This window comes from Musa acuminata, chromosome BXJ1-6 (genome assembly GCF_036884655.1).
Source record: "Musa acuminata AAA Group cultivar baxijiao chromosome BXJ1-6, Cavendish_Baxijiao_AAA, whole genome shotgun sequence".
In the NCBI taxonomy this organism is placed as follows: Eukaryota; Viridiplantae; Streptophyta; class Magnoliopsida; order Zingiberales; family Musaceae; genus Musa; species Musa acuminata.
The window spans coordinates 23,104,948-23,249,126 of NC_088332.1; the positions used below are offsets into that span (position 1 = coordinate 23,104,948).

Sequence of the window (144,179 nt, forward strand, 5' to 3'; positions counted from 1 at the left end):
CGAATGACCCTGGCCAGGGATTTGTCTGAGCAAGAACACATAGGATATTCCTCTCATGACGCCGAGAGTGGATGATCCTCTATTGACACTCAATAGCCCTCGTAAGGTCGACTACCACTCCCAATGACCAGCTGTACTAGATCTGGGGATAGCCAAACCTATAAGTCTGGTATCAAAGAGTAGAGCACTCATACAGGACATCCTTGGTGTCTCAAGTCTAAGGACCAGATACACCACTAGGACTACGAAATCGCTGTCTGACAATAAGGCATCATCAACCATCCAGCATTCCGTAAGCGGATCAATCAGTGAACTCATTCTCCAATGAGCACCTGTACTGTATCCCTAGTGTCCCAACACGAGCAGCTATGAGACCAGCTACATCCATCATATGGACGGGTATACAGCACACCAGTCTATCCGGTTATCACGATGTCCCTCTCGAGTAACCTATGACCGGGATTATTTAGGATATGTGTTTAAAGGTGAATCGATCTCATTATTGTGATCTCATCACGATCCGATTCCCATTGCACAAATCCAAGGACATCACAATATATATATGCATTTATGCAATAGTTATAAAGTGATATACGCCAAAATATAATAAGCAAAAAGATTCTATATCAAGTCACACGTGCCATCACTCACGTGATTGGCTTGCTGGGCACCTATGACTAGCAAGGTATGACTCATGACCAGCTCGATATTGGGCCTAGAGGGTCACACACATATGGTCGGCATTGTGATGAGTAGAGGTTCGGATATGAGATATCCACCGGAGCCCCTATCTTATTGGATATCCAATAAGCCCTTGAATTATTAGATCCCATGGAAGAGATCCAATAAGAGCCCATAAGATATTATTGGATAGAGATCCACTAATCTAAAAGGCTTGGGAAATTGGATGCAGATCCAATACCCACTAGGGGAGGATCCATTAGAGTTTGACAGGGGACCTCTATAAATAGGAGGGATTCAGTGGTTTTTAGGCTAGAGCTTTTGCTTACCTCTTCTATTCTCCTCCCCCTCTCCACCTCAGAGCTAGCCTAGAGTTTTGAGGAGCGTCGTCGTAGATCTGCTATGTTGATTATCCCTAGAGAGGAGGACGCTTGACCTCCTTCACTCTCTCCTAGAGATCTACAAGGAAACAAGGATATATGATCTCCCAAGGTAACATAATCTATTATATACATAGTTTGTTTCGCAGATTTTTTTTGCACGTCAATCTTCGCACGACGATGATTATCTTTTTAGAAAATTGAGAATTTTGTTTTCTTGTTCTTCCGCTATGCATGTGATGTCATCCCAAGATTTCCCAATAATATATGGATGATATCCTAATCATTAGGAATGATGTAGAAATGCTATCCACAATAAAGACTTGGTTATCTAGACACATCTTAATGAAGGACTTAGGGGAAGCATCCTATATCTTGGGGATTTAGATTTATAAAGATAGATCTAAGAGGATGCTTGGCTTGTCCCAGTCCAGGTACATAGACACCATTGTCAAAAGGTTTGGCATAAAAAAATCCAAGAGATGTCTCATACCGATGAGACATAGGATATCGCTTTCTGGGAGTATGTCCCCAAAGACTCCTAAAGAAAGAGCGAACATGGTTAGGATACCCGAAGCCTCAGCAATAGGGTCTATCATGTATGTCATGCTATGTACTAGGCCTGATATAGTGCATGCTTTGAGTGTCACGAGCAGGTATTAAGCGGATCCAAGCTTGGAGTACTAGAAAGCAGTAAAGTGTATCCTTAAGTACTTGAGAAGGACTAAGGATCTTTTACTAGTATATGGAGGTAGTAGCCTTAGGGTTGAAGGCTACACGAACTCGAGTTTTCAGTCAGATGTCAATGATGGCAAGTCCAATTCAAGGTATGTGTACACCTTGAATGAAGGAGCAGTGTGCTAGAAGAGTTTCAAGCAAGATACTACTACTGACTCGACCATAGAGGCGGAGTACATTGTTGGAGTAAAGACAATAAAAGAGAGAGTTTGGATAAAGAAGTTCATCACAGATCTAGGAGTCATGCCCGACACGAGGAGCTGATTCCCTTATATTGCGACAACAACGGGGCGATTGCTCAAGCGAAGGAACCTAGGTTCCAACTTATTAGAGAAATCGTGACCTAATGAGCTATAGCAGTGGAAAGAGTTTCATCCAAAGATAACATTGTAAATCCACTAACAAAGTCATTGTCTCATATTGTCTTTTAGCATCACAAGGGTCTGATGGGGATCAGACAAATAGGCGATTAGCTTTAGGTGAAGTGGGAGATTGCTAGTCATAGGTGCCCTGCAAGCCAATCACGTGAGTGATGGCATGTATGAGTTAACACGCAGTCTTTTTGCTTATTATATTTTGACATTTATCACTTTATATTACTTGTTGCATATATGCATATATATATATTGTGATGTCATTGGATTTGTGCAATAGGAATCCGATCGTGATGAGATCATGATAATGAGACCAATTTGCCTTTAAACACAGATCCTAAATAATCCCGGTCATAGGTTACTCGAGAGGGACATCAAGATAACCGGACGGACTGGTATGTGGTATGCCCGTCCATATGATGGATGCAGCTAGTCTCATAGCTGCTCATGGAGGGACACTAGGGATACAATACATGTGCTAATTGGGGATTGAGTTCACTAATAGATCCGCTTACGGGATGCTGAATGGTTAATGATGCCTTATTGTCAGACAATGATTCTGTAGTCTCAGTGGTGTATCTAGTCCTTAGAATTGAGATACCAAGGATGTCCTGTATGAGTGCTCCACTCTTTGATATCGGACATATAGGTTTAGATGTCCCAAATCTAGCACAACCGGTCATCGAGAGTGGTAGTCAACCTTACAAAGGATATTGACGATCGATGCTTAGACGAATCCCTAGCTAGGGTCATTCGAATTGAGAGAGAAAGAGTTCTCCGGGAGAATCCGATTAGAGTGACACTCAAGTAGAAACCATATGGGTCTGATAGCACCATGCCCGGTATACGATCTTTGGGATATTAGATAGATGAGGGACTATAGGTATACTATAACTAAGGACAGACATGTCCAATGGATTGGATTCCCCTATATCGTTTGGGGACTATGATATAGTGGCCTAGTATGTCCGTAGTCGATGAGTCGAGTGAATTATTATGGAGATAATAATTCACTAAGCCAGAATGAGTTCTAACAGGTATAACTTACGGCCAGCTCGATATTGGGCCTAGAGGGTCATACACATATGATAGGCATTGCGATGAGTAGAGGTTCAGATATGAGATATCCGTTGGAGCCCCTATTTTATTGGATATCCAATAAGCCCCTGAATTATTGGATCCAATGGATGAGATCCAATAAAAGCTCATGAGAGATTATTGGATAGAGATCCACTAATCTAAGAGGCTTGGATATTTGGATGGAGATCCAATACCTAATAGGGGAGGATATATTATGGTTAAGTTGACAGAGGACCTCTATAAATAGGACAGTTTCAATAGTTTATAGGCGAGAGCTTTTTGCTTCTTCTTATATTCTCCTACCCTTCTTCACCTCAAAGCAAGCCTAGAGTTTTGAGGAGCGTCATGGTAGCCATATTATATGGATCACCCTAGAGAGGAGGGCACTTGACCTCCTTCACTCTCTCCTAGAGATCTGTAGAAATTCAAGGATATACGATCTCCCTCGGTAACATAATCTATCTCATATGTGATTTTCTGTTTTGCAGATTTTTGTGCACTAATCTTCACACGACGACGAACATATCTTTGGGAATTGGAGATTTTATTTTCTGTTCTTCCGCTGTGCATGTGATATCGCCCCCAAGATTTTCCAATAACATCTCTATGTCATAGGCAAGATAGTGAATCGCGATATAGGTGAGCCTCGAGAGACTCGATCAACTCAACCTACGGCGGGAATCGGTCCCTACCTATAACGATGGAAGGTCACATGGGTCAATATAATTGTCTTATGTTTACCAACTTAATATTATCGAGAGAGGAGATTTTGATTTTTGGCTCTTAATATAACATATCACATATATATATATATATATATATATATATATATATATATATATATATATATATATATATATATATATAATATCTACATCGTATGCAAATATATATACATAATATGTGTACCAACAATCACACATCACATGAGCAATTACACTGGATGATCATAGACCATAGCCTAATGTGATCAGGCCCAAGCCAATGGGCCTAGTCACTCATATCAAGATCTATGTGTATAGTGGTGCATCTTCATGCCCTATGATCATCGATCTCGTCCTCCTCGGTTCTGTCAGCATGTTAGGACTCTAGCTAGGAGAGTCCTAATTGAGAGGGACATTCATGTAAAACCTACCTAAGCCGACCCCTATTAAAGAGGTACAGTGACCGGCTAGGGTTAGGAGGTTATTTCTTAGAGAAGAATAAGGAGTTGTAAAGGAATAGGAGTCTTGAGTAGGAGTCCTAATAGGAGTTGGTTAGAAGTAGGAGTCTTAAGTAAGAGTCCTATTAGGAGTTAGGGTTTAGAAGCCCTATAAATAGTCATGTATTCCACCTCTTTTCATAAGCAATAGATGAATCTTTTCTGCAGCCTTTGAGCAGCAACTTGGAGGGAGGAACCCCTATAGAGTTCCAAGGAGGCCGATCCCCTAAAGAGATCAACCCCAAGTTTAGAATCTGCAAGGGTTCTATCACCTGGTATCATAGCAGTGTTCTTGGCGTCTCGCTGCCCTTCCACAGCTATCCATCAACCCTCCACAACCATCCAAAGCAATTCCCACAATTGCTTAAAAGATCATAGCCGAATTCCGCCATCATCTCCACCACCATGGATCATCCTTTGATCTCCTCGTGAATTGCAATAGGTTCTGGTTTCCTAACTTACTGCTACTGCAATTTAGTTATCCTTATTCGAAAATCCAAAAAAAAAAACTGTTCCTATATTGCTGCATAAACCTTTCGTCACAAAGTTTTCATCTCTACGACGAAAGATACATTGTAGAATTCCAGCCGCAGAGCACCATTTGTTTGATCTTGCTACTATGCTTTTTCTATCCAAATTTCTATGAAATTTTTATGACATCTTTGACACTTCCTAACATCAGATTTTTTACGTCTAATCTGTTATACTTGAAAATCTACACTGTAAAATTTCAGTCGTATAGCACTGTTTGTTTGATCTTGATACTATATTGTTTCTATCCAAATCTCTACGAAATTTTTATGATAGCTTTGACACTTCCTAATAGTAGATTAAAATTCTTAATATAAACCTCTGATCTTTTACGTCCAATCTGCTATACTTAAAAATCTGTGCTGCAGAAAATTTCAGCGGCATATTGTTGCCTTAACCCATCTATTTGCAATCTTTTTTGAATGAAATTTCTTATACACTTCATAGATCATCTTGGCTTCCACCTAAGATTGATATATTAAGGAATTCATCTCTAAAAATGATTTTGTGTTGCTGCAAATTTTCATCGTAACCCGCTGAAATTTTTTGACGACAATTCTGCTATCGCAACTTGCACCAATTTTCTTACTGCTATACTGCCAAAATTCTCTTGATTAAATTAGACATCCTTGCTGTCATATAATCTATGATTTTGCTATCAATTCCCTTCTCAATTCTCATAAGTTTTTGGTAGAAATTACATCGAGAAACCATTGTTTCTTCGACGACAATTCTACTCTTACAAGACAGCACATACTTGCTGCAACTTTCACTGATTTCTATCAAACCTTTGCTGCCATCTACCATAGATCCAAAACTTTCATCCATAGCCCTAAAACTCCACTAAACCACACCCTAAAACTGCACCCAAAACTGCCACAAAACAAGCCTAAATCGTAGCCTACATCCACCGATCCACCAACCCTTTCGACCATCACTTCTCTCAACCTATACATGCCTTTAACCTAACAACAAAAGAGAGATCTTAACATCATAGATTTGGAGGCATATACTATGGAATCTAAGGAGGCAATCATTGCTAAATTCGAAGCCTTGGAGGTGCGAATGGAGGATAAGATTCGGACGCTCTTTACCGAACTCAGATTGGGCCGACCACTAAGCCCGAAGAAATCACATCAAGGAGAGAGCTTTACCCAATCACACCAAGCCCAAAGATATGACTTCCAAGAGAGGGGAAGCTCTATGACCAACCCCAACTATCCATGCATGAGAGTGGACTTCCCTAGATGGGAAGAAGGAGACCCAATTGGTTGGATCTCGTGCGCGTAGCGATATTTTCGGTACCATAAAATCGCGGATGCATCTATGGTGAAAATTACAGCTATATATCTTAAAGGGGATGCTATACAGTGGTTTGACTGGTTTGAACATACTTATGGAGTCTTTTCATGGGGACAATTCAAAGAAGGACTGTTGATCCGCTTCAAATCAACCGATTACGAGAATATTGACGGACAACTAGCAAAGATCCGACAAACCTCTACCATTCAGGAGTACCAAACTAGGTTTGAAAGGTTATCTAATAAAACTCATGATTGGTCTCAAAAATAGCTATTGAAGACCTTTATTGAGGGCTTGAAGCCGGAGATCTGAGGAGAAGTTAAAGCGCGACAACCGTATACGCTTATGGCAACCATCTCTTTCGCACGACATCAAGACGAGCAATTGAACCATGAAGCTCGGAGGGCTAGGGTCGCTCCTCAACTAGTAATATTGAAGCCCTTAGCCCCCCCTACTGTCGACCAAGTCCTTACACCAAAGAGGTTAACAAGAGAAGAGCTTCGGGAGCGATATGCGAAGGGGTTATGTTGGCATTGTGACGAGCCGTGGAGCCGTGAGCATCGCTGTAGTAAAGGGGGACTTCTTATGATTGAACCGATAGGAGAAGAGGTCATTAAACATCCAAAAGAGAGCCTTGAACATGAAGAAGAAGATGCAGAAGAAGAGCCACAACCGACCGAAGTTACGGTACATACACTAGCTGGCTACTCAAACCCATAAACGATGAAAGTTGGAGGCCTTCTAAAACAACAACTGATCTCTGTTCTCATCGACACAGGCAGCTCTAATAACTTCCTAAATAGTAAGGTTGCTGTCCATATGAACTTGCCTATTGAGAATTGCAGCAGGTGTGTCGTTAAGGTCGCCAACGGACGGATTTTGAAGTGTGATCATAGGTGCCCGCAGGTGAAACTATTGCTGCAGGACCAAGAGATAATTGCATATTTCTTCCTCCTCCCTCTTGATGATCATGAGGCCATACTCAGAATTAAATGGTTGATGACATTAGGTCATATTTCTTAGAATTTTATGCAACTAATTATAAAATTTTACAGTAAGGAGAAACAGGTGATACTGCACGGGAAACGTGAGGGTGACATAACGACGATTTGCACATAACAAATGGAGAAGGTTTTGCATAAAGCATGCAGCAGCTTTTTGGTACAACTTGAGCAGCAAACTAAGGGAGAGCCAACAAAATTTGAAGATCCAAATCTACTTCCTTTGCTTGCTGAATTTTCAGATATATTTGACGAACCGCGCAACCTACCTCTTACCCGTCGGCATGATCATTGTATAACGATTCTTCCAGGCAAATCTCCAGCAAATGCTCAGCCATATCAGTATCCACATCTCCAGAAGGATGAAATAGAAAGGATTGTAAAAGAGATGCTCAAAATAGGAGTTATTCGGCCATGTTGCAGCCCCTACTCTTCACCTATGCTCCTCATACGAAAGAAGGATGGAATATGGCGATTATGTGTTGATTACCGAGCTCTCAATGGCATAACCATCAAGGATAAATATCCTATTCCAGTAGTAGATGAGTTGCTAAGGGAGCACAAATCTTCACAAAGTTGGACCTTCGATCCGGATATCATCAAATACGAGTATGCGAAGAAGACATACCGAAAACCACCTTTTGAACACACAACAACCACTATGAATTTTTGCATTCTTCAAAAGAAGGTGGAATATCTTGGGCATATTATATCAGAGGAAGGTGTGGCAGTAGACCCCTTCAAAATTGGAGCAATGCAAAACTGGCTGACCCCGAGGAACATAAAATTACTACATGGCTTTCTGGGTTTACAGGCTACTACTATAAGTTCGTGAAAAACTATGGAGAGATTAGTGCACCACTTACTTCCTTACTAAAAAAAGATGTCTTCCAATGGTCGGACAGAGCCTCCACTGCCTTCGACAAACTTAAGGTAGCCATGATGTCGACGCCGGTGCTAACACTACCAGATTTCAACCGACCCTTCATTATTGAGGCCGACGCATCTGGAGTTAGAATTAGAGCCATTCTCATGCAAGATGGTCAACCACTCACATACACTAGCAAGGCATTATCTCCCTCCCATCAAAATAAGTCAACATATGATAAGGAGATGCTTGCCATTGTGCGCACAACAACGAGGTGGAGACCCTAATTGATTGGTCAACGATTTCAAATTAAAACCGACCATAAAAGCCTCAAGTACTTTTTGGAGCGAAAGATATCATCCCCTGAGCAGCAAAAATGGGTAACAAAACTTCTTAGATTTGATTATGAAATAACTTACAAAAAGGGGAAAGAGAATGTTCTTGCAGATGCACTTTCGCAACTACCCGAGCAAGTTGAAGTTTCAGCTGTTTCACTTCCGACCAGCGACTTTCTTAAGGATATTAAGATGGAATGGCAGGAAGATTCAGAGACTAGTAAGATTATAAAAAAAATTGGAGGAAGCACCAAGCCCCATGGCTCATTACAATTGGGACTCAAAAGAATTACACTATAAGGGATGGATTGTGCTTATGATAAATTCTACTTGCATCTTCACGAGCAGATTTTGGACAAAGTTATTCCATATGCAGGGTACTAAATTGAAAAGGAGTATGGCATATCACCCACAAACCGACGGCTAGATGAAAGTTGTAAATAGGTGCTTGGAGACAGCCCAAAGCCACCCACCAAATATGACTACCTAAGGAGAACTTCAGACTTAGACAAGTGTCATTATTGATCAACGGATCGTGACTCGACGACGACGATCCACTACTGAATTGCTAATACAGTGGGCAAACCTACTAACAGAAGATGCCACTTGGGAGAACTATGATGACTTGAAGATCAAATTCCCAAAATTCATGAATCGTCAGCCTCGAGGACAAGGCTGATTTGAAGAGGGCGGGTTTGTTATGACTCTAGCTAGGAGAGTCCTAATTGAGAGGAACATTCATGTAAAACCTACCTAAGCTGACCCCTATTAAAGAGGTGAAGTGACCGGCTAGGGTTAGGAGGTTATTTCTTAGAGAAGAATAAGGAGTTGTAAAGGAATAGGAGTCTTGAGTAGGAGTCCTATTAGGAGTTGGTTAGAAGAAGGAGTCTTGAGTAGGATCCTATTAGGAGTTGGTTAGAAGTAGGAGTCTTAAGTAAGAGTTCTATTAGGAGTTAGGGTTTAGAAGCCCTATAAATAGTCATGTATTCCACCTCTTTTCATAAGCAATAGATGAATCTTTTCTGCAGCCTTTGAGCAGCAACTTGGAGGGAGGAACCCCTATAGAGTTCCAAGGAGGCCGATCCCCTAAAGAGATCAACCCCAAGTTTAGAATCTGCAAGGGTTCTATCACAGCATCTCGACGCATCTCCATACATCATGATCGTTCGTCTCAGTCTTATGGGTCCTACTATCGCTTCCACGCTCCCATTACGTCTCCTTGTGTAATTCTAACTTAATCATAGGCCCGCAGGCCCAACAATAAACATGAATAAAATTGGAGACTCGTAGGCCCCAATAATAATAATCATATCACATGTTCACACATATCACACAGTTCCATTTGTCCACATCATACATCACATGTACATATCATAATATAGGACTACTAAATAATATAATAATTAATTAAACTATTTTATTAACTAATATTTTTTGAAATTTAGGACATGTAGGAAATTTTTTGAATTATGAAGGACATTTTGGTAATTTAGATAAAAAAAATGACAAAGCTTAAATTTTTAAAAATTCTAAGGGGTCAAATTATCTTTTGCCCAAAAAACCCTAATCTCTTCTCCTTCTCCCTTATTGTGTTGCGATCATCGCCACCCTACCGACGGCGACCACTACGCCTAGGGGAGTGGCACCGCCTCTACCCACGGGCGGGCACCGCCCCTTCAGCTATAATGCCCGAAGCGATGCTTGCAACGACTCGATGTCGCTCCAAGGGTGGAACCCCCGTAGGCATAGTGCACGCAAGCGCTGCCGTTGTGATGGTCGCCTTTACCAATGAGCCTCAACCACAAGGGGGCTCGCCCGAGGGCCCAGTGCTCGCAGGTGCCACTATTACGAGTGGGTGCATTGCTCATGCGCAAGCGGCCCTGCCTGCAGGCAACCTGCCTGAGAGCAGACAATCGTTGCCCATCGGTCGATTGTGGCCCCTACATGTAGGTGGCCTGCTGCAGGTGGCCGAGACGTCCCTTGGAGCCATCGGCCAAGGTTGCAAGTAGCCTTTGGCCAACCTATGAGGGCAGCAATAGTTGTTTCCCTTTCTCTCCTTTTTCATCAATGATTTTGATATTAAAAGCTTTTCTAAAACACAACACATGTAGTTCAAAACCAATCTTTCGCACGAACTACCTGGCTCTGATACCACTGTAGAAAAATCTACGGGTGACATCACATGCGTAATGGAAGAACATAAAATAAAAGCCCCAAATTTCTCAAAAATATGTTCGTCGTCGTGCGAAGATTGGCACATAAAAACCCACGAAACTTAAATTCACATATGAGATAGTTGTGTTTTACCTAGAGAGATCATATATCCGTGAATCCCTACAGATCTGTAGGAGATGATGACGGAGGTTAAGCGTCCTCCTCTTTGTTGGTGATCCACACAGTAGGGATGCGACGAAGCTCCTCAAATCACTACCTAAATCTCCACACCTACTACCTACTAAGAAGAAGGGGAGAGGAGAATAGGAGGTGGCAACCAAGAAGTCTCTAGCCTATAAGTCTTTGGTTTCCTCCCATTTATAGAGGTCCCTTGTCTACTTAACCCTAATGGACCCTACTCTATTAGGTATTAGATCTTTATCCAACTACCCAAGCCTCTTAGATTAGTGGATCTCTATCCAATAATCTCTTATTAGTTCTTATTGGATCTCATTCATAGGATCCAATAATTCAGGAGCTTATTGGATATCCAATAGAAAGGGGCTTCGGTATATATCTCATATTTGAACCTCTACTCGTCGCAACGCCTACCATATGTGTGTGACCCTCTAGGTCCAATATCGAGCTAGCCATAAGTCATACCTTTCATAACTCCTTTTGGCTCAATGAATTATTATCTTTATAATAATTCACTCGACTCATCAATTGCGAATGTACTATGCCACTATGCCGTAGCTCCTAAACTATATAGGGGAATCCAATCATTTGGACTTATTTATCCTTAGTTATAGTGTACCTATAGGCCCTCATAAATCTAATATCCCAAAGACCGTATACCGAGCATTGGTACTGTCAAACCCATATGGTTTCTACTCGAGTCTCGCTCTAATCAGATTCTCTCGAAGAACTCTTTCTCTCTCAATCTAAATGACCCTAGCTATGGATTTATCTAAGCAAGAATACATAAGATATTCCTCTTATGACTCTAAGAGTGAATGCTCCTCTATAGAGACTCAATAGCCCTCGTAAGGTTGACTGCCACTCCCAATGATCGGTTGTGCTAGATTTGAAACTTTCAAACCTATAAGTCTAGTATCAAAGATTGGAGTATTTATATAGGACATCCTTGGTATTTTAAATCTAAGGATCAAGTATACCATTGAGATAACGGAATCGCTATCTGACTATAAGGTATCATTAACCATCTAGCATTCCATGAACGGATCAATCGGTGAACTCATTCTCTAATGAGCACCTACATTGTAGCCCTAGTGTCCCCACACGAGCAGCTTTGAGACTAGCTGTCTCCATCATATGAACTGATATACAACACACTAGTATGTCTAGTTATCTCGATGTCCCTCTTGAGTACTCTATGACCAAGATTATTTAGGGTCTATGTTTAAAGATAAATTAGTCTTATTATTGTGATCTCATCATGATCCGATTCCCATTGCATAGATCTATGCACATCACAATATATATATATATGCATATATGCAACAAGCAATATAAAGTGATAAAATGTCAAATAATATAATAAGTAACAAGAATGCGTATCATGTTACACGTGTCATCACTCACGTGATTGGCTTGTAGGGCACCTATAACGAGCAATAGGTGATTGACTTTAGGTCAAGTAGGAGATTGCTAGTCATAGGTGCCATACAAGCCAATTATATGAGTGATGACACATGTGATATGATATGCAGTCTTTTTTCTTATTATTATTATGATATTTTTCTCACTTTATATTGCTTATTGCATGAATATATTGTGATGTATATTGATTTATGCAATGAGAATCCGATCATGATGAGATCATGATAATAAGACTGATTCACTTTTAAACATAGACCCTAAATAAACCTGGTCATAGATTACTCGAGAGGGACATCGAAATAACCGGACATAATGATGTGTTGTATACCCATTCATATGATGGAGGAGGCTGGTCTTATAGCTGCTCGTGTGGGGACACTAGGGTTATAGTGTAAGTGCTCATTTGAGAATGAGTTCATTGATTGATCCACTCATGAAATGCTAGATGGTTGATGATATCTCATTATTAGATAATGATTATGTCGTCTCATCCTAGTGGTGTACTTGGTTCTTAGACATGAGACACCAAGGATGTCTTGTATAAGTACTCACTCATTGATACCAGACTTAAAGATTTGGAAGTTACAGATCTAGTACAACTAGCCATTGGGAGTGGTAGCCAACCTTACGAGGACTATTAGTATCAATGGAGGATCATCCACTCTCAATATCATAAGAGGAATATCTCATATGTTCTTGCTTAGATAAATTATTGGCCAAGGTTATTTTGATTGAGAGAGAAAGAGTTCTCCGAGAGAATCTGATTAGAGCAAGACTCAAGAAGAAACCATATGGGCTTGATAGTGCTATGCTTGGTATATGGTATCTAGGAGATTAGATGGATGAGGGACTATAGGTACATGGTAACTAATGACAGATAGGTCCAAAGGATTGGATTTCCCTGTATCGTCTATAGACTATAGCATAATGGCCTAGTACGTCCATAGTTAATGAATCGAGTGAATTATTATGGAGATAATAATTCACTAAGCTAGAAGGAGTTCTAACAAGTATGACTTATGGTCAACTCGATATTGGGCCTAGAGAGTCACACATATATGGTAAGTGTTGCAATGAGTAGAGGTTCGGATATGATATATCCGTCAGACCCATATCTTATTGGATATCCAATAAGCCCCTAAATTATTGGATCCTATGGATAAGATCCAATAAGAGCTAATAAGAGATTATTAGATAGAGATCCACTAATATAAGTGGCTTGGGTAGTTAGATGGAGATCCAGTATCCAATATGGTATATCCATTAGGGTTAAGTTGATGGGGGAACTATATAAATAGGAGAGAACCAAATGCACATAAGCTAGAGGCTTCTTGGTTGCCACCTCCTATTCTCCTTTCCCCTTCTCCTTCTTAGATAATAGGTGTGGAGATTTGGGCAGCGATTTAAAGAGCGTCTTCGTAGCCTTGTCATGTGGATCATTGCTAGAGAGGAGGAAACTTGACCTCTTTCATCTTCTCCTATAGATCTGTAGGAATTCAGGGATATATGTTCTCCCTAGGTAAAAATACTATTTCACATGTGAATTTAAGTTTTACGATTTTTGCACACCAACTTCGCACGATGATAAACACCTTTTTGGGAAATTTGAGATTTTTTATTTTTTGTTCTTCCACTACGCATGTAATGTTGCCCGTAGATTTCCCTACACCTGACCTACGTCCACTCCTGATTCTTCTGTCATCGAGGCTACCGGCATTCACTAACGATATTCTTTCAATGGATGAAGACTAACTACCCTCTTATAATTCTTTCTCCTTTTCACAAGCTGAAGAGAAAACTTTTACACCTCTCTCTTTTACACTTAGACCTCACTTCTCCCTTTTAAAGAATTTCTAAACACTAGGAGGAAGTGACTCTATACTTCATTCACAAGAATTCTTTCCCCTTTTCTACTCTTTTTCTTGCTTACCCAAGCAGGAATTAGTGGGGTATTTAGAACCCAAATTACTTCAACAAATAGAGCCAAAATTTAAATCCCTAAGATTTTGGGGTACTGGCGGTACCACTGTCTTCAACACTAACACTTGGCAATAACACCTCCCAGTTTGAGTGATACCACTGCTAAAAACACTAGCAGTACCATCGTCGGGTCTTTTGGAAGAAGTACATTTCATACTTTTCCAACTCATAGGTGGTTCCACTGCTTGTTTTGGTGGTGCCACCGCTTGACCCATCTATGGGTCACTAAATGGGCCTCCCAATGAGTTTAACTCAGCCCTATATTAAGCCCAATGGGTCCCTAATTGAGTTAGCATGGTTATACTCAAAACTAACTCAATTACGACCTAACCTACTTCGATTAAGACACGACGATTATAGACATGTATCCTATGTTGTCCGGCATGTCATTGGATCATCTGGCGCTTTGTCCAATCCTTCGACGCTTCATCCAATCCTTCGACATATCGTCCTCTCCTTTGGTGTATTGCTCAATTCATTGTCATATTGACCTCCCGCAACATCCAATCTTCTTGGTGCAATGTCTGATCCTTCTAGCTTGATGCCCAAACTCATGGCACAAAGTCCTTCTGTCGTCACGTCAACCGATCCTTTAGCTCGACATCTAATCTTCTGATATGTTCTACTCCGGTCCAACATCTGATTCTTCTTACCTCAATTGATTTACCTTTTCATGATCGAAGTTAGTCCCATGTCACTTAAACGTTGATTAGATCATAACTTCATCATCAATTAATTTCATCAACAAAATCTGAGATTCAATACTTACAATATCTAATTCATCGATATATGCCTCCCATTAACATGCTATGACTTTGGTCACCATTGGATTTGTTTAAAAAATATTTATTTAAATAGCTAAAATATCACAAACAAAGATAAACCAATTATATGTTTGGTTACTTTTGTCATATGAAACTGAATGAGTTACCACAATGCTTACTTTATATATGAACTATAAAGTTAATTCAGTAAGCTAGTTTAAATCTTTGTTGTGTTAGGAATGAGTTGGCACTAAGAGGGGGGGAGGGTTGAATTAGTGCAGCGATAAAAATTATGTCGATTCAAAATCTCATTACGATTAAACCCATTTTGCAAGATGTTAACTTGAAAGCATACGGAAGAGTGTAGTGGATGTAAAGCAAGTAAAAAAGGGCTATTTGTAGTAAATGTAAATTGCAAGAGATAAATACAAACCAAGTTATAGTGGTTCGGTCGTCGTGACCTACATCCACTCCACCGATTCCTCTTCCGTCGAGGCCACCAACATCCACTAATGATCTTCCTTTAATAGGCGAAGATCAACCTCCTTATTACAACTCTATTCTCCTTTTGTAAGCTTAGGAGAGAACCTTTACACCCCCACTTACTCCTCTCAAGTTATACTAACACTTAGATCTTTGAGAGGAGTTCACATAAGATTACAGCATCGTTTTCTTTCTTTTTCACTCTCAATTCTTATATATTTTAACCTAGGATGAGAGGGGTATTTATAGGCCTCAAGTTGATTCAAATTTGGAGCCTAAAAATATCTCATCCTGGGTCTCCCAGGTACGGGCGGTACCACTACCTACAGCACTGACACTGGGCTGTACCACTGCCCAGATTGGCGATACCATCGCTTGACACAGTCTCATAGACTGTGCTACGACGATTTCACCTATTTGGTCACTGTTTGGGCTTTTTACTTGGCCCAACACATCCTAAACTTGGGTCACTGAATGGGCCTTTCTCTTGGCCCAAAACAGTAGTATTTTGGGCTTAGTTGGCCCATAATTGAGTTAATATAATTATATTCTAAACCAACTCAATTAGACCTTAAACTAACTCAATCTAGACATAATTGATTACAAGCGAATCCTATGTTGTCTGGTATGTCATTGGTTCTTCCGACACTCCGTCTGATCATTTGGCGCATCGTCCTCTCCTTCGGTGTATTGCCCAATCAGCATGTTATCTTTTTCACAACATCCGATCTTCTTAGCGCAATGTTCGATCTTCTTAGCCCGATACCCGAATTCATGGCCCTAAGCCTTATGCCGATACGTCGACCATTCCTCCGGCTCGACGTCTAATCTTCTGACATATTTGCTCCGGCCCAACGTTTAATTCATCCTACTTTAATCAATTTACCTTTTCTAATTGATGTTAGCCCTGGGTCACTTAAATGCACATTAGATCACAAACACTATTAATTGGTTTCATCATCAAAATTCGAGATTCAACAATCTCCTCCTTTTTTATGATGATAACTAATTGATAACGGAGTTAACCTTAACTCCCCTATCAATATGTCATATTGATATAACCTTGAATTCAAGCTGAATTCAAGTCGAAACAAATTTAATTTTGAGTCCAAGCAACACATCATCATAAAATAATGCAAAATCAAATTTACAATACATCATTCCATGCATGATTATTATCATAACTTCTCCCCCTTTGTCATCAATAAAAATGAGAAGTATATTTAGCAAGTTTAAAATCATTGCATTATAAGTATAATCTCAAGTTTTATCATCATGCAATCTAGCAATAATTTTGAGTTTTACAAGTTTATAAATTTTTCTAGATGTACAAGTTAGCATATTTTACTTTTTGAGAGAGGCAAGATAGCATTTTTACTTCTATTGAGATTTCAATCTAGTAATTCTCAATGATGTCACGTAATCATAAGAACGCAGAGGAGGTTGGGCAAGCTTGTTGGCGGTGTTTCCAGTCTTTTCATTAGAATAGTATTTAAAGTGAATTTATATGATGTAGTAGAATCCTACGACCCGAACACAATAACAAAGCCTTACTACAACAACAAACCAAGCCGTACACCACAACCCCAGATGCCAAGCCTTATTGCTTAGCCCCGTTCTTATTGACTCACCTTAAAGACTACCACTCCTTATAGTCATTCTGTCCCCTACGCACATAAAAAGTGGTAGTCTTCCTTTCCTTTAACAAAATCTTACTTTCCTTGCTTTCATTCCCGAGCCCTGTCTTCTAGCGGTAGGGCCAAGCAACTACATAAGTTGCACGGCAGCAACTGTTCCCAACTTTTTTCTATTCATAGCCTCTTATTTGTAGTATTATACTAGTCTCTTCTTCTTAGTATCCTTAGCCTATTAGTATTAGTCTTTTCACTCTACTATTAGCCTTGCCCCTAACTACTAGTATCCTTCTAAGTCTCCTTCTTTACCAACCCTAGTTCTGTATTTGTCATTTCCAACCTTAGTTGAAAAACCTATCGTTACTGTCTCTCAGGCTTCCTTTCATTTATCTTAGTATCTCACTGCTTGCTATTCGTCTTGCTTTACTATCTCTGAAATTGCATCTATGCTTTCAACCTATCCTTCCATATTCTAACCCTTGCTGTTTCAAGCTCATATACTACCTAATGCTCTAGTGACAACTTCAACTCGAACTGCAATTCAAGATAACAAGTTCTACATCATGCAAACTAGTAATTTTTTACATCATTAAAAAAAATTAGCTAGCATTATTTAAGATGTTCAAGAAAATAACTTTTGCCTCTTGAAATATATAAGTTAGCCATCTTTGTTTCCCTTTTGAAATGAGCAAGCTAGCATGTTTTTGCATCTTCTTGAATTGTGCAAGCTAGCAAATCTTTCTCTTTTAAGATGTGCACACTAGCAAATCTTTCTCCCCCTTTGTCATTAGCAAAAAGAGGGGAATAATAAAACAATGGTGTAATTTATTTCCCTTTATATCAATTTTCAAATTATGACAAAGATAAAATGTCATTCTTATTGCAATATATCATAATTGAGATAAACCTTGAATTCAAGTCAAAAGCAATTTTAATCATGATTCACATCATATGCAATATATCATATCATCATAACAAAATCATAAGTATTGTCTGCATCATTCCAAATCATAAATATTTCACATTATGATGGTATCAAATATCGAGAAATAAAGATGATGATTTATATAAGAAATATCACAAGTTATAATCAAGAAAAAAATCATCATTCATTTTCAACTCATTCAATTTGTCAAATTAACATTTTCTTGGGTATGCATGAAACCAAAACATGGTTTCAAATCTTCAACATATAACATGCATAATTTTAAAAATTAAAAGGGGAAGGGAAGAATTCAAAGGTGCAAAGATTTCAATCATCTCATAAACAAATGAAATATCAAGTCATGAATCCAAAATTCCATGAATCATTTCGACAAATCTCCTTTTAAATAATCAAAATGATCATCAAAATCACTTTTCGAAAAATTCAATGAAGGCAACGTAGATAGATTCACACGAGAACTTGATTTATGCATAATGTCTCAATTTTTTATAAATCATAAAAAATTCAGAGTATTAAGTGAAGGAGTCATGATTCGTGTGACAAAAAAAATTGATGATTCATGCATTCAAACTATTATTACTTCAACTTATCATGTATATTTTAAAAAATATAAAATCATCAAATATAATACAAACATTTATTTTTAAAATGCATTCCCTTTTAGTTGTTTCATTTTAAGTGGTTTGTTTTATATAAGCATGTCTTTTGTCCTTTTATGCCAAAACCATACATCAAGTTTAAAATCGAAAACCAAAGACAAGGTTCATCACAAAAATTATCAAGCCTTCCATACAAAAGCCATGCATGAAAAGCAATATAGAAATCATCAAGATACTCATTATTGCTTCTTTAAAACATATTCATAAGATTAATCTTACTAGGTGTACAAGCATTAGATTAATATTTTGTTGTGTTTTTATAAAACATATAATTATCACGATCATTTTTCAAAATAGCTAGAAAAAAAAAAGCATGATCCACTTTTATTTATTTATTTATTTATTTTTCATATTTTATATACTAATTTAAAAATAACATATGAAATGCATTAAGTAATTTCAAAATAAAGCAATGGAGTTTTGGTTACCTCGTTGTTCGTTAAGGCATATAGTTTGCCACGTTGCCGTTGTTGGTTTATTCTTCATCTTCGGATAAACTTGATCTGTCTCAAGCCACTTTAAGTATTTTCTTCCTTTTTGGCAACTTCTTCTTTTTAAGTTTATTTTTATTATTTAATTATTATTTTAAGAATTTCTTAAGCTTTAATGATAAGAGTTCAAAGTCATCATCACTTGAGCATTCACTCGAGTGGTCTTTATTTGTTTTAAGTGTCAAATCCTTCCTGTTCTTTGGAAGGTGGTTCTCATGTTCGTTAAGTGCATCATGAGTCATTTCATAGGTCATCAAGGATCCGATAAGTTCTTCAAGTGAAAATTTATTTAAATCCTTTGTCTCTTGTATTGACGTTACTTTTGATTACCAATTTTTAAAAAGAGATCTTAAGATCTTGTTAACGAGTTCAAAATTAGAAAAGCATTTGCCAAGAGCTTTTAAACCATTGACGACATCCATAAAATGGGTGTACATGTCAACAACGGTTTCACTTGGCTTCATTCGAAAAAGTTTAAAATCATGCATTAAAAGATTGACTTTAGACTCTTTAACTCTATTCGTGCCTTCATGTGTGATTTCAAGAGTGTGCCAAATATCGAAAGCCGTTTCACAAGTAGAAACCCAATTGAATTCATTTTTATTCAAGGCGCAAAATAAGACATTCATAGCCTTTGCATTTAAAGAGAAAGTCTTCTTCTCTAACTCATTCCAATCGTTCATGGGAAGAGAAGACTTATGAAAACCAAATTCGATTATATTCCATAACTCGAGATTCAATGTAAGCAAAAAAACTCGCATTCGAGTTTTTCAATATGTGTAGTCCGTCCCATTGAACATGGGAGAATGAATAAGAGAGTGATCCACTTGAAAGTCGAAAAGAGTTATTTCTCTTTGGGTGTTAAACCAAATGAGAAAAATATGGCTCTGATACCAACTGTTAGGAACGAGTCGACACTAAGAGGGGGGGGGGGTGAATTAGTGCAGCGGTAAAAATTATTTCGGTTCAAAATCTCGTTACGATTAAACTTGTTTCGGAAGATGTTAACTTGAAAGCATATGGAAGAGTGTATTGGATGTAGAGCAAGTAAAGAAGGACAGTTTGCAGTAAATGTAAATTGTAAGAGCAAACCGAGTTATAGTGGTTCAGTCATCGTGAACTACATCCACTCCACCGATTCCTCTTCCATCATGGCCACCGGCATCCACTAACATTCTTCCTTTAATAGCCGAAGATCAACCTCCTTCGTACAACTCTATTCTCCTTTTGTAGGCTTAGGAGAGAACCTTTATACCCCCACTTACTCCTCTCTTAAACTATACTAACTCTTAGATCTTTGAGAGCAGTTCACACAAGATTATAGCACCGTTTTCTTTCTTTTTCACTCTCAATTCTTGTATATTTTAACTTGGGATGAGAGGGGTATTTATAAGCCTCAAGCTGATTCAAACTTGGAACCTAAAAATGTCTCATCCCGGGTCTCCCGGGTACAGGTGGTACCATCGCCTATGCTGGGCGATACCACCGCCTACAGCACTGACACTGGGTGGTACCAGCGCCCAGTCTGGTGGTACCACCGCTTGACACCTTGACACTTATTAGTATCATCATCCAGCCTGGCAATACCACCGCCTGATAGTCTCTCGGAGACTGTGCCATGACGGTTTCACCTGTTTGGTCTTGAAGAGAGTCTCGGGAAACCTGGGATAAAACTGTCATGGCATAGTCTCTGAGACTATGTCAAGCGATGGTACCGCTCAAACATAGTCTCCAAGAGACTGTCAAAAGGTGGTACTATCAAACTGGGTAGTGGTATCACCTAGTGTCAAGTTGTCAAGCGGTGGTACAACCAAACTGGACGGTGGTACCACCTAGCACAAGCGATGGTACCACTTGTACCCGAGAAACCTGGGATGAGACATTTTTAGGCTCCAAGTTTGAATCAACTTGAAGCCTATAAATACCCCTCTCATCATAAGTTAACATACACAAGAATTGAGAGTGAAAAAGAAAGAACTATAATCTTGTGTAAACTCATCTCAAAGATCTAAGTGTTAGTATAGTTTGAGGGAAGAGTAAGTGGGGGTGTAAAGGTTCTCTCCTAAGCCTGCAAAAGGAGAATAGAGTTGTAAGAAGGAGGTTAATCTTCGCTTATTAAAGGAAGATCGTTAGTGGATGCCAATGTCCTTGATGAAAGAAGAATCGGTGGAGTGGATATAGGTTATGACGGTCGTACCACTATAACTTGGTTTGCATTTACTTCTTGCAATTTACATTTACTGCAAACTACCCTTCTTTACTCTCACTGCTCTACTTCCTTATTACATGCTTACGTAATGTTAGGATCAAGAGCACTAAGAGGGAGTGGGGGGGGGTGGGTGGGGGGGCGGGAGAGGGGGAGGGGGGGTGAATTAGTGCAGCGAAAAACTTTCAACGATTAAAACTGCATTCGTACATTGAAATATGATTCTAACGTAAAAGTCATTTCGTGTAGATAATAACTTGAAAGCTTACGGAAATGTATTTGAAATAAAGTAAGGAAGGTAGTTTGCAGTTAAGATAGAAATCAGAATGTAAGCGCAAACTGAAATATGGTGTTCGTACGATAAAACCGATTTCCGTCTTAACACCGACTCAAAAAATACTTACCTAAGAAACACATTTGTAAATGAGCAGAAGGCAGTAAGGTACTGAGGAGGTTTGCAGTAAAGATAAGATGCTCAAAGTAAATGCAAACCGAGATTTAGAGTAGTTCGGTCAATCTTGACCTACATCCACTTTTGGCTTCCTCCACCAACGAGGTCACCGACGTCCACTAGAGGCCTTCCTTCAATAGGCAAAGGCTAACCACCCTTTTACAGTTTCACTCCTTTTGATGGGCTTAGGAGACAACCCTTACAAACTTTTTTCTCCTCTCTTGAAAGATCAAAACTTGGAAGAAAAGAAGGAGGAGAACTTCTAGACTTTACAACAATTTTGAGCTCTAAAATCACATAGTAAGATCAAGCTTTTGGTACCCTTTCATGCAGGAAAGTGTGGGGTATATATAGGCCCCAAACTAGTTTGAATTTGGAGCTCAAAAATATCTTTTCCCAGATTTTCAAGGTCCTGGCGGTACTACCTCCTGACTGGGGTGGTACAACCGCCTGGCAGCTCAGAGACTAAGCCTTTGGGCGGTGCCACCGCCTGACAGGGGCAGTTGCACCACCTAGTCTTGCTCGGAGACTGAGCCCTGGTAGTGCCACCGCTTGACTAGGGTGGTTGCACCGCTTGGTAGAGCTCGGAGACTGAGCTCAAGCGGTTCCACCGCTTGTTAGGGATGGTTGCACTACCCAGTCTTGCTCGGAGACTGAGCCCAGGCGGTGCCACCGCTTGCCTGGGGCGGTTGCACCACCCAACTTTCCTGGGAGACCCTCTCCTGGGCGGTGCCACCACTTGACAGGGGCGGTTACACCGCACAATCTCGCTCGGAGACTAAGCCCTGGCGGTGCCACCGCCTGACTGGGGTGGTTGCACCGCCTGGAAGAGCTCGGAGACTGAGCTCAGGTGGTTCCACCGCCTATCAAGGGCGGTTCCACCGCCTAGTGTCGCTCGGAGACTGAGCTCAGGCGGTGCCACCGCTTGCCTGGGGCAGTTGCACCGCCCAGCTTTCCTGGGAGACCCTCTCCTAGGCGGTGCCACTGTCGACCCTGGCGGTGCCACCGCCTAGCAGGAATTCTGGTCCGAATGGGTTGATCCATTCAGCCCAATTTGGGTCTCTCAATGGCCCAATTGCCCCCAAATTAAGTTAATAGGATCACCTCCCATTCCTAACTTAATCTACATGCTAACTATGACATTTCTTAAGACATTTACTACAACTTGCTCCGGTGCGTCAATCGCTTCTTCCGGCGAACTTCCGGCGAACATCCGATGAACCTTCAGCAATTCTCCGATGGACTTCCGGCAAACTCCTGGACTTGCGACGATCCACTTGGCGAGTTCTGATGAGCTTCTTTTGGCAAGCTCCTGGACTTCTTGGATTTGTTCCCGCAGAACCTCCGACGATCGTCTGGACTTCCATCGAACTCTCGAACTCTCAACGTGATCATAGTCTTGTTAGGATCAAGAGCACTAAGAGGGGGGGGGGTGAATTAGTGCAGCGGAAAACCTTCTACGAAAAATAAAAACTGCGTTCGTTCGTTAAAAGTGATTTTGGTAAGAAAGCCGATTCGTAAATCACTTTAACTTTTGTTTAAGCGAGATGCAGCAAAGATATAAATGCAGTTTGCAGTTATGATTCTAATCAGATAGTAGGTGCAAACTGAAATATGATATTCGTACGAAAAAATTGATTTACGTCTAAATGCTGATTCGTAAATCACTTGATTAAGCAAGATGCAGTTTAAGCAAGGATATAAAGGTAGTTTGCAGTTATGATAGAAATCAAAACGTAAACGCAAACAGAAATATGATGATCGTACGATGAAACTGTTTTATGTTTAAACGCCGATTCGGAAAGTGTAAAGCTTGAAACCCGATCGTATATGTGCAGAAAGCAGTATGCTTTAGAGGAGGTTTGCAGTAAAGATAATATGCTTAAAGTAAATGTAAACCGAGATTTAGAGTGGTTCGGTCAATCTTGACCTACTCCACTTTTGGCTTCCTCCACTGACGAGGTCACCGACGTCAACTAGAGGCCTTCCTTCAATAGGCGAAGGCCAACCACCCTTTTATAGTTTCACTCCTTTTGACGGGCTTAGGAGACAACCCTTATAGAATTTTCTCTCCTCTCTTTAAAGCCCAGAACTTGGAAGAAAAGAGGGAGAAGAACTTTTGGCCTTTACAACAATTTTGAGCTATAAAAATCACAGAACAAGATCAGGATTTCGATGTTTATTCAGTGCTCTTTCAGTGCTGAATGGGTGGGGTATTTATAGGCCCCAACCTAGTTTGAATTTGGAGCTCAAAACTATCAATTCCCGAAATTCCGGGATCTGGCGGTTGCACCTCCTGACTGGAGCGGTTGCACGGCATGGCAGAGCTCGAAGACTGAGCCTCTGGGCGGTGCCACCTCCTGTCAGGGGCGGTTGCACCTCCTGCCAGAGCTCGAAGACCGAGCTCGGGCGGTGCCACCTCCTGACTGAGGTGGTTGCACCGCTCAGCCAGAGCTCGGAGACCGAGCCCAGGCGGTGCCACCTTTGTCAAGGGAGGTTGCACCACCCAGTCTCGCTCGGAGACTGAGCCCAGGCGGTGCCACCTCCTGGCTGGGGCGGTTGCACCGCCCAGTCTCGCTCGGAGACTTAGCCCAGGCGGTGCCACCTCTTGGCTTGGGTGGTTCAACCACCTAGCAGAAATTAGGGTCCGAATGGGTTGATCCATTCGGCCCAATTTGGATTTTTCAGGGGCCCAATTGCCCCAAGATTAAGTTAATGGGATCACCTCCCATTTCCAACTTAATCATTGTGCTAACTACAATATTTCCTAAGACATTTACTGCAACTTGCTCCGGTGCGTCAATCGCTTCTTCCATTGAGCTTACGGCGAACTTCCGCCGATCATCCGATGAACCCTCGGTGATGCTCCTGCGGACTTCCGGAAAACTCCTAGACTTGCAACGATCCACTTGGCGAGTTCCGACGAGCTTCTTTGGCAAGCTCATGGACTTCTCGGATTTGTTCCCGCAGAACCTCCGACGACTGTCCAAACTTCCGTCGAACTCTCGAACTCCCAACGTGATCATTGTCTTGACTCCGGCGCAACTCCTGTTGCATATCTTATTTTCATCGTAGTTAATCCTGCATATGTAAAACAAAACTTCGATTGAGACAATTAATCCTAAGCAATTAACCAAGTTGTCCGGCTTGTCATTGGTCCCTCGATGCTTCGTCCGATTCTTCGGCGCATCGTCCTCTCCTACGGCCTATTGCCCAATCGGCCAATTGACTCCGTAACTCCGATATCCTTGGCACAATACCCGCTCTTCTTGGCCCGATGCCCGAGTCCATGACCCGAAGCCTTCTATCGATACATTGACCGATCCACTGGCTCGACGTCCAATCTTTTGACATGTTCCTCCGGCACAACATGATTTTTCCTGTTTTAATTATCTCATCCTGATCGAAGCAGCCTGTGTCACTCAAAACGCAGATTAAATCATAAACATATATCAAGTTGTTTCATCATCAAAATATGAGATTCAACAATCTCCCCCTTTTTGATGATGACAACTACTTGATGACGGAGTTAACCTTAACTCCCGGAGTTTAAACAAACTCTCCCTATCAATATGCCATATTGATAGAAACTCTTGGATTCAAAAGTCCAAGCAACATGTCATCATAAACTTATGCATAAACTTATGCATAACATGTCATGTCATCAACATACTTCTCCCCCTTTGTCATCAACAAAAAGGAGAAGTACCACAATCAAGTGTTTGTGATATTGGTTCAACTCATTGCATGAAAAACATAATATCAAGTTTTATCATCATGCAAGTTTGCTATTATTAAATATCAACATTAAAATTACGATGTAAGCTTTTGATATCATAACGCAAACATTTCAAGTGTTTATCAATTGTAGCATTTCATCACATGGTAAGATATCAACGCGTAAAATTACGATACAAGTTCTTGATATCTTAACGCATGATGCAAATATGGCATAATGCAAATTTGGCAATCATAGCATCAATTCATATATCTCTTGATGATGCAAGCATTGCAAATATGACAATCATGTCAATTCATATATCTCTTGATGATGCAAGCATGGCATAATCATAGCATCAGTGTTCATAGCATCAATTCATATATTTCTTCCCCTTTGTCATCAACAAAAAGGAGAACGATATAAGCAAATTTTAAGCATAAGTACTTATAATTATTCATGTCATAACTAGGTTCATGTCATTTTCCAACAATGAGTGATTGGATATCAATTATACAAACATCTCAAGGAAAACATGACATGGAGATAGCTTTGAAAACTTTTTCCTTTTTTTTTTATCTGTTATTATCTTTTTGCGTGAAGGAGGAAGACTATTTGTGATACATGTTATTTGTGAGTTTACTTCGAGTAAAGTTAAAATCGATGAGAGATTAAATCATGCTTCATTTTTACAAGGATCAAGATATGTATGTGAAACAAATCCTTGCAAGTAAAAACACTTTCATCCATATTCATCAAATCCATTTCTCAAAAAAATATTTTTCACATATGTGTATGAGAGATGTATTTGCTAGTTGATTACACATGTCAATAATCAATAATATGAACTAAACTTGATATGACATATGCTTGTTAAGTTCGGAAGAGAGTAATGTATTGAGAAAATCTGATTGTTAGGATCAAGAGAATCCGAAAATGAAATTTGACTCTTTCTTGCATTCGGACAAGGTTTTGCTATAGATATTCAATTACAATCATGAAGGTAAAGCATGCTTGTTATCATGAAAGTTTTGTATTCAAGCACATAATTTCCAACATGTAATTGTGTAAAATCATTATGGCAATCAAGTGATTTGATCATTCAATCAAGAAAGTTCAAAAAATAATTTTAGCACGTTCAATCATTCGGACGTATTTTTGCCATAGTTTTTCAAATACAATCATGAAGATAAGGCATGCTCATTATCATGGTAGTACGATGGCAAGTTTACAATTTTAAGACACGCAAGCTAGTAATTTTGAGATGTTCAAGAAAGCAACTCTTGTTTCTTGAAATATAAGTTTTGCTAGATGTGCAAGTGAACTTTTTGCTTCTGCAAGATATCATTCCTTGGTGATGTTCAATACAGCAAGTTCTACATCATGCAAGCTAGTGAATCTTATAACATTTTAGAACATGCATAATCACCAAAGCATCATAAATTTTAATGATGTGCAAAATTACAAATTTTGCATGTTTGCATTTGTGCATCTTGAGATTTGCAAGATAGCACTTCTTGGTGATGTTCAAGATAGCAATTCCTTTTCTTTTGAGAAGTGTAATTATTTTCTTTCTCCTTTTTTTTTGAATTATATGAGCTAGCAAATTAGCTTTCAAGCATGTTTTGCTCCCCCTTTGTCATTGTCAAAAAGAAGGGAAGACCCTTTACGTTAATTTCTAAATTATGACAAAGGTAAATAGCATTGATGAAAATTCAAGTCTTGAATGTCAAAACAATTATTTTATCATGAATATTTCATCATTGCATGCATCATTATCATCATATATTTTTAAAACATATAAACTCATTATTATATGATTCCAAATCATCATTCCTATTATTTCAATCATTGTTTCAATCATCTTTATAGCTTATCATGCACAATATGTCAAACCATCTAACATGATACAAACATTTATTTTCAAAGTATTTATCACTATTTTCATGTATGATAATAAAGTGTTCATGATACCGAACATTAAATCAATATTTTTTAAGTATTTATCACTTCATTTTGATCATGATACCAAACATTCATCATTTTAGAGCATTCATGACATTAAATCAACATTTATAATACTTCATTTTAGCAACAACTCATAACATTCATGATTCACATCATATGCAATACATCACATCATAATTAAAAAGCTCAAGTATTGCGTGCATCATTGCAAATCATAAATGTTTCATATCATGATGGTATCAATTTTGTTAAATTATATCCTACCATGCATGATCATAACTTTTCATTTGTATACATCAAAATAAATTAATGAATATTTCATGTATTCATATCATCACATAAAGAATACCAAGAAGAAAATAATTGGGTGATGAGATAAACCTTTCATGAATATAAAGAATTGCATAAAAATCATATCATGAATACAAGGAATACAGGTCACAATCATTCAAGAGAAAAATCATCATTCATTTTCAATTCATTCAATTTGACAAATCATGATCATGATTTTGATAAAACTCATTTCAAATTTAAATCATCAAAATCATTTTTATGGCTCACAAAATTTATAACATAAATAGATTCATGATTTCATTGATAATATATTTTTCTCCCTTTTTTAAGTGTTTCATATTAACTGATCGATTTTATGTTAGCATGCCTTTTCATTTATGTCAAATGAAAACATGCATCAATGTTTAGGATCGTAAAATGAATTTCATCATAAAACCATCAAGACCAATAAGTCACAAAAATCATCATGTATAACTTTAAAATTTCATGCATAAAATCATAAATCATGGTATTCAAACATTTAGTGTTTTTATTATATCATTATGCATCATTGAGTATGCAATCGTCAAGCATGACACTTACACTATTTCATATAACCATGCCTATTTAATTTATGTCAAACATGCATCAATTTTTAAAGCCACTGTTATTATCATGAAAATCGATAATCCATAATTATCAAGAATCATCATACATAATTTCAAAAATATATACTCATTAATCATAACTTTAAATTAAACATGATTTACTATACTCAAAATCGAGAAATAACAATGGACATCAACATGATACACATTATTACTTCTTAACCATGATTTCATATTTTCAATCAAAATCATTTTGTTTGTTTATCATAAAATATGCAATATTATCATTTTTGAAATTACTAGCATGATCACAATTTTTTTTTCTTAAACATTAATTCTAAACTAAAAAAGAAAATACATCATGAAAGCATCAAGTAATTTCAAAATAAATTAGGGGGATTTCGATTACCTCATCATTGAAAGCGGTTAAGGCGTAGTTTGCCACCTCGCCTTTCTTGATTTTCTCCTCGTCTTCGGAGGAGCTCGATTCATCCCACTTTGTGTTCTTCTTCTTTGGCATCTTCCTTCGTTCAAGTTTATTATTTATTTTAGATTTTTGTTTAATAAACTTATTAAGATTTAGTGTTCGAAGTTCAAGTTCATCATTGTTCTCATCACTTGAGTCATCGCTCAAATGGTATTCATTTGTCCGGAGTTCCAAATCCTTCGTGTTCTTTGGAAGGTGATTTTGTTCATCATGTTCATCATGTGCATTGTGCACCATTTCATATGTCATCAACGAACCAATTAGTTCTTCAAATGGTAAGTTGTTTAGGCTTTTAGCTTCTTATATTGCAGTTACTTTTGAATCCCACTTCTTAGAAAGAGAACGTAAAATCTTGTTTGTGAGCTCAAAATCCGAAAAACATTTTCCAAGAGCTCTTAAACTATTGATGACATCCGTGAAACGGGTGTACATGTCGCCTATAGTCTCGCTTGGTTGCATTCGAAAAAGCTCAAAATCATGCAATAAAATGTTAACTTTCGAGTTTTTGACTCTACTAGTTCCCTTGTGCGTGATTTTAAGTGCTCGCCAAATGTCAAAAGTCGTTTCGCACATAGAAATCTGATTGAACTCATTTTTGTCCAAAGCGCAAAATAAGGCATTCACAACATTTGCGTTTAAAGAAAAATACTTCTTCTCCAAATCCGACCATTCGTTCATCGGTTTAGAGGGAAGTTGAAAATCGTTTTCAACAATATTCCATAAGTCCAAATTTATAGAAATCAAGAAAACTCTCATTCGAGTTTTCCAATAAGTGTAGTCCAATCCGTTAAACAACTGTTGATGAACAACCGAAAAACCCTCTTGAAAGCTATGAAGAGCCATTTCTCTAGGGTGTAAATCCGAAATGAGAAATACCGGGCTCTGATACCAATTGTTAGGATCAAGAGCACTAAGAGGAGGGGTGAATTAGTGCAGCGGAAAACCTTCTACGAAAAATAAAAACTTCGTTCGTTCGATAAAAGTGATTTTGGTAAGAAAGTCGATTCGTAAATCACTTTAACTTTTGTTTAAGCGAGATGTAGCAAAGATATAAATGCAGTTTGCAGTTATGATTCTAATCATATAGTAGGCGCAAACTGAAATATGATATTCGTACGAAAAAATTGATTTACGTCTAAATGCTGTTCGTAAATCACTTGATTAAGCGAGATGCAGTTTAAGCAAGGATACAAAGGCAGCTTGCAGTTATGATAGAAATCAAAACGTAAACACAAACAGAAATATGATGATCGTACGATGAAACTGTTTTACGTCTAAACGCCGATTCGGAAAGTGCAAAGCTTGAAACCCGATCGAATATGTGTAGAAAGCAGTAAGCTTTAGAGGAGGTTTGCAGTAAAGATAATATGCTCAAAGTAAATGTAAACCGAGATTTAGAGTGGTTCAGTCAATCTTGACCTACTCCACTTTTGGCTTCCTCCACCAACGAGGTCATCGACATCAACTAGAGGCCTTCCTTCAATAGGCGAAGGCCAACCACCCTTTTACAGTTTCACTCCTTTTGACGGGCTTAGGAGACAACCCTTATAGAATTTTCTCTCCTCTCTTTAAAGCTCAGAACTTGGAAGAAAAGAGGGAGAAGAACTTTTGGCCTTTACAACAATTTTGAGCTCTAAAAGTCACAGAACAAGATCAGGATTTCGGTGTATATTCAGTGCCCTTTCAGTGCTGAATGGGTGGGGTATTTATAGGCCCCAACCCAGTTTGAATTTGGAGCTCAAAATCGTCAATTCCCAGAATTCTGGGATCTGGCGGTTGCACCTCCTGACTGGAGCGGTTGCACCGCATGGCAGAGCTCGAAGACTGAGCCTCTAGACGGTGCCACCTCCTGTCAAGGGCGGTTGAACCTCCTACCAGAGCTCGAAGACCGAGCTCAAGCGGTGCCACCTCCTAACTGAGGCGGTTGCACTACTCAGTCAGAGCTCGGAGACCGAGCCCAAGCGGTGCCACCTTTGTCAGGGGAGGTTGCACCGCCCAGTCTCGCTCGGAGACTGAGCCCAGGCGGTGCCACCTCCTGGCTGGGGCGGTTGCACTGCCCAATCTCACTCGGAGACTTAGCCCAGGCGGTGCCACCTCCTGGCTTGGGCGGTTCAACCGCCTGGCAGAAATCAGGGTCCGAATGGGTTGATCCATTCGGCCCAATTTAGGTTTTTCAGGGGCTCAATTGCCCCAAGATTAAGTTAAGGGTCCGAACTTCCGTCGAACTCTCGAACTCCCAACGTGATCATTGTCTTGACTCCGGTGCAACTCCTGTTGCATATCTTATTTTCATCGTAGTTAATCCTGCACATGTAAAACAAAACTTCGATCGAGACAATTAATCCTAAGCAATTAACCAAGTTGTCCGGCATGTCATTGGTCCCTCGACGCTTCATCCGATTCTTCGGCACATCGTCCTCTCCTACGGCCTATTGCCCAATCGGGCAGTTGACTCTGCAACTCCGATATCCTTGGCACAATACCCGCTTTTCTTGGCCTGATGCCCGAGTCCACGACCTGAAGCCTTCTATCGATACGTCGACCGATCCACCGGCCCGACGTCCAATCTTCTGACATGTTCCTCTAGCACAACATGATTTTTCCTCTTTTAATTGTCTCATCCTGATTGAAGCAGCCTGCGTCAATCAAAACGCAGATTAAATCATAAACATATATCAAGTGGTTTCATCATCAAAATACGAGATTCAACAAGTCTTGACTCCGGTGCAACTCCTGCTGCATGTCTTACTTTCATCATAGTTAATCATGCACACTTATCTCAACATATGGATTAGATAACAAATGACAATTGACTTCATCATCAAAATCCGAGATTCAATAATCTCTCCCTTTTTGATGATGACAATCAATTGATAACGGAGTTAACCTTAACTCCCCCTATCTATATGCCATACTTGAGATAAGTTATTCTTGAATTCAAAGCCTTTGAAATCAATAGACTTATTGATAAGTTAAGAACTCTTAACTTTATCAATTACTCCCATCATGATTCCTATCATGATATATCTTACTAAAAATGATGTCAAGACTTGACATCCATTCTCAAGTTTTACATTTTAAATATGAATGATGGTAGCATTTCAACCTAAGATATCAACATGTAAATTTACAATTTAAGCTTTTGATATCTTAATGTAAAGCAACCATTTCAAGTGTTTAGCAATCGTAGCATTTCATCACATGATAAGATATCAACACGTAAAATTACAATGTAAGTTCTTGATATCTTAACATGATGCAAACATGGCATAATGCAAATATAGCAATCATAGTTATCATTAATTCATATATTTTTGATGACATAATCATAGCATCAATACTCATAGTATCAATTCATATATCTCTCTCCCTTTGTCATCAACAAAAAGGAGAACGATATAAATAAATTTTAAGCATAAGTGCGGTATTTATTCATGTCATAACTAGGTTCATGTCATTTTCCAACAGTGAGTGATAGGATACCAATTATGCAAACATCTCAAAAAAAACATGACATGGAGATAACTTTGAATACTTCTTCCTTTTTATTTGTTATTATCTTTTTGCATGAAGGAGGAAAGCTATTTGTGATACCAGCTATTTGTGAGTTTACTTTGAATAAAGTTATGGAATCATTTTAGCAAATCCATTTCTCAAAAAATATTTTTCACATGATAAGTATATGAGAGATGTTTTTGCTAGTTGATTCCACATGTCAAAAATCAATGATGAGAATCAAACTCGATATCACATATGCTTATTAAGTTTGGAAAAGGATAATGTATCAAGAAAATTCGATTGTTAGGATACCACTAGTTAAGAGAATCTGAAAATGAAATTAACACTTTCATGCATTCGGACAAGACTATACTATAGATTTTCAAATACAATCATGAAGACAAAATATGCTCATTGTTATAGAAATTTTTATATCCAAAACACATAATTTCCAACATGTAATTTTAGGCATGTAATGGCAATCAAATGATTTGATCATTCAATCGATAAAGTCCGAAAAATGATTTTAACAAGTTTATGCATTCGGACATATCAAATTGTTCTTCACTTAGAGGTTTTATAAAAATATTAGCTAGTTGATGTTTAGTATTATGGCAATATAATGACACATTAACATCATGGCAATACATCAACATCATAGTATGACACATTAACATCATGGAAATGACACATCAATTTCATGGCTATATTACTTTCTCAAATCATATTTATCATGGAAACTAAGACATAAGGTTTTCAAAGTAGGCATTATAGAAACATTTAATTTCAACATGAAATCCGACGATGAGTAATGAGATTAAGCAACGTAACCCTGCATATTCTCACTAATTAATACATCAAGTAACCATATCAAAGATTAGTAGTCATCAAGGCATTGTGATCAAGGTGAGTAACATAAAGAGTTTACAACAACATAATGGTTACAACAAGAGGTGATTGTGTCCACATATACAAGCTTATTTAGGAGGTGAAAAATTAAAATGCCTAAATAAAGAGTCAAATTATCGATGAATTTGTTGCAGCTCAGATATGATTTAATCTTGTCGATGTTCAAGCCAATATTGTCTTTCTTCAAATCGGTCCATCCAAATCCCAATGTCTTCGATAGATGATGTAAGAGCTTACTCAAATGGATGTGTTTCCTCAAAGGGACAGATCGGAGGAGATTGAGTATCCCTAAAGACTGGTGTTTCGGGTTCTGGTTCAGGTTGAGGGGGATCGGTTCTTCTAGGCATTCTAACCCAATTACTATTTCTATAAAAACATCTCAATCGGTGAAGTAGATTTTTATTTATTATGCTAAACCAGTCTACTTTCATCACTTCTTCATTGGGTGGTATTGGAATATTGTAGGCTTTAAGTATTCTAGTGATTATACCACCATATGGAAGCATCATGTCTTTCTTAGATAGTTCTATCATGTTTTGTTGGATAAGGTAACCAAAACATATGTTATGTCCTTTCATGATCCAAAACATGGTTCCTAATTCCATTTAACTTACTTCATCATGATGGTATTGTTTAGGGAGAATGATGCTAGTTATGATATGATGAAGTACCTTAGTGTTTAGTGGTAATAGATGTTCACAGCTTTTAGGAACTATCACTAAGTTGGGATTACCGAAAATTGTTCCTAAGGCTTCAACATATGTTGTGTCAACTATTTCATTATCCCACGAACCTCTAAAATAAAGACCTCTATTTTTTACGGGAATGCCTATCATGTTGTAAATGAATCTATCCATAATGGAGATGTGTTATCCTAAGAGATAGGTAGACACTCTTTCTTCTTCATCTACTTGTAGATTGTTGTAAAATAATCTAACAAGTCTTGGATAGATGGGTTCACTAATTTGTAAAATTGGGAGTAGATCTAAGTTTGTAAACTATTGGATTGTCTCTAAGTCTCTTAGTTTATCTAGATCTACATATTTTCCCTTATTGACACTTCTAAATTCGAAGGAAGAAAATTTTTCAGCATGATATTTTGAATCGAAAAGGGTAAGATCAAAGTCTTCTTCTAATCTCCTCTTCCCTTTGTCCCTAGAGGATCTTCTAGAGCCTATAATTACTGCTATTTAAGAAGATAGTAATGAGCAAGAGTAAATGACTCAAAAATAGAATTTAAAGTCTTCTTAGAGAATACCTTAAGTGAGATCCTTAGGAGAAGGAGAGATTGCTGATCTTTTGCTTTGAAATGAGGAGTATTTGGGATGTTAAGATGGGAGAAAATGAGGTGGAGAAGCTTTGGTGGTGTAAAGAGGGGAAGGGAGTGAGTTGGGGTCGGTTCCACCGCCGGCCCTAGCTCGGTTTAAAAGGGGGCAAGATTGCGGGCGGTTGCATTACTGGTTGGGGCGGTGCAACCGCTTGCAACCCGTGACAGCCGGTGGCGCTACCGCCAGCTGGGCGGTGCCACTGCCTATAGGCGGTGAGCACTTGTTTGGGGGTTGTACAAGCTGATTTGGATGTTTTCAACTTGATGAGAGTTTTCATTTGTGGAGCAATCAACTTTACTTTCGTAATTACGTAAGAGTTTCCATTTCAAGATGAGAAATTTCGTACGTTCAAGATAGATCTTGTGATGCGCATATTCTACTTTAAATGTCGTATACAATTTTAGACATGTTCATAACTTATTATCCAAGTTGGTAAGCTTCACAAGTTTATAACAAACTTTGCTTGCAAGACGTAAGTTCATAATATAGTTGGATCCGAAGGTAAAGAAGAAATCAATTCGATGAGTTCAGAAATCTGGAGGGTATGTGAAGGGAGAATTATGAGTTTCAAAATCTGAGGGATTAAACAGGATTGTATTAGTATCACTCTATAATATTAATTTTCTAATCCTCTTTTTACTATTTAGGCTAGAGAGCATTACGTGTTCTTTTGGATCTCGAGCTATGAATATCGAGTACCCAAAAAGCAAGATATTATCTCTTGCTCCTAGCTTTTGATGGTGTATATTTCTACAAGAAGGGGTGATTTTTAGGTACCCATTTACTTTTGGGTGCCTCAAAAACTGATCTACATTGTTTATCATGTTGCATAGAGTTTATCATGGTTCCTTTAGGAACTCAAATTAATTTGTTCGAACTAATTTTCTTGAATGGACACTGATACGTTTTGTGTTTATATTTGCAACAAAAGTTGCATTTGCTTTGGTGTCGAACATATAAGATGAGGCCTTTTATGAAGGTGGTTAGATTTTGGTGAGGACTTCTCACAAATCTGTCACGCCCCTCAAAATATCGATAATATTAAAATTCAAGAAAACAAATCAATCCAGGATCCAAACTAACATTTGAGGTCACTAAGAAAACATTCATATCAAAATTTTACCTCTATAATCTATAAATTTATAAACCCTGTGCAGTTCATAAACATACAACACATCGCTCGATGATTCATAAAATCTGAACTCAACTCACCAAAATAATAACCACAACATAAATTCACAAATTTATAAACCCTGTGCAGTTCGTAAACATATAACACATCGTTCGATGATTCATAAAATCTGAACCCAACTCACCAAAATAATAACCACAACATAAATTCACAAGTGTGGGAGTTTGTACAATCATAAAACCAACGTTTACCATAAGTTCATATCGTTACACGAATAAAACTTAACATTCCAGAATCTTAAACATGAGAGGTCCTTTAAACTTTTACAAAATCCACAAGTTTAGATTCATCGTCAACATTTCATTAGATGCAGCGTGTGCTTATACAAGAAAAACATATATACTAATAAAGATCTGCCCAAAATCTTTTAGCTTTCCACTGCCTCAGCCCAATCTTAACATTTAAGCAAGCGATAAGTTATCCTGAAAAATTTATACAACAACGGGGTGAGCTAAAAACAGTTCAGCAAGTGACAAAGCATATTCAGAACAAAAGGAACGGTTTCAAACAAGTAAGATATTATAATGAAAGGCAGAATACAAGATTTCTCAAGGATACCATCTCATTAGATATAAAATCATATGTGTCATGTCATTCAAAACATATTTGGTTCATAACAAATGGAGTATAGAGTAATTGGAGCATATCAATAGTGTACGAGATGTTCCGGAGCATATCAATGACAAATAGGACATTTAAGAACATATCAGGTCATAGCAAATGGAGCATAGAGTAATTGAAGCATATCAATAGCGTACGAGATGTTCCGGAGCATATCAATGGCAAATAGGACATTTTAGAACATATCAATTTATAGCAAATGGAGCATAGAGTAATTGGAGCATATCAATAGTGTATCAAATGTTCCGGAGCATATCAATGATATATGGAACATTTCGAAGCGTAACAATAATAGAATAAACATTTCAGAGCATATCAATGACGTATGAAATGTTTCGGAGCATATCAATAACAAATGAAACGTTTCGGAGCTCATCAATGGCGTATGAAATGTTTTCGGAGCATATGAACGGCGTATGGAACATTTCGAAGTGTAACAATAACAGATGAAACATTTCGGAGCATATCAACAACGAATGAAATGTTTCGGAGCATATCAATAACGAATGAAATGTTTCGGAGCTTATCAATGGCGTATGAAATGTTCCGGAGCATATCAACGACGTATGGAACATTTCAAAGCGTAACAATAACAGATGAAACATTTCGGAGCATATCAACAACGAATGAAATGTTTCGGAGCATATCAATAACGAATGAAACATTTTGGAGCTCATCAATGGCGTATGAAATGTTCCGGAGCATATCAACGGCGTATGGAACATTTCGAAGTGTAACAATAACAGATGAAATATTTCGGAGTATATCAAAAAATGAATACGAAATAGAAGTTCAGATGTCGTACCTAAGCATAGTACATGTGAGGTTTAACTCAGTGGTGGCTCCACGCCGTGATGAGTTCTCGACTACATCCACGGGTAGGCCTTTCCTACTCGAGCCCTCTCACCCTACCCAAGTACTAGGTCGGCTCTGAATTTCATATCAAACAGATAGAAGGTGAAGTGGGATTCCAAACATAATATGGTCCATCCATTTCTGAATGACCACCAAACATAATCTAGAGCATCGCGGGCTCTAAGCACATACCCTTTACCATTTCTGGCAAAGGTCCAAATAATCCCACAAACACCAGAGTACAAAAGGGTATTGTGAACAATAAATTGGGACATATCGGAAGCACATGCGGAACAATGAAATGTACATATGCCTTTATGAGTCAATACGATGCAAATCAATTTCCAAAAGAATGAAACCAGAATATGTGAAATCGACCAAAACTCGATTTCTAGTAGAATTCAAGAGGCACATTGATCAAATGATTCAAACTATCAATTGTGCTCCAATATACTCAAGAAAGCTATCAAAAGAAAGGTTTATGAGTCTATATTCTGATCAAATAAGTTTTGTCCAAATCAGAGGTCAATACATGAAGTAATAACCATAACAAGGTAGAAAGGTTAGAATCTCGAAAGTTGCATAGATACGAATCGTTACGTCTAAACAGAAGATATATCAAATACAAGGCTAGAACAATTCAAAGTTCATCATTTTCAAAGCAATGTAGAGATAAAATTGCAGTAAGGAAAGATCAGGACACTTGCAATAGGAAATATTAGAACAATAACAGGAGAAATGATCGGGAAACTTGCCTTTTGAAGGTTTTGGTCCAAAGATTCGAAGAAGGTGTACGCTCGAATCCTTTTTCTACTTTTCCTCCATCCCCTCCTTGTTTCGTTTTGTGCACTCGTTTTCTTTCTTTCTCTTTCCCAAAAGCAGCTGCTGCAGCCACCACCGCTGCCGCAGCTACCACAGCTACCGTAGCCAACGTCGCAGCCGCAACCGCAGTCGCAGCCACGGCCGCAGCCACCACACCCGCAGCCTCTTCTTCCTCCCCTGCTCTGTTTCCTCTCCTGCTCTTCCAGCTGTAGCTGCCACTACCGCAGCTGCCTCCCCTTCTCCTCTTTCTCTCTTCTTCCCTTTTCCTTTCTCTTCTTCTTCCTTTCCTTCTCTTCTTTCCCAACTGCACTGCTGCAGTCGCAGCCTCAGCCACAGCCATAGCCTCTTCTTCCTCCCCTGCTCATCTTCCTCTTCTTCTTCTCTTCCAACTGTAGCTGCCATCGCCGCAGCCGCAGCCTCTTCTTCCTTTCTCTTCCTCTTTCCCTGCCACAGCTATAGCTGCCACAGTCGCAGCCGCAGCTACTTCTTTCCCTTCTCCTCTTCCTTCTCCTTCCTTTCTTCTTCTTCTCTTCTCTCTTCTTCTCCTTCCTCCCCTTCTTCTCCCCGACAAACAGCACCTCCTTTCCTCTGTTTCCTCCTGCAGGAAGCAGAGGTGCTGCCTCTTCACCCGCTTCTACTTCTTCTCTTCTTCCTCACCATCTCTTCCTCTCCTTCTCTTCCAGCTGCAGCTTCCACCGCCGCAACCGCAGCTCCTCCTTTCCCTTCTCTTCTTCTTCTCCTCTTCTTCTTCCCTCCTCCTCCTCGGCGTCACACACACCCTCTCCTCTGTTTCCTCTGCAAGAAACAGAGGTATCACAACCTCTTCTCCTACTTCCTCTTCCTCTTCTCTTCCTCTTCTTCTTCTTCTCCTCTTCGAATGCCCCACACCTTTCCTCTGTTTCCACCTGCAGGAAACAGAGGTGCTGCAGCCCTAGCTGCTGCCACCTCTCGCTCCTCTCCTTCTTCCCTCTCTTTTCCCTCTTCTTCTCCTCTTCCCTTTTCCTCCCTAACGCCACACACCTCCTCGCTGTAGCCTTGCCACAACTATCCTCCTCTCTTCTTCTTCTTCTTCTTCCTCTTCCCTTCTCCTCCCCAATGCCCCACACATCCTCTCCTCTGTTTCCACCTGCGGGAAACAGAGGTGCTGCAGCCCTAGCTGCAGTTGCTGCCTCTCTCTCTCTCCTCTCCATCTTCCCCCTCTTATTCTTCTTCTTCTTTTCTTCTCTTCTCCCTCTTCTTCCTAATCTCTTCTTTTCCCTCTTCTTCTTCTCTTCTCCCTCAACTTCTCTTCTTCTTCTCCCCACGCCCCACCGCTCCTCTCTCTGTTTCTCGAAGAAACAGAGAGAGCGTGGGAGGCGGTGGGATAAAACCGAAATTTTTGGTTTTCTTTATTTTTTTTTCTTTTTGCAACTTAACAGTTTAGTCCTTGAAATTTCTATATTTACATATAGGTCCTCCAATTTACATATAAATCCTCATTAATAATTTTCAAAAGTGAGGGATATTACAAAATCCGATTCCACTTCTTTTGGGAACGTGACCCTTGTTTGCAAGGATAATGTTCAAAGACTTACTACCAACCGTAAATTTCTTAAAGGTGTCCTTAAGTAGCAAGTTTTCCTTTTGGAAAGTTTCTAGATCATGACATTTTTCACATTGAGCTAAACTATCATGATATTCAGTTTTTAATTTATCAAAATTGCTAACAAGATTATCATACTTATTTTTTAACAATTTATATTTTCTACGAATTATTTTACATTCATTAAATAAGTTATGGGAGGCATTTAATAATTCATCAAATGATAAATCTACATCAATTAAATTTGTTACGTCTTCTCCGATTGCTATTAAGGCATAATGAGCAACTTGCTCGGTGTTGGACTCCTCTTCTTCGAACGCGCTCGAGTCATCCCATGTTGCTTTGAGCGTCTTTTTCTTTGATGTTCTCTTCTTGGCTTGGAGACAATTACTTTTATAGTGTCCCGGCTTTTTGTACTCGTAGCAAATAACTTGGTCATTTTTGTGTTCAAGTTTATTTTTTATGTCACTTTTAAACTTGTTTCTCTTAATGAATTTTTTGAATTTCCTTGTTAGAAGTGCCAAGTCATCGTCATCGTCACAGTCCTCATCACTTGAGTTTTCTCTTAAGTGGTCATCTAAAGTTCTAAGTGTCATATCCTTCCTGTTCTTTGGAAGTATGTCTTCTTGCTCTTCATGAGCCTTGCAAGTCATTTTATAGGTCATTAATGACTCAATTAGTTCTTCAAGAGGGAGGTTGTTTAAATCTTTAGCCTCTTGAATAGCAGTGACTTTAGGGTCCCAACTTTTAGGAAGGGATCTTAGAATCTTATTTATGAGCTCAAAATCGGAAAAACTTTTGCCGAGTCCTTTTAGACCATTGACGATATCCGTGAAACGGGTGTACATGTCGCCAATAGTTTGGCTCGGTTTCATTCGGAAAAGTTTAAAAGAATGTATCAAATGATTGATTTTTGACTCTTTCACTCTACTTGTGCCTTCGTGAGTCACTTCGAGTATATGCCAAATATCAAACGCGGTTTCACAAACCGAAACACGATTGAACTCATTTTTCTCAAGAGCACAAAATAAGGCATTCATAGCCTTTGCTTTAAGAGCGAAAGTCTTCTTCTCCAATTCATTCCAATCGATCATTGGAAGAGAAGACTTCGAAAATCCATTTTCGACAATATTCCAAAGTTCAAAATTCATTGAAATAAGGAAGATCCTCATTCGGGTCTTCCAATAGGTGTAGTCCGTCCCATTGAACATGGGTGGACATGTAATAGAGTAGCCCTCTTGGTTTCTGACGTATGCCACCTCTCTTGGGTTTTAATCCGTTTGAGAGTTAACCCCACTCTAATACCAATTGTTAGGATCAAGAGCACTAAGAGGGAGGGGGGGGTGAATTAGTGTAGCGGAAAACTTTCGACGATTAAAACTGCGTTCGTACGTTAAAATCCGATTCCGACGTAAAAGTCATTTCGTGCAGATAATAACTTGAAAGCTTAAGGAAACGTATTTGAAGTAAAGTAAGGAAGGTAGTTTGCAGTTAAGATAGAAATCAGAATGTAAGCGCAAACTAAAATATGGTGTTCGTACAATAAAACTGATTTTTGTCTTAACGTCGATTCAGAAAATACTTAACTAAGAAACACATTTGTAAATGAGCAGAAGGCAGTAAGCTACTGAGGAGGTTTGTAGTAAAGATAAGATGCTCAAAGTAAATACAAACCGAGATTTAGAGTGGTTCGGTCAATCTTGACCTACATCCACTTTTGGCTTCCTTCACCAAGAAGGTCACCGACGTCCACTAGAGACCTTCCTTCAATAGGCGAAGGCCAACCACCCTTTTATAGTTTCACTCCTTTTGACGGGCTTAGGAGACAACCCTTACAAACTTTTCTCTCCTCTCTTGAAAGATCAAAACCTGGAAGAAAATAGAGAGGAGAACTTCTAGATTTTATAACACTTTTGAGCTCTAAAATCACAGAGTAAGATCAAGCTTTCAGTGCCCTTTCATGCACTAAAGGGTGGGGTATATATAGGCCCCAAACTAGTTTGAATTTGGAGCTCAAAAATATCTTTTTCTGGATTTCAGGGTCCTGGCGGTACCACCTCCTGACTGGGGTGGTACAACCGCCTGACAGCTTGGAGTCTGAGCCTCTGGGCGGTGCCACCGCCTAGTCTCGCTCGGATACTGAGCCCTAGCAATGCCATCGCCTAACTAGGGCGGTTGCACTGCCTGGCAGAGCTCGGAGACCGAGCTCAGGTGGTTCCACCGCTTGTTAGGGGCGGTTGCACTACCCAGTCTTGCTTGGAGACTGAGCCCAGGCGGTGCCACCGCTTGCCTGGGGCTGTTGCACCGCCCAACTTTCCTGGGAGACCCTCTCTTGGGCGGTGCCACAACCGACCCTAGCGGTGCCACCGCCTAGTAGGAATTCTGGTCCGAATAGGTTGATCTATTCGGCCCAATTTGGGTCTATCAAGGGCCCAATTGCCCCCAGATTAAGTTAATGGGATCACCTCCCATTCCTAACTTAATCTACTTGCTAACTGCGATATTTCTTAAGACATTTACTACAACTTGCTCCGGTGCGTCAATCGCTTCTTCCGGCGAACTTCCGGCGAACATCCGACGAACCTTCGGCGATGCTCCGACGGACTTCCGGCAAACTCCTAGACTTGCGACGATCCACTTGGCGAGTTCCGACGAGCTTCTTTTGGCAAGCTCTTGGACTTCTCGGATTTGTTCCCACAGAACCTCCGACGACCATCCGGACTTCCGTCGAACTCTCAAACTCCCAGCATGATCATAGTCTTGACTCCGGCGCAACTCCTACTGCATGTCTTACTTTCATCGTAGTTAATCCTGCACACATATCTCAACATATGGATTAGATAACAAATGACAATTGACTTCATCATCAAAATCCGAGATTCAACACGTAAGTGTTTTTAAGTTAAACATATTTCCGATCGATTTTAATCATGAAGATTTTTCAAACTGATATTTTTACCACTACACTAATTCACCCCCCCCTCTTAGTGCCGACTAGTTCCTAACAATATGAAATACTTCAACTAAAATTAATTTTAATAGGCCCTTTAAGTCTCTATAAGCTACTATAAATCTTTACCCATCCGAAATTTAAGGTGACATCATCATGTAATATGTTAACCTCATTCATTAGTAACCGTTTCTTACTAAAACCCTTCCGATTTGTTAATTGAACTATTAGTCTATTGATATTGAGTTACTTATCTAGAATGTCTACGCCAAAATGTATTGTTGGTAGGTCATATAAGTCGCTATAAGGTAGTTTAAATCTTTGCCCATTGTTAATTCGAGTGATGTCAATATATCACTATAGTCTTTTCTTACTAAAACCCTTCTTCAATTGGTTAAGTGAACTATTATTAATCTATCGAGATCAAGCCATTGATCTAAGATGTCTAGGTCAAAGTTAATGTTAGTAGGTCTTCTAAGTCGCTATAAGCTAGTTTAAAAGACACTTGGAACACATGAGCATTGAAGGTCCAAGACACATTTCAAATATAAATTGGTGTTTGATAATATTTTTAGGATCACATTTGACTTGAATACAATGCTCAAATTCCAATACTATCTTAACATAGCTTTGCCATTTCATTATTTGTTTGTTGCTAATAAATTTTTTTACAATTTTTAAAGTATTACATGATATTCTCTATAATCACAAGATTATCCAAAGCATCGTATTGTAATCACAAGATTATATTCATTTATTTTTATAATTTATTATATATATTTTTATTTATTAAATTAAATAAAAAATAAGTATACATTTTTGAACAAATATTAAAAATTTTAGAGGGGTAAATTTATTAAATAATATTCAATGAACTTCTGAAAAACATAATTTTACCAAATAACACTTATGTCAATGTATATTTAAAATATAATTTTCATCTATTATTTAAACACTCATATTACACGTATATTCACTGAAATTATTTTCTCTAAATATATATTTAAAATATAAAAATATATTCTAAATACAAAATAAATCTTTGTCCTTTTGAACTTCCAATGTTACAGTAAAATAAAATGTTTTATATCACTTCTCGAACTCCTCCCCTAAACTTGAATTTAAAGAGCACTCGATTGAAGGTCATTAATTATAATAACACATTAGTATGTATGCTAGACTTCAAAGAAAAAACCTATTTTCGAGAGACATTCGTGTAATTTTACCAAAAGAGGATAAAAATTTTAGGAGTTTACTATTCACAACACCTCTATTATTCATAAACCTTTAAAAAATTTAATAAAATATATTATTATATTTATAACCTTTCTAATTTTATTTTTATCTGTATCTTTTTTTTTGTCTTCTCTACTATTTTTGTTTGTGTATCCTATTATTGTTACTAATCACCACTTCTAGCTTACTCATCATTTTTTTTTTTTTGTTATCGATTGTCCCTCCCAAGCTGCCCGTATGAACCATGCCCGATTGTCCCTATGAACCATGCCCGATTGTGTACACTATAGACTTTCCTCATCATTCGCTATCATCAACTTGTGCTTCACACTCTCCTTTTATTATTTTGATGTCATCAACATCGATTTTGCTGACTACGGATGTCATTAAAAGAAGGTAAGAAAAAAATGAGAAAAAAAATTATAGGTAAATAATAATTTTTTTATTAAAATAAATTATAAATTAAGAATATATATTTGTTTAAATAATAACTTAAAAATATTTAAACTTTTTAACATAAAATTATAAATAAAATAGTAATCTCCAAAATTTGGGCTTCGTTCCCTATGAACAACATAATTATAACTAACAGAAGTCTGATGTTATTCAAAGCAGTTCAATCTGCTGTCATTTGCATAATTGAACGCCCTTCACAAGAAAGCGGCCCAGAAATTGGCTCGGCCCAAGACCACGTTCTTAAACGGAGGACTGTAGTCGTACCTTTGCCCAAATCCATAGTAGGAGTCGTCTCCTCTCTCTCCTCCCCTGCTCCCCAACGCCTCCCCCGCTGTTCCTCCGATCAGATCGAGCAGATCGACGCCCCCTGTGAGAAATTTCAAGCGCCGGAACTCCAAATCCTGCATCAGCTCACTTCTCCTCGTGCCTCCAGCGAGTGAGTCTGTTCGTCCCTGTCGCCTCTTGGTCGGGTCCCTCCCCCGCCCGGCTCCCATAGATGGGATCTTTGGTCCCTGGAGTCGGCTTGGGACTTTCGCTTTGATTCAATACGATGCAGCTTACTTTTCGAGGATCTGATCTCTGAGGGTGCTTCCTTCGGCCCGCGCGTGCTGTCTCGGCGAGATGGCCTCTTCGCCGGTGAAATTCTTCGCAGTTCTTCTGGTCGTCTCTGCTGTCGGATGGGTCATCTTTGTGTAAGATTTACGAGAACCTGTTTATATTTGGAATTTTGTTTCGTGATCTTCTGTAATCTTACGTTCTGGAGACTTAAGCTCGTTTATTTAGTTGTCGTTTTAATTATTTGGTTTTTTGTATTGTCTCTTTATATGTGGTTTCTGAACACAATTTCCTAAACTATTATTTACAATTTTCGCCGATAATTACCTCGTTTTAAAAAGGATATGGATAACACCAACCATGTCAAGCTTTGAAAAACTGGGAAGGACCAATTTTTGCATGGCAATATACGTGGGTGACCTGTGCAATTAGCAAAGAGTGCTAAATGATAATTTTTCATTATTTTAGTTTCTAATTAAGCATCGAGCATGTGTCGTGCATGAAAATCTAAAAGCTGATTGAGGTGCTTGAACCTGAAGAATATAAGTTAATGCGCTTCTGATGATAAACATTCTTTAACAACAAGATCATCACCAAGTGCCATTAACTAAAAGTAGGATTCAAATTTTCTTCCAGGTGCATAAAAATGAGGGAAAAGGAAGTACAGAGTGCAGATTCATTCAAGATATACAGAAATTTATACGTAATTAGGGTTAAGAAGAAACTCTGTTGATGATATAAATCATTCTGAGGCTAAGTCCAGGGTTGAGGTTTAAGATTTGGTTCTATTCTTGTTGATTGGTGGGGACATCAATACTGGAGATGTTATTGTTTGATAGATCAACTTGGGACAGACGAGAGAAGCTTGATAGTAGTTTATAGATAATGCAACTACACAACAAGCTGTACTGACCCAACTATTTGGGAAGTAAAAATAAAAAAGACATTGGATCGTAAAAAAGATGGCCTAATGTGTGAAGCTACTGAACAGTCAGTGTTTGTAGATGTTTAATATGCATAAGCTTAATCTTGTCAAGAGAGAAAAGAGAGAAAGAGAAAGGCTGTTTTCATTATTTGAACCCTTGATACTGAGGTTGCAAGGGATTAACCTTTCCCCCTCCTGTATACAATCAGGCAATGGAAACCATAAACTGTAACTTGGTCTTAGAGAAGGTGGTTATGGTAGGTGAGTGGTCATTGGTGCTAGAGACAATTGGTATAAGGTCGTAATGGGGATTTTTGATTTTCTTGATCTTTATTTTGATCAAGTTTGTACGTGACTGATGTTTGATTATTTGACTTATTTTGACTGATCTCTATTCTATGACTTTTAAATGACCAAAATGAGCCACTAATGTTTCCATATGTTCCTGAGATGTGGATTCCATTGAAGGCTAACCCCAAACCCTGATATATTTTTCTTCAAGATTGGCCATGGTAGATGGTAGTACAATGGTGTTCTAGTAGTGACTGGTAGTAGAAGCGAAGACATACATGGTCAAATAATAATACCACACATACCTTTTTATTTTTCTTTCTCAGACATCATTTTCCTATTGCTCCATTCTAGCTCCTATTTCTCCCTTTTCTTCTTTTATTCCCCCTTCGCCAGTGATTTAATTCTTTTAGTTATGGACGAGTATTTCTCAACTTTTTCCTCTTCCCTCTCTTCTCCACTTATCTTCTGTTCTTCAGGCTTCAAAAATTTGGAATCAGTAGGAGCTCTTGAGATTATCTCAAAAAATAATTTAGCTTCCAATGAGGAATTGACTATCGTTGGGTAGTTGAAGATCTAGTTAGTGGTTACTCCCTTCTCAAGGAACCATTTATGAAAATTCTGCATCATATGACTCTATGTTGAGCTTTTGTTGTTTGTTATTGTCATTTGGCCACTATGATATGCTATTCAACCTCACTTGTCAGATATTGAACTTCCTACTTGCTGATCAATAAAACATCTGCCTTTTTCACATACTTTAAGCATAGAAGGGCGAAGATGGAAATCCAACATAAACAATAAATTGCTTATTGAGAGTTTGAGACCCTTACTAGTAGGTTGACTTGGACCAGAAACTGTTAAAGATGAGGTCCAACACATCGGGCAAGTTGAGTATTGAGATTCAGCACTTGATTGACATCTTTCTTTGAATCTGAAACCTCCATTGGTAGAAAAGAAACACTAGAGAGAAAAGATAATAGTCATATTAATATATGACGAAAAGGAGATCAGTTCATGGTTGAGCTTTATACTGAAAAAGAACAAGAAGAGTAGGAAAGAAGCATGGACCAGCCAGTTCAAGAAGCACCGTGAAAAGAACAGGATAGAGAAAAAAAAGGGATTCTGTTTAAAAAACGGATCATTCAAGGAAGGAACTTATTCATCATTGAGTCATTAGGCTTGAGACTTATAGTCTATCTCTTTTCCCACTTAGGTTGTGGGTTTGTTGGGTTAAACAAACACTCAAAACTAAATTGGATATCTGTGCACATATTCGTCCACTTGGGCGACATGAGGAACATACTTGATTACTGGGAATGTTAAATCTATGGCCTCCTCCATCATCATTGGTAGATGGACGACAATTCACCTCCTTGTCACTGAAATTTGATGGAGAAATGTGATCATACTTGAATTATTGTTTACTGATGACATCTAATGGCTTAACTGAGTGCGATTAGCAAACTTTCCCCTTGTTACACTATTAGATAACTGAGATTGACTTGCTGCACCACAACCCATGAAAAATTGACTTTCTGTAGCCTGATCACAACTTATTATCGGACCCTTCTCATAACTATTTTTTTTTAAAGGAAGGCATTTTGTTCATTTGCAAAAGGTAGAGACTCTCTGCTGGCATTATAGAAATAGAGCACACTATCCGAGAAAAGCCCAATATGTGGGGCTTTTTACAAGAAAATCACCTTTATTGTCATCCTCTAATTGTGCTGGTCATCCCTATTAAATAGGGGCTTGTTCGTTCCATTGGGCCTCTGTTCCTTGTAGTGCCAAGTAGGGAAATTTATTATTTAGCTTAGGTCTCATTTCTTTTCTGTCCACATATTTCTTCATTTTTCTAGCCGCCTTCTTCAAATCTTAGAATACATGTTCTTAACCCCACGGATCAAGCAACCTACAAATGGTTGTGACAAACAAAAATTGATTCTCTATATTGGTCTTGGAAAAATAATTTCAAAATATAATATTCTTTGTTAATTGCCTAAGTGCCTTAGGTTTTTTGTCAATTATTGCAAAATGTTATCTTATACTAAAAGGTGATATAGGACAAGTGCATGGAGGGTAAATAAAAAATATTTTTTAGCCATTCAATAGTTGTAGAATAAAAGATAAAAGATTTTACATAAAATAGATAAGAAAGATAATTTGTAGACTCACTATGGTTTAAGGATTAACTCCTAGGAATGATGATCTCACTCTTTAACATGTCGTATGCTGACGATGGAACTAGATTGTTGAAAAAGGGAATGCGGTCTGACACCATTTACACATACATAACATGGGAAAAAACTATTCGTTCATTAATCTATTGACGTTCCAATCACAATTTCCCTCCTTTCTTAGCCCTTTAGGTACAAGAAAAAAATAAAAACTATAAAATAGGAAGAATACAAAAATTGCTAACCTATATGTGTCAGGCTAGCCTATATGGGTGAATACAAAATTATAATGAATAATTAACACAATTCATAAACTTTTAAGTTTTAACATAATACATTAAGAATCAAGAGCAAGGCTAGCCTATACGGGTTAGTATGTAGAGGTGATGGAGAGGAGAGGTGCAACAGCTGGGTCCAAGGGCGATGCTAAGGAGTGGTGGTCATGTCGAGAGGGGAGGCAGTACTAGGAGTGTGATGGGGCTAAGAGCAAGGGCGAAAGGGAAGGTGGTGAGGGGTTGAGAGTAGGGAAAGGTGGGAGAAGAAGGGGTTGGTGGGTGGGTGGTAGGAAAAGATGAGGGGGACTTGGGGAGTGAGGATGGGGGAGGTAGGAGGAGGGGGACTAAGAGTAGGAGTAGCCGGGAGAAGGGGGACAAGGTTGAGACCTGTTGGGAAATCTTGGGGGCGACATCATATGTGCAACGGAAGAACATAAAAACAAAATCCCCAATTTTCCAAAAGTGTGTTAGTCGTCGTGCAAAGATTGATGCGTAAAAATCCGCGAAACATAAAACTGCATATAAGATAGATTGTGTTACTTAGGGAGATCGTATATCCCTAAATTCCTGTAGATCTCTAGGAGAGGGTGAAGGAGGTCAAGCGCCCTCCTCTCTAACGGTGATCCACACAGTAGGGCTGCGACGATGCTCCTCAAAACTCTAAGCTTGCTCTGAGGAGGAGAGAGAGAGGAGAATAGGAGAGATAACAAAAAAAGCTCTAACCTATGAACCACTAGTTCTCTCCTATTTATAGAGGTCCCCTATCAACTTAACTCTAATGGATCTTGCCCTATTGGGTATTGGATCTCTATCCAACTACCAAAGCTTCTTAGATTAGTGGATCTCTATCCAATAATCTCTCATGGGCTCTTATTGGATCTCATCCATATGATCCAATAATTCAGGGGCTTATTGGATATCCAATAAGATAAGGGTTTCGACGGATATCTCATATCCGAACCTTTATTTATCGCAACGCCTACCATATGTGTGTGACCCTCTAGGCTCAACATCGAGCTGACCGTGAGTCATACATATCAAAATTCCTTCTAGCTCAGTGAATTATTATCTCCAAAATAATTTACTCGATTCATCGACTGCGGGCGTACAAGGCCACTACGCCACAGTCCCCAGATGATACAAGAGAATCCAATCCTTTGGACTTGTCTGTCCTTAGTTATCGTGTACCTCTAGTCCCTCATCCATATAATATCTCAGAGACCGTATACCGAGTATGGTGTTGTCAGACCCATACGGTTTCTAATCGAGTCTCGCTCTAATCGGATTCTCCCGGAGAACTCTTTCTCTCTTAATCCGAATGATCTTGGCCAGGGATTTGTTTGAGCAAGAACACATGAGATATTCCTCTCATGACACCGAGAGTGGATGATCCTCTATCGACACTCAATAGTCCTCGTAAGGTTAGCTACCACTCTCGATGACCGGTTGTGCTAGATCTGGAACCTCTAGACTTATAAGTCTGATATCAAAGAATGAAGTGCACATACAGGACATCCTTGGTGTCTCAAGTCTAAGGACCAGATACACCACTGGGACTACGGAATCATTATCTGATAATAAGGCATCATCAACCATCTTGCATTCCGTAAGCGGATCAATTAGTGAACTCATTCTCTAATGGGCACCTGTATTGTATCCCTAGTGTCCCCACATGAGCAGCTATGAGACCAGCTGCATCCATTATATGAACGGGTATACAACACACTAGTCTGTCTGGTTATCTCGATTTCCCTCTCGAGTAACCTATGAATGATATTATTTAGGATCTGTGTTTCAAGACGAATCTGTCTCATTATCGTGATCTCATTACGAGCCGATTCTCATTGCACAGACCCATGTACATCACAATATATTCAAGCAATAGTCAATATAAAGTGATAAAATGCCAAAATTATAATAATAAACAAAAAAATTACGTGTCAAGTTATACGTGCTATCACTCACGTGATTGGCTTGCAAGGCACCGATGATTAACAATCTCTCACTTGACCTAAACCCAATCACCTATGTGTCTGATCCCCATCAGACCCCTGTGATGCTCAAAGACATTATGAGACAACGATTTTGTTAGTAGATTTACAATGTTATCTTCGGATGAAACTCTTCCACTACTACATCTCCTCGGGTCAAGATCTCTCTAATAGGTTGGAACCTCCTCAGAACACTTCTGATGAGACCCGGGTTCCCTTATTTGAGCAATCGCCCCGTTGTTGTCGCAATATAAGGGTATCGACTCCTCGTTGCCTAGCATGACTCCTATATCTGTGATGAACTTCTTCATCCAGACTCCCTCCTTGGCTGCCTTTGTTGCAGTAATGTACTCTGCCTCTGTGGTCGAGTCAGCAATAGTATTTTGCTTAGAACTCTTCCAGCATACTGCTCCTTCATTCAGGGTGTACACATATCCTGAATTCGACTTGTTATCATCGACATCAGACTGGAAACTCGAGTCTGTGTAGCCTTCAACTGTGAGGCTACTACCTTCATATACCAGTAAAAGATCCTTAGTCATTCTCAAATACTTAAGGATACATTTTACTGCTTTCCAGTGCTCCAATCCTGGATCCATCTGATACCTGCTCGTGACACTCAATGCATACGTTATATCAGGCCTGGTACATAGCATGACATACATGATAGACCCTATCGCTGAGGCATAGAGTATCCTATCCATGTTCGCCTTTTCTTCAGGAGTCTTTGAGGATATACTCCTAAAAAGCGATGTCTCATGTCTCATCGGTATGAAATCTCTCTTGGAATTTTTCATGTCAAACATTTTGACAACGGTGTCTATATACTTGGATTGGGACAAGCCAAGCATCCTCTTGTATCTATCTTTATAGATCCGAATCCCCAAGATATAGGATGCTTCCCCTAACTCATTTATGGAGAAGTGTCTAGATAACCAAGTCTTTACTGTCGATAGCATTTCTACATCATTCCTAATGATCATGATGTCATCCACATATAACACCAAGAAGGTGATAGCGCTCCCACTTACCTTCCCATACACACAAGGCTCATCTTTGTTCTTAACGAAGTCATAAGATCTGATTGCCTCATCAAATCTTATGTTCCAATTTCGGGAAGCTTGTTTTAGTTCATAAATGGACCTAAGTAAACTACACACCTTATCTGGGTAAACCTTAGACACGAATCTCTCGGGCTATATTATATACACCTCTTCGAGGTTGCCATTGAGGAATGTAGTTTTCACGTCCATTTGCCAGATCTCATAATCATAGTGTGCTGCAATAGCCAATAGAATTCGGATGGATTTTAGTATGGCTACGGGTGAGAAGGTTTCGTCATAGTCAACACCTTGCCTTTGAGGATACCCCTTAGCCACTAGCCTTGCTTTATAGGTCTCTACCTTTCCATCTACTCCGATCTTCTTCTTGAAGATCCACTTGCAACCGATGGATACAATACCCTCGGGTGCATCAACTAGGTTCCAAATCTTGTTGGAGTACATGAAATCCATCTCAGAATTCATGGTTTCTTGCTACTTCCTAGAGTCTATACTCATAATAGCCTACTCGTAGGTCTGAGGATCAATATCCTCAACATCCTCTTCTCTAATATGTCTCACATTTCTCTCAGAAGGATGAGATATTTTGTCGGACCTACGTAAAGTCGGAACTTGTGTGCTAGGTACCTGAACAGACTCAGTCTGTGGAGTGTTGCTTGAGCTAGGTTCTTCAACCTCGCTTAACTCTATCATGCTCCAATTGTCTCCGTCAAGAATGTGTTCCTTCTCAAGGAACATCGTTCTCTTGGCTACAAAGACCTTTTGATCCTCGGGATGATAGAAATAATAATACCCACAAGTTTCCTTGGGGTATCCCACGAACTTGCACCACTTTGTCCTTGATTCCAACTTATCGGGGTTGTGTCTTTTAACATGGGCAGGGCAGCCCTAAATCTTAACAACCTTAAGATCGGGCTTTTTCTCTTTCTATATCTCATATGGTGTAGACATTATCGACTTAGTTGGAACTCTGTTCAGAAGGTAAGCTGCATTCTCTAGGGCGTATCCCCATAATGAGATGAGTAGGTCAGCGAAACTTATCATGGACCGCACAATGTCTAATAGCGTACGATTCCTCCTTTCAGATACACCATTGAGCTGAGGTGTATAAAGAAGTGTCCATTGGGATATAATCCCATGGTCCTTGAGGAACTAAGTAAACTCTGTATTTAAGTACTCACCTCCTCGATCTGATCGAAGAGTCATGATACTCTTTCAAGTCTGATTCTCCACTTCATTCTTATACTCTCTGAATTTCTTAAAGGCCTTGGACTTTTACTTTATTAAGTGCGCATGTCCATAACTTGAAAAATCATTAGTAAAGGTAATAAAGTAGGAGTAACCACCAATGACATGAGTTGACATGGGTCCACATACATAACTATGTATGAGCTCCAGTAGTTCAGTGGTTTTTTCTCCAATTCCACTAAATGGAGAGTTGGTCAGTTTTCCACGAAGGCAAGGCTCGCAGGTTTCATATGACTCATAGACGAATGGATCTAGATATCCATTCTTTAGCAACTTTTGAATCCTTCCCTCATGGATGTGACCTAGCCTACAATGCCACAGGTATGCACTATTCACCTTATCTCGTTTCCTCTTGGACACACTTACATTCATGATATGTGGAGTGGTGTCTAGCATAAACAAATCATTATGCAATGTTCCTCTTGTGATGATCTCATCATCTAATAATATTGAACAATCATTGTTCTCAAAAACTAATTTATATCCACTAACTATCAAATATGAAATGAAAATAATGTTTTTGATAATAGAAGGAACAAAATAGCATTCATCCAATGCAATAATAGCTCCAACAGCTACTGCAGCAACTTTTGCTTTATTGCCCATCTGGAGGTCCATCTTGTCTCTCGCCAATCTCCTAGGCCTTGCCAGAACCTGCAACAAATTGCAAATATGATGAGCACTACCGATATCCAATACCCATGTGTTATTATAAGAGTCTGACAAATGGAGACTGATCATGAATGTACTTGAAGCTTCTCCAAGCTTCTGTTTCGCCCTTTCTGTAAGGTACTCTTTGTAGTTCCTCTTCCAAGGCACATCTTTTCCGCAGTGGAAGCACTGGCCTTTGTCCTTTGTCGGGTCTTTCTTAGCAACCTTGGCTTTACTTGGTCTGCACTTGCCCTTGCCCTTCTTAAGGGATTTTTCTGCTTTCCTTTTCTTTCTGGTCTCACCAGTATAGAGAACTGGCTTCTCTTTCTTAATAGTGCTCTCTGCTTCCCTCATCAATTGAGGAGCTCCGGGAGAGTCACCTCAAGCTTTTTTATATTAAAATTCATTATGAACTGTGAAAAGGAATCTAGTAGGGACTGAAGCACAAGATCCACACACAGGTTATCCTCTAAGATCACTCATAGACTTGTGAGTTTCTCTATCCACTCGATCATCTTTAGGACATGGTTCTGAACCGATGTCCCCTCAATCATCCTAGAGCGGAAGAGGCTCTTGGATATCTCATATCGCTGAGTCCTTCCTGTTCCTCAAACAGTTTACGGACATATAGGAGAATGGATCTGACATCCATCTTTTCATGCTGTCTTTGTAACTCAGGAGTCATGGAGCCCAACATATAACACTGAGCAAGAGTAGAGTCATCAATGTACTTCACGTAGCGAGCGATCTCATCCTCGCTTGCCCCTTCTTCGGGCGTAGGCATCATTGTATCAAAGACGTACGCGATTTTCTTCGTCGTGAGAACAATTCTCAAGTTGCGGAGCCAATTCGTATAATTTGGACCAGTGAGGTGGTTGACATCAAGTATGCCACGTAAGAGATTTGAAAGTGATATTTTCTGAAAATAAAGATTCGGCAGAAATAAATAACATGCAGATTTTGCAAAAATAAACAATCAAGATATGAACTTCTATCTTAATATGCTCCCACTATTTTACTGGTAAGTCACATGACACCCTCAACACGTGAAACAGAAGTCACCGGCAGACTTCTATTGGAGATCGGGATCCAATCAGCGTCTTAGTGTAACCTCGAGGGACTCGACCAATCACACTCAGCCCGAAAGGTAGGCAACTCTTGCTGATCACAACTCCTTGTGATTCCCGTCCTATTCGGCCTCCGAATCACCATGGTCTCGAGGGACTCGACCAACCATGATGTTCGGTTAAGTCAACACAATCGTTACAAGATGAGTCTGATTCGATGATATACTATCGAGGGACTCGACCAAGCGTATCATGTTCTCAGGTTACCGGTGACATCTCTATGTCGTAGGCAAGATAGCGAATCACGATATAGGTGAGCCTCGAGAGACTTGACCAACTCAACCTACACCGAGAATCGGTCCCTACCTATAACGATGAAAGGCCACGTGGGTCAATCTAATTGCCTCACATTTATCGACTTAATATTGTCGAGAGAGGGGTTTCTTTGATTTGGTCTCCTAATATGACATTTCACACACATACATATTTAATATATATCTACATCGCATGCAAATATATATACATATCTAGTAGGTGTATAAGCAATCATACTTAGATGATCATGAACCACACCCTAATGTGATTAAGCCCGAGCCAATGAGCCTAATCACTCACATCAAGATCTATGTGTGTCGTGATGCATCTCCATGCCCTGTGATCGTCCATCTCGTCATCGTCGGTTCCGTTGGCATCTTGACGCATCTTCATATGTCATGATCGTCCATCTTGGTCTCGTGGGTCCTGTTATTGCTTCCATGCTCCCGTTGCACCTCCTCATGTAATTACAACTTAATCACGGGCACACAGACCTGATAATAAACGAAAAATAAATTAGAAGCTTGTAGGCCCCAATAATAATAGTCACAAGCACACATATCACACGGTCCATGATCATCCGTCCATATCTCATACATCACATGTATATATCATCATTATGTAGGACTATTAAATAATAATAATAATAATTAATTAAACCTTTTAATTAATTAATATTTTCTGAAATCAAGGACATGTAGGGAATTTTTTAAATTGTGAGGAGTATTTTTGTAATAGGCGGGGGCCCCGCCCTTGCTTGCGGGTGGCTCGTCCGCGGGAAAGGATCCTTGCGAGTGCCGTAGCCCCGCGAGCGGAGCCGCTCGCGAGCATAGTGCATGCCGACACCGCTTTCCCGCGGCTCCTCTCGGGGCCCTACCGCCCTTGCAGGCAGTTTTGCCCGTGGGTGTTACGCCCGCAGACGTTGCTTCTTGCCGGGGTAGTGCCCGCAGGCACCGCCCCTTACGGGCGAGCGCTACCCCAACAGGCGGGTCGCTCGCAGGTTGCGCTGCCTCTGCGGGCGCTGTGTCTGCAGGCAGTGCCCGCGGGCTGTAACCCCCTGCCGGCTGCTGCTGCCGTAGCACCGACGCGTGCGCCGGCGCTGTGCTGCCTGCCTGCGGCCATCGATGTAGGCGGCTGCACATACGCAGATGGCAGCAAGCTGCCATTTGCTTGCTGCCCTTTCTCGCTTTTGAGTCAACAATTTTGACGTCAAAAGCTTCTCCAATATACAACACACGCAGTTCAAAACCAATCTTTTGCAGGAACAACCTGGCTCTGATGACACTGTTGGGAAATCTTGGGGGCGACATCACATGCGCAGCGGAAGAACATAAAAAACAAAATCCCTAATTTCCCAAAGATTGGTGCGTAAAAATCCGTGAAACTTAAAATTGCGTATAAGATAGATTGTGTTACATAGGGAGATCGTATATCCCTGAATCCCTGTGGACCTCGAGGAGAGGGTGAAGGAGGTCAAGCGCCCTCCTCTCTAGCGGTGATCCACACAGCAGGGCTGTGACGAGGAGAGAGGGAGGAGAATAGGAGAGGCAACCAAAAATGCTCTAGCCTATGAACCACTAGTTCTCTCCTATTTATAGGTGTCCCCTGTCAACTTAACCCTAATGGATCCTGTCCTATTGGGTATTGGATCTCTATCCAACTACCCAAACCTCTTAGATTAGTGGATCTCTATCCAATAATCTCTCATGGGCTCTTATTGGATCTCATCCATATGATTCAATAATTCAGGGGCTTATTGGATATCTAATAAGATAGGGGCTTTGGTAGATATCTCATATCTGAACCTCTACTCATCGCAACGCTTACAATATATGTGTGACTTTCTATGCCCAATATCGAGCTGGCCGTGAGTCATACATGTCAGAACTCCTTCTGGTTCAGTGAATTATTATCTCCATAATAATTCACTCGACTCATCGACTATGGACGTACTAGGCCATTATGCCGCAGTCCCCAAACGATACAAGGGAATCCAATCCTTTGGACTTATCTGTCCTCAATTACCGTGTACCTCTAGTCCCTCATCTATCTAATATCCCAGAGACCGTATATCGGGCATGGTGTTGTCAAACCCATATAGCTTCTAATCGAGTCTCACTTTAATCGAATTCTCCCGGAGAACTCTTTCTCTCTCAATCCGAATGACCCTGGCCAAGGATTTGTCTGAGCAAGAACACAAGGAATATTCCTCTCATGACACCGAGAGTGGATGATCCTCTATCGACATTCAATAGTCCTCGTAAGGTTGACTACTACTCCCGATAACCGGCTGTGCTAGATCTAGAACCTCCAGACTTAAGTCTAGTATCAAAGAATGAAGTACTCATATAGGACATCCTTGGTATCTCAAGTCTAAGGACCAGATACACCATTGAGACTATGAAATTACTGTCTGATAATAAGGCATCATAAACCATCTAGCATTCGTAAGCGGATCAATCAGTGAACTCATTCTCCAATGAGCATCTGTACTGTATCCCTAGTGTCCCCACACGAGCAGCTATGAGACCAACTGCATCTATCATATGGACGGGTATACAGCACACTAGTTTGTCCGGTTATCTCGATGTCCCTCTCGTGTAACCTATGACCGGGATTCTTTAGGATTTGTGTTTAAAGGCGAATCGGTCTTATTATCGTGATCTCATCACGATCTGATTTCCATTGCACAGACCCATAAACATCACAATATATTCAAGCAACAGTCAATATAAAGTGAGAAAATATCAAAATTATAATAATAATAAAAAAACTGCGTGTCAAGTCATACGTGCCATCACTCACGTGATTGGTTTGTAGGGCACATATGATTAGCAAGAACAAGGGGTGCCAAGAATAAGGGTTGGTGGGCAAGGAAGAAGAAGGGGGTTGATAGTAGGGGAAGGACACTAGAGTGTAGGCAGTGCTAGAGAGAAGGTGTTGCTTGTGCGCATGATGCGAGGGAGAAAGGCACCATTTGAGGAAAAGGAGGGGGGTGTTGGAGGTGGCATATAAAAGACGGGAGGGGTGTTGTAGCGTGTGGAGAGTGGATGTCACATCTAGGAGTGCGAAGCACTATGGCTCGTCTGAGAGAGGGGGAGGACCACTTAGGGGAAGCACTATGTGCGACGAGTAACAATGGAGGTATTTGAGTTGAGGGAAGGGGCATGGGTTATGTAGGGAGGTTGTAAACCTTAATTAATTGATCGAGTCAAGCCATTTGCCTCATTCAGTTCAAGGGAATTTGACTTGTGCATGGGAGATATTAAACTTTAATTAATTGATTAAGCCAAACCATTTGGCTCACTTAGGACCATGTCAAATTACTCAGAATTGAACCCAATACGCTTGGGCCACCCGATGCCTACTCCTAAGCGCTCGCCTAGGCGACACTAGTTGTACATGCCTTGCCTTGGTTGATTTGATGCACTCAGGCTTCGCTTGGGTTGACTTGATGCCCTCAGGCCTTGCTTGTAAACTTGACGTGCTTGGACCTTGTCTCGCACAAGCACCTAAATGGGTACTCGTTAAGTGTTTGTGATACTAGATATGATATAGGAAAAAAAGTAAAAATGGGTAAAATATATAATTTTAGGTTTCAATAATTGTAGGACAAAAGAAGAAAAGATTTAGATAAAATGCAAGAATATAACTATCATATTCATTTTGAGTCAAGGAGTAACTCTCAAGAATGATGGCCTTGCATTTCTACACTTCTTCTAAGAGGATAATTGAATATAACAATGAGAAAAGAGAATGACCTGACACTACTTGTACGTTTATATGATGGAAAAATCTATTTCTTTATTCACTGGCCGAAGCTCTGGCTACAATCCTGTTGGCCCTTTATAGGCCTCTAAGTATAAGAAGAAAACAAAAATCTAAAAATAAGATACATTTTTCTTCTTTCTTTTTTGAAAATAAAAAGAAAAACAAAACTATAAAAATAAGTAGAAAACCAAACTACAAAATAAGAAGAAAATAAAACAAAAAATAAAGAAAATAATATTTTATAAATCGAAATATATCAATTATTTCTTCTTTCTTTCTTTGGGGAAGATATATTTTCTATTTTATTTTAGCAAATAATCTTCCTTGTTGATAATATATTTGATTGATAGGCTTTTTTCTTTGTAGATTTTTTAATCAAGAATATTCTTGGTAGGGATCAAAACTTTTGATCAAAACAAGACTTGTCTTTTTCTTTAAGAATCTTTAATCAAACTTAAGATTTTTGTATTAGGCTTTTTTTTTCTTTCCTTGGTCAATATTGGTAACTAATATAGGATTTTAGAAGATTTTGTTATTTGACAACTATCCATTAACATAATTTATTCAATTGAGAAATATACTAAAAATGATCCTGCATCAACAAGCAAAGCAAATAACTCTTTGTGGGCATTTTTCCACGTGTAGGTTAAATTAGATTGCATCAGCTTACACAAATAAGTCTTGAAAAACTTACTCTCATATATGTACTATTGCACTTGTATTAAGGAGACCAAACTCATGTATTTTACATCTTCTATATCTCCCAGCATTAATTTTCTCACTCAAGAATTTAAATCTCAGTTTGATTTTGGTTTGAGTAACCTATCTAACTAATACGCTATCAGTACACAGGACATTACAGGGCACCATTGAATAAAATAATAAAAGTAAAAAATGAATGGTATTATCCCAATGTCGAGCTATATATTCTGATAGTATTACTTGTTTAGATTAGTAAATAATGGTTCCTACTAATTGACACCGTCGATATTTGGAGTCAGACTCTGTTTAAATCATCTGATTATGTATCTGACTCATGACACATGACCATCTGTCTTATTTTATTTGGATGTAAACTAAAAAACCCTTGAAGCTATCTATTTTTCTTGAACCACCATGCATTTTAGACTCGTTCCAAACAAATTTGGGTATATCATCTAACTCTTGCATGATTCTTCATGGTGCATGCTGTCATATTTAAAAATCATTGTTATTGTGTTGCTAAAACCATGATTGTTGTTGCTTGTACATTATCTAAACGGAGAATCTTACTTTCACTGCACTTTTTCTCTTTCAGATTTGCTGCTAGATTGCTGGCCTGGTTTTTGAGCAGGGTATTGGGAGCATCCGTTGGGTTGCGAGTTGCTGGATGCAATTGCTTAAGGGATGTTACCATGAAATTCCAGAAGGTTTTCTGCTATCTGGACTCAAAATTATAGTTGAATTATCCAAATTAACTTTAATTTCTTCTGAACATGTAGTTCAAAACTTGCTTGCAAGAAAATGTAATTAATTTTGCTTCTAAACTGGGATTAATTTTCTTTCTTAGGCATGATTTTCAATCAAGCACATTACTGATCTTCTTTCTCTTTTTAGCTAATTCCTTGTTTGTTTCTTGGTAGATGACATGGAGATTGATTATATTTATTGTAGATTTCTACCATGCAAGAACTCGTTTTGGGATAACATGATTAAAGCTTCCAACACACCTCTTTTCTCAGTGACTAATATTACACCTTATCTCTTCCTATTTTAGACTAATTTCCATATTTGTGCCTTGGAAACCATTGGTACATTGCATAGAAATTTGTAAAAATTATCAAACTATTATTTTTTGCATCAACCTTGAATTAGTGGCAACTTTTTAACGCTGCAAGGAAGTATGAAAATTCCTTGGCTATAGTGGTTTCTAGTTAAATGATGGTTATTATGGCTTTTGTCTTTATCTTTTTTATTTTTTTTAATTTAATTGAATGTAGACAATAACATTGATTTTATGATAGGTAATTGATTCAACCTAAATACTAATTTAAATCTTGTCCTTTTTGTTTCTTAAAGCAAAATTGCTACTGTGGTTTACAATTAGAATTTTATCTGATGAATTATAAGCAAATAGTTAAATTAGCATATTTGGTTCAAAGATTCAAGAATTAATTATAGTGGTATTGTTGTTATCAGATAATTGTTTCTTTAGGCTCTGTGTTCAGTGTTCTTTTTGTCAGATTCTAGGCTACTTCAAAAGTGAGATATGCATTTTCTTCTTCTATAATGGAAAATGAGATCCAGTTGTTCTCAATCAAACATCGAGATTTAGTTGTTAAGTTTGTCTCCAATTCTGATATTCATATCCTCTAAACCAAGCACAAGATATGAGTATGAAATAAATAGACAATATCATAGTGATATGAAAATTTGGTTGAGAAAAGAAAAGACAAGAAATAGGGAAACAAGGGTCCTTTAATTTGAGCTAGTTTTAGTAAAACTTAAAGCGGTGATAGAACAATTAGGCAAGAAAAACTATTTAATAATGGTAAACAAGCTGAGGAAAAGGGTTGGTAATCATGAGCTTTTACTAGGTTCATTCAGTATGAACTTAAACTATTTAATGCTACTTGCTGATGACATTTTTTTTTGATTAGTATTAATTAAGTCAGGATAATCCTTAAAATTGAGCAATGGAAAAAAACTAACCAACAAATGATTTTCATATTAATAATACTGCATGTTTGAAGTGTGCTTTAAAATTTTAGCAATGATAAGAGAACTTGTTGAATGTATATATGAAATAATGGTCAAGAAATCCCCCAAAACAGATGTCTGATGTGTTAAATAATTGTTCGAGGGGAAGGTAACATCAAGCAAATAATTCTCATAAACTTAAGTTTGGAAGGTTGAAGTGAAGAGAGGATTGTTCCAAGTGTTGGTTATCAATGCATACCCTTTTGATAAAAGAAATTATAAGATAATTACAAGGCGTAGAATACTGAGCGGTAATATCCAAAAATGATTATTACAAAGATGAGGAAGTTATGATGGATGTGTGGTGGCACTTAAAAAGATAGAATAGGAAATGTTTACATCTGTTGTTAGTGGTAGTTCTGATTGAAGAATTGAATATGAAAATATTGAAAACCATTTAAGAGGATCCAAGGGAGACATTACAGGACCAGTTATTTGATGTTAATTTATATTAGTAGTGCTAGGAGAGTTAGTAGAAGGCCTAAAGAAAACTTAAATAAAAAAAATATGATTCCCAGGTTTCTAATTTAACTCAAGGTTTGCTTTATCGGTCCGAATCGGTATACTGACTAGCCATTGGTACGATATGAATTGAGGCATTACCAATGTATCGTATATTGGTACGCTTAGGCATACTGATGGTATGGGAACAAAATTATAAAAAATAACTCTAAAAATACCTGAAAAATAAAAAAAAGTTAGATTAGAGTTTTTAAGTTGGAAATAAATATAATTTAGTATAATTTTAGCAAAAATAATCTAAAGTATAAAAGAATAGTGATATCTTTTTTGAGCTTTAAGTAGTAGCTTTGTGGTACATTCCGAACAGTCCTTCTGTTAATACTGAATTATCTACAAATAAATGATTTAAATTGTTAGATTATTTTTTAAACAACTTAGACTTTAAGATTCATATGAATTAAGTAATTAATCGATGGATATACCTAGTTTTACCATAAAAAAGAACGATGAGACTCCACGGGCAGTGGATCGGGGTCCTCGATCCTATGTATTCGTATATAAATTTGATATGCTTGTTGGACCTAATCTTGAAATTGATCCTACGACATAGTATACTGATACACAGTATGCTATTGGTGCATCAATATAGTGATGGCTGTAGTTTGAACGTCGTGAACCACGTGTCCGAGGCGGCTTTTGAGGCAAAGACGATTATGACATGTATTAGTGCAGAGCATAGAGAATGTTAGAACTTTTACTTTCGCCACTGATCTGTTGCTCCATATCATAAGATTAATCATTGTACTATTACTTAGAGAAGTATGACCAACTATCACTGTACTACTGTTGGCCATAAGATTCTCCATAATACAACAACTGTTGATATGATGAGCTTTGCTTTGTGTTTATGTTGCGTAGGTTTTGTCACATCTACTTAAAATCATCCATTGTCTTCTTCTTCCCTCTCCGTGTATAAACTTGACCAGTACCTCGTTGAGGGTGGTATATGTAAAATACTGCTCCTCGGTCCGTGCACCACCCTTAAATTGTATAGATGGAACTATTGACTCCCGGTATTGCTGCCATCATCGATCGAGGCATTACTGTTCACGTTGTTGCCGTGTCTCTGGACTAAGTGGGCTATTGAATACAATTGAGAAGGTATCTCATCACTTGACTCGATTCTTTCCAATTGTGCTGTTGGTGCTACTGCCTTCCCCTTTGCTTTTACCTTTGCACGCTGGGTGGATGACTATTACAGTTAGGTGTCTCTAGTTCCTAGAGCAGTCTGACTCGATGTTCTCTGGCTCCTTCGTCACATTTTCATTGAGGGGGATCTTCCTCCTACTCAAGATGTGATTTCATTTCTTCTATTGCTTCGATGATAAAACGTGAGGGACGTGGAGGATCTCTCGTCTCATCAAATAGAGGATCCTTTTGGTTCTCCATTGCTTTGACCCACTCTAACATTAGCTCTGAATCTTCATTGTAGCATTGGAAGTTGATGGGATCAATCTTTGTTTCCATAGGTTCCTTATCCAACTTGACATATCGCAACCTTACTCGTATGTTATAGTGGATATATACTAGTTTCTCCAACCATCTATATGATAGTTTGTTACGGACCTTCATATGAATTAATACAGATGTTGACCAATTATGTTTGCAACCATTATCTGTTGTTATCTACGAAAGTACACGGACGACAACCTCTCTTATATTTGATGTGTTCCCTCCAAATTGGAGTCACCACTCGATTGCAAAAAGATATAAATAGGACTTTGTTAGCATAACAAATAATTAATGTCAAATATAGTTTATAATCAATATGTGTGTAACTTTTCCTCATCAGGATCCATATTGTAATGACACGATACAACTACAACTTCCGAGAATAGACTAATTGTTTTTCAGAATAATTGACCCTCTATAATACCATTGGTTGCATTAATAGTGTTTGACAAGTGTTGATATATAACATTTCTTAGTGTCAATAATAAATCTGATTGTATTCCAAGACTATAGCAAGATTGAATGATTGGATTTAGATAATACGTTGCAAGACAAATAATTTTGTTAGTAAGAATTTTTTAAATATTAAAAAAATTATAAATTAAATTACACTGAAAGTGGAGGACTAGTGTCAACAGGCTTTTCATCAAAATAGCCGAAAGTGGAGGACTTCGGGTCGATGCAGGAGTGCTCGACTGAGGAACGAAGTAGGTAGTACGTGGTGCTATACCTTTTCTACTTAAAGGAGTAGGCAACAGAAATAATGGAGAAGACGATATAATTCCAGAGGCGATCAAAACTATTGGAGACTTGGCCCAAGTCGGGGCAAAATTTTGCTCTTTTTCGGCAAAATTTCATGCATTCTAGAATTTGATAATGATGAAAAAGTGAATCGCAATAGCTAACGCAACGCAAGGAGTGCAAACACTTTTAAGTGCTTTGGAAGTATGAGTAAAGGGCAGATGAAGGCTAATAGCCAGCTCGATGCATGAAGTACAACCCTTGAGTAATGTTTGCCTTCTCAACTTTTAAGAGAATGGTGAAACTGAGTACATTAGTTCTCTTATTTATCCAGCAGAGGAGCTCTGCACAGGTTCAAAGACCCTTCGAAGAAAACTTTATGGAAGACAATAGTTGTCAAATCCTCACTAATGATGATCGGTGTTATTGAGAGTAGATTATCCTCTTCTACTTAATTGTCACCTCCAAGTAGGTTCGCAGTGATGCGAACCAACTTGGAGGTGACAATTAAGTAGAAGAGGAATCGATTGACAAATTTTATGAAGGAAAGACTCCAAAACCTTCAAAGTCTGCAAGGTGATGTTCGTTAAAGCTCCAACAGACATCTACCCAGTTCAAGTGGGATGATTCGTTTAAGAGACTAGTGCATAACAAGGAAGGTCTATTCTTTCATCTGAAGGATTTGCACAACTCAGCCGACTCTACACTAGAGTCAGAGTCATTGGTGAGTTGAAGCAGCGTGATGGATCAAAGTTTAACTACTAAACAACAACGGCGGAGAGCAACTAGGAGGCAAGAGGCATGTTATAGTTGGAGCAGAAGATTGAAGATTCAATAAAGGCGAGGAGATATAGCATCCACAAAGGCTTCGATGAGGACATCGAAGGAATAAGTTGGGTCAAAGTTGTAAACGAGGTGTTTGATGTAATGCCTATGTACGTGTCTTTTGGTTTTGTTCATGCTTTGTACAACATGTAGAGGGCTTGCAATAGGTTTGACAGCCCCATTTTGATTGACTTTTATGACCGTTTCAGGCTTTGTAAATGCATGTTGTGTAGTTGTCGCGTAGAGGCAAAACTGCCCAGAAACAGACCATTCAAATAGTCATTTTGGGGGTTTTCTAGCTCCATAGAGTGGTACCGAGTGTATGCAGTATAGCACCTAGGAACTAATATGGCTAGATGGGCCTTTAGGGTATTGTTTAGGGCTGGTTTGCTGTCTTGTTCTGCAGTGGTGTCATGTGGGCACTTGTGGGGATTTCGGGCCACGACGGACCACCTTCGATCATTTAGAGCTTGCAAAGTCATGTTTCTAATTTGTATTGTCTATCAAGTATTTGTTGAAAGGGTTGCTTGTGGATCCCGAATCAAACGCTTTCTCTAGCCCGTCTTCTCTTTTGGAGGTTCTTAAGAGACCATAAGAGGTTTCGAGGAGGCTGGCTCTTTGCGGTCGGACACGCAAGGGTGCCACACGACTTAGGCAAAACCAACTAAGTCCGTGACTTGATGGTAGCTTGCTAATATCCTTCATCATTAGATCCATGCAATGAGCTGCACAAGGAGTCAAAAACAATAATTTTTTTTCTTCAATCGTAAATCGACTTTCTTGAAATTAGCTTCATTGTCGGTTAATATTTGAACAATGTACTGTGGTTCGATCTCCTCTATAATAGTGTATGTTAGGTTTTCAATATAGTTTACATTTTGAATCTTGTTGGAAGCATTAACTGGCTTATAAAAAACCACCTGTATATTGCAATACACAAGAAAATTGATGATATTCATTCTTATTGGTCCTATCCAACTATCACACATCAGTGTCACCACATATTCGTCTTACTGCTTCTTGAAGGAGTTGAGCCAATTCTTTAGTTCTACCACATCCTCATCTAAATACACGTTGTGGATCTCCTTCGGTGTTGGAGGTTGGATTCTCGTGCCAGAATTTTGAATAGAGGAGATTATGCTCTGAAAATATAGACCTTGAGTTGTGTTTGCTGGAATCTCGTAGAAGTTGAATCATTTTACAAGTACCTTCCTAATATCCTGTTTCTTTTCTTTTGTATATGCATCGTCAATCCGTGTTTGCTTCGCTATTTATGGAGGATAGACTTGTAGATCAATATCAGTAATATCTGGTATTGACATCTTGTCATATCCTTTCATAAAACCATGGATTCCACCTTATCTTATGCTACCAATCTAGCTTAACTGAGGGGAAGTCGGTTGCCTCATGCTGGTCGTCCTTTGGATTTCTAATGGCGCAGACCCACTATCATTACCACGCTTCCATTGTGAGTCAGGTCGTCGATGTCTCATTTCTTCTTATAGATGTACTGATGCTTTAGTGATGCACAAATACCAGCTCTTTAAGATCCGAGTCGATATCATCGTTGTGACCCTCATATTCGTCATAAATTGATTCATATGTAGCCCTATAATATTCTTCCTTAGCTCTTGCCTTTTTTTTCATTTTATCTTCCTGTTTGTTGTAACTTGTCTTGAGATGATTTACGGATCTTCGTTGAAACCTTTTTGCATTTTGTAATATCAATACTCATCTGCTAAATGCATCTTCACCCAGCTAATTCCTCTACTCTTGCCAATGTAGTCATAATAAATGCATAGCCAATAATGACAGTTTCCATCTATCTTTTGGGAATGATCCCAAGCGTCATCATGTATCTGTTCCTCTGGTGTCATATTCTTATCAAAATTGAAAAAATAAGTAAGCTACAAGTAGTCCTAATTTAAAATAAAAATATACGATTATATGTATAAACCCTATCTTGTCACTATAAACATATCAATTAATGTATTCAACATTAAATATGTAGAATTGACTTAATGTCATTAAATACACTAAGTATAGTAATAAAAAATTTAATTAAACCCCAATTAGTTCTATTTTTCCACTATGAATATGTCAAACACCCTAAGAAACATTGAATACATAAATTTGATCAAATATAGGTCAAATTATGATGAGATCATCATTAAAAACATTAATCACACTATTAACATGGTTAATTATCCCCTAATTATTGCTCTTTCATTACTATAAGCATGTTAAACGGTCTAACAAATATTAAAGATATTTAATTGACTCAATATGGTTCAAATTTTGATATCATTGTAATTAAATACACTAATCACAGCATTAACATAGTTAATTAATCTCCAATTAGTTCTCTTTCACTGCGATAAACATGTCAAATACTTTAATAGGTATTAATGACATTGAATTGACCTAATATTGATGAAATTTTGATTAAATCATCATTAAAACCACTAATCGCAGCATTGAAAAACTTAATTAAAACCTAATTAAACTTATTATACCATCACAAACATATAAATCACCTTAATATGCATGAAAATACAAAGATTTGACCCATTAAGTGGCTAATTTCGAAAAAATCAGCATTGAACCTACCAATCACAATATTAAAGACCTTAATTACTCCCTGATTAATACTATTCCACCACCAAAAATATATCAAACAACATACTAGACATTAAGTCATTAACCACATAAAATAGGCTTAATCATCTCATAAATTAATAAAAATATAAAAAGAGAATACCTATCTCCTGTTTAGAGTGCTCTTCCTCTTAATCCTCCCAAATTTGATCCAATCCACAAATCGCAGCTTTGTTGAGTTTAGGAGAGTGAAATGTGAGAATAACAGAGAGATGTAAGTGAGAAGGAGTTTGCGAGAGTTGAAGAGATTGAGAAAGTGAAATGAGTTGAAAGAAGAGAGAGGAAAGCATTTAAAAACACTTTCCTATGGTTCAAACGGTCAATTTGACCGTTTGAAATAGGGCAATCTTTGCCTTTGATCGGTAACGGTCGAAGTTCGATCGTTACCGACCAGTAAAGGTCAGTAACAATCGAATTTCGACCATTACCGACTGATACATACCCCATATCACTCGATACGGGGTCGTGTAATGCTACTGCCCGGTATAGGGCGGTCCGAATATCGGTCCCCTATCAGACCGGTATATACCGCTTACACTGGGCAGTATAGCTCAATACGGCAAACCTTGATTTCACTAGTTAACTTGTTTGTGGGAAAGGATCCCTATGACCATTACCAAATAGTTTGGATTTTGGTCTCGTTTTTTCTTGTATTTTTATGTTTTTAGCAAGGTCTTCAGTTTTGAATAATATCGTCCATATCGGGCTGTACATACCGGTCCGCTAGTAGACCGGTACACGGATTGCCCGTTACCGGGCGGTATTATATATATATATATATAAAGGCCTCTCATTTTTCTGCGATGTCGCCCTCGGTGGGGAGAAGGGAGACGACGTCGCAGTTTTTTTTTTACTTATGTATATATATATATATATGTATATATCTATAAATATATATAAAGGCGCCTCGTTTTGGGGCGACATCGCCTCGTGTGGGGAGAAGAGGCGCGACGTCGTAGTTTTTTTTTTAAACTTATATATATATATATATATATAAGTTTAAAAAAAAACTGCGACATTGTCTTGTGTGATATATATATATACATATATATATATGTTCGGTATACCGCTCGGTATACAGTACTTTATTGTACCGAGCGAATATCGAAACTCCGGTATGGTACGATATTCAATCATTGGTTTTTTGTTATGGCAGTCACCATTGTATTGTGATTTGTGCTTAGGTAAATTGTATTTCATTTATTTGTCAAATATTTTTTCATAATTCAGCTTCTATATATGTAATTACTGTCTAAGTTCTAAAGTTAACTGGTGACTTTTTTTTTTCAGGGCTCTGTTGAAACATTATCGGTTGGTGAAATTAAACTCAGTTTCCGTAAATCATTGGTCAAGCTGGGGTTTGGCTTTATCTCTAGGGATCCTAAATTACAGTTGTTAATTTGTGATCTTGAAGTTGTATTAAGGCCTTTGCAGCAAAGTAAAAGGGGAAATAAGGCAAGTAAGGTGGAGAAACCTCGTTCAGCTGGAAAAGGAAAGTGGATGCTCTTAACTAGCGTAGCGAGACTTTTATCAATTTCTGTTACAGATTTCGTTATTAAGGTATGTGCTTTTGGACAAGAGTATATAGTATCAAACTATACAGATTGATGCTTGCGCACGTACACTACAGGAAATTTTACTGTTAAAAGAGAGAAGTCTCAAACCCTATTTGCACAATTGCATATAGGTTTATTTTTCTAATTCTAATAATTCATTATTGTAGTGTATTGTTTGTGTCATTTTATGCTTCATGTTTGGTCAAATTGTGTAGGTACCAAAAGCTGTTATTGAAGTAAAAGAACTGAAGGTGGACATTTCTCGAGCACAATCAAATCAGATTCTTTCTGTCAAGTTGCACCTTGTACCTCTTTTTGTTCAGCTAGGAGATCCACACTTCAGTTTTGATCATACTTTGAATTTTAGTCAAAAAGAATGCTTGCAAGCTGAACAACCATATCCATCTGTTATGGAAAAGAATTCTTTTCTTTGCGAGGATTTGTCTGTTTCTTGTGATTTTGGTCATGACAGGTGCGTCCTATTTCAAGTAGAAGGCTTATTTGGCAATCATCTGACTATAAATATATAGACACTTTAGTGGCTAGATCTCATAATCCAAATTCATATCTCATAGTTGTTAGTAGCTACCTACCAAAAGTAAGAACTTCATAAAAGCAGGACAAATGTATGGCTTGTGAAATATGTATTATGTGTTCAGTGTGTCTATTATAAAAAAATCACCTATTTTGTATCTTCTGACAGAATTATGCATTAGCAGTATTTGAGATACCTTGCGTGGCTTACTTTTGTCCTTCTAACCATCAGTTATGCTAAACAACATGATTGATTAATTCATGAAACAAATTGAGATCTATGTCTATTTGCCATAGGGAGAAAGGCATCAAAATCAGTGATCTGGACATGGTATGTGGTGATGTAGCAGTGCACATTAATGAAGATCTCTTTCTCAGAACAGATAAAAATTTGGAGACTATTTCTGACACCACTGCAACTGAAGGGGCTAGATTGGATATATTATCTAAAACATCAGAGAAAAACAAGTCCTCCCTATCCATAAAGAAGCATATTTTTGCATTTCCAGAAAAGGTTTGTATTCTGTACTATTTGTTCATTTCCTGTCTTGTATCTTTGTCAACCCATTGTTTTTTACAAGTCTTAATATTTCCTTCGGCCCTTAACACAAATGCACAATCCAATTGTTTTGTTAGGTTACTTAAATGGTTGTTAATTGATATTTATAGGCATTATAGTGTTTTTTTACTGGATACTTAGTGTAGCTGAACAAGCCATCACATGCAAGGAAAGATTTGAAAAATTTTGAGCAATATCTCCCATGCTAATTGACATTCAGACCAGTATTTTCTACTGCCAAGTATGCATAATATCATGCAATGCTTTCGGAAACAACCAACAGTATTTGCGCTACTGGTTGCATGATGCATATGTGGTATGCAGAAACATATATCCAAATATGCAATCAGATAAGATATATAAAAACATTAACTTTATATACAGTAAGATACATTCAAGCCTAAGTCATAGGTATGCTATGAGCAAATCTAAAATTCTAAGATGATGTTATTCTCATTAAGAGTTTATTTAAATGATATGTTATTTTCAATGAATAAAGATCGAAGTGATGAATGCTATATTATAGAGGACCATGTGTAGTAGTACCAAATATTAGTATTAGTTAAAAATTTAAAAGAGTAATAACAATGAGGAAAAATATGAATAACTATACAGACTATAGAGGACAACACATGTAGGATAAGATTTACATAGATAATCACATCACATTGATAACCATGTTTTGGATAGTTAAACAACAGGATATTCATATGAGGCAACATAGCCGAATTTGGAATACTATTATTAAATTGACGTAGGCATGCATCTAATGGGATAAAAATCCTGAAAGATATAAAATTATACAAATAGAAAAATAATATACATCCTCTTTGATTATTCTTTGCCTCTTAATTTTTGGTGAATGATTTTTCATGGTCTTAATCTCTTTGAGAATGATCAAGCGATGGTTGATTCTTTTACATTGAGGTGTCGACTAAGTAATCGTGTACCCCAAAGATGGACATGGACCATCAGATGGAATAAGTGAATTATTTGACCTTTCTTTCTATTTTCCTTTGGGTTTTGGTCTTTAATATTAGAACAGGAATAAGAACCAAAGTAAAAAGAGAAATGATTGTAAGTGGTTTTTTAGGTACATTTTGATTATGCTTGGACTTGTATAATGCTGCCTTTATAATGGAACAATGATCAGATGTAGTTTGATATAGTTATAATTTATTACATTTTAGAATATCTAAAGGATTATTGAAAAAGTAAATTGCTGGACTAGTATACTAGATGTGATAATAATAATTTTTCTTTTCTGAAGGCATGGTCCTTGTTTAAAAGCCAATGGAAAATGTTGAACATAACTCATAATGGCTTAGGTATATACTCATGAGCAATAGGCTCTCTAACTGACACCTTTTATCAAAATCAATGCTATTGTCAATAATTTATAAATTAAAATGCTATCTGTTGCACCAACAAACTTCATCAAACATGATTAAGATTATTAGATAATAGGATCATTCGCAAACTTGATTTTCTAAATCTAGAGTAACTATAGTAGTCTGTTCATATTTAAGTTTTGTACCTTTTTGGTACCATTGCCATTGGAACCTCTCCATCGTCAACCACTTACGTGAGGGCTTGAACTTGGGAACCCTAAACAAGGGTCTCTTTATTGGAATTTGTGTTTTTTATAATATATTCATGTATTTTCATCCATATTCTACTTTCTGTTTAGGTCGAGTTGATTGTATACTTGATCTTGATCTCTATTTGGTTATTTGATTTATTGAAAACCCTAGAGGCTTTGCCATGAGATTGGTTTTTTATGTTATACAATAATATAGATTAGTTACGTTCAATTTTGATTTAGGAGGCTTTTTCACCTTGAAATGAGAAAATGCTGATAGGAGGGTCATATCATATTAATTATTGTGATGCTGACTTTGCCTAAATTAAGCAAGATCAGCCATAGACCTTTGTGGGTTTACTCTAGGTCAAAGCCATCTTTGTTAGTACAGAGTTGGATTGATTCTTAAAGGGTATGTATGTCTCCTACAAAAGCCTAGAATGCAAGGTATGCAATATCGTACCGTACCGAAGTTTCGATGTTCACTTGATACGGTATGATATTGTATTCCGAGCGGTATACCGTCCGGTATACTGCTCGGTATATATATATATAAGATTATATATATTTATATATAAATATAAATAAATAAATAAATAAATAAATAAATAAATAAATAAATAAATATATATATATATATATATATATATATATATATAGATATATATATATATATATCGTTCTGTCTGGTAAGGGGCGGTCCGTGTACCGGTCAGCTGACAGACCGGTACGTACTACTCGTACCAGACGGTATTATTCGAAATTGTATACCTTGTTAGAATGTATGTTTTGACTATGAATTGGATTAAGACAATGTTGGGACAATTTTAGGAAGCTTATGCTGATTTCCTAAGCTGAAAATGACTTCTAAAGATGATAAGCGTTTAACAACTCAGGAATTTTTTTCCTGTGTATTGGAAGCAGCATATAGCTGTAACATTTATTCTCATCAATTTGCTATTATTGCATCTTATGCACCTGTATTGCTTTTTATCATAAAATGTGGTTTTTGGTCATATACCTATGGAGTAAAACACTGACTACAAAATTAACTAGCTAGAATGATGCTTAAACAGTTCAGGAATAGAGATGACAGGCAATCTTAGTAGTCAAGATGATAGCTATGTATTAGGAAAGAGTGCTTTTGGCATAAAATGCTTCCAATGTATTAGTAATTAGAATTGACAGCATGCAGATGGTTATTAATTAGAGTTAACCAACATGCCTAATACCATAGTCCTATTTTAAATTAATGTTTTTACTGAGAGATTGTTATATAGGTGTTACTAGTCAAGATAGACATACTATTATTTGAGCTTTCTTTCATATCAGGTCCTTGAAGTTAAACCACTATATTACAGAAAAAGGCTTCATCATGTACTTATATTTACTGGTTATATTTGGTCAAGGATGGAGAATTTATGAGGAAATGTCTACATTGGCGAAATATACCCATCAATTTGAGCGGTATCTTGGGATGTTGAATCCCATTTCTAAGTGACCTGTTTTGACTGAACCAGTCAAATTTTTTGAAAATCTTGTTGCGATCCATCGAATACCTACCTTCTCTCTTCTTCTCTTCCATTCATCTCCCTGCATCCATCTGCCATTTTGTCTGGCAGCACTCCCCATCAGTCATCTTCTGGCAGGGTCTCCAGACTCTCATTGGCACCAACCTAAGATGTGAATTAGAAGAAGCTGCTAATCACTAGAGAGCATTGGTAAGGTGGGTATCTCTGTAAGAGGATATTTTTAATTTAAAACTTTCAGATGAATGTTTCTATGTGCTTTTTTTGTTTGTTAATTAATTTTTCTATGTACCACTGGCATGGTTGACTGTGCCATGTGTTGGTATCAAGATGTGCTGGTACCATACTGGTGCCAGCAGCACCTGGAAAGTTAGGCTGCTGCATTGACTATTGAAACTGGTATGAGGATAATGAGAACTTAATACAACTGTTTAATCATTTGTTAACTGCACTTTATTTTACCTGGTTGTCATGTATTCATAATCATGTGCATATGATCATTTAATCTTTTCTTTGTAGATATACTCATTAGTACTTCATTCTATAGCGTGCTCAAGTTGTGCTTCTTAAACCAAATTTCGTTTTAGTTACTTGAAAATTTTCATGAATTTATATTTCTGGTGGAGGGTGGATTTTGATAATTTTCCTGTGGAGGAAGTTGTGATTTATATTTTGTTAAGAAAAAGATTCTGATAGTAATTAGTGTGCCTGGTTGAAGCTTGAACATCAATTAACAAGACCTATTTGTATTTTGGAAGGTTAGCTTCAGTATGCCAAAACTTGATGTGAAGTATATGTACGGAGGCAAAGATCTTATGATTGAGAACAATGTCAGGGGCATCCATCTCACAAGTAGTAAATCACAGCTAAATGAGGACTCAGGGGAGACATCACATTTTGATGCTCAATTAGTTCTCAGTGAAATTCATGTACTTTTTTTGTTGTAAAACATCTTTTATGGATTTGAACTTGCTATTTGGTTGGTTGATTGACTATCCTGTGGTTATTTTTCAGTTACTAACTGAAGATGCAACTGCAGTCTTCGAAATTATGAAAGTTGCTGTTGTCACCACCTTAGATGTTCCAATGGAAGTAAGTTCCTGATTTGCTCTCAACTCTTGTCACTTTATTTTCATAAAAACTTCTGAGATTGATGCAATACCTTTGTTATTGGCCAGAACAGCATGGGTATTGGGCATTGGCATAACGGTTCTACCTATAGCTTTAGTGAATAGCGAGTTTTTAATTTTCGAAGGGAAATAGTAGGCACTGGCACTCTATTTCTATTATTACAGAGCAGCAAGCTGTGAAAGAAACTCAGTGATGTTAGGGTTCAATGTGGATAATGTTCTGTCCTTTACATAGCCATCATTAGATTTGTCAGAACAAGTGTTGAAGTAGAATGTTCTAATATAAATCACATAGATGCATCAAAACTGTAGGAGAGGTTTCAAATGCTGAATTTTGGCATATACTTATGTTGATTTTCATGTCTAAAAACATAGAAGTTTCATTCCATAAAATTTATTTCTGCAATATTCCATTAGTTGTTTCAGTAGGTTAAAACTTGTTTTTAATAAATCCTTGCATAGCATTTTTGAGAAAAAGCTTGTGCATAACAAAATGCAATTCCAAGGGCACTTAACATTGAAATGTCAAAGTCTGTACAATTTGCAAAGATGTTACAATACAAATTTCTACTGATCCAAACTTCTCTTCCTCAGATTGATACTAATGAAAAGAGGTTCAAATTATTTAAGACGGTGCAAGTTTTTCAGGACCAGGCCAAAATAGCCATTCACAACGGAGTCCAGTAGCCTTGGATGCCCCTGTCATATACTTGGACAGCCTAGAATTCCGGCCCACTTGCCATGCCAGTAGCATTAGACCACTTGGAGGCTTTCATCAGCATTTTAGCCAACTCATCACCAAGTTTAGGCATATTTGGGATAGTATTTGGCAAGGTATGCAATACCATACCGTATCGGTATTTCGAGGTTGGTTCGGTATGGTACGGTACCTGCGTATCAAGTGGTACACTAGGGCATACCGAGCAGTAAATCAGGGCGTACTGAGCGGTTTATAATATTTCTTCCTCTTACTATAGCACTGTAGCATTGCTAGTGTAATACTGTATCACTGTAGCACGTTCCGTCCGGTAGCGGGCGGTCCGCGTACCGGTATACCATCGGACCGGTATGTACTGCCCATACCGGACGGTACCATTCGAAATTGCATAGCTTGGTATTTGGTGGGTCAATTCCTAGTCCTAGTAGCAGTGTGGACTGACCTCTATACACTTTAGAAATTCTTACTGGACCCACACTTTGCTGGATTGACTTCAAATCACACTGGGGGATACAGTTTATAGGATAATGTTCTCTAGATGTTTGGAACTAATTGGGGTACAATTAAGAGTTGGTGGCATGGACAAGCTTCAACAGCTAGCTAATTGGCACATTTCCTCTACCTAGTCCAATTAGAACTTGAAGGATTCATCATGGGTTGCATAATTGTAGATAGAGTAGAATTTATGCTTTATTAGTATATGGGTTCAGAATAGGTGAATTATGTCGTCCTTGAGGCATATAATTGAAGTATTACTTCTAATAAAAATCTTCCTGTTTACTCTTTTTCTCTTCTACCTTTTCATCTCTCTGTTTAATTTCATTTCGTGCTCTTTTCTCCACTTTTCTCTCTATTTCCATCGCTAGAAAATATCATTTCTCTCGAAGTATTGAAGGTTCCATTGTAGTTACCAATTCGTTTACCTTGGGCATAATTCACTCAAGTCAAGCAATGGCTGCATTAACATATGCTAGTAAACTTGGTTATTAAGGCCATCCCATTTAATCATCGACCAATTGTTTCCTGTAAGATACTATGTTCCATAGTTAAACAGAATTAAAGATTTGTTTGAGATGTAGTTTAGGTCTTGTACGGTTTTTAAGTTGATGAATTTTATTTAACAGTTATTGCTCAATTTTGTTAGTCTGTTGACCAAAGGAAATGTCAGATCAGTGTCATGAGTTAGCCTTGGCTACTATCTATGATGCAGTTGTAGGTTGCTTCTAGTAAAATAGTTTTAAGGCATCTTTTTCTTCATCAAGCAGAGCTGTTTTTAGCTTGGTTAATAGAAACAATGTTTTAAATCTCAGTCGATTGGACCAGTATTGATACTAATACAGAACTGGATCATGTGCTGATATAGGTTCATCATTTAAAATATCACATGTATTGATTGGTTGGGCCAATGCAGTCCAATAGTCAACTGGTATGTGGACAATTTTGCCTAATTTGATTTGATATGGACTGTACTGCAAAGTAAGCTCATTTTATATGTTTTGTTAGGGATATAAAACTGTATAGGTGGTAAACTTATCATTTAGTATTGGTACCAACATTTTAAGGTATTGATAGTTGTTTGTCCTTTTTTTCTCCTTGTCGCTCTTTCTTCCTCTTTCGACCCCTTCCTCCTCCCTGCCACATCATTGCCATTGCATCCTCCATCTGATTGTGTCACCGTTGTCTTCTCCTCATCCAGGTTTTTGTGTCGTCCTACTGGTATGCCTCTTCTCTTTCTCTTTTTATTTTGTTCGAACATTATTGACCTATACTGAATGATTGCACTTCAGTCAGTACTGCTACTATACCTGTCTGCATGCTGACTGAGATCGGTATCAAATTGAGACATGAGCATCAATATCATCCACAAACATTGTCCTATCTAAATTTTTGTAAAAAAGAGCTACTGGCTCAAAAGTTCGTCACAGATGAACTGCAGTTGTTTTTGTTGTAATTCTCATTTTAAGATTTAGATTTATCCTTTGTTGCTTTGCCTGTTTGAGTTTGCTTTCCTCAATTGCCATAGCTCTAGTATGATACTATGTAGATCCTGTATGTTAAGTGCCTCATGCACTAAATCACCCATTTTTTAATATTATTCTTGTTAATGACAAGTAGAATTATGAACTGAGTTTTATGTCTTTTTTTTTCATGTTTCACTGCCATAATACCTGCATGATGTTTTGAATCTTCCATCATTGCTCTTTTGATTTGTTATTGAAGCTAATTGACTTCTTCCTTGCTTACACCTAAATTCTACATGCGGATGTGTATGCCTATATGTTCATGTTGTTCGTTCAAGATTAAAATCTTGATTTCTAACTTCAAGTATGCCTTTGTTCGTAGCTGCTTCTACCAATTAGAGTTGAGGTTGATATCAAGCTTGGTGGCACCCAGTGCAATCTCATTATTAGCAGATTAAAGCCATGGTTGCAGCTTCACATGTCCAAAAAGAAAAACCTTGTTCTTGTGAAGAATAAGTCTCAGAATGAGAATTCTGAAACCAGTCATGTTAAATCCATCATGTGGACATGTACTGTTTCAGCCCCAGAGATGACTGTTGTCCTTTATAGCCTTACTGGTTTGCCACTATACCATGTAAGTTCTCTATAGCTAGGAACAAATTTACTGCCACTTGAAATCTCCTTATCTAAGAATGATTACTATATTGTATTTTTGAGTTTCTTTTGCTACAAAATATGACAAGAGAATGGTAGGATATCAGTAATACTTTTTCTTTTTTCATTTTACTTATCATCAGCAGATATTTGGTTATGTAGTTTCTATCTTTGACCATTACTAGTTTCTGTGATATCATCAGCAGATATATGACTAGTTTCTGTATGTCACTATGTTGCTCATAATCCTGTGATTAAGTTCATCTTTGGTGAGACTTTTCTATGTCATCATAATTGCAAGTTGCATATTTGAACTGATGATTTGCAAATACTGGAAATGCTGTCTTGGTGCTCCCAATTGATTTATTGTGTTGCAATTCTGTGATTTTAGTTGTCCTCATATGCATATTTATTATTTTACTTCTTGCATTATATCCGTAGTGCTGCTGTATGTTTTTTTCGTGTCATTGGTCCTATTGCAAGAGATAACAGTAATGCATAGGTATGATCAGGAATGCACATAAATATATACACATATCCGACTTGAATTTGTGTAGGTCTGGGCATGAACCATCTGGATCTAGGCTAGATTTGAGATCTAAGCTAGATTCACATGGATGGGACCTTAGATCTGCGCAGTCTAGCCAACACTCACGCAGATTTGCCTACATTTTTATAGAGTTAAAATAGATGTTTGTTTGTATTTTCAATATGAAGTGTACATTGTATAGTTGTGCAGCTAAAATAGCCAACACCTTAGATCTGCACAATCCAGCCAACACCCATGCAGATTCGCCCTACATTTTATAGAGTTAAAATAGATGTTTGTTTGTATTTTCAATATGAAGTGTACATTGTCTAGTTGTGCAGCTAAATGAGTTACTTGAAATTGGTACTTTGTTTGAAAATGGCAACTAACAGACATAAAATTGATTTGACTTGGTTGCATGTCTATCACTTAGATAATCATTAACATTGGTAGTGCATCCACTGTGACTACATTGATCTAGGTGGAAAATTGATCCATTTGAAACAATCATTTGGTTGGCGTTTTCTCGAGATGGCCAAATGTACATAGGTTTGACCATTAGATTAAACGAGCTTTTAGGTTAGAGTTGGATGCTTGCGATACCCTGAAGCTTTAACAAAAGACATAACAGGAGCACATGGATTAATGAGCATCTAAGTTAGCTATGGGAGTCGACTTTCTATGATTATGAGGGTTCCAAGGACCATGGTTCGTCATTTCGGGTGCTGGCCCCTTGTTGGTCTATGATTGGATCAGTATAGGTCCAATACTCTTTCTTTATAGTTTAACCATTTGAAACTCCAAAAGTGCCTATTTCATGGGTTTCCTACCTAATAAAGTCAAAATTCGTATAATTTAAGTGGTTTAAGATATAAAACAACATCTATTGCATTGAAACATGTAACGGAAAAGGAACACTAATGGAATCTAAAGAATACATCATAATTCACAAATATGTGGAGAGATATCTAAGTAATTATACATAAAAATGGTTGTATAAGAAGATCATATGCTTGTCCCTATTGCCAAAATGAATGTCGTGATTTCACGACGGTGGATTAGGTTCCTCAATGTGATGAGGTTGCATATCAATATGGTATATTGGAAAGATCAAGTGGGTTAAGATATGATCAACTTGATCCTTGGGGATCTAGGCTTGATCCACAAGGATCAAGGCCTAAATTAGGTGAATCGGGCCCTAATTAAGTCATTAAACAAGCATCAAGCCAAGGATTTGAATATCATACTGTATCACCCGATATGGGCGGTATGTACCGGTCCGCCAGTAGATCAGTATGCGGACCATCCACTACTAAGCGGTATTAGGTATTTAGCCTTGTATCGGGCGTTACAAGGCTGTATCGAGTGGTAACGATTGAAATTTCGATCCTTACTCACCTGTACCGATTGGTATCGGTCGATTTTGAGCAGATGCGATAGAGCTTAAACAACGTATACACAGAACGAAGCTCATCTTATTCACAACCATCGTATTATGGAGAATTTTACGACCAACAGCAGTACGGTGATAATTGGTCATACTTCTCCGAGCAATAGTATGATACAGAGTAGTAGATCAATAGCGAAAGTAGAAGTTTTGACATTCACTAATACATACCTCAGGAGCTGCCTCGGACATGTGATTCATGACGATCAACCTACGATCATCATCACATTGATGCACCAATGACATATGATATATCAATATATTATGTCGTGGGATCATTTTCAAGATTTGGTCTAACAAACATATCATATTGATATATAGATACATAGAATCGAGGACCCCGATCCACCACCAGAGGAGGCTTGTCGTTCGTTTGGTAGTAAAATCAGGTATATCTACACATGTAATTACTTAATTCATTTGAATCTTAAAGTTTAAGTTGTATATAAAATAATCTAGTAATTGAAATAATTTTTCTGTAGATAATTCAATATTATCGGAAGGACAATCCAGAACTGACAAAACTTGCGAACCTTGCCCAAGGCTACTCCGTAAAGCCTGAAAAAGATATGTGATACTATTCTTGTCTAATTTACATTTTTTGCTAAAACTATACTAAATGTATATTTATTTCTAACTTAAAAACCGTTTTCTAATTATTTTTTATAATTTTCAGGTATTTTTGGATGGTTTTATGCCTCTTTTAGGTGTACCGCTTGATACACCGTATCGTACCGTACTGAACAAAGTTTGATACACTGGTACAGTGCGAGATTAAAAACCTTACATCAAGCCCCTAAATTAACTCATTATACAAAGAATAAACTTTACATTTGCCTAATTTTGATGAGATTAACCATGGGATTTTCAATTCATATGTTCTTAAAAAATTAGACTTCTCCTTGAACAAGCTCTTGAATATGAAAAAAACTTGAGTTACTGGGAGAAAGCAGGGGAAGATGGTTAAGATGAGGGATGGAAAAGAGAGACAGAAGGAAGGGAAGAAGATTGCTTTTGTTAGTTTATAGATGGAAAGGAGTGAACAGTAAGGGGAAGGGAATATAGCTGTTAGCAAGGTTTGCAGTACCGTCCCCTATGGTTTGGTAAAGTTGGTATTTATACTGCCTGATATTCCCATACAGAGCTTGTACCATCTAGTAGAGGACTGGCATCGTTCAATGGACTGTATAGACTCTTTATCAGGATGTTGCTTTTTTCTGTCTTTCCAAAATTTTCTACACTTATTTCAAAACTCAGTATGTACTGGTGTACTGACTCGGTATATAGGTTGGTGCATATGTTCGAACTGGTACTTTATCGATCTGAGCTATGACCGGTACATTACCGGTATACGAAGTTGCAAACCTTGGCTGCTATCAGTGAAAAGAGGGTTTGTTAGCCCTTTTTTACATCTCAAAAGAGACCCAATGAGGTATTTTTAAGTAAAAAATGGGGACAGGGCAGTCCCATTAATTTGGGATGGCAATAGTAACTTATCATACCTATTTGTATGAACATTGATTAATGTTAGATATATATCTTTTCATATTGTAGTATTTTCTATATGTTGCTTGAAAGTTCTATCATATTTACTTATGAATTATGATAAGTTCTTATAATTTTGTTCCATGTCATTACCTTGTTTTCCTTATAATATTCTATTAGATTTCTACTTTCTTTCCTTTATTTTTTATCTCGGCTGTCAGTTTTGATTGCTACATAGTGCCCAAGTTGTTGGGAGCAAGGTTTGTTGTGACGATTGGCAGGTGGCACAGGTTGGAATAATCTTGTTTGTCAATCTGGGCCAATATGTGACTTGGTGAAAGGTTGGAAAAATCATGTATGTCAATATGTGCCGATGTGCCAATATGCACCTTGGCCAAGTTTAGCCCATGGAAGCTGGCACTGTAATGTGGCAACAAGTAGCACAGCATGATATCATGCCATGTGCTTTGGAATGATGTTTGTTTAAGTAGGATTGTAACCCAATCATGTCGTTTTAGCTAGGTTGAAATGTTTTGTTCTGAAATGGTATTAGCACTTGCCATATCAACCTGTGCTTGTGTATGACTAGGCCATTTTTTTGGTTAGTGTCATCTGGCACAAGGGCAGGCTTTCTGTTTGAATTGCTTGTTATCCTACCTCTTATAAGTTTTATCTTTAATATGCTTTTTTTTACCATTCATTCATGACGCAGGGTTGCTCACAGTCATCACATCTGTTTGCAAACAACATAGCAAGTAAGGGGATTCAGATACATATGGAACTTGGTGAAGTACATTTGCACATGGAAGATGAATACCAAGAGTGTATAAAGGAAAATGTGTTTGGAGTGGATACTAATTCAGGCTCCTTAGTGCACATTGCACGGCTGAGTCTAGACTGGGGACAAAAGGAAATTGAATCTAAAGAAAAGCAAGATCTAAGTAGGTGGATGTTGGTATTTTCTGTTGATATAAGTGGTATGGGAATAAATTTTGGCTTTCAGCATGTTGAGTCTCTTGTATACAATTTAATGTCCTTTAGGAGCCTGATTAAGTCCTTTTCATCTTCTAGTAAAAGAGCTACAGAGTATAATGTAGGACACTTGGGCAAAAATTCAGCCAAAGGAGCACCAATATTTAAACTAAATCTTGAAAAATGTTCTATAAGTTATCATGGTGAGGTGAATGTTGATGACACCATTGTTGCCGACCCAAAGCGTGTGAATTTTGGTTCGCATGGTGGTGAAGTACTAATAAATGTGTCTGCTGATGGGACACCACGGAGAGCAAGCATTATTTCAATGTTAACAAATAAGAGCAAGATTCTCAAATTCTCTACATCTCTGGACATCTTCCATTTCAGTTTATGTGTGAATAGAGAAAAGGAATCAACCCAGGTGGAATTAGAGAGAGCTAGATCTTTCCATATGGAATTTACTGAAGACCATGAACCTGGTAATAAGGTTTCACTGTTTGATATGCAAAATGCAAAGTTTGTGCGGCGAACTGGTGGGCTTACTGATGTTGCTGTCTGTTCCCTATTTAGTGTAACTGATATTACTGCCAGATGGGAACCTGATGCACACTTAGCACTATATGAAATTTTTACTCGTGTTAGATGCCTGTTGCAAAATAGCAAGCTCCAACACTATGACAACGATGTAAAGTTGTCAACTGATACTTTGAAAGAGATGGAAAGAGAAAAAATGGCTACAAAAAACCAAGTACGAGCTGAAAAACAACCTAAAAAAAGGGAGGCAATTTTTGCTGTTGATATTGAGATGTTAAGAGTGTCTGCTGAAGTTGCAGATGGCGTGGAAACAGTGATCCATGTGCAGTCTATTTTTTCAGAGAATGCCAGGATAGGTGTTTTACTTGAAGGTCTTATGCTTAGTTTTAATAGCGCTAGGGTTTTTAAAAGCAGCCGCATGCAAATCTCATGTATCCCAGTTCCACCAAGTAACGTATATGATACAAAGACACAACCTGTGATCACAAGGGATTGGGTTATTCAAGGACTTGATGTACATATTTGTATGCCTTATCGGTTACAGTTACGTGCTATAGAGGATGCTGTCGAGGATATGTTCCGGGGCTTGAAGCTTATTACTGCTTCTAAAACCAGTCACATTTCCCCTGTTAAGAAGGATAAGTCAAAGACAACAAAGATCAGATCAGAAAAACTTGGATCTGTCCGATTTGTCATACGTAAACTCACAGCAGAAATTGAAGAAGAACCAATACAAGGCTGGCTTGATGAGCATTATCATTTGATAAGAAATGAAGTTTGTGAGTCAGCTGTGCGGATGAAGTTTCTTGATGAAATTCTCTCTTCTGTTAGCAAAATTGTGGGGAATAGTGATCAGAGTGATCTCAATTCTGAAAGAAGAATAGTTCATAATGGAGTCGAGATTGATTTAAATGATGTTTCATCCATTGAAAGATTACAAGAAGACATACATAAGAAGGCATTTAAATCTTACTATCTGGCATGTCAGAAGATAGTACATGCAGAAGGATCTGGCGCATGTCACAGAGGCTTCCAAGCTGGTTTCAGACCAAGTAGTCGTAGAACTTCACTTCTATCACTTTGTGCTACAGACTTGGATGCAACTTTGACCAGAATTGAAGGTGGTGATCCTGGAATGGTCCAATTTATAAAGAAGATTGATCCTGTCTGCTCAGATAATGATATACCATTCTCCCGTCTCTATGGAAGAGAGGTTGATGTAAATGCTGGATCTTTGGTTGCCCAACTAAGAGATTATACTTTGCCTCTCTTTTCTGCCACTGCTGGGAAATGTAAGGGACGTGTTGTGTTTGCTCAACAGGTTGAGCTCAACTCATTTTTTACTTGCTTCTTGGTCATTATATTTATTGTGTTCATCATATGTTCCTTTTAACTGTGCTTGTTGTACTAACAGCTTCCCTAAACATAATCACACTAAACACCTTCTCTCTGCTGAGTACATTTGTAGCAGTCTACATTATATCTTTATCTATCTTTTTCATTCATCTGTGACCTCTTAGAACTTCTCTAGGTAAAAGGGAAAAAAATCTGTCTGCCATCCACTTCAAAGGGCAAAAAATCTCAACAGTTAATCTGGCCACGGTTGACCATCTTTTGCAGATATTTCTTTGAGAACCAAACAATTCCTTTTTTTTTTTTTTCTAATAATGCACAAATCCATCATCTCCTTATTGTTGCTGGGATTTCAGAAGCCTTGACCTTGTAATAGTGGAGATATATGGAGTTCAGGTAGGAGCCAAGGAGAAAAATGGATCAAGTTAGAGGAGAGCCATGTCCCTCTTGAGTTAGGGAGGCACAAAGAGGAGAGGTGGATTTGGGTTAAATGAGATGGTGTAGGTGTGAAATCAAGATAGAAATTTCTAACAAGATCATATTAGCAACTGGGAAGAGAAAAAAAAGGAGGGCTCATATTAGTTGAGAGATGGGGAGGATCTTTTAACCAAGGATTGAAATTTCGTATTGTACCGGAGTTTCGAGCAGTACCAGAGCTGAGAGATGGGGAGGATCTTCTAACAAGATCGTACTATGTACCGAGCAGTACACCTAATTTAGGCGTAAAATCCTTCGAAAATACATGAAAATAAAAAAAAAATTAGGATAGGGTTTATAAGTTAGAAATAAATATAGTAATAGTATAAGTTTAGCAAAACCAATATAAATTAGGTAAAAATAGTATCATATATCTTTTTTGGACTTTGAGGAATAGCCTTGTGCAAGGTTTATATTTCGGTCCGTTACAGATTGCTCTTCTGTAATATTGAAATATCTAGAGAAAAATTATTTGAATTTGTCAATTTACAAATCATTGCTTTGTAGAGTTTAGGAGAATATAAATATGAGAAAAAATGAGCTTGAGATAGTTTAAGAGTGTGAGAGTGAAATAGGGGAGAAGATGAGTTTAAAAACCCATGAGAAACCGTTGGAGCACTGTTACAGATCGGTAACAGTCGAAATCGACCGTTACCGAGTTGTGTCGAGTGGTAATGGTCGAAATCGACCGTTACCAAGCTATGCCAGGTGGTAATGGTTGAAATTTCGACCGTTACCGTCCGATATACCGGTATGCTGTCGGACCGGTACGTACCGTCCATACCGTACGGTACTATTCGAAATTAAAAACCCTGATTTTAACTTTTTATTTTTTTCTTCCATTGGCAGGCTTCACTCACCCTTGTGCATGATAATCACTTTCCCTCTTAATGGCATGTGTGTTCTTTTTTAAGAGAAAACTTGATTTCCTTAAGCCTATTTGATCCTAGTCAAAGGGGTTTTTTTTTTCTATTTTTTTATTTTCTAGAGGGCACATAATATATATTTCATAATTTCATTGTACAAGTAGGATATTTATTTTATCACTAGCGTGCACCTTTCTCACCTACATGCTTTGGCAAGGTGAGGTGTACCCAATGCGGTTTGAATATATCAAGTGAGAGCCACTTCAACCATGTGCATGCTTTTTGCTCATATGCATTATGCACAAATTTACTCAGGTGGCAACTGGTTAAAGTATGCAACCAACTAAAACTAAAAGGTCACTGATCAACTTGACATATAATCTTATATGGTGCAATTTGCTTGGTTTGATTTGTTTTGGGGAAAGGATATGATGATTGAATCCTTCCTTTGAGCAGATTTACCCTTTGTGGGAGGATTGACGAGGAAGAAGAAAAAATTGAAAGAGACTAAGGATCTAGATTACTTCTCGAAAAAGGAATACCTAGTTATGTAATTGCAAAGGGACTTCTTGAGCATGCAAGCTTGGCTTCTTGAGGCTTCTCCCTTGCTGTCTCCTCTCTCTCCTTTCCCTCCTTTTTAGGGCTGTCAACCCCCTTATAGTTATAGAGGAGAAAGATTCCTAACTTGAGGACTCTCAATCGGAGTCCAACTCTTAGTCCCACGTAGGAGACTTCTAGACTTCTAATTGGAAAACTCTGAATCGGATTCCAACTCTTGGTCCCACGCAGGGGACTTCTAATCAGTGAAGTCTTCTTGATTCAATTCCAACTCAAATTAAGATTGGGCTTGAGCCTTTGTGCTGGCTGAACTTGGACTTTTGCTGGATTGATCATCCTTGATCATTGATGTGTATTTTATAAGTTAGTTTTATTCCATCAAACTAGAATGCTATTAATCTATCCTTTTCAGTTTTTAAAATTGTCCCTGGATTCGCATGTGTTTTCGTTTTCCACCTCTAGCCTTGGGCATTCACAAATCTGTCTTGATTGCAAAAGAAGATGTCTATTTGGTGAAATGGTGAACTTATCTTGTTTGTTTAGTTACGTGAAATGGTGAACATATATTGTTTGTTTAGGTATGTTATGTGGAAATATACTTCTTTCTCCTAGTTTCTGGGCAAGGACCAATGTACAGAGATTAGGAGAAGTAATTTGGCAATTTCATAATACTTCACTTGATCTTAATTGAGCGTGAAAGGCTGGTCTAAAGCGTCAAAGGTTCAAGTCCAGTAGTTTGTATCTTGTTGTCTATTATGTAAGAGAAAAAGTATAGGTAGGTAGCACATAAGATCCCTTGTAGTTGATGCCACTTATCTGAAGGCTTCTTATGTGAGTCGATACTAGTTCTAAATTTATATCGGTTTGCTTCATTAGCTTAAGATGTTATTTTCTTTTTAAAATTGATCACTTGAAGTTATATCATTACTGCAGCTACCTGCGGTCAATAGGATTCTGATTTTTATTACTATTATCCAGTAGTCAATAGGCTTCTGATATTTTTTACTATTACAAATACTTTTCTTGCGACTCATGTGACAACATTTTAGGTAAGTTTCTGTTGAAATTGCCTGGCATTAGGAAGCTTTTCATGTTCATTATATAATTTGAACAAAATAGAAATATGAACTTGGAAATTATTGGTAGCTTTGTACTGCTGGAGTTATGCTCATCTCTTTTCATGCTCATTGCTACATAATTTGTTGTCTCCTTTGCCGGCTGAGAATCTAGATGACATTTTATAAATAACGTCTTTTATAGTTTCTTATACTCTATGAAAGTGAATACTTCTCCTCCTTACGAAGGAAAGATATATATGTTTCTATGCACTTCTAGCCCACATTACTGTGAAAAAAAATTTAAAATTGGTAAGCTCAAATGCTCTATTGTGCAAGCCATTTTTTGTTATTATCCTGTACAATATCTCATATTGCATTGTTTGTGGTTAAAATTGGGTCATTCAAGAGCAATATTAAGGATGCTAGCAAGCCTTGGCACCACAGTGATGGTGCTCCTTTATGACCTGGGTAACTGATGGAAACAGCTTCTCTGCCTACAGGTGTAAGGCATTGACCTCCAAGACCTTGCATTAATGGAAGCCTCAGGCACTGGGCTGTCCATTTAGTTGTTGTGGGAAGGATTTATTTTCAAACTTGGAATTAGTTTGTCATCTTTATTATATGAGCTGCTGTGTAGCATTTTATAGTTACATGATGATGATAATATTATTCTTCTCTCTTTGGTTATAGGCAACTTGTTTTCAACCTCAGATACATCAAGATGTATTCGTTGGTAGATGGCGAAGAGTGTGTATGCTCCGTTCAGCCAGTGGCACAACTCCACCAATGAAAATGTACTCTGACTTGCCTATATATTTTCAGAAAGGCGAAATTTCTTTCGGTGTGGGTTATGAGCCAGCTTTTGCTGATATTAGCTATGCATTTACTGTAGCCCTGCGCAGGGCTAATCTTAGCATCAGAAACCAGAGTTCCAATTCAAATGGTCGAAATTCTTCAAATGCACCACATGCTACAAATTTTGTTCCGGAGTCTCAGCCACCTAAAAGAGAACGTAGCTTGCCATGGTGGGATGATATGAGATACTACATCCATGGGAAGATTGTTTTGAATTTTAATGAGACTAGATGGAACTTGCTTGCAACAACTAATCCCTATGAGGAGTTGGACAAACTTCAGATTGTTTCTGATTACATGGAGATCCAGCAAACTGATGGGCATGTTCTTGTTTCTGCAAAGGAGTTTAGAATTTATATAAGCAGTTTAGAGAGTTTGTTGAAAAGTTGCAGTTTGAAACTTCCTCGTAGTGTCTCTAGACCATTTATTTACTCCCCTGCTTTCTCTCTTGAGGTGATCTTGGACTGGGAATGCGAGTCTGGAACTCCTCTGAATCATTATTTACATGCACTCCCCAACGAACGTGAACCTCGGATGAAAGTATATGATCCATTTCGTTCAACTTCTCTTTCTTTAAAGTGGAACTTTTCTCTAAGACCATTTCTGCTAGATGGAAATGCTACGTCTGGATTTGGAGATAGTCTGATACTGGATCAAGCCATCTATGATACATCACAGAAGTTAGAGACTGTTGATTTTCCACTTATGAATCTTGGAGCCCATGACCTAGTGTGGGTATTCAAATGGTGGAACTTAAATTACAACCCTCCTTACAAATTACGTTCTTTCTCCAGATGGCCACGTTTTGGAATTCCTAGAGCTGCACGATCTGGAAACTTGTCATTAGACAAGGTTATGACTGAGTTTTTCCTTCGTCTTGATGCTACACCTACTTGCATCAAACATATGCCTTTGGGTGATGATGATCCTGCAATTGGTTTAACTTTTAGAATGTCAAAATTGAAATATGAATTATATTATAGTAGAGGAAAGCAGCGATATACCTTTGACTGCAAGCGGGATCCACTTGATCTTGTTTACCGAGGTCTTGACCTTCATATGCTGAAGGCATATCTGAATAGAGATTGTAGTTCATCTGCAGTTCAGGATATCCAAACAAATAAGAGAGCTTTGCATACTGTAACGACAGGTAAAGTCAATGACAAATGCAGTTATCAACATAATTGTGCAGAGAGAAGTCGGGATGATGGTTTTCTTTTATATTCTGATTACTTCACAATACGAAGACAAGCTCCTAAGGCTGATCCTGCAAGGCTATTGGCATGGCAAGAAGCTGGAAGAAAGAATCTTGAGATGACCTATGTTAGGTCTGAGTTTGAAAATGGTAGTGAGAGTGATCACACACGATCAGATCCTAGTGATGATGATGGATTTAATGTTGTAATAGCTGACAATTGCCAACGGATATTCGTATATGGCCTTAAACTCCTATGGACACTAGAAAACAGAGATGCTGTCTGGTCTTGGGTAGGTGGAATATCAAAGGCTTTTGAACCTCCAAAACCTTCTCCATCTCGACAGTATGCTCAGAGGAAGTTGACTGAAGAACAACAGAAGTTGGATGAATCTGAGGTTTCTCCCAGTGATAACTTAATCTCCTCCAGTTCTGCAACACATTTAGCTGATTCTCCTTCCAAACAAATCGAGATTTTGGACCCAAATCCATCAGCATCTTCTTCTACTAAAATTGAATGCTTACAATCTGATATAGTTGGTGAGTTTATTAGAGTAGAGTAATTGAACTTTTTTACTCTTTGAGCAACCACTTTAAACATGGGAACAATGAAATTAATAAGTTCCATAGCCAGTTAATTTTTACTGATCTATGCATACTCTGCAACTTTACCTTCCATTTTATGTGAAAACTCACTGTCTTGTTGACATGTTTGTGATGCCATCTCTGACTTTAGATTAAATTGAGAGCTTCTATTTTGCCAAAGTTATCTGCAATATTTACTGTTTTTTTCCTATAGATCTTTTCTTTCTATTAAGTGTTTATGGTTTTCTAATTATTTGGAATGAATATCCACCAGTAAAGCATGGACACATTGATGACTCGGAGGAGAAGGGTAAACGCAACTTTATGGTTAATGTCATTCAACCTCAATTCAACTTGCACTCTGAAGAAGCTAATGTGAGTAAACTATGCCATGTGTGTTGAAACACCAGCTTGTGGAATTCTGTTTTAATTTTGGAAACATAAATTGGCCTGTTTATGATTTTCTTTCAAGCATTAATAGCATACTCTACAGTATATGTTACTATATCTGTTGATTTTTTTTTCTGGTTTGCATGTCAACAGTGGTCCTTTTTTTCTTATTTGATTTGGTTGGATCATACTTGGTGATAGTTCGAGAAATTAATCATTGGTTAGAATATTTATGATTAATGCCTTCAGCTTCTGTAATTGGGCTGAGATTGTCAAGATTTTATTTATAGATTGCAATAGAATTAATGGTATTCTTGAGTTTGCTTTTGTTGAATGGGTCATAGAATTGGATTATACGTATCTACCTTAAATGAGAGTGGGTGTGATATGCCCTCCCACATGCCAAAGAAGAGGAAGAATACAATTAGCTAGCATTCCTTGTCTGATGGCATTCTTGATGTCGGAAGCTAATTGTTTTTCTTTGAGCAACATGCATCCATGAGACCATGACCCGTATCTTTGATAAGCCAGTGACCAATATCTGTTATTACTTTTTGTGCAACTCAATCACTAGTTAGGATAAAGAATGCCTCTTATGGTATCAGCAAGGTACTACAAAGCCATTGGATCAGTCTATACATACCAGTATTCTGAAACATAAGATGCGGACTGTGTGATTTCGCTCTTCTGAAACAGGGTCACTGTCCAGTAACCCTACAAAACCGAAATGAAGGATACCCAATCCGCTCCAAAATAGGGATTACCACCTGTTAAACCTTTCAAACTGGTTTTGCCACCCAGTTTTAATGAATAAAATCAGAGAATCTGATGGTAAGGATACTACCTGGTACTCAATTTTTCTTATTTTATTGCTGACAGCTCTTTGTTTATTATTTTCTCTTCATTTTTCCCTCCTTTCTTCTCTCTCTCCCTTTCTCTCTTGTCATTGCTCCCTCCTTTCCATTTTCTCATAGTTCCACCACTTTGCCATCACTTCTCCACTGCCTCACCAGCGTCGTTGCTCCACTGCCTCATCATAGATGCCTCATTAACATCACCTCACCCACGGTTGCCGCCTCGTCTCATCGTCCCTGCCTCACTGCTTCACCACTCTTCTTCTGCAGCTGTCTCCTCCACCTTCTCTTCTGCTCCTCTGCATTCTCTTCCTCATTCCTCCTCTTGCTCCCTTTTTCCTGTCCCTCCTTTCTTCCCTCCCTTTCCCTTTCCTTGTATGCTCATGTGATGATATTGTTTGTTAGGGACTACAGTTAACCTAGGTAGTGATGGTTGACATTGTTTCACCTCATGTCCTGTCATATTAATAATGGATGTACCCAAGTATTTGCCAGTACTTGGACATAGTACATGGTCACATTCTCCTATGTGCAACAAGGATTTTTAAGAAACTTGATCACAGTACACATACACACACTCCTACTCTACTGCCAACAAGATATATGCCTGCTTACTCTAGCAGGATCTGTGGGACATTCTTTTCTAACATGCTTCTTCAGTTAAGAAGCTCATCCCATGCCATCTTTGGCAAAATCTTAGTAGTGCACTTATTCCACTGAGTAGCCTAGTTTTCTTTGGTGCAACTGGTATTCTTAAGATATTTGGGCACAACACATGGACAGTCCCTCTTATATTACCAACAAGATATAGGCCTATTGATTCACTTAAGTGGAAGTGAATCTATTGCGATAATCCTTTCAAGCATGATTTTTGAATGGTCGTTTCGGTAGTCTTGGTAGATCCACGCCTACATTGGCCTGTTTTTGGCGTCCTGTACGTTGTCAAACTAGCATGCAAGGCTGCTAATGTGAAGCACAATACATTGCTTAGAATCTCTGACAGAATGTACACACCACCCTTTTTTGATTATTTGTGTTTGTGTTGCTCATCGATTCTCAAATATTTGTATGGATCAATACTTCTGGGCTGGGTAGGCATACAAGATTCTCTGTGGGCACCTTGTATGTCATCCTTTATTTACCGATCATGCTGCTTAATGTTCAATATGCACACTAACAAACAACATGATAATTCTTGTTAGATAATCATATCTAATACTAGTTGGATTATTGCTAATACGTAAGGCAAGTTTTCAGTGCTTATATTACATGCATGTCCAAACTTATTCATTATCATAGTTGTACACATGCCTTGCAGGGTTAGTTACAAACTTCGAATGAATATGCAACTTCCTTTTAATGTCTTCGGATCTCTCATACAAACATATTTGATAGTGTATAATGCTTTATGCTTCTATTTGTCATTCCTGGTAGATGACTAAATTGATTGATCCATCTAATGCTTTGAGAAAGATATCGTAGTTTAAACAGGACAATAGTAATCTTAGATTCTTAATTTTGTTGAGCATGATGTGTTTTGATTTTTGTTAGAAGTTGAAAACAAGTTGCTCCACGTGAGAGGCTTCTTTAATAATAAATACATATAAAAGAGGTTTCCAAATCCAAAAATTTAAGCTGATTGAAATTGCTTTAGCCCCATAAAGTTGCATTTGATATGTTCTTTTTCTTCTTTTGCAATTAATACAAATGGAAGAGCTTTCCAAATCCAGAAACCAATGCAGATTGAAATTGCTGTAACTTAACAGTCCTATTGATTTGCATTTGATATGCTCTTTTCTTAATTGGTAAAGACAGGCCGAGGGTATGATCTTATTTTATTAAGGTTGTGAAATAAGCAGTATGAGAGAAAAAAATGAAAAGTGAAAGAGATGAGAGTAGCAGAGAAAGAAGTAGGGGAGAAAAGGTCCCACAAATAGTAGATAGAAAGCTACAAAAGAAGGCTTAACACTCTTGCATAGCTCGACATATTTCCTGATCCATCTTCCTAGAATGTTAATTTTCCACCAGACTAATGCATCGTAAGAAACTAAATTGCATCTGATGAACAATATAAGCCTCCAATGGGAAATTCAACATTCCTCGTATTACTGCAGTTTCTTCAAACAAAATTAGGAAGATAAAGAAACTAAATTGCATCTGATGGTTGCCTTTCACAACCTTGTACGATAGATATGTTGAGGCAATTTTACCATGAGATCAACAAAGGATTCTATCAAGGATTGTATCCAAAAATTTTAAAAGATATAACTTTATATATAAATACACACATATATATATATATATATATATATATATATACATATATATGTATATACACACACACACACACATATATATATATGTCTATATATATACATGTATATATATATACATATATATGTATATACACACACACACACACATATATATATATGTCTATATATATACATGTATATATATATACATATATATGTACATTTACATAGTTCGTTGTACCATGGTGTACCGTTCGGTACAGACAATATGTACTAGTCTAATAGAAGACTGATATGGGCAGTACATCAATACGTCCCATGTACCATGTGTTTGTATGTTCGGTATGACTTGGTACAACTTGGTACGTGCTATACCTGTAGCTTGTTGGTACATCGGTATGGATCGGTAAGACAAACCATATATATGTGTGTGTGTGTATGAAATTTTTAAAAACTTATGGAATAATGGGATGTTGAATTAAACACCAATTGGACTGGTACTTACTAACCAGTATTTACCAGTTCAAAAGATAGCTCGTTGCTAGTTCAATACGATTGATTTTGTTCTTTTATTATTTTATTCTATGATCCCGAGTGGTATAGGTCAGTTTATTGAACTTTTTCTCCTAATAGTTTGCCCTCTTGCCATATTTTCCTAACATCAAGTTGGCTAATCCTAAATAATTCCTAATAGTAAACTTTTTTTCTTAGTATTTTATTTGACATTCAAATTTTATCTATATGACTGCAATAATAGCCATAATGCCATGTACTTAGTGTCCTATTGTTTTGTGGTATTAACAATTTGATATTTTTCAACCCCTTTACATGTGCAATTATGATTCTTTTTCATGTCAAGACCAAGTCAAATAATTCTTCTCTCCTTTTTTCAACTATGCTGCCTCTAGATTACTATGACTGCCACCTTTTTTCCTTTCTTAGTCTTTTATGTCTTCAGCTCAAACTTTATTACCTTGGTAGTAACCTTTTGTATGTGTCAGTTACTTTATTTTATAATTATTATCCTATAATTCATGCTCATAGATGACTTATAAAATCTACATTTTTAACTGTGGGTGTTTTACGAATCAGACTCATAGAGACATTTACTGTTCTATTCTCATTCTAGGAGCAATATTCTCCTTTTTTTTCCAGTTATTAATAATCAAGACAAGGCAATAAACAAATGTGTGCCTTTTGTAATGAATTGCATATGTTCTTCACTCTGGTTCTTGATTTCCAGGGTAGATTTCTTCTTGCTGCTGCCAGTGGCCGTGTCTTATCTCGTTCATTTCATTCAGTTCTTCATGTTGGATATGAAATGATCAAACAAGCCCTTGGAACTAGCAATGTAAAAATTCCAGAATCTCAGCCTGAAATGACTTGGAAGCGAGCTGAGTATTCTGTGATGCTTGAACATGTTCAGGCTCATGTTGCACCAACAGATGTTGATCCAGGTGCTGGACTTCAGTGGCTACCTAAGATTCTGCGAAGCTCACCAAAAGTGAAAAGAACTGGTGCTTTACTGGAAAGGGTATTTATGCCTTGTGAGATGTACTTTCGCTATACTAGGCACAAGGGTGGAACTGCAGATCTGAAAGTAAGATATGACAATATCGAGCATTATCCAAAATAATTGTACATGAGAATATTGATCATCCTTATTATGTGTCATTTGAAAATTTTCTGGCTACTAATTTTAGGGAACTATTGCTTGCAATTTGTAAAACATGTGCTTTACTTCTTGACATTGGGAATCCAGGTGAAGCCGCTTAAAGAACTCTCCTTCAACTCTTCTAATATTACCGCAACAATGACTTCACGCCAGTTTCAGGTCATGCTGGATGTTCTGAGCAATCTTCTTTTTGCCAGGCCTCCAAAGTAACGCTCTGAACTTTTTATTTAACTTTTTAATTCATCAAAAAATTGACCTTTCTATTTTTCTGCTGGTTGCTTTTTGACTGTTCAAATTTTTTAATCAAATAATTTACTTTAAATTGATTAATTTGAAGACTTATGGATTAAATATGTTAGCAAACCTTACATGGGAATACTAAAGCATTATTTGCTTAGGATCTGGTTTCTCAGTTTGAGGTGTTGCTTTTTCACATTTTCTTAGAATTGCAGAAGCAACAGATGAATTGTAAGATTTTTCAACCTTGTTTGTAGCTAATGTCAGATTTGGAGCATGACTAGCAAGAACTGATAAATTTGATGATGGATAGAACTTGGAGAGACACAAGCACTTGAAACAGCATTGCATCTAATATCCAGCAATCCCCACTTTTGAAAGCTCACTTAGAGTGTTGTTCAACTGACCTTAAAGATTTACTGCCTCATTTTGAAGGCTTCAAGAAGAAAAAGCTAATTAAAAGTCTATCTTAAACCTTACATGGAACAACTTGATGCATGCCCAAAGCACCATTCTAAAGCCTAATCTCATTGTGCTTCTCATTTTTCAGGCTAATTACTTGGTTGCTTTTACTGTGTTTATACTTTACACTATATATTGATTATTGAATCAACCTCTTGTTAGCAACACATATAAGACTGTAGAATGATATGGATGCTAAAGCTTGAAATGGGATAACTATCAAAATACTAAATGGGCCATTTTTCTATTGACTTGATGATGTCCACAATCATGTTGTCATGGATTAATCTGCAAAAATTGAATAGAAAACCATGAAATGGGAGAGATGAGAGAGAAAAAGGGAGAAAGGAGGAAGAGACCACATTCCTAAAGAAGTCCTCTCTAATGACATCATGAAACCACAATGTGCACCCAAAAGTGTCAGGTTTATTCAAAGATGGCTTCTCAATTAGTATGAGAAGAAACATAAGTTGGCTCCATGTATCTTGGATCAAATTGGTCCTTTAAAATTTGTATGGATGGCTTATCAAAGACAAAATCAGTTTGGCAACTAATAAGAAGGAAAAATATTTTTAAGGGGCTACTATCTACTTCTTAATCCGACAAACTAATTTTACATTAGTGAAGTATGTGCCAACAGGGCATCAGGTGATACATGTGCACAAGGACGTAAGTTCTAGTGACAGTATTGGTGCTGGTTGGCTATCAAAATGTTGCATTCCATGCTGTGTCACCTAGCACGGCCATTTTGCTAGGGACTGGACAGAATTACATGACAAAAAGACAACATGCCTTCTGTTAGTGCTGCAAGGCACAATGTGGCCATGTGAGGAGCTATGTGGAGTGTAGAGGAAAAGTTAGAGCTTTTTCAGGTCATCATCAGGGAGACCAAGGATGGTGAGATTCTATTTTATACTTATATGTTATGCTTTGATACACCAATAAAAAAAACTAAGGACTATTAATGTTTCAATACTGATTGTTTGTACACTCATACTGGTAGGTATTAGACAGTTGTGGTATTGGTTGGTAAATTGTGATATATGATGCAATTTACAATTGTCAATATGATGATGCACTTGCTATCTTTACCAACAGAAATTGATGACATAGCAATTGAAGTTAAAGATTGAGCTATAACTTGAGATGGTCTGGTATAGCTATTGCCAATAAGAATAAGATGCAAGGAACAAGAAGGTATATACTAGACATTGCAGAACAAATTTCGAAAATTAAGAGAATTCTTAATGAAGATTCAAGGTAATATTAGTTGAGATTGTTAATATGTCATTTGAATTGTTGGCTTACAGACACTATAAGATATTAGATTCTTATCTTAACATGTAGATAATTTGAATTAATAATCCAGGTAAGGATAAAATATTTGATCATGCATCTCCAAACCAATTAAACTTGCACATTATGAGGAGATTAAATGTCTTTTTCATTAAAAGATGTGGACAACTCTGACCATCAAATGTACCTAAGAACAAAATAGCTTGAAAGTCCTAAAAACTCAAATACTAGGTATCTTGTGAGTTTGTTGTGACCTTAAGGTTTAAAACTACTGTCCTTGCAATCATAGTGAAGTTGGTCATCAGTGAGCTCAATCCCTAACATAGAGCTCTGTGCTAAATAGAATATTTCAGATAATAATTTTGGTTACAGTGCATGCCACCTTGGATTGGGCAAATGTATTGTAGTGGACAAGGTTTCTTTGGTGAAAAATGGATCAAGCTATTTTTTATGTCAAAACATTATTTGACTCGAGCAATATGAATATGAGGGTGGCCTTTTTACAATAGTCACAATCTTGGTTGTCACTAATCTCTGTCTTGATTTTTGTCGGCTATCTCATCTTCTATCATCAGGGTGTCCTGTTTAATAGCCCGAAATGATGGTGACTAATAATGGACTTTTTATCACTAGCACATATGCCTGGGGATATGAGGCCCAGTGATAGGTCTTGAATAAGAAAGAATGCCATTAGCAACAGGGTTCTCAATTTTTTTGTGTACCGCCCAATATGGGTGGTACGTACCGGTCCGAGAGGTTACCGGTACGTGGAGCATCCTCTACCAGGCAATACTAGTGTTTTGACCGGTACCGAGGTGTACCGACCGGTACCGCCCCGGATTTTGTCCGTTATCGAGGCATATCGATCGGTACGCCCTGGCGTGGTAGTTGAAGGTATTTTTAAGATTTTAGGGTGTACCATCGGTGCGCCCTAGCATACCGATAGTATATACCGGTACGTACCGTATCGAGCAGAGCTCGCTACGTCGATACGGACCGGTATTCAAAACCTTGATTGGCAACAAGGTACAGTTTTAATCCTTTAACCAATTCATTGAATCTTCTTTAAAATATGAATATTTCTTTTTCTAATTTGTTTTCAGATGCTGGCTTGGCACAATGGTATCTGCCAGTTGGCACTGATGGTGCTGGTAATATGTAGAGCAATGCCTTTAGATTATAAAGTCCAACTTGATTATGTTGTTGGTAATCAATCATTTTTTTCTAAAATTAGTATCTGCAGCAAGAAGCTTAGAAGACAACAAAAGATTATAGTTATATTATTTAATATTGGAATGAAGAAATTTAGTATTTAAAAAAATTTAAGCTAAGGTTATATTATCTTTGACAGCTTTTTGCAAAATTTTGTGAAGTCGGTTATTAGTTGAAAATCATGATTTGGAATGGAACCATTTTTTTAGGCAAAAGCAGCATGTATGTAATTTTATTTCCTTAAGATCATGAATTAAATACTAGACGCTTTACTTGAACATTATAGATTGGACTTGATTGGAGGTGCATTGAAGTTTGTTCTAGAGAAACCAAGTTTTCATTTAACTTGTGTTTTCAGAAATGATTCTTTCTTATTATCAATTCATCTTTTCTTGTCTTTATCATGATTTTTGAAAATCTTAATATATATCCAAATTAGCTGTCTATTCAAAATTTACTGTAAAATGTTGGTTAAAAATTAAAAGCATAAATTATTATGGTCTTTTTTGTTTTTTTTGTTTTCCTATACTTTTCACACTTTCTGCATCATTCACGAGTATTAACATGTATGATGGCTTTACCATTAATCATCTTTCTTTCTAGACCTCTTAACTACGTGAGCATGGTATCTTCTGCAGTTTTCTTTTTTAAATTCTTCTCATAGCCTATCATTTAGAGTGAGAAATGACCAATTCTTTTGGTTTGAGGTCGTGTTATTTGGAGTTAATCATTATATAAGTGGTACTGGATAATTTACTGTATTAGTGTATTCTGCCAAGGTCCTTAAATGTTTCTAGTTGTCTATGCTGTTATGCGTTCTTATGCTTTTGCTTTTATAAATTCTTCAGGTTGTTGTGAAAGTGTGATTATATTGTTCATAGTAGTGGAATTCGACATGAAAGGAAATTACTGAATTTTGATTATTCTCTTGCTACATGCCAGGCCTCGTAAAAGTAGCCTTTCTTATCCATCTGATGATGATGATGAAGATGTTGAGGAAGAAGCTGACGAGGTGGTTCCTGATGGCGTTGAAGAGGTGGAACTTGCAAAAATCCACCTTGAAAAAACAGAAAGAGAGAGGAAGCTTCTACTTGATGACATTAGGACCTTATTGGGAGATTATTATTCTGATCTGTGCTCTCAGGAAAAGAGTGGTGACTTGTGGATGATTACTGGTGGAAAGTCAGTGCTGGTAAGATTTCAGCTCAAATGAGATGCCAGAATTAAAAGTTTTTATGTTATTTTCTGATATATCTTTGGCTACCATTACGTAGATCCTTTATTAGTCCGCAAGGATGATATTAACTGACAACATCCATTCAAGTGTAAAATGATGTTCGCTCAATCAGGAACTTGCACTTGAATGTATACTTCCCTAGCTTTTTGTTGATCTACGGGTTGGTGTACAGCCTGATATGCTGGCATGGTACCAGTCTAGTTGATAACTGAAACCTGCACATCCTCCTTACAGAATTTTTGACAGAACTGGTGGTACTTCTCCCACATGATAGAAAGTTTCAAAGCTAATTCTTTTCTTTTCACCCTACGGTATTTATCATTTTACCAGGTGCAAGGACTGAAGAAAGAGCTATTAAATGTACAGAAGTCCAGAAAGACAGCATCTTCTGCATTGAGGATGGCTTTGCAAAAAGCTGCACAACTACGTCTAATGGAGAAAGAAAAGAACAAAAGCCCATCATATGCTACGCGAATTTCCATGAGAATCGATAAGGTTGTCTGGACTATGCTTGCAGATGGAAAATCTTTTGCTGAAGCTGAAATCAACGAGATGGTATGTTTTTGCATATTCTTTCTGGAAAATAATAGAAAGATTATTTTTCTTCAATGATGAATATTTATTATTTTTGATATATTATTTTCTTACTAAAGAAATGCTATTTATAGCAAGAAAAAAATGAACCAGCAAGAAAATTTGTAGATTAATTATCTAAAGTCTGGTAGCAACTTAGAAATTAATCTCATGATATAGATTTTGTACTTGTTAGATTCTATAAGTTGTAGCTATCTTGTGTTTGTTAAGTCCCCTCCATTTACTTCTCTCTCTTTTATTTATTTGTGTTAAAACTGGCTAAAAACTTAGGACCTGGTAGAAATTTTGTGAAATAGTGTTGTTAACCTCTAGGCATCGGTACGGTATGGTTTGAATTTAAGACAGAAATTAGTTTTAACTTTAAAAACCACTGATTCATTTCTCTTTACCTACTCCTCTTCTTCATTTCTCTTCCTCTTCCTCCTACACCCCTTGGTCAGCACATGGTAAATTCTGTAGTATGGACACATGATATGTTTGAATAGGTCATGGACCCACACAAGTTTGGTACCCAAAATTGCATAAATTATTTTTGAAAATGTTCTAGTCTAATGCAAAATTGACACATTGATTTGCTCAAGGAATTCAATATAAATGTGATCTTTATGCTTGTAATAATTTTACTAATGAAAGTGTCAAAAATGCAATAGAAGCAAGGATTGAAATTTCGTACCATACCGAAATTTCAAGATATGCTCGGTATGGTATGGTACTTACTGTATACCAAGCGGCAAGGTTTGAAATTTTGTACCGTACCGGCGTTTCGACATTCGCTCGGTATATATATATATATATATATATATATATATATATATATATATATATATATATATATATATATATAATTCGGCGACGTCGCCTTAAAAAAAAAAATATATATATATATACCTTGCCAATATATATATATATATATATATATAAGAGGTAAATCGCTCGGTATACCTCTCTTCTCCCCACACGGGGCGATGTCATTGAGGCGACGTCGCAAAAAAAAAAAAAAAAATTTGCGACGTCGCCTCTCTTCTTGGGCGACCTTGTAGAAAAAAAAAATTTGTGATGTCGCAGAAAAAAAGGAAACGTTTGCCACGTTGCAGAAAAAAAAGAAAAATTGCGATGCTGCCTTGGGTGACGTCGCCTTGAAAAAAAAAAATTTTCACTGAGGCGTCGCCTCTCTTCGCCTCACAATGCCGATACTCTTCTCCCCGCGCACAGATGAGACGTCGTCGCAGACAAGGAGAGCGGTGCTGATCTCAGGTTCTCTTTTTATTTTTCCTATTTCTTTCTTCCCCTTCTGCCTCTTCTTTCACCTTCTCCCTCGGTCACCGTTGACTCCCTCTTTCTTCTCCCTCGGTCATCATCGACGATAACAACCTCAATTGACGCTACCGCTCGGTAGCGGGCGGTCTGTGTACTGGTGTGCTGACGGACCGGTACATACCGCTTGGTACGAGCGGAATTATTCGGTATTGCAAACCTTGAATAGAAGAACTAGGATTGCAAAATTTATAACAATAATGGCAAAAAATTTAATCTGATAAAGAACATTATTCTCTCAAATATGTTCCACAAATTTTTCAAGTAGTTTAATTGTCTTTCTTCTATATTTTATAAAGGTGAACACATCAAATGACTTCACAAGCATTGTATATAATGAATAATTCATCCGAAAATTAGCTATACTTCTTGTCTCATATCGATTTATGTATATGATACTACAAAACAATAATGTTTTGCATCCTTATGACCTTCCATCAAGTCATTTGTGTTAGCTAGTTCCTTTCAAACTTATGGAACTTGGAGCTCATAACTTGGAGGATTCAAGTTTGGACCATACCTTTGGTGATAGCTTCGAAATTCACCCTTCTTTTTGTTCACACATGTGCTTCGTTCTGATGTCACTAAGTGCAGGATAATGTATAGGGCTTCCTACACCTAAATCCTTCTTTTTCAACTTTTCAAAAATTTATATAATTTTTGCTGCATGTCTGGTAGGACCATTAGAGTTCTTCAGCAGAATGCTGAAAAGAAAAAAATAATAATGATATCACAAGTATATCTTTTTTAGTTATTATCTTGTGGCTTAGCTGATGACAAAAAGGCCATGCAGTACTTCATTATGCAACCGCACTCTTTTTTTGAAATTGGTCTTTCTAATAGTTCCTTCTGTTACATGTTTATATGTTGTGTTGGGGAGTTATGTATCTTCAACCAAAAATACAACCACAAGAAAAAATAAGTTAATTTGCATCTTTTCTGAGATAGTATAGTTTCAGAAAAATTGAGCAACTCTTGTAGGTTCATATTTTAAATTTGTCATATAGCACACCTCATTTTTTTCAGTTATGAATATAAGTTGATAAATTAGTGACACTTTTACACATAGGGCATTTAAAGAAAGTGATGTTTGAGCTGTGTTATTAATCACAAGCAGTCAGAACTCTAGCATTTCCATGTAGAAGGCTTGACGATGGATGATGGATATATATACATAGATAATTTGCTTCTCATCTTTTCTTAGGAGAATCTATATTATCATTGTCACTCTTCAAACTCCAGACCTTCAGTTTATCTTGGTTTTTCTGTGCATAGTCAGTTGGTGATCAGAAGTTCAGAACTAACATTGCAGAAGGGATTTTGGGTGCATCTTAAACAATGTGTGCCAAATGATTATCAACAACTATATCACAGCTCTATTGTCTTAATGAGTTGAAAAACCAGAATTGAATGGAATAAAATTATTTTCCTAAATAGCTTTTGTGCTTTATTTCATGTGAATTATATTGTTGTTTGAAGCTTGTCAATGTAGTGTATAATCATAGAATCCATTAATTTGCTCCTAACATATTTGTGGCAGTTTTAGATTCATTTTGTAAAGAATATGAGACATTTTGTTATTATTTTGCTTATAATTTGTAAGTCTAGTGATTTTTAATCATCATATAATAATATCCAATGCTTTTACAAATGTTATGTCAGATATATGATTTTGATCGAGATTACAAGGATATTGGTGTTGCTCGATTTACTACCAAGTCTTTTGTTGTGAGAAATTGCCTGCCCAATGCCAAGTCGGACATGCTATTATCAGCTTGGAATGCTCCTCCAGAATGGGGAAAGTAAGACCATCTGTTTCTCTTATGTTCTGTTAGTTAAAAGACAGTTTTTTGGCCATGGTAGTCGCTATATATAACTTGTACATACTACAGACTGTCTTGATTTATGATATTTTGTGCATAATCATCTCATGTCACTGATGTTGCGTTATCTCTATGCCACTGGTTATATTTTTCTGGATAATTAGTTCTTCATGATCAATCTGTAGCCACAATGAAACGAATATGTGGGAATCTTGAGATGCATGCACTAACTACCAGCTGAAATCTTATAGGATCTGTATTGTATACAAATCTCAGAATGTAATTTACCAAGACCTAATCACTATTGATTTGTACTTCCTCAGTTTCTATCAAAGAAAATCATAATGTCGATATCTGTAAGGCTAAAAATCAAATTTTGCTATGCAGATGGAAATGAATGACTTGTTGCTTCAGCGCAAGATAGATTCAATTCCAATGCGAAGAACTATATAAGTTTATATGTTTATTTGTTTTATGTGTATAAACAGAATCATTGTATATGTGTATATAGGTGAAAAATTCTATGTTAAATTTAATCCATATTTGTAGTGCCAAAGAAAAGTTACAGGAAGAAGAAGCTTCATGATTGAGAAATGATTTTCAACTAATCTTAGTGAAAAATAACATAAAGATAGAGGGAATACAGTTTGTACTGCAGTATTATTTCTTAACTTTCGAAAGTTGACCATTTTATTCATGTTTAGTGTTACACGTAAAGAATAAAGGATGATCTCATTTGTAGCAGATGTAACATGATATGTTGAATAAGAAAAGGTCACGTATTGCCCTAATCTTCCAAAAATAGGCATTTAGTGACTGGACTTAGATGAACCCAAAATTTAGTGCCACGAAAGGGAAACAAAAGTACCTCTATGAAATAATTTATCTATCAAAGAAATTAAAAAATATATTTCCTAGACCAAAATTGCCTTGTTGGAAGCATGCCTTGTGTCAACCTTGAGCTGCCAGTATGTGGAAGTGTCATGATGCAGTATGTGATATGCTTAAATAAGTTGATAATGTAAGAAGAACACCAAGAAATAAGAAATAAAGAAAATATCCATAGAACTATAGAACTTGACAAGATACAAACATATCAGTTATGTGCAATGCTCATGGTCCTATTGAGGTGGGTAGGTGTTTCTGTCAATGATGACTGCTAATCTAGGTTACCCTTTATACTCTCAGCATGATAGTGAAGGGAACTCTAATGGTGCTTATTGTCATCAGACTGACATAAATGTCAAATTGTCTTTGAAGAAGAGCTTGTTCAGGAATTCTTTTTGCAATCAAATGGTCAACTGGTTTGCTAAGTTAGATCCAATCATCCAATAAGAAGGGTCCTAAAGGTCCTTTGTCACTCTAAGGTTGGCTATCCTCATGTCAAGACCAAGATGCTTCAAAACACAATGACCTGGAGACATTGTTTACCTGCACAGACTGATCTCTATTTTATCATATTTTCATTGTAATGTTTTTTTAGGGTTTATGTTTTCACAACATTTAGCTTAGTTTTATGAGTATGTTCAGAGTGTCCCGAAATATTATATCTCAGTTTCTTGTGAATGGAATTACTTTTTTATTGTTTCTGATGGCATGAAACAAAATTTTAAATCTTGTTCCAACTCCAGTTTCAAAAACCAGTCGAATACCAGGTTTACACATGGTACCACCAGAACAAACAATAAAAAATATTGATCCAATTGGCCTCTATGGTCTAGTATTGGTTCTTGTCAGACTGGTACATACCTACGCTTCACCAGATTGGTAAGTACCAAACTGTATTGACTGGTACAATCAATTTCCTTGGTGCCGTACATATATCTAATCATGCTCGTCTTGGACAATTGTATGTTTATTCCAACACTTTTCCAGACACTAGAACAACCTAAAGGGCACCAGCACACAACATGATATATCTTCATTTTTTTATCTTTTTGCAATAGTTTCATATTCATATTTTCCTTATTTATTTTTCGATCTCCTCATCCCATTGAATACTTGATCTATTGAAAATCTTTTACAATTTGAAGTTTTACAGCCTTCAAAACTAATTGAGTTCATTCTTCTGCTATATATTACGAGAGTTGTCCTTTATATACTTGCCACATTCTTGTTGGTCTAAAATCTTAGATTCTATTGGTGTTTTCAGTCTTAAATTTTATTCCTATCCTATAGTTTTAAAAAGAAAGCGATAGAACAGGAGAGGAGGAAGAGGATGAAGATGAGGAGGTAGCGGTGGAGGAGGCATAAAGATCGGAGGAAGTACAGGATGAGGAGGTGGTAGCGGCAACGTGGTGGAGTGGAGGTGGCTACAATAATGTAGCTGGGAGAAGGATGAGGTGGAATAGGAGGGGAGGAGGAAGCACATATGTGAGGAAGAGAGGAACAGCTCATGTGATGCCTTTCAAACCTTGTTTCCAACCATATATAGCCAAGAAATCTTGGGGCATATTGTATCAAAACCAGATGAAACAAAGAGAGAGATATGAGGTGGTGGATGAGGTGGAGGAGGAAGAGACAAAGGAGGAAGAGAGGTTGTGGATGAGGATGAGGATGCATACAGGAAGGAGGTAATGACTCAGACAAGATGGAATAGGACAAAGAGACAGAGAGTTGCAGAAAGAACGAAAGAACAAAGAGAAAACTATGACAACTATCATAAGTTAAAGAAAAAAGGTTCTGATTAGGCTCACCACTTTGTATTTTTCTATACTAGTATGCTTCCTGAGAAGCTTGGTATGGCAACCTTGCTTGGTTGTATGGCCCATACCAATACTGGTACAACACCAGTATTGGTCCAATCCAACCCAGCATATACTAACACATGGTACATCAGTGTATGCTGTGGTACCAGTTTCGAGTGACCTGAGCCCGTCAGAATCCGAAAAATACCTAGTTTAGGGTTGTTTCTAACCTTTTTTATTTAGACAGTCAAATTATATAAATTCGAAGTGGTTTCAGTCTAAAAAACAATAAGTAATTATGCAAAAAGCATATTATATAAGGACCACATATTGTATATAAATTCTAAATAATAAATGTATACATTAACAAGACGTAATTTCTAATAATAATAAATTTGATGTAGAATATGATCAAGGTATGCAATATCGTACCGTACCGGAGTTTCGACATTCGCTCGGTACGGTACGATATTGTATACCAAGCGGTATACTGTTCGGTATACCGCTCGGTATATATATATATATATATATATAAAAGATTATATATATTTATATATAAATATTATTATAAAAGGTGACGTCACGTCGCCTTGGCGATGCCACTGAAAAAGGCGATGCGACGTCACCTTTTATATATATATATATATATATATATATATATATATATATATTTCGTTCCATCCGGTAACGGGTGGTCTGTGTATCGGTCAGCTGACGGACTGGTACGTACCGCCCATACTGGACGGTATTATTCGAAATTGCATACCTTGAATATGATAATACCAATTTTAGATCTTGCTCCTACCACCAAGATGGTTCAGGGTCCTCAATGTGACTCTACTTTAGATTAATGCAGTATTCGTGTAGGGTTCACGTGTGAAAATATTCTCATGGCCATGGTCTGCAGTACCGAACTGTACCGCCCGGTACGGGCGGTACGTACCGGTCCGACAGGTTGCCGGTACGCGGACCGCCTGTTACTGGTCCGAGTGCACTGTAACACTGTAGCAGAGCTATAGTACTCGGCACACCTAAGTATACCGCTCGGTACACCTGGGTGTACCGCTCGGTATACCGTACCGTACCGGTACCGAACCCAGGTCGAAACATCGGTACGGTACAGTATTGCGAACCTTGCTCATGACATCTAATAATTGTGTCTTTTAGGACATGCTTTTTTGCCATTTCTTCGATCATTTTGTGTTGACTTTGAAGCCTTCAACTTAGATTAACTTACCTTGTTAATGTACCAAAAAGTTTTGATTGATCTATGGCATGCAATCTACCTTAGAAAATTCTTAATTATATCTAACTAGTGCTACACTAATTATATCTCAAAATCTGTGGAAGTGTTTTTCTTTCACTTGTAAACTTTTTTGATTTGCCTTGTTTGTTACGAGGTTTTAAAAACTGTGTACTCTATATATACTAGCCACCAAGGTTCACCGTACCGTTCAATATACGTGGTATGTACCGGTCCGATAGGGGACTGATACAAGCGGTACATCAATATGTCTCCATATATCGTATGTCAGTATGCTCGGTACAGCTTGGTATAGCTCGATACACACCATACCGACAACTAGTCGGTACACTGGTACGGACTGGTAAGGGGAACCATGTTTGCCACAACCAGATAACAATACATTCAACAAGCAAGGAATGAAATTTCATGTACTAGACCCGGATCTGGTTAATGCTGATCTACCAGCACATGGTACACCGGCATGTACCATGATACTATTTTTATAAGGGAAGGGGGAGGGAGATGGAGGAAGGATAAAAAAGGGTGAAGGAAGAAGTATTTAAGAGAAATACTAGGGATGAGGTGAAGGCCATCACCGAGTGGGGGGTAGAAGAGGATGAGGATGAGAAGGAGAATAAGAGGAGACAGAAATACTTGAGATGAGGCTCAGGGAGGAGGCAAAATGGAAGAGAAGGAGAAGAGGAGAAAGAGAAATACTAGAGATGTGGCGGAGGTTGTCGGTTGGTGGTGGGTGACAAGCAGTGAGTAACAACCATGTGACAACAAGAGGGAGAACGTGTAGTGACAATCGTGCAGCATTGCGAAGTGGGAGAAAGGGAAAAGCATCCAAATCAATCCTTTTAAAATAAAAAATCAAGCCCTAAATATTTGTCTCAGGCCCTTTTATAAGAGAAAACCCACACATACATCTGCAAAAAGAAAAATCGAACGGCCCAAAATAGAGCAATCTGCATCTTGATTCACACCCAGACTAGTAAATACCAAACGTTAACTGGCCGAAAGTGAAATCCATGGCCACAATCCTAAAAATTATAATGAGCAACTCAATTTTTTTATTTCATTAGAAATCTAAAAGTTCAAGGAAGACAAAGAACCATATAATAGTGTTTTGTTTAATTGATTAATTGGTTTTTCACTTTCATTACATGTTTTGTTGAGTGACCTGTCAGTTATGTCGGGCATCTTAATCCTGATCCTGCTGTCTTCCTCTTTCAGAATCAAGGATTCGGTAGATATTATTGTTTGGCAACAAGTCTAAGTCCAAGCAGATTTTACCATCATTTGCAGCTATTTCAGCTCTCTGGTATCAGCAAAAAGCATACATAACCATCAACAATAAAGAAGAAAACAATAATTCTGCTTCTATTCTATGTCACATTTCACTGTAATTAGAAATTCTTATTATTGAAAAATCATAACTAATTTTTTTCTATCTAGTTCCAATAGTATTTTCTTGTGTACATTTTTTAGATACTCATTGGCATACATGATAATGAATATTGAAAAAGATAGCATATTGCTTTCTTCTGGAATTATGTGTCATGCTTCATTATAATAATTTCTAAACTAGCGAATTTGTGAGAACAGTAACTTAAACTTTAATGAATTATTATCTACTATGATTGCGTTCTGCTGTGTTAAATCGTGAAAAAAAATACAGAATCTTCATTTTCTAATGATATCTTTTTCACAAGTATGTACATAGAGATGTTAGTGTATTCTTAAGATAATAATATATGATATCTTTTGTTTCTTTGACACAATTATGACCATGATTCTTTCAACTTATTTTGGTCCCTTATATAAGTTGATGTTATTTAATTATGGAAAACAAAGATAACTTTCTTTTATCTATTCCACTGATATCCAAGTACCAAAATGTCAATGCAGAAATGTAATGCTTCGAGTGGATGCCAAGCAAGGTGCTCCAAAGGATGGAAATTCACCTCTTGAACTTTTCCAGGTTACACTTGTATAGTTTGTAGATGCTTAAGCATATTTGACCTTATTGCCAATAGAGGAATTATGTATGATGCAGAAGATGCACATCCCATTCCTGTATATCACTTTCATGCCCTTCTTGACTTGTTTAGGTTAATGCACCATTTCATCTCTTCCTTTTAGCCGAGCACTCACATACTTCATTACAAGAACGTCCATTGTTTTGGCGACCACCATTTATCTTTCCTCTCTTCATTCTCATCCACTACAATTGCTTCTCGCAATTTTGTCAGACATCACTACCATCATTTTCGTTCCATCCCTCACATTGTTTCCAAAAGTGGTCAAAATTAGGTCTATCTATAGTATTAACTAGCTCATATCAACATACATGTTTTGGCATTCAGGCCAAAACTTAAATTCTTGGTCTCAACTATTTGGTTTCAACTATAGAGCATCTTTAAAATTCTGTCTCAACTATTTGGTTTCAGCTATAGAGGATCTTTTCACATTTGAGCCCTACTGAGGGTAAAATTACACTTCAAAGTAGGATCAATATTTCTTTAACGTCATTCTATACCTTTCCTTGCACCACCATTCCTTTGAACATACTTTCACCACCTTCAACAAGTTCTCATTTTATCTTCAAGATAAAGTTTTCCCTAGGTGTTCTAGAATGTAAATGCTTTATGTTTTATAAGTTATATACCGGCAAACATTAATCCTAACATTTTCATTAGAGTGACACTGATATTTTTTATATCTGTTATTTTGCAATTGCCCAAAATTCATCCCATCAAATATAGCTAGTTCTTTAATTGTTTTATTAATTTTTGTGTGACCATTGGCATTATATTATGAATCCATATGCTGGTTCTGTTAAAGGATTAGCTGAGTAAATTAATTTTTCTTTTCTATTGTTTTGCGCCAATAGGTTCTTGACTAGAATTTTACAATTATGTTAATGAAATAGCATAAGAAGCTTGTAAGAAGTCCTAATAATATTTATTAGCATATTTTTATCAAAATTTTCAATATTTTTTTGTTACAGATCTTCTTTAAATATGCCATTTTGTCAAACAAATGTAGTCGTTGGTTAATCAGATATAAACAATTGAATTTGTAGAATTCATATAAATATGTTAAAAGGTTTTTCCATTTCTCATAACTAGTGTCATTTGCAACCACAGATTTTGCATTTACAAATGGAAAATAATTCTTTGGTTTGCCTGCATTAATAATTGCACTTTTCAATTATGTTTGGTTGACTGTCATTGGTATTCGTAGATGACAGGTGGATGTTAGAAAAGAATATCTTCATCTGCATAGGTATCCCTCTTCAGAGTTCAAACCATTTTGCAATTCAAGGTTGCTCATTTGTGATCTACAAGAATCTAGGCTTCAATTTTGAACATCTAGCCCTAGTCTATGATACATATTGAAAAATAATCATAAACCTTAACCTGATTGCATGAAACCATCTTAGAGTTTGGCTTGGATTTATATTGGTTTGAAGAGAATTTTATCAAATTCTTGAGATTCAATCTTCTTCTTGTGCAAATCAACCACCCCAAATGATCTTCCAATAGTTTGTAAGGGAGTTGAGAGAAAATTAGATGATTTTTCAGAGAAATTTCAAAGAGAATGAGAGTGAGAGAGGCAGTGAGACTGTGAGGAGAAGGGACTTGTGGGGGCTGCTGATAGCCACCCAACAAGCCTTAATGACTAGTTCGTAGTCTCATCAAGGTTGGTATGCTTGCTGCTTGGCATAGGCCCTTACCAGGTATATATACCAGGCAGGAAGCCCAGTACAAGGCCCATACAGGGTAGTACTCGTAGTACCAGACTTGAACATATTGGTAGACTATCGAATCAATAAATATTACCCGAATCAAACTGTATCTGGCGGTATTAAAACCCATGATCTAAGCATTGATAAAAGAAAAAACTTCAACTCCATTCTTCTGACATAAAACAAGTACACATGCTTTTAGTTTATAATATAACCTGTACCAGGTGGCTGACCAGAGTCTGGTACATGAAGTGCTTGATTTTGACTAAGGAATGTATCTGGTTGCAGTTGAAACCAGTTGAAATTCTAGAATTAGCCTAGTTTGGTCGAACTCTACTGGTTTCAACCAAAACTGGTTGAAATACATTTTAAAGTATAATGCCTTGATGCATTATAAAACCTTTCTCTGCTAATATCTTGCCTACTGTCTGCTCCTACAGTCATGCATCATTGTGGGTGCAATGAGTCTGATTTGGGCCTCAAACTTAAATTCAGTTATGGCACATGCCAACCAGTTGTTGTCTCAAAGATTAATCCATATATTTTCTTTCCACAATATTCAATGCTTTGAATGCATGAGTTGGGAAGAAAATGGAGAGGAGAAAAAATACAAATTGTGGAAAGCAAAGGCCAGATGATTGCTAAAACCAAGCAGGTGAATAACTTATTAAAAGGACAATACTGGAATAATCGAAAACTGAGATACTAGTATAGCCTTTTAGCTGAAATTGATTTCTGGATAATACTGTTGAACACAGTGATTTCAATAGGCGCTCGGGCGAGGCGAGGCGAGGCCCGAGCGCCTCGCTTCATGTCCAAGCGCCTCGCTTCAACGAGGCGCCGCCTAGGCGCTCGCCCGAGCCCAGACGTCGGGCGCTTCGGGCGAGCGCCCGGGTTAAACCAGGCGACCGAACCAGTGTTTTACGTCTGGTTCGGTTTTCGGTGCTTTAGTTGGTTCAATCGAACCAACAAAATCATCGATAGGCTCCCTCTCACGATTTCCCCAACTTCCCCAACCCTAACACTCATGATTTTGTCGTCGAGATTTCTTCTCCGTTGTCGTTGCTCTCTGCTGTCGCTGCCATTGTCGCTACTCGCCGCTGCCACAATCGTCGCTCGCCGCTCGTAGCTCCCGCTCCCACTCCCACTCCCGCTCGCAGCTCCCGCTCCCACTCCCACTCCCACTCCCACTCCTGCTATCGCTCGCCGCTCCCGCTCCCACTACCGCTGTCGTTGCCTTAGCAGCCTCGGTCTTCTCACACTCTTCTCACTATACTGTTAACAGTATATTAATAGTATACTGCTAACTGTATACTAATAATAGTATTTTTATTTTTTAGATTAATAATATATTATTTTGATTTTAATACTATTAATTTTTATTTATTTAAAATTATTGTTAGGTTTCAGAATAAATGACAAGTGTACAGAGCAACTCAATAGATTTGATGTAAAATTTTATTGTTTTGATTTTTGAGACTTTTTATTAATATGACATTGTGATTTTGTACTCGATTTTCTTAATTTAATAGTATATTTTTATTTAAATAATTATATTAATTATATTATATATTTTTTATATTTTATCGCCTTGCTTCGTTCGGGCGAGCGCCTAGCGCCTCGGGCGTTTTTGGACCTTGGCGCCTAGCGCTTTTTAAATCATTGGTTGAATAACAGCAAACATTTCACTCCCTTATTTGATATCTTTCTTCCTCCTTAATTTAGTATCAGCCTTAATCAAGTGATACAATACCATCCCATCAATGATAAAAATGGAGCATAAGTAGGTATCCTATCCAAGTGGAGGATGTTGAAAGCCTTTCCTCTTCATTTTTGTAGGACTGAGCATTGTAGAAAAACTGTGTTTTGTAATGAGGTGATTGGGCTAAACTGTTCCTATGGACCTAAATCTTAACCAAAGTCAATATATGGTTACATAGCTTGAGCTTGCAGCTGCTGCTATGACCCAAACTCACAGTGGTGCCATATCTGCATGTGCTTGCTAAGTCCCATCCTATGAACTCAAATGCCATATTCTACTACAACAACCAATGATAATAACCTTCAAGAATTAAAAAAATCCATTGCAGATAACCTTCACTTTAGATCAGCATTTTGGTGAGTGCTTTGGATCTACTCGAACAGAGGAAGCATCATGGTTCATAAGATGCGAAGCAAAGAGTCATTCCTTTTTTGGTAACATATATATATTTTTTTGTGAATGTGAAACAGTTAATGCGTATATATATACCATACTTAAGATTATCAAGTTATAGTTACTAAGACCATAACCAAAATAGTCATAAAATATAGTTACACTGTGAATCTTCTATATTCGTGTAAAGAATTGCACATGACTTATAAAATTAAGTTGATACTTGCTACTCATATCCATTCAGTTGAACTGACTATGAACTGATCATCCCTTCACTTTGTACCAACGAATGCAATTTCATACTCTACTGATTCCTGGCCAAACTGGTACACTAGTATACCAACACATGATACACCGGTATGTACTAAAGATGACAGAAAAAGAGGGGGTGGGGAAAGAGGAGGAAGAGGAAGAAGAGGAGGTGGAGGAAGAGGAAGGAAGAAGAGAAGATGGTTGAGGAAGAGGAGGAAGGAGGAAGAGCGAGGAGCAAGGGAGAAGAGGAGGCAATGGAGGAGGTGGTGGAGGAAGAATAGGACTAGGCAATGGAGGAGAAAAATGAGGAGGAAGAGGAGGCTGTGGAGGAGAAAGAGGAAGGAAGAAGAGGAAACAGTGAGGTACAGGAAGAGGAGGAGAGGAGAAAGCATACCCAAGGTCGGCGGCACACGATGGGTGCCGAATCAGTGGGCAGCAGCACGCCCGCATGTACAGTGAAAAGGGCTCACGCACTCTGCGTGTACAAAGAAGAGGACTCGCGATCTCTAGATGGTTTTGACATTTTCTTTTTTAATTACGCAGACCAGACTGGACTGCCCAAAATGGGGCTGCTCCATGATTCGGTTTAGGTTCGGATGGGTAAATTGAATTCCATGCTGAGCCCGAACCAGATGAACTTGAATTCCATGCTTTGTACTCCACTTCTTAGAATGACTTCTGTGTTGATTGCTTCTTGCGTGAATTTTGTCCGTAAACTTCTTTTGTTATATAAGCTTTAAGCATCATGTTTATACTTGCATGTACATCTTTTGCTTTGTAGTGTTCAAGTTACTTGTATGATTGCTTTCTGCTTTCTCTATGTGAGAATATAACTCATTTTAATTCTGTGGTTTCACATTTTTAACAGTTTAATCTCTAGAAAAAAGAGTTAATTATTGTCTTTTCTTGGATTTATATAATATTTAACACTATATACTGTTCTATTAACAAATAATCATTGTAGGTGGAGATCTATCCATTGAAGATTTATTTAACTGAAACTATGTACAGAATGATGTGGGATTACTTTTTCCCAGAAGAAGAACAAGATTCACAAAGACGGCAGGTTAGTCATAGTTTGTAAATTATTCATTATTATATGTCCATGATATTCTCATAAACTACTTTGAGTTTGCTGTGTTTCTATTAAAAAAATAAAGGAAGTCTGGAAAGTTTCCACGACTGCTGGTTCAAGACGTCCAAGGAAAAACTTTGGTGGCCTTGAAGGAGCTTCAACTAGCCAATCTACAAGAGAATCTGAGGCTTCAGGTAGACTGAGTGCAACTGCAGCTATGTCGGCGAATGTTGGGTCTACTCACACTGCTGTTCATGCTGATTCTTCTCAGGTAATTTATGCTCAACTTTTTAACAAGAAATTATTATTTTAAAAAATGCTCATAGTTCAACTTCTTCATTATTAATGATGTCTTTTGAACTTTGTGTTATATGTGTAACCAATTATCAATTTTGGTTAATCGAAGTGTTGGAAGTTTCACAACATGCATCATTATGAAATAACACAGTTGGATTATTATTATATTCCTTAAATGGAGATTTGTTTGCAGGTCTCTAAGTTGCAGAGCTTAAAGGCAAATATGGTATGTGGTTCAAATCCAGAACTTAGGCGAACATCTTCATTTGATAGAACATGGGAAGAAAATGTGGCAGAGTCTGTAGCCAATGAGCTTGTTTTGCAAGTTCAATCTTTGACTGTCTCCTCAAAAAGTGGGCCTCTTAACTCAATGTCAGAAAATCAGCACACAGCTAATGAAACATCCAGAAATAAACCAAAAGACTCAAAGTCTGTTAAATCAGGTCGTTTGTCTCATGAGGAAAAGCGAGTAGGGAAAACTCAAGATGAAAAAAGAGCTAGAGCCCGAAAAATGATGGAATTTCATAATATCAAGATAAGCCAGGTTGGTTGTTTCTGACATCTAAATCAATATTGACAATTCAGTATGCTGTTGCTAATGTCGATTACTTAATTCTCATTTCTGATTTACTCCCTTACAGGTTGAGTTACTCGTTACTTATGAGGGATCAAGATTTGCTGTTAATGATTTGAGGCTGCTGATGGACACTTTTCACCGTGTTGATTTTACTGGCACCTGGAGGAGGCTATTTTCGCGAGTTAAGAAACATATTATCTGGGGAGTCCTGAAGTCAGTAACTGGCATGCAGGCAAGTATGGTAAACTAGAATAAGTGGTAAACATCATATGATACCTTTAGATGCATTTAGCGGCAATGCATAATGAAAAGATTTAGCTAATTGTAATTCTTCTAGTTAATTACATGTATCACATGTATAACTAATTTGGATTTTTTTTAATATTTGGATTCAAATAATCTGTGCTTGATATGTTAATCAGACCATTCAACTTTGTCACAACATTTTCTCATATAGGGTAAGAAATTCAAGGATAAGGCCCAAAGCCACCGAGAGGTACATGAGAATTCTGTTCCTGAGATTGATCTTAACTTCAGTGATAGTGATGGAGGTCAGCCTGGAAAATCTGATCAGTTCCCTATATCTTGGCTTAAGCGGCCAAGTGATGGGGCTGGTGATGGTTTTGTCACTTCCATCAGAGGGCTTTTCAATTCTCAGCGGCGCAAAGCTAAAGCATTCGTGCTGAGAACTATGAGAGGTGATGCAGAAAATGACTATCATGGTGAGTGGAGCGAGAGTGATGTTGAGTTCTCTCCATTTGCCAGACAATTGACCATAACAAAAGCTAAGAAGCTTATAAGGCGGCACACTAAGAAGTTCCGGTCAAGAGGACAAAAGAATTCAGGTAGTTCTATGTTTCAATACATTCATTTTGTTTATTATAGAAATGACCTTTTCAAGTTAAACATGGTTCCTGAAAAAGGCCTTCACCTCCACATTTCATACTTTGTCGTAGTCTAGATTTTAGATTTTGTTGGAGGGCTAGAATTATCACTTCCGATGGCTCATCCCAACACCCTCTCTTTTTCTCTCCCCCGGTACCATTTTCCATCTGTGATGCAACAATGTGTTCATGACATCAACCTTGGGATTAGGTATTCTCGAATGTAACCTAGGTTCACATTTATAATTCACTGCTGGCCAAATTTAAATGGTTGTGGATCCAACAGATTTCTCAACAAAATGGTTGAAACAAATACCTTGACTGTTAAATGGTTTCCTTTTTTTTTTTCATTTGTCACACACACAACAACCTAAGTAATGGGCTGCAAGCATTTTCCACTAGTGCCTTTTACCAACCTCATGCATTTTTTCTTCCATTCTTGGTTTTCATTGGTATTTAGCACATAGCAACTACCCTATCCTTTTGATCCCCATTATTTGCTAGCATAAGTGAAGAGTTCTATTAGCATTTTTCTCTGTTCTTTATTTTCTAGGATATCAAGCACAGAATGGCCACTCTCTTTGATGTCTCACTAACTTGTTTTTTGATTCTTTATCTTCTTAAGGGTTGACACTGCAACGTGATTCAGTCCCATCGACTCCAAGAGAAACCACACCTTTTCAAAGTGATTCCTCTGGTGCATCTTCTTACGAGGACTTCCATGGGTAGAGCAACCACACCCTCTACTGGTTTGTCTTTCACTTAAGATTGTAAAGCAATTGGCCAGAAGCATGGTTGAACAGATCAAAAGTGGCAGAACTTGAACTCGCTGTGTTATTTAAAGTTCAAATCAAACTGTGGCCTACGACCCTGACAATAATTAATTGCATGGCCTTGTGGGAAGCTACAGAATGTTCTTCATTCGGCAAAGGTTGGAAGTCTGCTTCCATGCTAATTTCTTTGAGATGATGCAGAAAGCTTCATATTGTACATACTAGTGAGTTTTATTATTTTGTTTCTGTTATGTACCTATGTATTCTTATGCCTCTTCTGTATAGAAGTAGACAGTGTTTAGAAACTACATGATTTTGTAGACATAACTGTTACCATTCAATCAGCATAATCTTCTACATTATAGGTGGTGGGATGAGTAGTTAATTTTCAGAACAATTCTAAACCATAGTGTTTTGCCACTAGCGTAAGTTTTGAATGGGAAAATCATAAGTTCGAGGATCTGTGTTCTCTGTTTCTTCATATTGTCCAAATGATTGCATGTCCAGACTTATGATCCTAGTTTTTTTTTTTTTAATTTAGCTATCATAAGGTGGGAAGTATGTTAGTTTTTGAACTACTTGGAATCGTATTGTTGGTTAAGGTAATTTACTCAAATAGCCATAAATATTCAAAAACTCTAAAAGCTGCACGTGAACGTCATCCATGATTTGTTTCTTTTATGAGCCAAAATATAAATTTAATTTGCTCGGGTGGCTATAGGCTAACAGATGTTCTAATTTTTATGATCGTTTTCTATAATTTTGTAGGTAATCATGGAGATTGTTGGTAAAACCGTTAATAGTATGACCGTGGTCATACATCAGATTGTTGGTAAGACCTTTGGAGTATATCTTGCTTGGTGAAGCGTTTGCATAGTAGTCATAGTGGTCATACATCAGATTGGTGGTTCAAATAGCCAAACCATTAATTAATTAATTAATTAATTAATTATATATATATATATATTATTTTTAATATTTTAACATAGAAATTTCTCTCCATTTTTATTAATTTAACTTCTTGTTTTCTTTTTTCTTCTTCCCATCCTTTCTCCCCTCTCTATATCTCCTCTACTGTTGCCATGCTAGTAGGTCTTCTCCATTATTACGTGGATATCATTCCAACTGAGCACATCAAATCACTTAGAATACCTGTGTCAAATCTTGCAGTGTTCGTCTATCAATTTCTACTGACGACGACTGATTCCAATCAACAACGCAAGTTATACTCCAAAGGGAAGTAATAGTATATTTCTTTTTTCTTTTTCTTAAGTTGATTTGCATTCCTTTAAAGTCATATACATCGTTTCGATATAAAGAAATCTTTTTCTAAAGGTCTAAATTCACGATCATCGACATTGCCAAACACTGCTAAAAATCATTTCTGCGGTACAGGCTTCAGACGGATAAATGCAGTTTGCGTCTAAACGCAGTTTTACGTCTAAACGTAGTTTTACGTCTAAACGCAGTTTGCGTCTAAACGCAGTTTTACGTCTAAACATAGTTTTACGTTTAAAAGTAGTTTACGTCTAAAACATAGTTTTACGTCTAAACACAGTTTGCGCAGTTTACATCAAAAACACAGTTTTAAAGGGATCTGAACTTAGAAACTTCGTTCGTAAAAGCGCAGAAGACAGTTTTGCATAATCAAAATGTAAACGTAAACTGTAATGTATGAAAACACCGATTTACGTCTGAATGCAGATTCGGAAAGATCAGCACTTAGAAACTTGTTCATAAAGGCGCAGAGAGCAGTAGCTATGTAGGAGGTTTGCAGTAATGATAAAGTGCTCAAAATAAACGCAAACCAGAGATTTAGAGTGGTTCGGTCAGTCTTGACCTACTCCACTTTTGGCTTCCTCCACCGACGAGGTCACCGACGTCAACTAGAGGCCTTCCTTCAATAGGCGAAGGCCAACTGCCCTTTTACAGATTTACTCCTTTTGATGGGCTCAGGAGACAACCCTTACAGGACCTTTCTCTCCTCTCTTTACAACTCGAGACTTGAAGAACAGAAAGAGGATAACTTTAGGACTTTACACAAATTTGAGCTCTTAGAATCACAGAAAAGATCAAGAATTCGGTCTAGGTCTGTATCTTTTCAGTGTTGAATGGGTGGGGTATTTATAGGCCCCAACCCAATTCAAATTTGGAGCTCAAAACGATCAAATCCCGGAATTCCGGGATCAAGCGGTTGCACCTCCTGACTGGAGAGGTTGCACCGCCTGGCAGAGCTCGAAGATGAGCCCAGGCGGTTGCACCTCTGTGTCAAGGGCGGTTGCACCGCCTGAGTCTGGCTCGGAGACTGAGCCCCAAGCGGTGCCACCTCTTGATTGAGGCGGTTGCACCTCTCTGCCAAAGCTCGAAGACCGAGCTCAGGCGGTGCCACCTCTCTATCAGGGAGGTTGCACCGCCCAGTCTAGCTCGAAGACTGAGCTCAGGCGGTGCCACCTCCTAGCTGGGGCGGTTGCACCGCCCAGTCTCGCTGGGAGGCTTAGCCCAGGCGGTGCCACCTCCTGGCTGGGGCGGTTACACCGCCCAGTCTCGTTGGGAGGCTTAGCCCAGGCGGTGCCACCTCCTAGCCTAGGCGGTTGCACCTCCTGGTGCAATTAGGGTCCGAATGGTCAGCTCCATTCGGCCCAATTTCAGTCTTTCAGGGGCCCAATTGCCCCAAGATTAAGCTAATGGGATCACCTCCCATTTTCCAACTTAATCAATGTGCTAACTACGATTAGATCTAAGACAATTTCTGTAGCTTTGCTTCGGTGCGTCAATCGCTTCTTCCGGCGAGTTTCCGGCGAACTTCCGTCGATCATCCGATGAACCCTCGGTGATGCTCCTGCGGACTTCCGGCAAACTCCTGGACTTTGCGACGATCCACTTGGCGAGTTCCGACGAGCTTCGCTTGGCAAGCTTCTGGACTTCTCGGATTTGTTCTCACAAAACCTCCGACGACCGTCCGAACTTCCGTCGAACTCTCGAACTCCCAACGTGATCATGAACTTGACTCCGGCGCAACTCCTGCTGCTTGTCTAACTTTCATCGTAGTTAATCCTGCACACTTATCTCAACACATAGATTAGACAACAAATGACAATTGACTTCATCATCAAAATCCGAGATTCAACAATCTCCCCCTTTTTGATGATGACAATCAATTGATAATGGAGTTATCCTTAACTCCCCCTGTCTATATGCCATAGTTGAGATAAGTCAACCTTGAATTCAAGACCTAAGAATTCAAGTGACGTATTGATAAGTTAGATCAGTTAAACTTATCAATACTCCCATCATGATACTCATCATGATGTATCTCTTCAAAGATGATGTCAAGGCTTGACATACATCATCAAGTTTGTATGATTGTGTTTGTAACTATTCATCATGTAGTTTGAACATTATCATATAAAGTTGTGAAGCACTATTACATGATGCACACATTTGAAATATTCTAGCAAGTTTTGCATTTTCTTCACATGATAAGATATCAACTCAGGGCATAATGCAAACTTTAGCACATGTTCATATATCTCTTGGTGATGCAAGGATGGCATAATCATAGCAGTGTTTATAGCATCACTCATAGTATTTCTAATCATGGCAGTGTTTATCAATTCATATATCTCCCCCTTTGTCATCAACAAAAAGCATAGTAATTATGATACCAGGAAAATAATAATAGCAAGCTTATAGAGGAATTTTACATAGATTGCTTTAAATACTTCTTCCCCTTTTTGTTATAATCCATTGTCTATGTAAAGATTTTGCAGGATGGAATACATACACATGAATCACTTCATCAAATCTATTTCAGAAACTTATTTTTCATGAAAGTGTACGAGAAAATCTGTTTTATAGCATTCGAATAAATAAGATGCATTCGGACAAGATTTTGTTGCAGATTTTCACATATAATCATAGAAACATGGCAATCAAGTGATTTGATCATTCAATATAGTCCGAAAAATAATTTTAACAAATTTATCTATTCGGACACATCAACATTCCTAATTCTTTTCGAATGAAATCAAATTGTTCTTCACTTAGAGGTTTTGTAAAAATGTCAACTAGTTGATGTTTAGTATCAATGAACTCTATGGTTACGTCATGATTAGTGACATGATCTCGTATAAAGTGATGTCTAATATCAATATGTTTTGTTCTTGAGTGTTGTATAGGATTCTTAGTTAAGCATATCGCACTCGTGTTATCACATTTAATGGGAATATCTTTAAGATTAACTTTGTAATCTTCTAAAGTGTTTTTCATCCATACAACTTGTGCACAGCATGCACTTGTTGCAATATATTCAGCTTCGGTTGTTGATAGAGCAACCGAGCTTTGTTTCTTAGATGACCAGGAAACAAGGGCATGTCCTAAAAATTGACATGATCCTGATGTGCTTTTTCTATCTAGTCTACAGCCAGCGAAGTCCGCATTAGCATAAGCTGTTAAGTCAAAATTTTCTGATTTTGGGTACCATAATCCTAGATTTGTGGTTCCATTAAGATATCTAAGTATTCTTTTAACTGCTTTGAGATGAGATATCTTAGTGTTTGATTGAAATCTAGCACAAAGTCTTACACTGAACATGATGTCTGGTCTGGTGGCAGTGAGGTAAAGTAAACTTCCTATCATACCCCTATAAGTTTTTTGATCAAAGCTTTCTCCACTTTCATCAATTTCTAACTTAGTGGAGGTGCTCATAGGAGTGTTACTAGCCTTTGAGTTGTTCATATTAAACCTTTTTAATAAATTCATGGCATATTTAGTTTGACTAATAAAGATGCCATTGCTTAGTTGTTTGATTTAGAAACCTAAGAAGAATGTTAATTCTCCCATTAAGCTCATTTCGAATTCAAGACTCATAGTTTTAGCAAAAGATTCACAAAGAGATTCATTTGTAGAGCCAAAGATGATATCATCAACATAAATCTGAACAATGAAAAAATTATTTTCAAAATTCTTGATAAACAATGTAGTATCAACCTTGCCTTTTGTAAAGTTATTTTTGATAAGAAAAGAACTAAGTCTCTCATACCAAGCCCTTGGGGCTTGTTTTAAACCATAGAGAGCTTTAGTTAATCTAAACATATGATTAGGGAGGCTATTATTTTCAAATCCAGGAGGTTGTTCAACATAAACTTCTTCGGAAATAAAGCCATTTAGAAAAGCGCTTTTAACATCCATTTGAAATAACTTAAAATTATTACTACTAGCGTAGGCAAGGAGCATCCTTATGGCTTACAATCGAGCCACAGGTGCGAAGGTTTCTTCGTAATCGATACCTTCTTCTTGGTTGAAACCTTTGGCCACTAATCTAGCCTTGTTTCTAACCACGATACCATTTTCATCTTGCTTGTTTCTGAAAACCCATTTAATACCAATAACTAAATGGTCATTTGGCCTAGGAACAAGCTTCCCCACCTCATTTCTCTCAAATTGATTCAATTCATCTTGCATTGCGATAATCCATGAATCATCTTTCATGGCTTCGTCAACGCATTTGGGTTCAATTTGGGAGAGAAAGGCGGTGTTTGCACAAAAAGTTTTAAGAGAAGATTGTGTTTGAACCCCCTTTGATGTGTCTCCTAAGATTAGCTCCTTGGGATGAGCATCTACATACTTCCAATCCTTGGGTAAGGATATTTCGGGAGTGGATGCATCCAAGTTGCTAGTTGGAGAAGGGGTTTCATTTAAATTCAAGGAATCAAAATTAACATCTTCGTCAAGATCATTTTTTGTGATTTCGGAAATCTCATTGAAAACAACATGAATGGATTCTTCGATAATTAAAGTTCTTTTATTGAAGATACGAAAGGCTTTAGAAACAGTAGAATAACCAAGAAAGATTCCTTCATCGGATTTAGCATCAAATTTTCCTAAGTTGTCCTTTTCATTTAAGATAAAACACTTACACCCAAAGACTTTAAAATATGAAACATTGGGTTTTTTATTGTTCCATAACTCATAGGGAGTTTTGGTTAGTAGAGGTCTTACTAGAACTCTATTCATAATGTAGCATGCAGTATTTACGACTTCGGCCCAAAAATATTTGGGTAGGTTGTGTTCATTCAACATGGTTCTTGCCATTTCTTGTAAATTTCGATTTTTTCTTTTTACAACTCCATTTTGTTGAGGATTTCTAGGAGTAGAGAAATTATGGTTGTATCCATTGAGTTCACAAAATTCCTGGAAATCATGGTTTTGAAATTCACCACCATTATCACTTCTAATTGATGAAATCATAGACCTTTTCTTATTCTGAACAAGTTTGCAAAACTTGGTAAAAGATCTAAGGCACTCACTTTTCTGTTTTAAGAAGTAAGTCCATGTGTATCTGCTATAGTCATCCACGATGACGAAGGCGTATTTGCTACCTCCTAGGCTTGATGTGGAGATTGGTCCGAACAAGTCCATATTGATCAATTGTAAGGGCCTAGAGGTGCTTATTTGATTTTTAGATTTGAAGCTACTCTTAATTTGTTTACCTAATTGGCAAGCATCACATACATTATCTTTGATGAACTTGATATGAGGAATTCCTCTTACAAGTTCTTTGGATGATATTTGAGTGATTAGTTTCATGCTAGCATGACCTAATCTTCTATGCCATATCCAAGCATCCTCATTCAAAGCAGAAAAACACATTTCATTACACAAATCATTAATGTCAATAGTGTATACGTTATTTTGTTTCAATGCAATCATAGATATATTTTTGTGTGGTTTTTTAATGATGCAAGCATTAGATTCAAATCTTATAATATATCCTTTATCACATAATTGACTAATGCTCAAGAGGTTATGTTTTAAACCATCAACTAGTAAAACATCTTCAATAGAGAAGTTGGATTTGTTACCTATGGTTCCTTTGCCAATGATTTTACCCTTGTTGTTGTCTCCGAATGTGACATATCCTTCGTCTATGCTAGTGAGCTTAGAGAATTGAGATGGATCTCCGGTCATATGCCTTGAGCATCCACTATCAAGGTACCATCTCTTGCTCCTAGCTTGCGATGGTTTAGTTTTCTACAAGAAAGGATGATGTTTAGGTACCCATTTGCTTTTGGGTGCCTCACAAATAGATCTACATTTCTTATCATGTTGCATAGAATTTGTCATGGTTCCTTTAGGAACCCAAATCAATTTGTTTGGACTTATTTTCTTGAATGGACAACAATGTGTCTTGTGTCCAAATTTACAACAGAAGTTACATTTATCTTGATGTCGAATATGTAAGATGGAGCCTTTTATGAAGGTGGTTGGATTTTGGTGAGGACTTCTCACGAATCCAATTCCACTTCTTTTGGGAACATGACCCTTGTTTGTAAGGATCATGTTCAATGACTTGCTACCAACCTCGAATTTCTTCAAGGTGTCCTTAAGTAGCAAGTTTTCTTTTTGGAGAGTTTCTAGATCATTACATTTTATGCATGGGCTTAAACTATCATGATGTTCAGCATTTAACTTATCGAAATTACAAATAAGACTATCATGCTCCTTTTTTAGCAATTTGTATTTACTACTGATAGTCTTACACTCATCAAACAATTCATGGAAAGCATTTAATAATTCATCGAATGATAAATCTGCATCTATTGAATTTGTTACCTCATCTTCGATGGCCATTAAGGCGTAATGAGCAACTTGCTCGGTGTTGGACTCCTCTTCTTCGGATGCGCTCGAGTCATCCCATGTTGCTTGAAGCGCCTTCTTCTTTGATGTTCTCCTTTTGACTTGGGGACAATCACTCTTGTAGTGTCCCGGCTTTTTGCATTCATAGCAGATTACTTGGTCTTTCTTGGGTTCAAGTTTATTTTTTGCATCATTCTTAAACTTGTTTCTTTTAAAGAACTTTTTAAACTTTCTTGTTAGAAGTGCCAAGTCATCATCACAGTCCTCATCACTTGAGTTTTCTCTCAAGTGGCATTCAGAAGTTTTGAGTGCCATATCCTTCCTGTTCTTTGGAAGGATGTCTTCTTGCTATTCATGAGCTTTACAAGTCATTTCGTAGGTCATTAATGACCCGATTAGTTCTTCAAGAGGGAAATTTTGCAGATCTTTTGCCTCTTGAATCGCCGTGACTTTAGGATCCCAACTCTTAGGAAGGGATCTTAGTTTCTTATTAACAAGCTCAAAATCCGAAAAGCTCTTTCCGAGTCCTTTTAGACCATTGACAACATCCGTGAAACGGGTAAACATGTCGCCAATGGTTTCACTCGGTTTCATCCGGAAAAGTTCGAAAGAATGTAACAGCAAATTGATTTTTGACTCTTTTACTCTACTTGTGCCTTCATGGGTCACTTCGAGTGTGTGCCAAATATCAAATGCAGTTTCACAAGTTGAAACACGGTTAAACTCGTTTTTATCAAGTGCACAAAATAAGGCATTCATAGCCTTTGCATTAAGAGCGAAAGCCTTCTTCTCCAAATCATTCCAATCGATCATTGGAAGAGAAGACTTCGAAAATCCGTTTTCGACAAGATTCCACAGTTCAAAATACATAGAAATAAGAAAGATCCTCATTCGGGTCTTCCAGTAGGTGTAGTCCGTCCCACTGAACATGGGTGGACGCGTAATAGAATGCCCCTCTTGGTTTCCGGCGTACGCCATTTCTCTTGGGTTTTAATCCATTAGAGAGTTAACCTTGCTCTGATACCAATTGTTAGGATCGAGAGCACTAAGAGGGGGGGGGGTGAATTAGTGCAGCGGAAATCTTTCAGCGATTAAAAACGAAAGTTGCGTTCGTTTGATAAAAACTATTTTGATGCAAAAGCCGATTCTAAGAATACTTATGATTAAGTGCAGTTTATGTCTAAACACAGTTTGCGCCTAAGCGCAGTTTACGCAGTTTGCGTCTAAATGCAGTTTGTGTCTAAATGCAGATTGCATCTAAGCGCAGTTTGCGTCTAAGCGCAGTTTGCGTCTAAGATCAGATTGCGTCTAAGCGCAGTGCAGTTTGCGTCTAAACGCAGTTTTACGTCTAAACACAGTTTTACGTCTAAACGTAGTTTTACGTCCAAACGCAGTTTGCGTCTAAACGTAGTTTTACGTCTAAACGTAGTTTTACGTCTAAACACAGTTTGCGTCTAAACGCAGTTTTACGTCTAAACGTAGTTTTACGTTTAAAAGTAGTTTACGTCTAAAACACAGTTTTACGTCTAAACATAGTTTGCGCACTTTACGTCAAAAACACAGTTTAAAGGGATCTGAACTTAGAAACTTCGTTCGTAAAAGCGCAGAAGACAGTTTTGCAGAATCAAAACGTAAACGTAAACTGTAATGTATGAAAACACCGATTTACGTCTGAATGCAGATTCGGAAAGATCAGCACTTAGAAACTGGTTCGTAAAGGCGCGGAGAGCAGTAGCTATGTAGGAGGTTTGCAGTAATGATAAAGTGCTCAAAATAAACGCAAACCAGAGATTTAGAGTGGTTCGGTCAGTCTTGACCTACTCCACTTTTGGCTTCCTCCACCGACGAGGTCACCGATGTCAACTAGAGGCCTTCCTTCAATAGGCGAAGGCCAACTGCCCTTTTACAGATTCACTCCTTTTGATGGGCTCGGGAGACAACCCTTACAGGACCTTTCTCTCCTCTCTTTACAACTCAAGACTTGAAGAACAGAAAGAGGAGAACTTTAGGACTTTACACAAATTTGAGCTCTTAGAATCACAGAAAAGATCAAGAATTCGGTGTAGGTCTGTATCTTTTCAGTGTTGAATGGGTGGGGTATTTATAGGCCCCAACCCAATTCAAATTTGGAGCTCAAAACGATCAAATCCCGGAATTCCGGGATCAGGCGGTTGCACCTCCTGACTGGAGAGGTTGCACCGCCTGGCAGAGCTCGAAGACTGAGCCCAGGCGGTTGCACCTCTGTGTCAGGGGCGGTTTAACCGCCTGAGTCTGGCTCGGAGACTGAGCCCCAGGAGGTGCCACCTCTTGACTGAGGCGGTTGCACCTCTCTGCCACAGCTCGAAGACCGAGCTCAAGCGGTGCCACCTCTCTGTCAGGGAGGTTGCACCGCCCAGTCTAGCTCGAAGACTGAGCTCTGGCGGTGCCACCTCCTGGCTGGGGCGGTTGCACCGCCCAGTCTCGCTGGGTGGCTTAGCCCAGGCGGTGCCACCTCCTGGCCTAGGCGGTTGCACCTCCTGGTGCAATCAGGGTCCGAATGGTTAGCTCCATTCGGCCCAATTTCAGTCTTTCAGGGGCCCAATTGCCCCAAGATTAAGCTAATGGGATCACCTCCCATTTTCCAACTTAATCAATGTGCTAACTACGATTAGATCTAAGACAATTTCTGCAGCTTTGCTTCGGTGCGTCAATCGCTTCTTCCGACGAGTTTCCGGCGAACTTCCGTCGATCATCCGATGAACCCTTGGTGATGCTCCTGCGGACTTCCAGCAAACTCCTGGACTTTGCGACGATCCACTTGGTGAGTTCCGACGAGCTTCGCTTGGCAAGCTTCTGGACTTCTCGGATCTGTTCTCACAGAACCTCCGACGACCGTCCGAACTTCCGTCGAACTCTCGAACTCCCAACGTGATCATGAACTTGACTCCGGCGCAACTCCTGCTGCTTGTCTAACTTTCATCGTAGTTAATCCTGCACACTTATCTCAACACATAGATTAGACAACAAATGACAATTGACTTCATCATCAAAATCCGAGATTCAACAATCAGAAGATGAGATATGAGAGATACGTAGCTCACCATTTTAAACATTATCACGAGCAAAATAAAAATCAATAACTATGTGCTTTGAGAGTGAAATATAAGATTTGTACATAGATATATTATCCCAATATTATCATAATATATCGATGGAGGATCAAAACTTGTGATAAATAATTAATATAGTAATGATTGAATCTAATAAAGTTCAGTAGTTATAGAAGCAACCACTCAATATTTAGCCTTCGTCAAGATCTTACAATAGTATTATTTCTTGAAACTTCAAGAGATTGAATTGTGGCAAAAAAATATGATTTAAGAATGTCCTAACAACCTTATTACTTACCCAAGCGATATCCGAAAATGCATAAAGTAACAAAGGAGAGTCCTCTTAGAAAAATAAGCCATGATCAATAGTAGCTTTCTATTACCGAAGATGTTTAATGGTTGTCCAATGGTTGGAAGTATGCTTGTGTATAAATTAAGATAATTTATTTACTGCATATGTAATGTCCGAATGAGTAAATGTTAAATATTGTAAATTTCTAATAACTTGATGATACTTAGTGGTATTCTTGAGATTAGTACTATTAGATAGGATAAGATAAACAACACTTGTGGAGATTGGCATAATAATAGTATTAGCTTCAAGCATTTTCATATGATCAAGGAGGTAATGAATATACTTCTATTGAGAAAGAAATAGACCATTTGTAGTGTGGATGATTTGAACACGAAGAAAATAGCTAAGGAACCTAAGATCTTTCATATAATACTTATTTCAAATCTACTGAATAAACTAATTAATTATTACTAGTTTATTACCAGTAATAATTAAGACATCCACATAAACTAATAAAAATATGATTATATCTTAATAAAAATAAATGAATAATGAATTATCATATTGAGAATTATGAAATCTAATTTAGACAAGATGTATTCAATGTTCATAATACTAAGCACAATGGGCCTGCTTAAGACCATAAAGAGCCTTAAGCAACTTATAGATATGTTGAGGAAGACTATAAAGAATAAAGTTTGGGGGTTTCCTCATAAATATATCCTTAGAAACATAACTATAAAAAAAATATATTATTCATGTCTAACTATCAATATCTCTAATTATCAGACAAAGTAAAATATAAAATAATATTAATTATTGTTGGCTTCACAATTGAGCTAAATGTGTCATGATATTGTTTGATATAAAAAAATTATTTGTACCCTTCAAAGTTTTGACTTGGATAGGATAGGACTAAGTCTCATATACCATTTTGTAATAAAGCATTATATTCTTCAAGCAGTATTGCTCGTCATTCAGGAATTTTTAAGGCTGGGTTAATAGTGAAAGAATCAAAAATAAAATTTTGAGATTGTTTTATGAAAATAAAAAATATTTATTTAGTTTAAAGACTTAATTTTTTGATATAATAATAATAAGATGAATTGTTGTAAGGTTAATGACATCTCTAAGATATATTGACGAGAAAAATTTAAAGTGATACTGAAATGAAACCTTGCCCTAAATTCTCTTAATGCATGATAATTTCATAAGGCAGCCGGATAGATGAGGTAACCTATTATTCATTATGCACAATTGAGGAATGAACTAATGAGCTCTAAGTGGATAAAGTGTTTGGATTGGTGGGGATTGGTGGGTGAGGTTGATGTTTAAACTTGAACGGGAATGATAATATAAGGTGGCTCATAAATTTCAGGAAACTAATCAATAAAGTTATTGAAAGTTAATCTAGATAAAAGAGAGTCAAGTGATTTATAGGAAAAACATAGATTCCACAAAATGAAAATTCTTTTGGTTGATGCATCAAAAATACTTTCATTAGTGGAATATACAAGAAAATCACATAGCTTTGATCGGGCTTCCAATTTATTATGGGTGTAAGGTTTTAACCATGGATAACATAAGACATCCAAAAACATGTAATTTGCTATAATTAGGACTGGATCCAAATAGTTTTTCAAATGATAAACCCATATTAAAATTGAAGTGGGCATGCGATTAATAAGATAAGTTGATGTGACAAATACATAAGATCAAAATTAAAGAGGTAAGGAAGCTAGAATAAGGTGTGAGACCAGTTTGGACGACGTGCTAATGATGATGTTTTGTGCTCCCATTATGTTCATGAGTATGTGCAAGGGTGAGAAAATAAGAAATTTTATTAGTTTCAAAAATGTTAGGAAGCTTTTTAAATTTACCACCATTATCATAGTAAAATAAAATAATGGATCGTTGAAAGATCTTTTCAATAATAAGTTTAAACTTGAAAAAAATGATGAATATTTTATATTTTTACTTTATAGGAAATAACCATAGGTACTTTGTGAAATGGTCAACAAAAATAAGATAGTAATTAAATCCATTACTAGATTATATTTTAAAATGAAGGACCCGAAAATCAAAATATATAAGTTCAAGAGATGAATTGCTTATGAGAGTGGAGGTAGAAATGAAAGCTTATGCATTTTATTATATTTTTATGAGTTATACAAAAAGGGCTAACAAGATGATAATGATAAAGGTAAATTGTAAGAATAAACAATATGACTAAGAACCTTAAGGGAATGATGCCTTGAATGATCATGCCATTCTTAAAATAGAGCCTTGATAGTGGCCAAAACAAAGATAGATTTGGATGGTATAATCATTAGCTACTCACAAACCCCATCTCTATTCAGCCCCTCCATAAGATGTGCTACTGTGTTGAGATCATTTACAACAAATGAAGAGGGTAAGAATTTAATAGAGATATTATTAGAAAAATATAATTTAGAGATAAATATTAGGTTCTTATTTATATTAAGAACACAAAGTAAAAAAAAATTAAGAAAGAGTGAAGGTTTATAGAACTAGTATGAGTTATTTTAAGATCTTTATTATTATGTATCATAATATCATCTGGACTATCATAATCTGAATGAAGAAATAGATTATTTAGGTTAGACATGACATGAAGAGAAGCCTTGGAATCAATAAGTTAGTTTGATGAAAGTTGAAAATATTGAGTATGTATATGCAGTGGTGTTGAATCTCGGATTTTGATGATGAAGTCAATTGTCATTTGTTGTCTAATCTATGTGTTGAGATAAGTGTGCAGGATTATATACGATAAAAGTTAGACAAGCAGTAGGAGTTGCGCCGGAGTCAAGTTCATAATCACATTGGAAGTTCGAGAGTTCGACGGAAGTTCGGACGGTCGTCGGAGGTTCTGCGAGAACAGATCCGAGAAGTCCAGAAGCTTGCCAAGCGAAGCTCGTCGGAACTTGCCAAGTGGATCGTCGCAAAGTCCAGGAGTTTGCCGGAAGTCCGCAGGAGCATCACCGAGGGTTCATCGGATGATCGACGGAAGTTCGCCGGAAACTCGCCGGAAGAAGCGATTGACGCACCGAAGCAAAGCTGCAGAAATTGTCTTAGATTTAATCGTAGTTAGCACGTTGATTAAGTTGGAAAATGGGAGGTGATCCCTTTGGCTTAATCTTGGGGCAATTGGGCCCCTGAAAGACTGAAATTGGGCCGAATGGAACTAACCATTCGGACCTTGATTGCACCAGGAGGTGCAACCGCCTAGGCCAGGAGGTGGCACCGCCTGGGCTAAGCCTCCCAGCGAGACTGGGCGGTGCAACCTCCCCAGCCGGGAGGTGGTACCGCTTGAGCTCAGTCTTCGAGCAAGACTGGGCGGTGCAACCTCCCTGACAGAGAGGTGGCACCGCCTGAGCTCAGTCTTCGAGCAAGACTGGGCGGTGCAACCTCCCTGACAGAGAGGTGGCACCGCCTGAGCTCAGTCTTCGAGCAAGACTGGGCAGTGCAACCTCCCTGACAGAGAGGTGGCACCGCCTGAGCTCGGTCTTCGAGCTCTGCCAGGCGGTGCAACCTCTCCAGTCAAGAGGTGCAACCGCCTGATCCCGGAATTCCGGGATTTGATCGTTTTGAGCTTGAAATTTGAATTGGGTTGGGGCCTATAAATACCCCACCCATTCAGCACTGAAAAGATACAGACCTACACCAAAATCTTGATCTTTTCTGTGATTCTAAGAGCTCAAAAGTGTTGTAAAGCCTTTAAGTCTCCTCCTTCTGTTCTTCAAGTTCTTGAGTTGTAAAGTGAGGAGAGAAAGGTCTGTAAAGGTTGTCTCCTGAGCCTGTCAAAAGGTGAGATACTGTAAAAGGGCAGTTGGCCTTCGCCTATTGAAGGAAGGCCTCTAGTTGACGTCGGTGACCTCGTCGGTGGAGGAAGCCAAAAGTGGAGTAGGTCAAGACTGACCGAACCACTCTAAATCTCTGGTTTGCGTTTATTTTGAGCACTTTATCATTACTGCAAACCTCCTTCATAACTACTGCTTTCTATGCTTTTACGAACAAGTTCTAAGTGCTGTTCTTTCAGAATCTGCATTCAGACGTAAATCGGTGTTTTCGTACATTACAGTTTACGTTTACGTTTTGATTCTGCAAAACTGTCTTCTGCGTCTTCACGAACAAGTTTCTAAGTGCTGATCTTTCCAAATCTGTTTTCAGACGTAAACCAGTGTTTTCGTGCGATATTTACATTGCAGTTTACGTTTACGCCTTGATTCTGCAAAACTGTCTTCTGCGCTTTTACGAACGAGTTTCTAAGTTCAGATCCCTTTGAAACTGCGTCTAGACGTAAAATTGCATTTAGACGTAAAACTGTCCAAACTGTGTTTAGATGTTTTAGACGTAAACTGAGTTTAGACGTAAATCTGCGTTTAGACGTAAATTTGCGTTTAGACGTAAATCTGCGTTTAGACGTAAAACTGCCTTTTAGACATAAACTGAGTTTGGATGTAAATCTGCGTTTAGACGTAAATCTGCGTTTAGACGTAAATCTGCGTTTAGACGCAAACTGCATTTACACGTAAATTGTGTTTAGACGTAAACTACGTAAACTGCACTTAATCATAAGTTATCTTAGAGTCGGCTTTTGCTTCAAAACTGATTTTTATCGAACGAACGCAGCTTTTGTGTTTAATCGCTAAAAGATTTTCGCTGCACTAATTCACCCCCCCCCCCCCCTCTTAGTGCTCTCGATCCTAACAATTGGTATCAGAGCAAGGTTAACTCTCTAACGGATTAAAACCCAAAGAGAAATGGCATATGCCGGAAACCAAGAGGGGCATTCTATTACTCGTCCACCCATGTTCAGTGGGACGGACTACACCTACTGGAAGACCCGAATGAGGATCTTTCTTATTTCTATGGATTTTGAACTGTGGAACCTTGTCGAAAACGGTTTTTCAAAGTCTTCTCTTCCAATGATCGATTGGAATGAATTGGAGAAGAAGGCTTTCGCTCTTAATGCAAAGGCTATGAATGCCTTATTTTGTGCACTTGACAAAAACGAGTTCAACCGTGTTTCAACTTGTGAAACTGCATTTGATATTTGGCACACACTCGAAGTGACCCATGAGGGCACAAGTAGAGTAAAAGAGTCAAAAATCAATTTGTTGTTACATTCTTTCGAACTTTTTCGGATGATACCGAGTGAAACCATTGGCGACATGTTTACCCGTTTCACGGATGTCGTTAACGGTCTAAAAGGACTCGGAAAGAGCTTTTCGGATTTTGAGCTTGTTAATAAGATACTAAGATCCCTTCCTAAGAGTTGGGATCCTAAAGTCACGGCTATTCAAGAGGCAAAAGATCTGCGAAATTTCCCTCTTGAAGAATTAATCGGGTCATTAATGACCTACGAAATGACTTGTAAAACTCATGAAGAGCAAGAAGACATCCTTCCAAAGAACAGGAAGGATATGGCACTCAAAACTTCTAAAGATCACTTGAGAGAAAACTCAAGTGATGAGGACTGTGACGACGACTTGGCACTTCTAACTAGAAAATTTTAAAAATTCATTAAATGCTGATTTATCTTTTGATGAATTATTAAATGCTTTCAATGACTTATTTGACGAATGCAAGAGTATCAGTAGAAAATATAAATTGCTGAAAAAGGTGCATGATAGTCTTACTTGTGAGTTTGACAAGTTAAAAGTTGAAAGTCATGATAGTTTAAATTCATGTACCAAATGTCATGATTCAGAAACTTTCCAAAAAGAAAACCTGCTACTCAAGGATACCTTGAAGAAATTCGAGGTTGGTAGCAAGTCATTGAACATGATCCTTACAAATAAGGGTCACGTTCCCAAAAGAAGTGGAATTGGATTCGTGAGAAGTTCTCACCAAAATCCAACCACCTTCATAAAAGGCTCCATCTTACATGTTCAACATCAAAACAAATGCAACTTTTGTTGCAAATTTGGACACAAGACACATTGTTGTCCGTTCAAGAAAATAAGTCCAAACAAATTGATTTGGGTTCCTAAAGGAACCATGATAAACTCTATGCAACATGATAAACAATGCAGATCTATTTGTGAGGCACCCAAAAGCAAATGGGTACCTAAAAATTATCCTTTCTTGTAGAAACCCACACCATCCCAAGCTAGGAGCAAGAGATGGTATCTTGATAGTGGATGCTCAAGGCATATGACCGGAGATCCATCTCAATTCTCTAAGCTCTCTAGCATAGATGAAGGCTATGTTACCTTCGGAGACAACAACAAGGGTAAAATCATTGGCAAAGGAACCATAGGTAACAAATCCAACTTTTTTATTGAAGATGTCTTGTTAGTTGATGGTTTAAAACATAACCTCTTGAGCATTACTCAATTATGTGATAAAGGATATATTGTCAAATTCGAATCCAATGCTTGTATCATTGAAAAACCCCATAAAAACATGTCTATGATTGCATTAAAACAAAATAACGTATACACTATTGACATCAATGACTTGTGTAATGAAATGTGTTTTTTAGTTTTAAATGAAGATGCTTGGCTATGGCATAGAAGATTAGGTCATGCTAGCATGAAACTAATCACTCAAATATCATCTAAAGAACTTGTAAGAGGAATTCCTCATATCAAGTTCATCAAAGATAATGTATGTGATGCTTGCCAATTAGGTAAACAGATTAAGGGTAGTTTCAAGACTAAAAATCAAATAAGCACCTCTAGGCCCTTACAATTGATCCATATGGACTTGTTTGGACCAATCTCTTCATCAAGTCTAGGAGGTAGCAAATATGTCTTTGTCATTGTTGATGACTATAGCAGATATACATGGACCTACTTCTTAAAACAAAAAAATGAATGCTTTAGATATTTTACCAAGTTCTGTAAACTTGTTTAAAATGAGAAAGGTTCTATGATTTCGTCAATAAGAAGCGATCATGGTGGAGAATTTCAAAACCACGATTTCCAAGAATTCTGTGAACTCAATGGATATAACCATAATTTCTCTACTCCAAGAAATCCTCAACAAAATGGGGTAGTAGAAAGAAAAAATCGAAATCTACAAGAAATGGCAAGAACCATGTTGAATGAACACAGCCTACCCAAATACTTTTGGGCCGAAGCCGTAAACACTGCATGCTATATTTTGAATAGAGTACTAGTAAGACCCTTACTCACCAAAACTCCTTATGAGTTATGGAATAACAAAAAACCCAATGTTTCATATTTTAAAGTCTTTGGGTGTAAGTATTTTATCTTAAATGAAAAGGATAACTTAGGAAAATTTGATGCTAAATCCGATGAAGGAATCTTTCTTGGTTATTCTTCGGTTTCTAAAACTTTTCGTATCTTCAATAAAAGAACCTTAATTATTGAAGAATCCATTCATGTTGTTTTTAATGAGATTTCCGAAATTAAGAAAAATGATCTTGATGATGATGTTAATTTTGATTCCTTAAGCTTAAATGAAACCCCTTCTCCAACTAGCAACTTGAATGCATCCACTTCCGAAACATCCGTACCCAAGGATTGGAAGTATGTAGATGCTCATCCTAAGGAGCTAATATTAGGAGACACATCAAAGGGGGTTCAAACACGATCTTCTTTTAAAAATTTTTGTGCCAACGCCGCCTTTCTCTCCCAAATTGAACCCAAATGCGTTGATGAAGCCATGAAAGATGATTCATGGATTATCGCAATGCAAGATGAATTGAATCAGTTTGAGAGAAATGAGGTGTGGACGCTTGTTCCTAGACCAAATGACCATTTAGTAATTGGTACTAAATGGGTTTTTAGAAACAAGCAAGATGAAAATGGTATCGTGGTTAGAAACAAGGCTAGATTAGTGGCCAAAGGTTTCAACCAAGAAGAAGGTATCGATTACGAAGAAACCTTCGCACCTATGGCTCGATTGGAAGCCATAAGGATGCTCCTTGCCTACGCTAGTAGTAATAATTTTAAGTTATTTCAAATGGATGTTAAAAGCGCTTTTTTAAATGGCTTTATTTCCGAAGAAGTTTATGTTGAACAACCTCCTGGATTTGAAAATAATAGCCTCCCTAATCATGTGTTCAGATTAACTAAAGCTCTCTATGGTTTAAAACAAGCCCCAAGGGCTTGGTACGAGAGACTTAGTTCTTTTCTTATCAAAAATAACTTCACAAAAGGCAAGGTTGATACTACATTATTTATCAAGAATTTTGAAAATAATTTTCTTATTGTTCAGATTTATGTTGATGATATTATCTTTGGCTCTACAAATGAATCTCTTTGTGAATCTTTTGCTAAAACTATGAGTCTTGAATTCGAAATGAGCTTAATGGAAGAATTAACATTCTTCTTAGGTTTACAAATCAAACAACTAAGCAATGGCATCTTTATTAGTCAAACTAAATATGCCATGAGTGTATTAAAAAGGTTCAATATGAACAACTCAAAGGCTAGTAACACTCCTATGAGCACCTCCACTAAGTTAGAAATTGATGAAAGTGGAGAAAGCTTTGATCAAAAAACTTATAGGGGTATGATAGGAAGTTTACTTTACCTCACTGCAACCAGACCAGACATCATGTTCAGTGTAGGAATTTGTGCTAGATTTCAATCAAACCCTAAGATATCTCATCTCAAAGCAGTTAAAAGCATATTTAGATATCTTAATGGTACCATAAATCTAGGATTATGGTACCCAAAATCAGAGAATTTTGAGTTAATTGCTTATGCTGATGCAGACTTTGCTGGTTGTAGATTAGATAGAAAAAGCACATCAGGATCATGTCAATTCTTAGGACATGCCCTTGTTTCCTGGTCATCAAAGAAACAAAACTCGGTTGCACTATCAACAACCGAAGCTGAATATATTGCAGCAAGTGCATGCTGTGCACAAGTTGTATGGATGAAAAACACTTTAGAAGATTACAAAGTTAATCTTAAAGATATTCCCATTAAATGTGATAACACGAGTGCAATTTGCTTAACCAAGAATCCAATACAACATTCAAGAACAAAACATATTGATATTAGACATCACTTTATATGAGATCATGTCACTAATCATGACGTAACCATAGAATTCATTGACACTAAACATCAACTAGCTGACATTTTTACAAAACCTCTAAGTGAAGAACAATTTGATTTCATAAGAAGAGAATTAGGAATGTTGATATGTCCGAATAGATAAACTTGCTAAAATTATTTTTCGGACTATATTGCATCACTTGATTGCCATGTTTCTATGTGAAAATCCGCAACAAAATCTTGTCCGAATGCATCTTATTTATTCGAATGCTATAAAAACAGATTTTCTCGTACACTTTCATGAATAAATTTGATGAAGTGATATGTATGTACTCCATCCTGCAAAATCTTTATAAAGGGGGAAGAAGTTTTTAAAGCAATCTACGTAAAATTCCTCTATAAGCTTGCTAATATTTATTTTTCTGGTATCATAATTACTATGCTTTTTGTTGATGACAAAGGGGGAGAAATATATGAATTGATAAACACTGCTATGATTATGCCAACTTTGCATCATCAAGAAATATATGAACATATGAACATGTGCTGAAGTTTGCATTATGCCCTAAATTGATCATGTGAAGAAAATGCAAAACTTGCTAGAATACTTCAAATGTGTGCATCATGTAATAGTGTTTCACAGCTTTATATGATAATGTTTAAACTACACGATGAATAGTTACAAACACAATCATACAAACTTGTTGATGTATGTCAAGCCTTGACATTATCTTTGAAGAGATACATCATGATGAGTATCATGATGGGAGTATTGATAAGTTTAACTGATCTAACTTATCAATACGTCACTTAAATTCTTAGGTCTTGAATTCAAGATTGACTTATCTCAACTATGGCATATAGACAGGGGGAGTTAAGGATAACTCAATTATCAATTGATTGTCATCATAAAAAAGGGGGAGATTGTTGAATCTCGGATTTTGATGATGAAGTCAATTGTCATTTGTTGTCTAATCTATGTGTTGAGATAAGTGTGCAGGATTATCTACGATGAAAGTTAGACAAGCAACAGGAGTTGCGCCGGAGTCAAGTTCATGATCACATTGGAAGTTCGAGAGTTCGACGGAAGTTCGGACGGTCGTCGAAGGTTCTGCGAGAATAGATCCGAGAAGTCCAGAAGCTTGCCAAGCGAAGCTCGTCGGAACTTGCCAAGTGGATCGTCGCAAAGTCCAGGAGTTTGCCGGAAGTCCGCAGGAGCATCACCGAGGGTTCATCGGATGATCGATGGAAGTTCGCCGGAAACTCGCCGGAAGAAGCGATTGACGCACCGAAGCAAAGCTGCAGAAATTGTCTTAGATTTAATCGTAGTTAGCATGTTGATTAAGTTGGAAAATGGGAGGTGATCCCTTTGGCTTAATCTTGGGGCAATTGGGCCCCTGAAAGACTAAAATTGGGCCGAATGGAACTAACCATTCGGACCCTGATTGCACCAGGAGGTGCAACCGCCTAGGCCAGGAGGTGGCACCGCCTGGGCTAAGCCTCCCAGCGAGACTGGGCGGTGCAACCTCCCCAGCCGGGAGGTGGCACCGCCTGAGCTCAGTCTTCGAGCAAGACTGGGCGGTGCAACCTCCCTGACAGAGAGGTGGCACCGCCTGAGCTCAGTCTTCGAGCAAGACTGGGCGGTGCAACCTCCCTGACAGAGAGGTGGCACCGCCTGAGCTCGGTCTTCGAGCTCTGCCAGGCGGTGCAACCTCTCTAGTCAAGAGGTGCAACCGCCTGATCCCGGAATTCCGGGATTTGATCGTTTTGAGCTCGAAATTTGAATTGGGTTGGGGCCTATAAATACCCCACCCATTCAGCACTGCAAAGATACAGACCTACACCGAAATCTTGATCTTTTCTGTGATTCTAAGAGCTCAAAAGTGTTGTAAAGCCTTTAAGTCTCCTCCTTCTGTTCTTCAAGTTCTTGAGTTGTAAAGTGAGGAGAGAAAGGTCTGTAAAGGTTGTCTCCTGAGCCTGTCAAAAGGAGAGATACTGTAAAAGGGCAATTGGCCTTCGCCTATTGAAGGAAGGCCTCTAGTTGACGTCGGTGACCTCGTCGGTGGAGGAAGCCAAAAGTGGAGTAGGTCAAGACTGACCGAACCACTCTAAATCTCTGGTTTGCGTTTATTTTGAGCACTTTATCATTACTGCAAACCTCCTTCATAACTACTGCTTTCTGCGCTTTTACGAACAAGTTCTAAGTGTTGTTCTTTCAGAATCTGCATTCAGACGTAAATCGGTGTTTTCGTACATTACAGTTTACGTTTACGTTTTGATTCTGCAAAACTGTCTTCTACGTCTTCACGAACAAGTTTCTAAGTGCTGATCTTTCCAAATCTGTTTTTAGACGTAAACCAGTGTTTTCGTGCGATATTTACATTGCAGTTTACGTTTACGCCTTGATTCTGCAAAACTGTCTTCTGCGCTTTTCGAACGAGTTTCTAAGTTCAGATCCCTTTGAAACTGCGTCTAGACGTAAAATTGCGTTTAGACGTAAAACTGTCCAAACTGTGTTTAGACGTTTTAGACGTAAACTGAGTTTAGACGTAAATCTGTGTTTAGACGTAAATCTGCGTTTAGACGTAAATCTGCGTTTAGACGTAAAACTACGTTTTAGACGTAAACTGAGTTTGGATGTAAATCTGCGTTTAGACGTAAATCTGCGTTTAGACGTAAAACTGCGTTTAGACGCAAACTGCATTTAAACGTAAATTGTGTTTAGACGTAAACTACGTAAACTGCACGTAATCATAAGTTATCTTAGAGTCGGCTTTTGCTTCAAAACTGATTTTTATCGAACGAACGCAGCATTTGTTTTTAATCGCTAAAAGATTTCCGCTGCACTAATTCACCCCCCCCCCTCTTAGTGCTCTCGATCCTAACAAGTGGTAGTGACAAAAACCAAGTAGGTGGTGCAATAGGATATATAGAATAAGATAGTGTTAGGATCGAGAGCACTAAGAGGGGGGGGGGGGTGAATTAGTGCAGCGGAAAACTTTCTGCGATTAAAATCGAAAGCTGCGTTTGAACGATAAAAACGATTTCTATGTAAAATCTGATTAATCTATGCAGGGAGTTTGCAGCTATGATGAAAACCAGAATATAGGCGCAAGCTGAAATCCGACGTTCGTACGAAGAAACTAATTTACGTCTAAGTGCTGATTCGTAAATCACTTGATTAGGCAAGATGCAGTTTAAGCAAGAGTATGAAGGCAGTTTGTAGTTATGGTAAAGCTCAAAACGTAAACGCAATCTGCAATATGATGATCGTACGAAAAAGCAGATTTACGTCTAAACGCTGATTCGGAAAGTAAAAGGTTTGAAACCCGATCGTAAAAGCACAGAAGGCAGTAAGCTTCAGAAGAGGTTTGCAGTAAAGATAATATGCTCAAAGTAAATGCAAACCGAGATTTAGAGTGGTTCGGTCAATCTTGACCTACTCCACTTTTGGCTTCCTCCACCGACGAGGTCACCGACGTCAACTAGAGGTCTTCCTTCAATAGGCGAAGGCCAACCACCCTTTTACAGTTTCACTCCTTTTGACGGGCTTAGGAGACAACGCTTACAGAAATTTTCTCTCCTCTCTTTACAACTCAAAACTTGAAGAACAGAGGGAGGAGAACTTTTGGCCTTTACAACAATTTTGAGCTCTAAGAATCACAGAAAGATGTCAAGATTTCAAGTGTTAGTTGCTTCCTTTCAGTGCTGAATGGGTGGGGTATTTATAGGCCCCAACCCAGTTCAAATTTGGAGCTCAAAACTGTCAATTCTCGGAATTCCGGGATCAAGCGATTGCACCTCCTGATTGGGGCGGTTGCACCTCTTGGCAGAGCTCGAACACTGAGCCTCTGGGCGGTGCCACCTCTGTCAGGGGCGGTTGCACCTCTCTGCCAGAGCTCGAAGACCGAGCTTAGGCGATTGCACCTCCTGACTAGGGCGATTACACCGCCTGCTAGAGCTCGAAGACCGAGCTCAGGCGGTGCTACCTCCTGTCAGGAGAGGTTGCACCGCCCAGTCTCGCTTGGAGACTGAGCCCAGGCGATTGCACCTCCTGGCTGGGGCGGTTGCACCGCCTAATCTCCCTGGGAGACTTAGCCTAGGCAGTTGCACCTCCTACAGTAATCAGGGTCCGAATGGGTAGATCCATTCGGCCCAAATTGGGTCTTTCAGGTGCCCAATTGCCCCAAGATTAAGCCAATGGGATCACCTCCCATTACCAACTTAATCATTGTGCTAACTACGATAAATCCTAAGACAATTTCTGCAGCTTGCTCCGGTGCGTCAATCGCATCTTCCGGCGAGTTTCCGGCGAACTTCCGTCGATCATTCGATGAACCCTCGGTGATTCTCCTGCGGACTTCCGGCAAACTCCTGGACTTGCGACGATACACTTGGCGAGTTCCAACGAGCTTCTTTGGCAAGCTTATGGACTTCTCGGATTTGTTCCTGCAGAACCTCCGACGATAGTCCGAACTTCCGTCGAGCTCTCAAACTCCCAACGTGATCATTGTCATGACTCCGGCACAACTCCTGCTGCATGTCTTACTTTCATCGTAGTTAATCCTGCATACTTATCTCAACATATAGGTTAGACAACAAATGACAATTGACTTCATCATCAAAATCCGAGATTCAACAATCTCCCCCTTTTTGATGATGACAATCAATTGATAATGGAGTTAACCTTAACTCCCCCTGTCTACATTCCATACTTGAGATAAGTCATTCTTGAATTCAAGACCTAAGAATTCAAGTGACATCTCTAAAGATGATGTCAATACTTGACATTCATTCTTACATAACAATTTTGAATGATGGTAATTGTAACAATTCATCATATTGTAAGATATCAACATGTAAAGCTGTGAAGTAAGATTTTGATATCATTAGCATCAGTGTTTATAGCATATTCTATATATGGCATCTGTTCATATATCTATTGATGATGCAGGCATGGCATAATCATAGCATCAGTGTTTATAGCATCAAATCAATTCATATATTTCTCTCCCTTTGTCATCAACAAAAAGCATGATAGATGTGATACCAGGAGAACAATATAAGCAAGTTACCAAGCATATAAAGTAAGGCATGATACGTATAATGCTTTGAATACTTCTTCTCCCCTTTTTTGTTATAATCCTTTGTGCATGAAGGAGGAAAGTCATTTTATCAAATCCATTTCGGAAAAAATATTTTTCAAAAGAGTGTGTTTGATTTTTGTCATTCCAACTGTTAAGCGAATCTGAAAATGAGATGAATTCTTTCATGCATTTGGACAAGATTATGCTACAGTTTTTCAAAAATCAAAACATTTCAACATACGGCAATCAAGTGATCCAATAATTTTGACTAGTTTATCTATTCGGACACATCAACATTCCTAATCCTCTTCTTATGAAATCAAATTGTTCTTCACTTAGAGGTTTTGTAAAAATGTCAGCTAGTTGATGTTTAGTATCAATGAACTCTATGGTTACGTCATGATTAGTAACATGATCTCGTATAAAGTGATGTCTAATATCAATGTGTTTTGTTCTTGAGTGTTGTATAGGATTCTTAGTCAAGTATATTGCACTTGTGTTATCACATTTAATGGGAATATTCTTAAGATTAACTTTGTAATCTTCTAAGGTTTTTTCATCCATACAACTTGGGCACAGCATGCACTTGCTGCAATATATTCAGCTTCGGTTGTTGATAGTGCAACCGAGTTTTGTTTCTTAGATGACCAGGAAACAAGGGCATGTCCTAAAAATTGACATGATCCTGATGTGCTTTTTCTATCTAGTTTATAGCCAGCAAAGTCCGCATCAGCATAAACAATTAACTCAAAATTCTTTGATTTTGGGTACCATAATCCTATATTTGTGGTACCATTAAGATATCTAAGTATTTTTTTAACTGCTTTGAGATGAGATATCTTAGTGTTTGATTGAAATCTAGCACAAAGTCCTACACTGAACATTATGTCTGGTCTGGTTGCAGTGAGGTAAAGTAAACTTCCTATCATACCCCTATAAGTTTTTTGATCGAAGCTTTCTCCACTTTCATCAATTTCTAACTTAGTAGAGGTGCTCATAGGAGTGTTAATAGCCTTTGAGTTGTTCATATTAAACTTTTTTAATAAATTCATAGCATATTTAGTTTGACTAATAAAGATGTCATTGCTTAGTTGTTTGATTTGCAAGCCTAAGAAGAATGTTAATTCTCCCATTAAGCTCATTTCGAATTCAAGACTCATAGTTTTAGCAAAAGATTCACAAAGAGATTCATTCGTAGAGCCAAAGATAATATCATCAATATAAATCTGGACAATGAGAAAATTATTTTCAAAATTCTTGATGAACAATGTAGTATCAACCTTGCCTTTTGTGAAATTATTTTCGATAAGAAAAGAACTAAGTCTCTCATACCAAGCCCTTGGGGCTTGTTTTAAACTATAGAGAGCTTTAGTTAATCTAAACACATGATTAGGGAGGCTATTATTTTCAAATCCAGGAGGTTGTTCAACATAAACTTCTTCGGAGATAAAGCCATTTAGAAAAGCGCTTTTAACATCCATTTGAAATAGCTTAAAATTATTACTACTAGTGTAGGCAAGGAGCATCCTTATGGCTTCCAATCGATCCACAGGAGCGAAGGTTTCTTCGTAATCGATACCTTCTTCTTGGTTGAAACCTTTGGCCACTAATCTAGCCTTGTTTCTAACCACGATACCATTTTCATCTTGCTTGTTTCTGAAGACCCATTTAGTACCAATAACTAAATGGTTATTTGGCCTAGGAACAAGCTTCCACACCTCATTTCTCTCAAATTGATTCAGTTCATCTTGCATTGCGATAATCCATGAATCATCTTTCATGGCTTCGTCAACACATTTGGGTTCAATTTGGGAGAGAAAGGCGACGTTCGCACAAAAATTTTTAAGAGAAGATCGTGTTTGAACCCCCTTTGACGTGTCTCCTAAAATTAGCTCATTGGGATAAGCATCTACATACTTCCAATCCTTGGATAAGGATGTTTCGGAAGTGGATGCATCCAAGTTGCTAGTTGGAGAAGGGGTTTCATTTAAATTCAAGGAATCAAAATTAACATCATCATCAAAATCATTTTTCCTGATTTCGAAAATCTCATTGAAAACAACATGAATGGATTCTTCGATAATTAAGGTTCTTTTATTGAAGATATGAAAGGCTTTAGAAACCGAAGAATAACCAAGAAAGATTCCTTCATCGGATTTAGCATCAAATTTTCCTAGGTTATCCTTTTCATTCAAGATAAAACATTTACACCCAAAGATTTTAA

The 144,179-nt window shown here is 37.7% G+C and overlaps 1 protein-coding gene across 3 annotated transcripts; it reads left to right on the forward strand.

Moving 5' to 3' along the window:
* Positions 1-44,663: 44,663 nt before the first annotated feature.
* LOC135676630 (protein SABRE-like) lies at positions 44,664-117,203 on the forward strand. 3 transcript variants are annotated; one of them, XM_065188017.1, is made up of 23 exons: positions 44,664-45,077; positions 60,013-60,124; positions 68,943-69,212; positions 69,424-69,680; positions 70,040-70,256; positions 74,171-74,341; positions 74,427-74,504; positions 77,604-77,855; positions 82,049-84,166; positions 87,848-89,747; positions 90,067-90,167; positions 94,535-94,891; positions 95,054-95,172; positions 99,116-99,365; positions 99,741-99,965; positions 102,981-103,120; positions 108,986-109,058; positions 114,200-114,301; positions 114,396-114,581; positions 114,801-115,151; positions 115,249-115,416; positions 115,642-116,029; positions 116,694-117,203. In XM_065188017.1, the coding sequence occupies exons 1-23, from the start codon at positions 45,007-45,009 to the stop codon at positions 116,795-116,797; spliced, it is 8,010 nt and encodes a 2,669-aa protein (XP_065044089.1). In that variant the 5' UTR covers positions 44,664-45,006; the 3' UTR covers positions 116,798-117,203. The 3 variants fall into 3 exon arrangements, with proteins under 3 accessions (XP_065044089.1, XP_065044090.1, XP_065044091.1); XM_065188018.1 differs by lacking the exon at positions 115,642-116,029; XM_065188019.1 differs by lacking the exons at positions 44,664-45,077; positions 60,013-60,124; positions 68,943-69,212; positions 69,424-69,680 and having other exon boundaries at positions 70,118-70,256; positions 74,176-74,341.
* The last annotated feature ends 26,976 nt before the right edge of the window (positions 117,204-144,179 follow it).

What these genes read in the sequence shown, in the direction of transcription:
- LOC135676630 (XM_065188017.1), top strand. Translation starts at nt 45,007, where the DNA reads ATGGCCTCTTCGCCGGTGAAATTCTTCGCAGTTCTTCTGGTCGTCTCT. An exon ending in CCTTAGATGTTCCAATGGAA is followed by an intron (nt 74,505 to 77,603) that starts GTAAGTTCCTGA and finishes CTTTGTTCGTAG; the next exon opens with CTGCTTCTACCAATTAGAGT. An exon ending in AGTCAGTAACTGGCATGCAG is followed by an intron (nt 115,417 to 115,641) that starts GCAAGTATGGTA and finishes TTTCTCATATAG; the next exon opens with GGTAAGAAATTCAAGGATAA.